Below are 116,582 nucleotides of genomic sequence, written 5' to 3' on the forward strand. Positions count from 1 at the left end.
CTTCTTTAATTTCTTTCAGCAATGCATTTTATTTTTCAGCCTAGAACTCTTGATGCCTTTTATTGGAACTTTTCTGGGTGTTGGAATGTTTCTTGATCCTATCACAAATAATAAGGTTTTAATTTTATTGTACAATTTCTCATTGTTAGTATATAGAAATACAGTTGATTCTGTATTTTGATTTTGTAGCCTATGACCTTGCTTAATTTGTTTATGGTACATTGCTTGCATTTTTTTTTCTTTACACAATTATGTAATCTGAAAAAAACTTTTACTTCTTCCTTTCCAATACATGTGCCTTCTTTTCCTTGGCTTATGCACTGGTTGGACCCCCAGTATCATGTTGCATAACAGTGGTAGGAGTGGACATCCTTGCCTTGTTACTAATTTTAGGGGAAAAGTGCACAATATTTTACCAGTGAATATTATACTATATAAGCCTCAAAAAGAATACTCTGGTTGCTGTGTGAAAAAAGGGCTCAATAAATAAGAAAGACTAGAGATAGAAATTTCTGATTTATAATTATATGGCTGGAATTTAAAGAATGAGCCTTGAGGGATAACAAAATTTAGAAGTTATGTGTTAAAATAAGAATAAATCAATATTTCACTTAGCATAACACACTCCAGGTCCGTCCACTCTATGACAAAAGGTAAGATTCTCTTATTTTTTACAGCTGAGTAGTATTCCATTGTGTAAATATATTGTACCACAGCTCTTTTACCCACTCATCTACTGATGGGCACTTTTGCTTCTAAATCTTGGCCATTGTAAATAACACTGTAATGAACATAGAGGTGCATACATTTGTCTGAATTAGTGTTTTCGGTTTTTTTGGCTATATACTGAGAAGTGGAATCACTGAATCATAAGGCAGTTACATTTTTAGTTTTTTTGAGGAAATTCCATACTGTTTTCCACAGTGGCTGCACCAATCTGCATTCCCACCAACACTGCACTAGGGTTCCCTTTTCTCCACATCTTTGCCAGCACTTGTTGTTCGTTGTTCTGTTTATGATGGCCATTCTGACTGGTGTGATGTGGTATCTCATTGTGGTTTTAATTTGCATTTCCCTGATAACTAGTGACATTGAGCATCATTTAATATGTCTATTGTCCATCTGTATGTTTTCTGTTTTTTTGCTTTTTTTAAATTTATAAATCATGTTTATTCTATTACAGTTGTCTCAGTTTTTACCCCTTTACCCGCGTCCACCCATCCCACCCCCAACCCCCACTCCCACAGTCAATTCCCACTCTGTTGTCCATGTCCATGGGTCATTCATACGGGTTCTTCGTCTAGCCCCTTCCCCTTCTTTCCACCATTGTCTTCTTTCCCATCCCCTCTGGTCACTTTCAGTCTGCTCCATGTTTCCAAGCATGTGGTTTATTTTGTTTGTTAGTTTTCTTTGTTAAATAGAGTCCACTTATATGTGAGATCATATGGTAATTGTCTTTCATCAACTGGCTTATTTCACTTAGCTTCATATTCTCCAGTTCCATCCATGTTGTCGCAAAAAGTAGGGGTTCCATCTCTCTTTCTTTCCTTCTTAAATGAAGATTGATTTTATTTATTTTTTAAATGTCAAAGTTATAAAATATTAGAAAAATTTAAAAGCACTATAAAGTCTCAGGAATTAAACCAAATGACACCAGCCCAGAAATAATTAAGTAGAACAATGAAATATAATGAGCATTCTAGAGACAAACGTGTATATCTGATTAATATATGAATGATTAAGTTGATATTTCAAATCAATGGGTAAAATAAGGCTTATTCAACAAATAAAGTGCATGGACCACTATTACTTGAAATAAAACAAATACAGAGCCCTATTTCACACATTATACAAGAAATATTCAGGTGAGTTAAAAATTAATATGTAAAATCTAAGGAGTTTTAGAAGAAAATAGAACTAATATTTTTCATGACCTGAAGTAAAATATTCAAATGCAGAAGCTATAAAGTAAATATTAACAATATGACAATATTAAACATTTAACTATATAGTAATATACATATAAAAAAAGCTAAAGGACAAGGAATAGAATAGAAAAGTATTTGCAACACATCTAAAACATGGTTAATATGTTGGGGTTTTTTTTTAGGGAAAAACATTCTACAAACCTTTAATCAATAAGTGGATAAAGAATCCCAAAAAGTCATTTAAAGCTTTTTTTTAAAAAAATAGAAATAGGCAAGAAATATACTAAAACAGGTTTAGCTTCAAAAAATAGTAAAGGAACAATTAAAATAGCATCATTGTCACAATCAGATTAATGAGTATTAAAAATATTGGTAATATCAAGTATTGCTGAATGTGAAAGGGACTGGGTATTCACAGAAATGTTTTCTTCATCTTAAAGCAGTCCCTTTAGCATATTTTGCAGTGCTGGTTTGGTAAAGGTGTAGTCTTTCAGTCTTCTCTTGTCTGGGAAACTCCTTATTTCGCCTTCCATTTGAATTGAGAACCTTGCTGGATAAAGCAGTCTTGGTTGCAGGCCTTTGCTTTTCAATACTTGGAATATTTCTTGCTAGACCCTTCTGGCTTGCAGAGTTTCTGTTGAGAGGTCAGATGTTAGCCTTATCAGGGCTCCCTTAGATGTTACTACCTCTTTCTCTCTTGCTTGCTTTAGGATTGTCTGTTTGTCTTTGATATTTGCCATTTTAACTATGATGTGTCTTGGAGTGGGTCTCATTGGGTTCCTCTTGAATGGAACCCTCTGTGCTTCCTGGACTTGTGTGACTTTTTCTCTCCTCCAATGAGGGAAGATTTCCATTATTACTTTTTCGAACATGTTCTCTATCCCTTCCTCATCCTCTTCTCCTTCTGGTATCCCTATTATACGGATATTATTACACTTCAGGTTGTCCTGCATTTCCCTCAATGCCTCGTCATTGTTTTTTAGTCTTTTTTCACTTTCTTGCTCTTTCCGGGAGCTTTTTTCTACCTTGTCCTTCAGCTTTCTGATTCGGTCCTCAGCTTCATCTAGCCTGCTTTTGATTCCTTCTCCTGTGTTCTTCAATTCCAAAATTGTATTTTTCATTTCCTCTTGCCTCTTACGGGTAGTCTCTATGTCCTTTTTCATGCCGATATAGTTTGCAGTAAGTTCCTCATAGTTTCCCTGTAGTTTTTGGTAATTCTCTCTGAGATCACTGAACTCATTGAGCTTCCTTAGAACCGTTGTTTGGAACTCAATATCTGATAGTTTACTTGCCTCTATTTCATTTAGTTCTCTTTCTGGGGATTCCTCCTTTCCCTTCGAGTGGGTCGTATTTCTTTGTCTTCCCATTCTTTGTGAGACTCTTCTCTTTTGCTTCTGATTCTTAAGTTGATATGTCTTGATTTCATGACTTTGTGGTGTGAACTTCTATGTTTGGAGATCACTGTTTTTACTTTCTGGATCTGCCTCTGATGATGACAGATATTGTCCCTGTCTAACCTTAGACAATGTGTCCGAGACTTCCAGTAATCGACTGTTTGTGGCTGTCTCCTTCAGTTGCTAATCTATTCACTCTGCACTCAGCAGGCCACCTTAGACAGCTGGAGGCGGGGTGGAGTCCCTCCTGGGGGCGGGGTTATTGGGTCCTCTCACACTGCTGCTATGGGGGAGGAGTCAGCATGGGGATCCTGCAGGCTAATCTCTCTGTTCTCTCCCCAAAGCCTCTGTCCCAATCTCTCCTCAAGTGTCGCCAGCCCTCTCTGAATCCCCTTTAGCCCGGAATCTACTGTCTGTGGCTGCCACTCTGCACTCAGCAGGCAGTGTAGACAGCGCAGGGTGGGGTGGAATTTCACCTGGGGTGGGGCTTTTGGGTCCTTTGACTCTGGTGCCACTCAGGGGGTGTAGTCTCTGCCTGGGCAAGATGGCTGCTTCCGCATGGTGAAGAGTCAGCACTGAGATCTCACCAGCTACTCTCTCAGTTCTCTCCCCAAAGCCTCCTTCCCCAGTCTCTCTTCAGGCATCTCCAGCCCACTCTGCCCCCACCTTTGCTGGAGACCACGGTAAGTGGCTGCAAATGAAAATTTATGGGTTGGCCCTTTAAACAGTTCTTTGCTTCTTCAGCCACCTGTCTCTGGCAGAGAGCAACCCTGCCACTTTTCTTAGCTGGCTGTTTTCTGTGTACTTTTTGGGCTCTGGTGCTGTGGGCTAGAGATCCCCACTTTTGCTTTAGACCCCGCTCTTCTCAGGGGGATCCAACTCACCGTTTCAATATCCTTCTGGTGCTGCCCCCTGTGGGCGCCCTGCCCACCTTCTCAGGTCTGTACCGCACTCCTTACCAGTTAGATTGTGCTAAAGCCGATTCTTCTGTCTCTGAGGTTACAAGGCTCCTCTTTCTCTATTGTTCAGTTGTTTGTTCCAGGTGATTTCTCCCCAATTTAGTTGTAATTCCAGGTTCGTCCTGGGAGGAGGTCCATGTGACTTCCACTCACTCCTCGACCATCTTGATTCTCCTGTATATCTTCTTTGGAGAAGTGTCTATTCAGGTCCTTCTGCCCTTTTTTTAAAAAAAAAAGTTTTTATTTATTTATTTTTTAGAGGGAGGGAAAAGGAGGGTAAAAGAGAAGGAGAGAAACAATGATGGGAGAGATAAATTTTATTGGTCACCTCTCCTATGCAACCCAACCAGGAACCAAACCTGCAGCCCAAGCTTGTACCTTGACTGAGAATAAAACTCACAACCTTTCATTCTGTGGGATGACACCCAATCAACTGAGCTACACCAGTCAGGGTATTTTGCCCATTTCTTTATTGAGTTGCTTGGTTTTTTTGGTGTTGAGTTTTTATAAGTTCTTTTTAAAATTTGGGTATTAATCCCTTATTGGATGTATTGGCAAATATGTTTTCCCCTTCAGTGGATTGTCTGTTCATTTTGTTGATGGTTTCTTTGCTATGCAAAAACTTCTTTGTTTGATGTAGTCCCATTTGATTATTTTTTCATTTGTTTCCCTTGCCTGAATATCAGAAACAATATTGCTATGAGAAATTTCCAAGATTTTACTGCCTATCTTTTCTTCAAGTATTTTTATGGTTTCAAGTCTAATATTTATGTCTTTAATCCATTTTGAGTTTATTCTTGTGTATGGTATAAGAAGGTGCTCTAGTTTCTTCTTCTTTTCTTTTTTTGCACGCATTTGTCCAATTTTCCTAACACCATTATTTGAATACACTGTCTTTGCCCCCATTGTATATTCTTGCCTCCTTTTTCATATATTAATTGGACATATAGGTGTGGATTTATTTCTGGGCTCTCTATTCTGTTCCATTGATCTATGTGTCTATTTTCATTCCAGTACCATGCTGTTTTGATTCTTATGGCCTTGTAGAATAGGTTGATATCAGATAACAGGATTCCTCCAACTTTGTTCCTCTTTCTCAAGATTGTTTTGGCTATTCATGGTCTTTGGTGGTTCCATATAAATTTTTGGAATATTTGTTCTAATTCTTTGAAGTATGTCATTGGTATCTTGATAGAAATTGTACTGAATCTATAGATTACTTTGGGTAGTATGGACATTTTAATGTCAGGTTTTTTTCTATTCATGAACATGGTATATGCTTCCACTTATTTGTATCTTCCTCAATTTCTTTTCCTAGTGTCTTAGAATTTTTTGAGTACAGGTATTTTACATTCTTTGTTAAATTTATTCAATATTTTATTATTTTTGACGCAATTTTGAATGGGATTGATTTCTTAGTCTCCTTTTCTGATAGTTTATTTTTGGTGTATAAAAATGCAACTGATTTCTGGATATTTATTTTGAATCCTGCAACCTCACTGAATTCATTTATCAGTTCTAGTAGTCATCTGTTTTGTTTGTTTGTTTGTTTTTGTAGAATCTTTAGTGTTCTTTATATACAGTATCATGTTATCTGCAAATAATGACAGTTTTACTTCTTCCTTTCCAATTTGAGTGCTTTTATTTCTTCTTTCCTACTTAAGGGAAACACTTGTAGTTGTTGCCCATTGAATATGATGTTGTCTGTGGCCTTTATTACATTGAGGTATGTTTCTTCTATTCCTGCTTTGCTGAGAGTTTTTATCATAAATGGGTACTGGATTTTGTCAAATGCTTTTTCTGCATCTGTTGATATAATCATGTTTTTTATCCTTCATTTTGTTTGTGTGATTTGTCACATTTATTGATTTTCAGATATTGTACCAACCTCGTATCCCCAGAATAAACCCCACTTGATCATGGTGTATGACCTTTTTAATGTATTTCTGAATCTGGTTTGCTAATATTTGTTGAGGATTTTAGCATCTATGTTCATCAGGAATATTGGTCTATAGTTTTCTTTCTTTGTAGTGTCTTTATCTGGTTTGGGAATTAGGGTAATGCTGGCCTCTTACAATGAGCTTGGGAGTCTTCCCTCCTCTTGAGCTTTTTTTTTTTTTAATAGTTTGAGAAGGATATGTGTTAGTTTTTTGAATGTTTGGTAAAATTCACTTGTGAAACCTTCTGGTCCAGGACTTTTGTTTTTTGGGATTTTTTTAAATTACTGCTTCAATTTCACTAGGTGTAACCTGTCTATTCAGAATCTCTGATTCTTCCTGATTTCATTTTGGAAGACTGTATGTTTCTAGGAATTTATTGATTTCACCCAGATTGTCCAACTTGTTGGCATATAGTTGTTTGTAATATTTTCCTACAATCCTTTGTATTTCTGTGGTGTCAGTTGTTACTTCTCTTTCATTTCTGATTTCATTTATTTGGGTTCTCTCTCTTTTTTTCTTGATGGATCTGGTTACAGATTTGTCAAACTTGTTTATCATTTCAATGAACTAACTCTTGGATTCATTGATCTTTTGTCTTTTTTTTAGATTCTATTTCATTTATTTCTGCTCTGATATTTATCATTCCCTTCCTTCTAATCACTTTGGGCTTTTTTGTTGTTCTTTTTCAGGTTCCTTTAAGTGTACGGTTAGATTGTTTATTTGAAAATTTTCTTATTTCTTGAGGTAGGCCTGTAATGCTATTGATTTCCCTCTTAGGACTGACTTCACTATTTTCCATAGATTTTGGGTTGCTGTGTTCTCATTTTTACTTCTCTCAAGGTATTATTTTTTTACTTTATCCTTGATCTCATCGTTAACCTATTAATTGTTTAGTAACATGTTATTTGGCCTTTATGTCTTCCTGTGGTTTTCAGTTTTTTTCTTGTGATTGATTTCTAGTTTCATACTATTATGGTCAGAGAAGATGCCTGATATGATTTCAGTCTTCTTAAATTCATTGAGACTTGTTTTGCATCCTTTTCAGGTAGTATCTTATTTACTTTTTGCATAAGTAAAGGAAGAGGGGGCTCCAGCAAAAGACACTGAAGAAGCCTGAAAAAACAAAGATGTGGAATGTCGCAGAAACCAAGAAAATAGATAGTCTGAAAGAAGAATTACTGACTCCTGGATATTGTTGACAGGCTAAATAATAAAAGGGCAGAACAATGTTCCTTGATTTGCCAACATGGTAGTTGGCTGCCTCTGCAAGAGTAGTTTCAATATATTAGTGAGTCTAGAAGATGGATTGGGGTGATTTGAAGTGTGGATGGGAGCTGAGAGTGGAGTAATGTAAGTGGATGATTCTTTGGATAAGTTTCACTGTTAAGGGGGCAGAAAAAATGCAGTATTAGATAGAGAGAGCTGTGGGATCAATGGAAGAATGTTCATGCCTTAGTGTTCCAGCCACACTGTCTTTTCTAATAGTTCTCTCAAGCTTTCCTCTGTCCCTACTGTTCTTTCCACATGCAAAATTATTTCCCCACCCTTCACCACCTGATAAGATCTTATCCTTAAGATCCATCTTGATGGATCAAGAATATTCATCCATCAATGTTCATTCCTTAGTTGTGACAAATGTACCATGGTACTGTAACATAATACCAATAGAAGAAACTGGGTGAGGATGTACAAAACAAAAACTTTCAGTATTATATTTGCAGTATCTCTGTAAATCTAAAGTATTCTAAAATAAAAAAGCTTATTTCAAAAAAAATCCATCTTAATGTCCCCTTCTCAGTGAGGACTTTATTAAGTCAAGGTAAAATGAGCCAGTTTCTTCATCATGTCCGTAGGTACCCTGTACACATTTCTACTAGAGCATTCAGCACATGAATTATAATTGTTTTGTTTGTCCTGTCTTCCCTACTGAGCTATGCCTTCCTCCAGCACAGAGAGCAAGGTTTTACTCAGTTTTGCTCATTTCTGCTCATTTCCCAGTTTAAAAACCTCCATTGGAAATAGGTAACTAGTTACAAAAGTTCTGAAAGCTTGTGAAAATCCACCAATCTCTATACTTATACTAAACAAAAGCTTTCTTAATGCACAAAGCAATCAGAAAATAAAAAACTGCTTCCCTACTCCATTGTTTTTCAGGTTAAAATCCAATTACTGAACACCTACTATATTCCTAGCACTATGCTAGGTTCTTAAATGACCCCTCTCTCCCTGTCTTTCTCCAGCTGTTTAGTCTATGCTGGCTAGAGCCTGGAGAGATCATAAACATATCCTGCTTCTAGGACTGTGGTCTCCAGAATGGTCAAATTTTTACTTGGCTCTGTAGGATACTTTACAAAGAGTTCAAAAATGCTGCATAAACAAAGATGAATTTCTAAATGTTTTGGACTGCATGCTATAGTTTTGTTAATATATTCTGGAAAATAGCAAGGTCTATTGAAATAATATTTCACATTCTGCTTGTGAATGATTATCTATACATTCTTGTTGGACCACATGCCATTAACTAACAATAGGAAAGTTCTGAGAAACTGATTTCTGGACCAACATGATGGAATGTTCTACATACTTTTTAAAGATTCAAAATAAATTTTTCATATGTTTTTCCAAAAATAAAGAATCAGGCATCTTATTTCTTTATTTGTAGCATTGGAGTATATTGTTCACACTTAATCTGTGTTTAGCAATCTGAAATGGGGCCTTAACGGTTTTTGAATTTCTGGAGCTCTTTCACATTTCCGGACTTCAATTGAGTGAGATGAACACACTGCAAGAGTAGCCATTTATAAACAGGGAAAATCAACCCATATTGAGCAATTAGAATCAGAATGTGGTTTGTATAACAGTTCAGTTTTAAAGTCTAATCTTGGTGAAATGTATGACTTTAGCTAAATTGTTCAATTTCCCTTTTCTTTAGACTCTCCAGCTTTTAAAATGGAACTAATACTATAATTTTTAAGATTGGTATTTAGAAAGAATATGCTAGCAATTATAGAGTTGTTTACTAAGAGAGAGTATGATTACTCATATGAATCACTTTATCTGAAGGACAGATAATAATTCTATCATCTAATTACAAAACCCCCATAGGTTGTTTTATTGTAGAAGTCTTTAAGAAAACTTAGGTACATAGGGAATTATACACTTAAAAAAGATAAATTGTATGGAGTGTAAATGATACTTCAATAAAGCTTCTTTATAAAAAACGTTAGGTCAATTTGAGAACAATGTCCCAAATGTAAGAGGACCCACATGAGAAATTTTTCAGGCTTCTATACTAGAAAAAAGTTACACTTATACCGAGCAAAACTATGGTTTATTTTGTTGACCCCGAGAAAGAAGATACCTACCAAGAAGGGCTCCTGGTGGCTAACTGGGCTCAAATTTAAAAGCAGAGTCTAGCAACAGTTTATAAATAGGGGCCTCTCTCCAAGCCATGCTTCACGGGGATACGTGCACTAAGCTGACTGCCTCCCACACTGAACTACCAGCTTGTACTCTGTTCCTGCCACCTGAGCCAGCCCTTAAAAAGGAGTTCCCAGAAATGAATTCCAATCAATAAGGCTGAAATTTTCCCTGTCCATGTCAAGGTGCTGACTCCTCCCCCTTATGGCAGCAGCCATCTTGCTCAGGCACACCACTCTTCGGAGCAGCAACAAGGTGAGAGGACCCAATAACTTCATCCCCAGGGGGCTCTGCCCTGGCCTGGTGGTGCTTAAACCTGACTGCTGAATACAGAGTGGCAGCCACAGATAGTAGATCCATGGCTAAAGGTGGGGCACAGAGTGGTCTAGAGACACTTGAAGAAAGACTGGAGATGGGAGCTTTGAGGAGAGAACTGAGAGAGTAGCTGGGGAGATCCCAGTGCTGACACTTCTCCCACATGGCAGCAGGCATGTTGCTCAGGCAGACCACTCCCCTGAGCAGCAGCAGCATGAGAGGACCCAATAACCCCGCCCCCAGGAGGGACTCTGCTCCACCCTTTGCTTTCTAAGCCTGACTGCTGAGTGCAGACTGAATAGATTAACAGCTGAAGGAGATGGCCACAGACAGTAGATTCCTGGAAGTCTCAAAGAGACTGCCTAAGGTCAGACGAGGTCAACAGCTGGCATCAGTAGAGGCAGAACCAGAAAGAAAAAACAGCAGTTTCCTACTATAGAAGTTCACACCACAAAGTCAGGAAATCAAGACAGATCAATTTAAGAATCAGAAGCAAAATGGAAGAGTCTCACACATAATGGGAAACAAAGAAATACACCCCACTCGAAGGGAAAGGAGGAATCCCCAGAAAGAGAACTAAATGAAATAGGGGTAAGTAAAGTATCAGATATTGAGCTCAAAATAACGATTTTAAGGAAACTCAGTGAGGTCAGAGAGGATTTAAAAAACTACAGAGAAACTATGAGGAACTTACTGCAAACTATATCAGCATGAAAAAGAACATAGAAACTATCCATAAGAGACAAGAGGAAATGAAGAATACAATTTCTGAATGGAAGAACACAGGAGAAGGAATCAAAAGCAGGCTAGATGAAGCTGAGGACTGAATCAGAAAGCTGAAGGACAAGGTAGAAAAAAGCTCCCAGAAAGAGCAAGAAAATGAAAAAAGATAAAAAACAATGAAGAGGAATTTCAGGAAATGCAGGACACCCTGAAACATAATAATATCCATAAAATAGAGATACCAGAAGAAGAGGATGAGGAAGAGATAGAGAACATGTTCGAAAAAGTAATGATGGAAAACTGCCCTAACTGGAAGAGAGAAAAAGTCACAGAAGTCCAGGAAGCACAGAGGGTTCCATTCAAGAGGAACCCAATGAGACCCACTCCAAGACACATCATAGTTAAAATGGCAAATATCAAAGACAAACAGACAATCCTAAAGCAAGCAAGAGAGAAAGAGGTAGTAACATCTAAGGGAGCCCTGATACGGCTAACATCTGACCTCTCAACAGAAACTCTGCAAGCCAGAAGGGTATGGCAAGAAATATTCCAAGTATTGAAAAGCAAAGGCCTGCAACCAAGACTGCTTTATCCAGCAAGGTTCTCAATTCAAATGGAAGGCGAAATAAGGAGTTTCCCAGACAAAAGAAAGATAAAGGGCTATACCTCCCCCAAACCAGCATTGCAAAATATGCTAAAGGGACTGCTTTAAGAAGATAAAGAGAAAGAATCTATGAATACCCAGTCCCTTTCACATTCAGCAATACTTGATATTACCAATATTTTTAATACTTATTAATCTGATTGTGACAATAGTTTGTTTTTTAATTGTTCCTTTATTATTTGTTGAAACTAAACCAGTTTTTGTATATATTTCTTGCCAATTTCTATTTTTTTATAAAAGTTTAAATGAGTTTTTGGTATTCTTTATATATTTTTTATTAAATGTTTGTAAAATTTTCCCCCTAAAATAAAGAAAACGATTAACCCTTTTTTAGATGTGTTGCAAATAGTTTCCTATTCTATTACTTGCCCTTTAACTTTTTTATATGTATATTCCTTTATAGTCTTCAATGTTTAAGATAGTCATGTTTTCAATATTTTACTTTATAGCTTCTGGGTTTGAATATTCTACTTCAGGGTAAGAAAAATATTGTTTTGTATTTACTCCTAAAATTCTTTAGATTTTACATATTGATTTTTATCTCACCTGAATATTTTTTGTATAATGTGTGAAATAAGGTTCTATATTTTTTTTATTTCAAGTAATAGTGATCCATGCACCTTATTTGTTAAATAAGCCTTATTTTCCCCATTGATTTGAAATATCAATTGATCATATATTACATTTTTGGACAGATATATATGTTTGTTTCTAGAATGCTGATTTTATTTCATTGATCTAGTTTATTATTTCTTTGCTGGTGTCATGTTTTAATTGCTGAAACTTTAAAATGGATTTATTTTTTTAATATTTTATAATGGATTTTGATATTATAAATAAATAAATAAATAAATAAATAAAATCTGCATTTTAAAAAAAGAAAGAAAGAAAGAAGGAACTCCTATCTTTTGTGACAACATAGATGGAACTAGAGAATATGCTAAGTGAAATAAGCCAGTCAGTGAAAGACAAATATCATATAAACTCACCTATAAGTGGAATCTATTCAACAAAATAAGCTAACAAACAAAATAAACCTCAGGCATGGAAACATGGAGCAGACTGAAAGTGACCAGAGGGGATGGGGAAGGAGGACAATGGTGGAAAGAAGAAGGGACTAAAGAAAGAACATTTATGAATGACCCATGGACGTGGACAACAGAGTGGGAATTGATTGTGGGAGCAGGGCAGGAGGATAGGGTAGGTGGAAGATGGCAAAGGGGAAAAAAGTTGAGACAACTGTAATAGAATAAACATTATTTAAAAATAAAAAAATAAAAAAACATAAAATCATTGTCAAATAAAATAATAAAATAAAGAACTCACACAACTCCACTCCAGGAAGACAAAAAATTCAAAGCTGGTCAAAGGACGTGAACAGACACATCTCCAAGGAGGTCATATGCAGGGCCCAGAGACATATGAAAGGATGCTCAGCATCACTAGCCATCAGAGAAATGCAAATTAAAATCATAATGAGATACCACTTCACATCGGTCAGAATGGCCATCATAAACAAATCAACAAACAACAAGTGCTGGCGAGGTTGTGGAGAAAAGAGAACCCTAGTACACTGTTGGTGGGAATGCAGACTGGTGCAGCCACTGGGAAAAAAATCCGAAAGTTTCCCTGACCAATCAGAGCCATGTAGCTGTATCCTCATCAGCAGCTTCACCACTGATCAGAGTAGCTCCATTCTTACCAATCAGGACAGTGCCTTTTTGACCAATTGAACTGTGAGAATTTGGAAGCCCACTTTTCATGAAGATGGATGAATCAGGGACCAGGTGCAGGGACTTTGCATATGTCAGCTTTCTGTGGAGCAAATTTTTGCTTTCCATTGGAAACTGAAGGCTACGTTTTTGAGGCTGGAGCTGAGACACCAAAGACATCTTGACAGAAAAGAGTAGAGCAGACAGGAAGAGAGTGTAGTAGCGCAGGCAGAGTGGACCACAGTGGAGTAAAGCAGGTGGAGCAAACTGAAGCAGAGTAGAGCAGGTTGAGTGGACCGGAGCAGGCCAAAGCAGGCCACAGCAGACCAGACTGGGTAAAAAGGAAGTAGACATGTCTGGCTAGCCAGAGAGGCACCTGCCTGAGGACTGCCTCACAGTTGTACTGTCCCACAGCCATGTTGTCTTACTATTGAGCAGTAACACTATTGAGCTATTTCACAGACATGCTATTCTGCAGCTGTGCTATCTCACAATTGAGCTGTTTACCCTGAATAAAACTTCCTCTTCCACTTCAACCCACGTTGGGGATTCCTGCTGGCCTTGAATTGGCACCAAGAACCAATGGTTGACTATCTTATAGGCTATATAAGCTTGGTCTTGTTTCCTTCTTTTCTTTGTCTACCAGGCATCCCATATCTAGGTTTGTGATCTGTTTTGTAGCATTTTAGCATACTGTATAACTTTATTTTCAGTTTCATTTTTTCCTAACTATATTTTCCCTTGGTCATGAATTTTATCTATTGATTATTTTTTTATCCTGTTATGTTACATGACTTGTATGTGACTCTCTTTACATCCTCTTTGGAAGTAGAGAGTATGTAACTGACTAAACTACCACATGAATTACCTATTAACAGGGGAGGCAGTATGAGCATAACAAATATTACTCCATGTTGAAAACACCATCCCTGCTAACCATTTTTAGAGAAAGTGAAGGGGGAATGGACTCAAGTTCCACTTGGCTTTACCAGGTTACTGGCCCACAATGATCTACAAGAATAGGTCTGCATATAACCACTGTACTGAAATATTCAGTAGGATATCTGTGAAATATTAAAACCAAGGCTAATCTATTATGCTTTCAGATATTTCACATTTCAGACATTTCACCTGTACCCATCTGCCTAATGAATGTTTACAGAGAAAAAGCCAGTGTGGAACAGAAAACCAAGAAAGAGTAGACTAAGAGAGGGACGCCCAAAAAACCAGAATTATCTTCTGGAGGGCAGGCCCCTTGTGGTACAGGAGTCCCCTGTTAGATCAGTGTTCTAGGAACCCATCTATATCAGTGTACCGACTGGTGCTGTGAGAGGCTGCATTCAGCTTCGGTGAATTTTTTTGATAGCTCTTTCATTATTTGCCATTTCATGATGGGTGATTTACGAGTGCATGTGCCCATACCACACTGAGTGTTCTGCAGTTTTTGACCAAAAACGGCATGACCACCATGCCCCACCCACTCTATTCATCTGATCTCTCCCTGAGCAATTTTTTTTCTGTCCCCAGATGAAAAAAGTCTTCAAAAGGAAACATTTTGCCAATGTGGAACAGGTGAAACAAAGCACGGGCAGAAGCACTAACAGACGTCAAAATCAACAAGTTCAAAAACTGTTTTGAGCAGTGGAAAAAACATCTCGACAGGTATATTGCATCAAATGGGGAGTACTTTGAAGGTGACTGAGGTTTAAACATGTAAGAATAAGTACACAATTATATAAATAAATTCCATTTTTGCAGGTCTCCTTTTGTATAAGCAACTTTTTCATTTTATCAGTTCATAGAATAACCCCACTCCTCCCTGTGGACAACAGATGGCCCTTGTCAGTTTGTTCACCCTCATTTCCTTCCAATCTGTCTTTTGATCACTAGGCCACACTGGCCTCCTTTCTGGAAATGCCCATTATTTTCCCATCTTGGAGAGTTCAGATTTTCTGTTCCCACTGCTTGCAATGTTCTTTCCCCAGCTCTGGGCCTGACTAGTTCCCTGTCACCCAGAAGACCTCAGCTGAAACAGTACCTCCTGGGAAAGGCCTTCTCTGAGCACCATTTGTTCCTTTGTTTATTACTTTTTATCAAAACCCACAATTAGGTTAATTTTTTTTTTGTCTACTTGTTTTTAGTCTATTCCCCTCACTGGACTTAAAACTTCTCAGGGTAAGGCTGTCTTATTCATATGAAAGATGTTGACCCTCCATAGTAGTCTTCTCTTCAGTGACTTTTACCATACCCCCATTTATTTCCATCAAAGCTCTACTCACAACCTGAAATGTTTTCTTGTTTATGGTCTGGCTCTCCCCACTAAACTGTGAGCTCCACAAGGGCAGGAAACAGGTCTGCTTTATTCACTTCTGTATCCCAGTGCCTAGCACAGACCTTGACACTGGATAAACAATAGAACCTTAGTGTTTATGTTTCATATAAAACATCAAGTCACCTTTTCCTGAGTAAACACTGCCCACTTGTAACTGTCCAGTTTAGAATTGCCATATTTTTGGCAGCAAATTCCAAAGGTATTTTAGTTTGTCTGAGCTGGTGTAACAAATTACCACAGACTGGGTGGCTTATGAACAACAGGAACTCATTTCTCACAGTTCTGGAGGCTGGAAGTCCAAAATCAACATGCTGACAGATTTTTGGTATCTGGTGAGAATCCCCTTCCTGGTTCATAGACAGCGTCTTCTAGCTGTGTCCTCGTATGGTAGAAGGGGTGCTGGAGCTCTCTGTGACCTCTTTTAGAAGGCACTAATCACATTCAAGAGGGCTCCCCTCCCATAGTCTAGTCACCTCCCCAAAGTTCTCACCACCTAATACCATCACATTGGGGAATAGGATTTAAACATACAAATTGGGGAGGTGGAGACACAAACATTCAGTGTATAGGAAAAGGAATAAGAAGAAATGAAATATGATCTTTCTTATCCCTGTTGTGCACTGAAATTATGGAGGACTTAGACAACTTAGAATGGTATCGTAGGAATGCTGAAGTAGGTAAGCACATGTTTAGAGGCTGGACAATCATTTGTGTTACTTAGCACTGCAATGTTGAGAAGCATTTTATGCCTTGTGTGCACTTTGACACTACAAAGTCTCCCTCTCTCTCTTTTTATAGCATTCTCCCAATTCTTAATTTAAAAAATCTTTTTCATATTATAAAAGTAGCAATGAAACCAAACTATATAATACAAACTACGCTGACAACCTTAGAAATTTCAGAGGTTAACAGGAATAGGGTTAACTGATACAAGTTGGAGCAAACTACGAGGATCCCAAATTTTGAAGGAGAATTTTTTTTTAGGAGGAACAGCCATTGAAAGTTGTGGTGCAAAGGACTTGGGTGGAGATATTGGGAAATCAGTAATAGCAAGTAGGGAGAGAGAAAGCAAGTGCAATCCCTACCTTGCACCCCCTTGCCACTAACATAATTCCTGTTTTCCTCTTCTGCATCTGTCTCCTTGCCTTGGTAACTTGTTTTTGTGCAGTTAACCAATATGTTTTATTTTATAGATACAATATCATGTCATACTCAAATAATAAGGTTCTAAACTCAAATGTCTAGGGATTTGAAACCACTACACATAAATGAAATAATTTAGGCAATATAACCTGCTTTACAATTGCTGAGATGGTGGGGCTTATGTAGAACCCAGTCTTGCTTGTGTCTTTTACCACTAGAATTTCTGTTTAAAAGTTAAAGAGTCATAGTTCGAAGAAGATTCAAGAAGTAAACTTGCAGATGAAATATACACTGTTGTTTTTATCTAGGGAGTTACCATCATCTCTTATTTTCTAATATATTGATGCACAACTCCATTGGCACTGCTTGTAGACAGCTGTATAACCTGGTCTAATACTTCTCAGGTGCTTAGCCTCTTAAACTATTTCTTTCTCAAATTCCAATTAAGCCTGTGGGGATTCTATACAAAATCCTGTTCAAGCACCTTGTTTGAAAATATCCTATCATGGTTTTTCAACTCTGCATTTGATCAGGGTCTATTTGCTAAAGACAAAGAGAATGGAATCTTGGAAACGCTGAAGCTCTTAGGTCCAAATACAACGAGCCCCACCCACCATCCACCCTATCCCTGTACCTGGGAACACACACATCAGCATTACATCTCTTGACTGTGCTCTTGAAGTGAGCTGCTGCCATGATTCCCATAAGATTAAGTGAGTTTCACTCTATTCTGACTTTTCTTAGGAAAGGAGAGATAAGAGTAGTATGGCTATTGTTTTGTTGCCATCTAAGAAAGATTTCATTTTATAAATGAGCATCACCATCAGAAATTGCAATCAGAAAGAATGCAATTCGGCCTTACAAAAATGTGTCAAGATTTATTTATTCATTTACTCAACAAATATTTATCAAGCTTCTACAGGTGCCAGGAACTATGACAGATGCTGGGGATACACCAGTGAAGAAAATAGACAAGGTCCATACTCTGAAAATAGTTTACTGAGACTCCAGAAAAAGGTTTTTGTGAATATAAATTGAATAAATCTGGTTTGAACATTTATTGCCAGACTAGCCTAGTTCAGACCCTTATTTTCTTAGGAATATTGCACTACCATTCTAATTAAGTTTCAACCCCCTGCAGTTCAATCTTCACAGAACATGCAGAGTTAGCTTTTGTATAATTGAAAATATGTATTAATATATGAATATTATAAAACAAGAATTCTGATTCAAATATCATATAATAACAAACCATAGTTCCCCTACCCACCTTTTTCTACACCATAATTCTGCTCCACAGATGCAACCACTTAAATACTTTTAGCTGTTTCTTCTAGTTATTATGACCAAATTTCTTTAGTATGATTTTACTGGTATTCCTAGATCCATCAGTTTCAGACATCACCTATTGACTTCTTGATAGGCAAGAAAATCACTAAATAGGTGAAGATCTAACAATCTTACACTACAGAATTGTATTAAAATTGCAGTTTAAAATAAAACAAGCCTTTACACTATTATAACTATGTTTTTTTTAATTTTATTTGAATTTATTTTTTTCAAAAACATTTGTCTTTGCTTACCCCTCACCACTTTCCTTGCCGCCTCCCTCCTTCCCTCCCTCAGCTCTTCCCCTTTGGTTTGTCCATGAGTCCTTGCTGTATGTTCTTTGACTTTCCCTTTCCCTTCCTTTTCCCCACTCCCCCTCCCTCCTTCCCTCTTGTCTCTGTTGATTTCTTTTCCTTTCAGTGTTACTGGTCTTACTTTCCTTCCATCTTTGTATTGTTGGTTAGGTTCCGCTTATAGGTGAGATCATATGGTATTTGTCTTTCGCCCCTTGGCTTATTTCGCTTAGCATAATGCTCTCCAGTTCCATCCATGCTGTTGCGAAGTGTAGTAGTTCTTTTTTTCTTTCTGCCGCGTAGTATTCCATTGTGTATATGTACCACGACTTTTTGATCCAATCATCTACTGATGGGCATTTCGGTTGCTTCCAACACTTGGCTATTGTCAATTGTGCTTCTATGAACATTGGGGTGCATAGGTTCTTTTGTATTGGCGTTTTGGTGTTCTTAGGGTATAGTCCCAGCAGGGGAATCACTGGATCAAAAGGCAGTTCCATTTTCAGCTTTTTGAAGAAATTCTACACTGCTTTCCACAGTGGCTGCACCAGTCTGCATTCCCACCAACAGTGGACTAGGGGTCCCTTTTCTCCACAGCCTCGCCAGCACCTGTTGTTTGTTGATCTGTTTATGATGGCCATTCTGACTGGTGTGAGGTGGTACCTCATGGTGGTTTTGATCGGCATTTCTCTGATGGCCAGTGATGCTGAGCATCCTTTCAAATGCCTCTGGGCCCTCTGTATCTCCTCCTTGGAAAAGCGTCTGCCCAGGTCCTTTGCCCATTTTTTGATTGGATCGTTTATCTTCTTGGAGCGGAGTAGAGTGAGTTCTTTATATATCTTGGAGATCAAACCTCTATCTGATGTATCATTAGCGGATATATTTTCCCATAAGGTTGGCTCCCTTTTCATTTTCCTGATGTTTTCTTTTGCCATGCAGAAGCTTCTTATTTTGATGAGGTCCCACGTGTTTATTCTTTCCTTTATGTCCCTTGCTTTAGGATACATATCAGTGAAAAATTGCTGCGTGGGATATCTGAGAGTTTCCTGCCAATGTTCTCCTCTAGGACTTTGATAGTGTTACAACTTATATTTAAGTCTTTTCTCCATCTTGAGTTTATTTTTGTGTATGGTGTCAGCTGATGATCCAATTTCAATTTTTTGCATGTAGCCGTCCAGCTCTCCCAACACCATTTGTTGAAGAGGTTATTATGGCTCCATTTTATGCTTCTGTCCCCTTTGTCAAATATTAGATGTCCATAGAGACCTGGGCTTATTTCTGGGCTTTCTAATCTGTTCCACTGGTCTATGGGTCTGTTCTTGTGCCAGTACCAGATTGTTTTGAATGAAGTGGCTTTGTAGGAGAGTTTGATGTCTGGTCTTGTGATCCCTCCTACTTTGTGTTTCTTTCTCAAAATTGCTGTGGCTATTCGGGGTCGTTTATGGTTCCATATAAATTTTTGAAATGTTAGTTCTATTTCTGTGAAATACGTCATAGGTGTCTTAATAAGGATTGCGTTGAATCTATAAATTGCTTTGGGTAGTATGGACATTTTGAGGATATTAATTCTTCCAATCCATGAGCACGGTATATGCTTCCATTTATTTGTGTCTTCCTTAATTTCTTTCTTCAATGTTGTATAGTGTTCTGCATACAGGTCTTTTACGTCTCCGGTTAAATTTATTCCTAGGTACTTTATTTTTCTTCTTGCTATATCGAATGGCATTTTTTCTCTGATATCTTCTTCTTCTATTCCATTGCTGGTGTACAAAAATGCCTTTGATTTCTGAATGTTGACTTTGTATCCTGCTATTTTGCCAAATTCACTTATTTGGTTGAGGAGTATTTTTTAGAGTCTACAGGGTTCTCTATGTACACTATCATGTCATCTGCAAACAATGATAGTTTTACTTCCTCCTTTCCTATTTGGATGCCTTTTATCTCTTTCTCTTGTCTGACCCCTGTGGCTAGGACTTCCAATACGATGTTGAAAAGAAGCGGTGAGAGCGGACATCCTTGTCGTGTTCCCGATCTTAGTGGGAAAGCTCTCAGTTTTTGCCCATTGAGTATGATATTGGCTGTAGGTTTTTCATATATGGCCTTTATTACGTTGAGGAATGCCCCATTGATTCCCATTTTGCTGAGTGTTTTGATCATAAATGGGTGCTGTACCTTATCGAATGCTTTTTCTGCATCTATCAAGATGCTCATGTGGTTTTTGTCTTTTCTTTGATTTATGTGATGTATCATGTTTATTGATTTGCGTATATTGAACCATGCCTGCATGCCTGGGATGAATCCCACTTGATCGTGGTGGATAATCTTTTGAATGTATTGGTGGATGCGGTTTGCCAATATTGTGTTGAGGATTTTAGCATCTATGTTCATCAGCGAAATTGGCCTGTAGTTTTCTTTCTTTGTAGGGTCTTTATCTGGTTTTGGGATCAGGGTGAGGCTGGCCTCATAGAAAGGGTCTGGGAGTCTTCCCTCCTCTTGGATGTTTTGGAATAGTCTGAGAAGGACAGGGGTTAGCTCTTCCTTAAATGTTTTGTAAAATTCTCCTGTGCAACCGTCCGGCCCCGGGCTTTTGTGTGCTGGGAGTTTCTTGAGGAATGCTTCATTTTCCCCAGCAGTTATCGGTCTGTTCAAGCTTTCTGTTTCTTCCTCCTTCAGTGTTGGAAGATTATACTTTTCTAAAAATTTGTCCATTTCATCAAGATTTTCAACTTTCTTGGCATATAATTGTTCATAATAGTTTCTGATGATACTTTGTATTTCTGTGGTATCAGTTGTTATTTCTCCTCTTTCATTTCTGATATTGTTTATTTGGGTCCTCTCCCTTTTTGTCTTGATGAGTCTGCTTAAAGGCTTGTCTATTTTATTTATCTTTACAAAGAACCAGCTTCTGGATTGGTTGATCCTCTGAATTGTTCTTTTTGTCTCTATGTCATTCAGTTCTGCTCTAATCTTGACTATTTCCTTCCTTCTCCTTGCTCTGGGATTGATTTGTTGTTGTTTCTCCAGTTCTTGAAGTTGTAGTGTTAGGTCTTTTATTTGAAATGTTTCTATCTTTTTAAGGTAAGCCTGTATTGCTATGAACTTCCCTCTCAGGACTGCCGTTGCTGTGTCCCATAGGTTTTGTCTGTTCATTTTCATTTGTTTCCAGAAATTGTTTGATTTCTTCTCTTATCTCATTATTGACCCATTCATTGTTTAATAGTGTACTGTTCAGTCTCCATGAGTTTGCAAGTTTTTGAAGTTTCTCTTTGAGGTTGATTTCCAATTTCAAGGCCTTTTGGTCCGAGAAAAAGTTTGGTATTATTTCAATTTTCCTAAATTTGCTGAGGTTTGCTTTGTGTCCTATCATGTGGTCTATCTTTGAAAAACTGCCATGAGCATTTGAAAAGAATGTGTATTTTTCTTCTTTGGGATGTAAGGTTCTACATATGTCAGTGAAGTCTCTTTGATTCAGTGTGTCATTCAGCGCCACCATATGTTTATTAATGTTTTGTTTGGAAGATCTGTCCATTTTTAACAGTGGGGTGTTGAAATCCCCTACTATCAGTGTGTTGCTGTCTATATCTTTTTTGAAGATATCTAACAATTTCCTTATAAACTTGGGGGCTCCTATATTGGGAGCATATGAGCTTACAGTGTTGATGTCTTCTTGATAGATTCTTCCTTTAAGTATGATAAAGTGCCCCTCTGGGTCTCTCTTTATGGCCTTTGTTTTGAAATCTACTTTGTCTGATACAAGAATGGCAACCCCGGCCTTTTTCTCATGCCCATTTGCTTGGAATAGTTTCTTCCATCCCTTTACTTTCAATCTGTGTAGGTCTCTTGCTCTGAGGTAGGTCTCTTGTAGGCAGCATATGTGTGGGTCATGTTTTCTTATCCATTCAGCTACCCTGTGTCTTTTGATTGGGGCATTTAGTCCATTCACATTGAGAGATATTACTGATAGAAACTTACTCATCTTTTCTCTTTGTACCTGTGTTCCTCTCTGTCTCATTCTTTTCCTTCATCTGCTTAAACCAGTCCCCTTAGCATATCTTGGAGTGATGGTTTGGTAGAGAGAAATTCTTTTAGCCTTCTCTTGTCTGGGAGACTCTGTATTTCTCCTTTTATTTTAATTGAGAGCCTCGCTAAGTTGAGCAGCCTTGGCTGTAGGTCCTTGCTTTTCAGGACGTGGAATATTTGTTGCCATTCCCTTCTGGCCTGTAGTGTTTCTGTTGAGAAGTCAGCTCCTAGGCGTATGGGGGCCCCCTTGTATGTTACTTTCTCCTTCTCCCTTGCTCCTTGAGGATTCTCTCTTTGTCTTTGACATTTGCCATTTTCATGATGATGTGTCTTGGAGTGGACCTCTTTGAGTCCCTCTTGAGTGGGGTCCTCTGTGCCTCCTGGATCCATGACACCCTTTTTCTCCTCAAATTAGGGAAATTTTCCATCATTACTTTTTTGAGGAGGTTTTTCTATCCCTTGCTCCTCTTCTTCTCCTTCTGGTGTCCCTATTATACGGATATTATTGCGTTTCAGGTTGTCCTGCATTTCCCTAAATGCCTCTTCATTCTTTTTGAGCCTTTTTCCCATTTCTTGTTCTTCCTGGGAGCTTCTTTATACCTTGTCCTCCATCTCACTGATTTGATCCTCGGCTTCATCCAGCCTGCTTGGATTCCTTCTACTGTGTTCTTTAATTCAGAAATGGTATTCTTCATATCCTCTTGTGTCTTCTTGATAGTTTCTATGTCCTTTTCCAGGGTGATATAGTTTGCTGTAAGATCCTGATAGTTTCTCTGCCGTTTCTCATCGTTCTCTTTGAGCTGGCTGAGCTCATTGAGCTTCCTTAGAACCATTGTTTTGAATTCAATATCTGGTAGTTCCCTTGCCTCTATTTCATTTAGCTCCCTGTGAGGGGAATCCCCTTTTCCATTCATTTGGGGGGAACTTCTTTTTCTTCCCATTTTTGTGAGAGTCTGTTCAGTATTTTTGTCCTTTACTTTTCTTTTGGGCCTGCCTCTGATGATGTCAGTTGTTGACCCTATAGGACCTTGGGTTGTTTGTTTGAGCCTTCCAGGAGTCTAATGTCTGTGTCTGACTCCTGCTTGGAGCAGCTCTGTGACCTCTTCGGTCAGGGCTGGGCTATTTTTTGTGATCACTCTGCACTCTCACGATGGCTCCTTGAGCCCGCTCCCGGCGCGGCTGGTTCTCTCGCCTGCCTGGGCTCGCATGTGCTTTCCCCAGACCAGGGGGCTTATGCGCGACCTCCCGTTCTCATCTGGCCCCCTGGCCGGCGAGCTCCGTTGCACTGGTCAGTTTAGGGTCTTCTATTGTGTGTTTTCCCCGCTTTTGGCTCTTTGGGTGCGTTGCTTGCCCTCGCCAAATGGGGACTACAGAAATGGGAGGAAGTCAGCTCCAGGACTCTCCTGTTAATCCTGTCTCTGGTCTCTTCTCCAGGGACTCTGGGCAGCTCTGTGTCCCCTTTGGCCGGGGATCTACTAATTTAGTGGGCCTCTCTGCAATGGCCGGCTGGGCGGGTCCATTTATGCCTGCCCTTGCCGCTCAGTGCACTCCCTCGCAGGCCATATCAGTGCCAATATGTGGGTGGCCTTGCCAGCCGGTGCAAGCGTTCGCCAGCCTGCGCAGGTCACGCACACACTCGCCAACCCTCGCCGGTCACTCGGAGCAAGTGCGCGCGCCTGCACTGGGTGCTTTTGGGGTGTCTATGTGTGCTTTTCAGCTTTTGGCTCTTTGGGGGTGTGGCCTCTTCCCGCGTAGTGGAGACTATGGCAAGAAGAAGGAGTTGGGACTCCCCGGTTCCTCCTCCCATTCTTTCCCCAATGCCTCTGTTTCTAGTTTCTCCTCAGGGGTCTCTGGGCAGTTCTGTGATCCCTTCGGCCAAGGATCCACCACCTGTGCGGCCTGCGTTTCAATCGCAGGCAGTCTGGTTCCTGCGTGCCCCTCCTCTGCCTCTTTGGGGGCGCGCCTTTCCAGCCCACAATGGAGACTACGGAATGGGGAGGGAGTTGGGGCTCCCTGGTTCCTCCTCCCGTTCTTTCCCCCAATGCCTCTGTTTCCAAATAACTATGTTAATATTGTTTATTGTGGAGTCAAGTAATATACTTTCTTTCTGTAGTATATTTTTCCTGGAACTTCTAATTACCTTTCTTTTCTTTACTCTCACCTTAATCTATCATCCACGTACCCCAGATCCTTTATATTCTCCATTAGATATTTCAGCAAATCCTAATTTTTTCTCAGAAATCACCTTCTAAGGCTCTCCCATCTTCCTGCACTAGTCTGTTGCACAGTCGTCACACCACTCTCCTAAGCGGGATCAAGTTTCTGAATCCCATTTCATCTTTAGTCTTATTTTATTCTCTTATTTTGCTAGTGTATCCTCCAGTCGTTTTTAAGAAAGAAGCATGAAAGGTGTTTCTGATCCCTTGTATTTATCATTGAATTCACTGTTGAACATTATTTTTTTCTCACACTTTTATGGCATTACTCAGTCATCTTCTAGCATCTAGTGTTGCTCTTGAGAAATGCATTACTGTCCTGATTCTCCTTTGTATCACACGTAACTGGCTTTGTAGCAGGTTTGAGTTTTTCTGTAATCCCTATTGTTCTGACATTTCAGCCTTTTTTGTCTGTTCCTGGTTTCTTCAAGTCATGAGCCTCTCTAGCTCTTTTGCTCAGATCTCTCACTTGAGGATAAGATGTGGAGTTGGCACTGTGTGATTCAGGGTAAGGGTGAAAGTGGAGGTGGAGGTAGAGTGAGGTGGCAAGGGTGTTTGTCTAAACCACAGTTCTGATCATGTAATTCCCTTGCTCAAAAGCCTTCATGTTTCTCTTTTGCCCAGTGAGTCAAATCCAGACTCTAGCATGGCATTAATGTCTTCCAGGATATGACCCAATCTACCTGTCCTGCCTTCAAGAGTAACCATCTTCCAGTTTTGTTTTGTTTTGTTTTTCACCTTTAGGCCAACTGAAGTAATTGACATTTCCTAAAGGCAATTAGTATTTTCACTTCCATTGTTTCTGCCTGCATTGCTACCAGATCCAGCCCTTACCTCACCACACACAGCTAGAATGTTTTTCTCACTGAACTATACCTGTTAAAATCCCAATACCCTTCAGTGCCCCAAATGGAACCTCCCCCATTAAGAATAGATCTTATCCCCAACATAACTTTTGGTACGTCTTGGGGTTCAGTCTTCACTTACTTTCTGCATTATAGTCATTGATGCACAGACACTGTATCCAAAGTTCTTTGAGACGGTTCTGATTTAAATGAAGTGTTTTGGCTCCAAAGGAACTAGCATAGTGCATGGCATATAGTAGGTACTCTATCAATGTTTTTAAAATAAATAAACCTGCCATTTATGTAAATGTGGAAGAATAGCATCACATTTTAACAGCTTTGTTTAGATATAATTAATATACCAGGCAATTCACCCATTTAAAGTGTACAGTTCAATGGATTTTAGTATATTCATAGAATTGTGAAACCATCAGCACAATCAGTTTTAGAATATTCTCATCACCCCAAAAGGAAACCCAGTAGCCATTAACAGACATACCCCATTTCCCCCCAAACCCCCAGAACTAGGAAAACAATGACCTATGTTCTGTCTCTAAAGACAAGGCTCTTTTGGATATTTTATGCAAATAGAGCCATAAATATTTGTTTTTCACAGCTGATTTCTTTTACTTAGCATGTTTCAAGGTTAACCCATATTGTAGTATGTATCAGTACTTCATTCTTTTCACTGAAAAATAATATCCCATTGTATGAATATACAATATTTTATTTATCCATTAATCAGTGGAATGACATTTACTTTGTTTCTACTTTTTGGCTACTATGAGTAATGTTGCTATAAATATTTTTTTTGGTGGACACGTGTCTTCATTTCTCTTGGATATACTATATCTAGGGATAAAATGGATGAGATATGTGATGACTTCATGTTTAACTTTTTAATTTTATTTTTCAATTACAGTATGCATTCAATATTATTTTATATTATTATAATATGTACAGCATAGTGGTTAAATAATCATATACTTTACAAAGTGCCCCCCTCGATATTTCAAGTATCCACCTGGCACTGTACAGTTATTACAATATTATAGACTACATTTCCCATGCTGTACACCCTGTAAATATTTTGTGACTATGAATTTGTACTTCTTAACCCCTTCACCTTTTTCACCCAGACCTCCAAATCGCCTCGCCTCTGGCAACCATCAGTTTTATCTCTGTATTTATGAGTCTGTTTCTATTTGATTGGCAAAAAAGTTTGGTCATTTTTTCCATAAGATGGCTCTACTAGTGCTTAGTTGTCTTTAATTTCATTTGAAACAATTGTACTAGATTGTATTGTGACAGCTACCATATCAGCGTGCATTTAAAAAAACTTATCAAAATAGGTGAATTAGTCTGTAGCCATTTTAATATGGAAGCTAGTCCCTAGATGGTGTGGCTCAGTGGATTGAGTGCTGGCCTGCAAACCAAAGGGTTGCTGGTTTGATTCCCAGTCTAGGGCACATGCCCAGGTTGCAGGCTAGGTCCCCAGTAGGGGGCATGCAAGATGCAACCAGTCATTAATATTTTTTCCCCTCTCTTTCTCCCTCCCTTCCATTCTCTAAAATATATAAAATCTTTTAAAAATATGGAAGATGGAAGAAAATAAGCAACATTTTTCAGAATATTATGCTTTATTATTTCAAGAAAGATTAAAGTGCAACTGAAATGCAGAAAAAGATTTGTGCAGTGTATGGAGAAATCGATGTGACTGATCGAATGTGTCAAAAGTGGTTTGCAAAGTTTCATGCTGGAGATTTCCCACTGGATGATTAAAACATTGATGTTTCTCCCCCTCTCTTTTTCCCTCCCTTCCCCTCTGTATAAATAAATAAATAAATAAATAAATAAATAAATAAATAAATAAATAAATAAAATTGTGACTGGTGATGAAAAGTGGATACTTCACAATAATGTGGAACAGAAGAGATCATGGGGCAAGTGAAATGAACCACCACGGACCACACAAAAGGTTAGTCTTCATCCAAAGGTGATGTTGTGTATATGGTGGGATTGGAAGGGAGTCCTCTATTATGAGCTCCTTCCAGAAAACCAAACGATTAATTGCAACAAGTACTGCTCCCAATTAGCCAACTGAAAGCAGCACTTGATGAAAGCATCTAGAATTAGTCAACAGAAAATGCCAGCCAGGGTTGTTTGTTGATTTATTGATAGCCGTTCTGGCGGATGTGAGATTATATCACATTGTGATTTTAATTTGCATTTCTCTGATAATTAGTGACATTGAGCATTTTTTCATGTGTCTATTGGCCATCTGTATGTCCTCTTTGGAGAAGTGTCTATTCACGTCCTTTGCCCATTTTTGAATTGGGACTGTTCGGATTTTTCTTATTGTTGAGTACTATGAGTTCTTTGTAAATTTTCGATATTAGCCCCTTACGGAATATATAATTGATGAATATCTTCTTCCATTCAGTAAGGTATCTTTTAGTTTTGTTTATGGCTTCTTTTGCTGTGCAAAAACTTTTTTTAAAATTTTTTTTCTGTTTCCTTTGCCTGAGGAGATATATCCAAAAAAATATATTGCTAAGAGAAATGTTTAAGACTATGTTTTCTTCTAGGAGTTTTATGGTTGTGAGCCTTACATTTAAGCATTTAATCCATTTTAATTTTACTTTTGTATATGGTGTACTAAGCTGGTCTAATTTCACTTTTTGCATGTATCTAATTTTCCCAACACCATTTATTGAACAGACTGTCTTTATCCCATTGTATATTCTTGCCTCCTTTGTCATATATTGAACATATAGGTGTGGGTTTACTTCTGGCCTTTCTATTCTGTTCCATTAATCTATGTGCCTGTTTTTATGCCAATACCATGCTATTTTGATTCTTATGGCCTTGTAGTGTAGTATGATATCAGGTAACACGATACCTTCAACTTTGTTCTTCTTTCTCCAGATTGCTGTGGCTTTTTAGGATCATTTGCAGTTCCATATACATTTCAAGATTATTTGTTCTAGTTCTGTGAAAAACACCATTGATATTTTGATAGGAATTGTGTTGAATCTATAGATTGCTTTGGGTAGTACAGACATTTTAATGATGTTTATTTTTCCTATCCATGAGCCTGGTATATACTTCCATTTATTTGTATCTTCTTCAATTTCTTTCTTTGATGTCTTATAATTTTCCAAGTACAGGTCTTTTACATCCTTGGTTAGGTTTATTCCTAGGTATTTTACTCTTTTTAAAGCAATTGTGAATGGTATTGTATTTCCCTTTCTGTTAGTTAGTTATTGGTGTATATAAATGCAATTTATTTCTGGATATTTATTTTGTATCTGGCTACTTCACTGAATTCATTTATCAGTTCTAATAGTTTTTGGTGAAATCTTTAGGGTTCTCTATATACAGTATCATGTTATCTGCAAATAATGACAGTTTCACTTCTTTTCCAAATTGGATAGCTTTTATTTCTTCTTCTTGTCTGATTGCTGTGACTATGTTTAATTTTTTGAGGAACCAACAAACTATTAATATTTCCCAAAATGGCTGTACCATTTTACAATTCCACCAGTAATATTAAAGGGTTCCAATTTCTCCACATCCTTGCAAATACTAATTATTGTCTGTCTTTTCTATTATAGCCATCCTAGTATGTCTGAACTGGTATCTCATTGTGGCTTTGATATTCACTTTCCTGGTGATTAATGATGTTTAGCATATTTTCACATGCTTATGTTCCTTACAAAATATCTGTTTAGAAGCCTTAGCAATTTTAAAAAAATGTTTTCTAGTTGTATAAAATACCCATAAGATAAAATTGACCATCTTAATCATTTTTAAGTACAGTTGAGTGGCATTAACTGCATTCACATTGTTGTGCAACTATTATCATCATCCATCTCCACAATTCATTTATTTTGTGAAATCGAAACTCTGTACCCACTAAAGAATAATTCTTCATTCTCCTCTACCCCTAACATCTGGCAACCACCATTCTACTTTCTGTCTTTATGAATCTGACTATTCTAGGTATTTCATGTAAGTGGAATCATACAGTATTTTTCTTTTTGTGATTGGCTTATTTCACTTAGCATAATGTCTTCAGTGTTCATCCATGTTGCAGCATGTGACAGAATTTACTTCCTTTTAAAGGCTGAATACTATTCTATATTATGTATATACTACATTCACTAATCAATGGACACTTGGTCATTTCCACCTTTTGGCTATTGTGAATAATGTTGCTATGAATATCTGTGTACAAATAATCTCTTTGAGATCCCTGCTGTCAATACTTTTGGATATATACTCAGATGTGAAATTGGTGGATCATATGATAATTCTCTATTTTTTTGAGGAATTGCCATACTGTTTCTTATAGTGGTTACATCATTTTATAAGCCTACCAATGATGTACAAGGTTTACAATTTCTCCACATCTTTCCCCAATATTTGTTATTTTCTTTTTTAAAAGCGATGTCTTCTTTATTCCAGTTTTATTGAGATGTAATTGGCATATAACACTGTATTAGTTTAAAGTGCACTACATAATTGTTTGATACATGCACATATCACAAAAAGATTACCATAATACATTTAGCTAATAATATTCATTACCTCACATAGTTATAATTTTTCCTCATAATAAGAATTTTGAAGATTTACTACTTTCTCCTTGTGGTTTTGATTTGCATTTCACTAATAATTAATGATTTTGAGCATCTTTTCATGTTCTTAATGGTCATTCGTATGCCTTCTTTGGAGAAATATCTATTCAACTCATTTGCCCATTTTTAATTGAGTTGTCCTTTTATTATTTAGTTGTAAGTGTTCTTTATGTATTCAGTATACAAGTACATTCCAAGATACATGATTTGCAAATGTTTTATTACATTTTGTGGGGGGTTTTCACTTTCTTGATGGTGCCCTTTTGAAACACAAAAGTTGTTCATTTTAATAAAGTCCAATTAATTTTTGTCACCTGTGCCTTATTTAAGAAGGTTTTGCCTAACTCAAAGTCACCAAAATTTACCTCTATGTTATCTTCTAAGAGTTTTATAATTTAACTCTTACAATTTGGTCTTTGATCTATTTTGAGTTAACATTTGTATATGATGTGAGGTCGGGGTTCAGCTTCAGCCTTTCGCATGTGGTATCCAGTTGTCCCAGCACCATTTGTCAAAAAGACTATTCTTTCGCCATTGAATGGTTTTAGCACCTTTGTGGAAAATGAACTGATCATAGGTGTATGAGTTAATTTCTTGACCCTCAATTCCATTCCATTGTCTTGTATGTCTATCTTTATGGCAGTACCACACTGTTTTGATTGCTGTAGCTTTGTGGCAAGCTTTGATATTGGTAAGTGTGAGTTTTCCAACTTTATTCTTCTTTTTTCAGTATTATTTTGGCTATCTGAGACCCATTGTGATTCCATATGAATTTGAGAATAGGCTTGCCATTTCAGAAAGAAAAAAAGGCTGTTGGAATTTTGATAGGGCTTACAATTAATTTGTAGATCAGGTGGGAAGTACTACCATCTTAAATTTTATTGCCATATTAAATCTTCTGCTCCATGAAAGTGGAATGTCTTTTTTATAAGTTCATTATAACATTTTTTAAAAATTTATTTATTTTTAGACAGAGGGGAAGGGAGGGAGAAAGAAAGGGAGAGAAACATCAATGTGTGGTTGCCTCTCACACGCCCATACTGAGGACCTGGCTTACAATCCAGGCATGTGCCACAACTGGGAATCTAACCCACAAACCTTTGGTTTGCAGGCCAGCATTCAATCCAGTGAGCCACAACAGCCAGGGCAGAATGTCTTTTAATTTATTTAGATCTTCTTTAATTTATTTGTACAATGTTTTGTACTTTACAGAGTGCAAGTTTTACACCTTTTTTGTTAGATGTATTCCTGAGCACTTTATTGTTTTTGACATTATCATAAATATAACTTTTCTTAATTTTATTTTCATATTGTTATTATAACCTTTTGAATAAGAGGTTCAAAATCACTAAGATAAACTCTAGGTTTAAAATCAAAGGTTGTACAGTATCATGTAAATAAAGATAGTTTTACTTCTTTCTTTCCAATTTAGATACCTTTTATTTCTTCTTGTCCGATTGCTGTGGCTAGGACTTCCAGTACTACATTGAATAACAGAGGTGAAAGCAGACATCCCTGTCTTGTTCCCAATCTTAAGGGGTACTCTTGCAGTTTTTGCCCCTTTGAGTATAATGCTGGCAATGGGTTTGTCATATATGGTCTTTACTATGTTTAGGTGTGTTCTCTCTATTTCTACTTTGCTGAGAGTTTTTAGCATAAGTGGGTGCTGGATTTTATCAAATGCTTTTTCTGCATCTATTAATCAGGTAGTGTTTATCCTTCATTTTGTTTATGTGATGAATTACATGTTGATTCATGATCACATGCTGATTTGTGAATGCTGTACCAACCTTGTATTTCCAGAATAAATCCCACTTGATCATGGTGTATGATATTTTTGATGCATTGCTGTATTCAGTTTGCTAATATTTTGTTGAGAATTATGGCATCCATGTTCATCAGGGATATTGGCCTGTAATTCTATTTATTTGTAGTGTCTTTATCTTGTTTTGGAATTATGATAATGCTGGCCTCTTAAAATGAGTTTGGGAGCCTTCCCTCTCCTCTTGAATTTTATGAGTTTGAGAAGGAGTGGTGTTAGTTGTTCTCGGAATGTCAGGCAAAAATAACCTCTGAAGCCATCCAGTACAGAGCTTTTGTTGGTTGGGAGTTTTCGTTTTGTTTTGTTTTGTTTTTTATTACTGCTTCAATTTCATTAGGTGTCATCTGTCTATTCAGATTCTCTGATTCTTCTTGATTTAGTTTTGGAAGATTGTATGTTTCTAGGAATTTATCCATTTCATCCAGGTTGTCTAGTTTGTTGGCATATTGTTGTTCTTAGTATTTTCTTGCAATCCTTTGTATTTCTTTGGTGTCAGTTGTTATTTCTCCTATTTCATTTCTGATTTTATTTATTTAGGTCCTTTCTCTTTTTTTGTTGAGGAGTATGGTTAAAGGTATGTCATTATTGTTTATCTTTTCAAAGAACCAGCTCTTGGATTCATTGATCTTTTGTATCTTTTTTTAGATTCTATTTCATTTATTTCTGCTCTGATTCTTATTATTTTCTTCCTTCTAATCACTTTGAGCTTTGTTTATTGTTCTTTTTCAAGTTCCTTATATATAAAGTTAGATTGTTCATTTCAGCTTTTTCTTTTCTTTTCTTTTTTTTTTTTTTTTTTTTTTTTTGGTTTGTTTCTTTTTTTGAGATAGGCCTGTAATGTTGTGAATTTCCCTCTTAGGATTGTTTGCCCAGTGTCCCACAGATTATGGATCATTGTGTTCTAATTTTCTTTTGTTTCTAGGTATCTTTTGATTTCTTCCTTGATCTCATTGTTGACGCATTTATTGTTTAATTATGTGTTATTTTGCTTCCATGTCTTTGAGTGTTTTTCAGTGTTCTTCTTGTGATTGATTTCTAGTTTTATAACATTGTGGTCAGAGAGGATGCTAGATATGATTTCAATCTTCTTAAATTTATTGAGACTTGTTTTGTGCCCTAACATGTGGTCTATCCTAGAAAATGTTCCATGCGCACTTGAAAAGTCTGTATATTCTGCTGCTTTGGGGTGAAATGCTCTGAAGATATCAATTAAATCCATTTGACCTACTGTGCCATCTAAGACCGCGGTCTCTTTGTTGGTTCTCTGCCTGGAAGATCTATCCATTGAAATTAATGGGGTGTTAAAATCCCTGACTTTGACTGTATTTCTGTCAATCTCTCCTTTTATGTCCATCAAGATTTGCTTCACATATTTAGGTGCTCCTATGTTGGGTGTGTAAATCTTTTCGAGGGTTATATCCTCATGTTGGATTGCTCCCCTTATCATTATGTAGTATCCTTCTTTGTCTCTTGTAGCCTTAATTTTAAAGTCTATTTTGTTGGATATAAGTACTGCTACCCCAGGTTTTTTTTCTTTTATATTTGCATGAAATATCTCTTTCCATCCCTTTACTGTTAGCCTGTGTGTGTCTTTCAATCTGAGATAGGTTTCTTGGAGGCAGCATATCTATGGATCTTGTTTTCTTATCCATTCAGCTACCCTCTGTCATTTGATTGGAGCATTTAAGCCATTTACATTTAAGGTGAGTATTGACAGATAACGTATGTAGTGCCATTTTATTCTTAGACTGTTTTCCTCTGTTTTTTTTCTTTCTCTTTTTCTTCTTCTTCTTAAAGCAAACTCTGATACTGTACATAGAGAACCCGAACGATTCCACCAAGAAACTACTAGAACTGATCAATGAATTCAGCAAAGAAGGATACAAAATTAATATCCAGAAATCAGGTGCATTTTATATGCCTATAATGAACTAACAGAAAGGGAAAATGAGAAAACAAGCCCATTCACAATTGTTTCAAAAAGAATAAAATACCTAGGAGTAAATCTAACCAAGGATGTAAAAGGTCTGTACTCAGAACATTATAAAACACTGAAGAAAAAAAATTGAGGAAAATACAAATAAGTAGAAGCACGTACCTTGTTCATAGATAGAAATAATTAACATCATTAAAATATCCATACTACTCAAAATAATCTATAGATTCAATGCAATTTCTATCAAGATTCCAATGACGTATTTCATAGAACTAGAACAAATATATCAAAAATTGACACAGAACCACAAAAGCCCCTGCATAGTAACAGCGATCCTGAGAAAAAAGAACAAAGTTGGAGGAGTCATGCTACCTAATATCAAACTATACTATAAGGCCATAGTAATCAAAACAGCATGATACTGGCATAAAAACAGACACTTAGATCAATGGAACATAATAGAGAGCCCAGAAATAAACCTACACATTTATAGTCAATTAATATTTGACAGAGGAAGCAAGCACATATGATGGCTAAAGATAGTTTATTCAATAAATGGTGTTAGGAAAATTGGACAGATACATGTAGAAAAATGAAACTAGACCACCTTCTCACAACACACACAAGAATAAATTCAAAATGGATCAAAGACTTAAATGTTACACCTCAGACTATAAAAATCCTAGAAGAAAACATAGACAGCAAAATCTTGGACATTGCTCATAGCAATATTTTATCAGTTATATCTTCCTGGTCAAGGGAAACAAAATATAAACTAAACACATGGGACTACATCAAACTAAAAAGTTTTTGCACAGCACAGGAAATCTTCAACAAAATAAAAAGACAACCAACCCACAGAATTGGAGAATATATTTGCTGATACATCTGATAAGGGGTTAATATCCAAAATTTGTAAAGAACTTACAAAACTCACTACCATAAAAACAAAGAACCCAATTTAAAAAGTGGGCGAAGGACCAGAATAGACACTTCTCCAAAGAGGACATAGAGATAGCCAACAGACATATGAAAAGATGCTCAACAGGGATAATGGGGGAAAGAAAGGGAAGGAGCAAGCAAAGGAACATGAATATGGGACTCATGGGCATGGGCAATAGGGGAGGGGACTGACTGTGAGAGTGGGGGGGACAGCGTAGAGGTGAGCAATGGGAAAAAAGGTAAGACTGCTGTAACTGAAGAACAATAAAAAAAGATGCTCAATGTCACTAATCACCACAGACATGCAAATTCAAACCACAATGAGAGACCATCTCACACCTGTCAAAATGGCTATGATCAATAAATCAACAAACAAGTGCTGGTGAGGATGTGAAGAAAGAGGAACGCTTTTGCACTGTTGGTGGGAATGCAGTTTGGTGCAGCCACTGTGGAAAGCAGTGTGGATCAAAAAATTAAAAATGGATCTGCCTTTTCACCCAGTAACCACACTGCTTGGAATATATCTGAAGGAACCCAAAACACTAATTCAAAAGAACATAAGCACCCCCATATTCATTGCAGTGTTATTTACAATCTTCAAGATATGGAAGCAGCTCAAGTGCCCATCAGTAGATGAGTGGATAAAAACAACCGTAGGACATTTACACAATGCAATTTTACTTGGCCGTAAAGAAAGAAGTGAATTTTACCCTTTGCAACAGTATGTATGGGCCTGGAGAACATTATGCTAAGTGAAATAGCCAGCCAGAGAAAGACAAATACCATATGATTTCACTCATATGTGGAATCTAAAGAACAAACTGAACTAACAAGGAAAATGGGGACAGACTCATAGGTAGAGAGCAGATGACAGCTAGTGGAGGGGGGAGGGTAGGGAGTGGAGGGATTGAGCAAAAAGGAAAAAGGACTCAGGGACATGGACACCATTGCAGTGACAGCTCGGGGAGGAGGGTACAAGGGGACTAAATGGTAACGGAAAAAATACAGTAAAGATTTTTTTAAAAATCAGAAGTTGTTAATATTTTTAGGTTGCTGTTTTTATGGGTCCCAATGTTTTACAATGGCCTTCACAGTAATAAGCTTAAAAATTATCCCATTAGTATGTTTTGGTAATGCAGAAACAATTGACTTCACTAATGGACTTAATATTATCATAAAAACATCAAGCCAATCCCATCCTCTTTGAGAAAAGTTAATGTGCAACTGCTTACTTTGCTTCTTCCAGAAACTTGCCTGCTAATGGTGAAATTTTTATTTAATATGCTTCTTGGATGAGTGGGTATTTCTATATAGTTCTTTTTCTAGAGGACATGAAAAATTTCTGGGTGTCGGTATTAATCTCCTACTTTCTTTAATGACTGGGAACCTGATCCAATGTGATGAAATTTTTCTCAAAGACCAAGATAGGACTTGTCTGTTAAAGTTCTGGATGAATTTTGTTTTTTGCACTAGACATAAATTCACATCAATTGCTCACCTACAGAGGTTAGGGTGTCCATTTCTTCTCCATCCAGGCCTTAAAATATCACAGGTAGCATACTCTCCTCACTTTAGATTGCTGGCTCCCCTTGTTCTGTGCTTAATTAAATAGTGAACAACTCTATCAAAACATCTAGTATATTGGTCAGAACTCAAGTACACCTTGAATATTAATTTATTTTACTTAAAATAATGTCTTCTTTTGATCTTAAAAAAGGTTTCTATGTTAATAAGGGTTTTTAAATGTTTATCCAGATTTTGTGTCAACTTTCAAAAAGAAATTTCATAGGCTGGAGGTATTTGAGAAGTTGGAAAGAACCTTACAAAGCTAGGACAGGAGTCTGTGAGCCAAGTTCAGCCTGTAGACATGTTTTATTTGGCCCCTGTGGTACTTTAAAACTATTTAGATTAGTTGCCAACATTGAAAAATCAGGCAGTTTCACATAAAAATCTGTATTTCTGGCTTATCCTGGGAAAAAAATGGGTAAACCTGGCCATATCAGGCCCACACTGCTGTATGACACATATGAGGCAAGGCGTGCTCTAGTTTGTCAAGGTCCTTCCTCCATGACCCACCTGGCCCCAGGAGGCCTCTGTGTCTGTGATTCCTGAGCTAATTGAACCCCCTCCTAAGGTTTGGGGAAATCATTACTGCTCAAAATTAGTCTATAGCTAATTAGTTATCAGTTTCCCAATTTGTTTGGACTCAAATGCCAAAAGTATTATTTATAAACAGATAAAGGTAGGAAAGGGCTGATTATTCTAAATGTTGAAAGGATATGTATAAGAAATGTTTTCTTGCTCAGATGGTGTATCTGTTGACGTATTTAGGCTTTTTAAATATAATTAACTAACAGAGGAGTTAAAGGAGCCATAACTAAATAAAGATTAATCACATCTCAAAACAATAAAATGTGGTCTGAATCATCATTTTTTAAAACCTATCTCCCAGTTTGACTCTCACCTCCTCTTTAAAATTTTCTTTCATTTCTCTTCTCTTCTTCTGAACAGTTATGATTTTATTTACCTATCTAGGTAACCAGTTAGCACTTAATCATTCATTTATTCAATAAATATTTATTTGAGCACTTGCTAGATACCAAGTGCTGTTCTAGGCACTTGGGGTAAAACAGAAAATATGGGACAAAATCCCTTGTGCAGCTTCCATTCTAGTGGGAAAAAGAGACAATAAGTAGATAAACAAGACCAGTTCTGCCAATTATAGAAACTAGGAAGATATAAAAACAGGATAATGTGACAGTGACCTGGAATTGGATGCTATTTAGATAGGGTGATTAGAGAAGAATACTTGATGACAAGGAACCAGCCATATGGAGGTATGCAGGAAGATTGTTTTAGGCACAGAGAAAAGCAAGTGCAACAGCCCTAAAGTAGAAATAAGTTCAGTGTGTTTTGCCAGTGGAGCTGGAGCACAGGAAAAGAAGGAGACTGGTAAGAGCTGAGATGGGGAAGGCAGGCAAGGGCCAGGTATGCAGGGCCTTGTGGGTTGTAAATCAGGACAAGAAGTCTAGATTTTATTCTGCTATTGGCAAGGTTTCCAGTATATTGGCTATGCCTTATTTTTCTTCTGAGTCTTGCACAGCAGACTGCACAGCATTAAGGCATTTGGTAGTGAGTGAATAAATACTTATTAATTATTGACCAATTGATTATTGGGTTAGAGACCCATGATAATCTCTTAAGAGCAGGCTGTCACTAGGAGAATCTGGTATGGTAGAGTTAAGAGCAGTCTATTTGCAAGAGATAACTTCCCTAGAATAACTCAGGGGAACAGAAGTAAGGATGAGTTCTTTAGTCTGCATCTTGTATGATGTCAGGATAACTCTGTAATGCCTTTGTGGAAAAAAGAGCAAACCTGTAACTCAGAGCCTCAAACTAGAAAGAAGCTGTAATTGGATGTCATCAGTGTCTGTCCTCTTGTGTGTGAATGATAGAAACAGGTCTCCTGAAAGAGGAGCAGCATTGATCAGGTGGGGCTCAAGTGTTTGGCTGTGGACAAGCTTCTTCTCATCTGTCCCTCAAAGGACTGCAATCAACAGTTTGGGTGTGTATTTGTGTGAGTGTGAGTGTGTGTGTGAGAGAGAGAGAGAGAGAGAGAGAGAGTGTGTGTGTGTGTATGTGTGAGTGTGTGAGTGTGTGTGTGTGTGTGTGTGTGTGTGTGTGTGAAGGGGGTTGGTCTCTGGAATCTGCTCAGATCTTTGAAATAGTTCAGAAGTTTAGACAAACCTCCCAACAGAGGTCAAATAAATCAATGCTGGTCATAGGTGATGATTATTAAATAGTATCTTGAATAAAAACTAGAGGGGGTCCACTGAGAACTCCTGGCTGCATTCTTTGTGTTCTAAACCTTTCATTCACTGATTCATTAAAAGTGACAAGGATGAGGGAATCTAGCCGATCTATGATCAAAACTTTCCCTCATTGAACAACAATAAAAAAAGAAAAAAAGAAAATGATATTCAGGGGGAAAAACTTTCCTTCAAACAATTATGAAAGTCAATGGCAAATAATGATCCAACATCTCTAAATATATATATGCCATAGTGAGGAATGCATATATGAAAGGAATTCTATCTATGTAAGCATAGCGGAGTCAGAGTGCCTGGGCTTGAATGTCAGTAACCCCTCTTAATAACAGTGTGCCCTTTGGCAAATTGCTTAACTTCTCTGAAACTTCAGTTTCCTCATCTATAAAAAGTAGTTTTCCTATTTTAACCAGGGTTATTGCAAAGGAGTCAATGAGACTATGCAGTAAAACTCTTAAAACAATGGCAGGCACACAGTGATCAACAAATATTAACTATCTTTATTTCTTTCTTAATTCCTGAACTGTTTTTAAAAAACACAAAGGATTAAGGCAGTTAACATTTGCATTGAATTGGAAGCAATTAACGATGTGCTATCTGAGCTAAGAAATTCAAAGGATTGGGCAGAAAAGAAACAGTACTCCTTAGACTGATGGTAATTTCAGTTGCTGTCTTCTACTTTGTGGCTGTCTTCATAATTAGCTTTAAAATTTTTAAATTTTTCTTCAATTACAGTTGACATACAATATTATATTAGTTTCAGGTGTACAACATAGTGATTTGACATTTATATAACTTATGAAGTGATCCCCCCATAAGTCTAGTAAGGTCTGACACTGTACATAGCTATTACAATATTATTGAGTACCTTCCCTATACTGTACTTTATAGAGAATCACCATTTACTCAATTCCCAAATATAGACCTAATCTCAACTGAAAATGGCCCTCACTCCTAAAGCATTCCAGTGTAAAAAAGAAGTCAAAGATTCATTTGCCTCCATTTTTATTCAATTTTGCCAAAGCCATTAATCCACAAACAACATAAAGTATCTAGCTCTTCAGAATTCAACTGATGTTAATGTTCAGCTGACTCTAAGCTCAATTTAGACCCAGGCTGAGAGGAGCTGTGCATATTCATACCATAAGCATATATATGGTAGAAGTCTGCATGTGTCAATTGGAATAAGAAAATAATTACACTGACATGATTTAACCCTAAACAGAAGAAACCTCCCAAGCCTAAGTGGGCTCTACCTCAGTGGGCCTCTGTCTTCCCTCAGCTCTCATAATTCTATAAAGGGAATATTAGCCTATAATGTATGTGACCACATTTTTTAAAAGAAGTTTTACAATTATCAGTGGCTTTCAGTTCTGAAATAACAGAAATATGGTTCAATATTACATTTAAATATTCTGAAAATGTATGTATTTTTGTTTTGAATTGCTTTTTTCTTCAATGATATTATTTGCACTTAAACAGTGAACTACTGAAAAATTAATGGATGAAAAGTAAAAGCTCTTATCAAACACTATGTCCACTGCTATATTTAGCAAATGAACTAATAGAGAAAGCTGCTGCAGAATTAGTCAGCATATCAGCCTGTTAAATATCAAAGAGCAGAGGAGGACTTTTGTCTCAGCATTGAACCAGAGACTGAAAATGCATCTAATTTTAGCGTTTCCAGAGGAGGATAAAAAGATGTGAAACACAATAACCAGGAAAAATATCATGCACAGCCTAAGTACACATTCGTCAGAGGAGAAATGCTGGGAGGGTGGCAGCATAAGTAAGAGGTCTGCCTGGAAACCACAATTAATCACAAGTGAATTCCTTAAAACAATTTATCATTAAAAAAAGCCAAGACTCTCATCTACACAAGAGGTCCAAGGGAGTAATACAGAGTATTGAGTAGGTTGGAGAGTTTTTTTTCTAGAAGCAGTTTCAGGTGGTCTGCTTTAGCATTTAAGGGCTCTGGGGTATCATCAGTTCAATTGGAGGGAAGGATTAAAGGAATAAAGGAATATCTTTTTTTTCAAGGTGAATTTTTATTTTCTATAAAGCTCCTATTTTTTATTAATTTTAGAAAGGAAAGGAGAGAGAGACAGACAGACAGACAGAAAGAAAGGGAGAGAGGGAAAGAGAGATATCAATTTGTTATTCTACCTAGTTATGCATTAGTTGGTTGATTCTTGTATATGCCCCAATAGAGAATTGAACCTGCAACGTTGGCATTTGGGACGACACTAACAAACTAAGCTACCCAGCCAGGGCAGCTTCTTTTAAATAGAGAGTGATATCCAGGTTTAGGTGAGAGGAGGAGGAAGTGGGTGAGATGGGTGCTCCTTCAAGAGAGCCTAGCAATCCTAATATATATTAAAGATTTTATTGTATTATGAAGGCAGAGTGTACATTCTTAATAACGAGAAAGAAATGTGAGCTTTTATTACTTGTGACAATTTTAAGAATTTATTTTGATGGCCCAAGACTCTGGATATCACGTGCTTTCTGATGTGATGAACTAAGGAGAAGACATCAGTTATGGTGCATTTCTGCCAAAATATAAAGTCAGAAAATACAGATTAAGAAAATTCTAGAGAAAAGCTGACTTGGACTCTTCAAAATGTCAACATCATGAAAGCAAAAATGTCTCAGAAATGGTTCTAGATCAAAGCAGACTAAAAAAGATATGATGTGAAATGCTTAATTCTTGATTGGATTCTGGATTAAAAACCGCTATAAATGATATCATTGGAACAACAGGGGGAAATTTGACTATGGATGCAAATCCAATGATACTATTATATCAATGTTAAATTTCCCAGGTGTGATAATTGTACAGTAGTTGGGTAGGCATATGCCCTACTTTTTAGGAAATTCATGTTAAAGTATTTAGAGGTAAAGTATCATGTTATTTGCAACTACAACAATCAAATAATTAAGATAGATAGACACAGCTATACACAGATAAAGCAAATGTGCATAAATATTAACAATTGGTGAATCTAGGTGAATGGTATATGGGGTTTCATTATACTGTTCTCACAACTTTTCTAAAGATTTGTAATATTTCAAAATAAAAAATTGATAAAAACAAACAAAAATACAAACAAGAACAACCCTAATATTTCATGAGATAAAAAGGAAAATTGGCATACATAAAATTATAATAATAGATTATAAAATCAGAACATGCACTGAAAATCAATTTAAAAAAACAAGAAACTAACAAATTGGTTGAAGAATAATAGACAGTACAACAAAACAAAAAGATATTTCCTTGAAAATATCAACAGAATTAAAAGGTTTTAGTTAGACTGACCAAGGGAAAAACAGAGAAGACTCCAATTACTAAAATCAAAAATTAAATAAGGTACATAACTACTGATCTTACAGAAATTAAAAGGATTATAAGTGAATACTATGAACAAATATATGACAACAAATTAGATAACCTAGGTGAAATAGAAAAATTTCTACTAAGACACAAACTCCTGAAACTGACTTAAACAAAAAGAAAACCTGAATACAACTAATATAATAGGTAAAGAAATTGAATTAGTAATTTTTAAATTTCATACAAAGAAAACCCCAGGACCAGATGGCTTCACTGGTGTATGTTATCAAACTCATAAAGAAGAATTAATATCAATTCTTCATAAACCCTTCCAAAAATAGAAGAGGAGGAAACCCTTCCTAACCCATTCTATAAGGCCAATATCACCCTGATACAAAAGCCAAATGAAGAAATCTCAAGAAAATAAAACCATATACCAATATTGCTGATGAATAGAGATGCAAAAACCCTCAATAAGATGCTAGTAAACTGAATCGAGCAACATATAAAAAATATTATACACCTGATCAAATGGGATTTATCCCAGGAATGCAAAGTTAATTTAACATAAGAACAATTAATGTAATAGAACAAATCAATAGAATCTATAGAATTGACAGAGAATGTTTATATTAATAGAATAAAAGACACATGATCATCTCAGTACCCTCAGAAAAAGCATTTGATAAGATCCAACATCCTTTCATGATAAAAATCAGTCAACAAGCTAGAAATAGAGAGGATCTTCCTCTATTAAAAAAAATCCACAGCTAACATTATATTTAATGATGAAAACCTGAAAGCTTTCCCTCTAAGATCAGGTACAGGACAAGGATGTTCATTCTTACCACTTTTATTCAACATTGTACTGGAGCTCCTAGCTAGTGTAATTAGGCACGAAAAAGAAACAAAAGGAAACCAGATTACAAAGAAAAAAGTATAACTATTACTATGTGCAGATGACATGACATATATAAAAGAGCCTACAAAACTCACCAAAATACCTTATTAGAACTAATAAATGAGATCGACAAACTTTCAGGGTACAAGATCAATATGTAAAAATCATTTATAATTCTACACTCTAGCAATGAAAACCTAATGGTGAAATTAAGAAAACAGTTCCATTTATAGCAGCATCAAAGGAATAAAATACTTAGGAATAAATTTAGCACAAAGTATAAAACCTATACTCTTGAAAATTATTAAATATGGTTTAAAGAAAGCCTACCCCTGGCTGGTGTGGCTCAGTGGGTTGAGCACTGGCCTGCGAACCAAAAGGTCACTGGTTCAATTCCCAGTCAGGGCACACGTCTGGGTTGTGGGCCAGGTCCCACTGGAGGCGTGCAAGAGGCAACCGATCAACGTTTCTCTTCCTCTCTTTCTCCCTCCCTTTGCCTCTCTCTGCAAAATAAATTACAAATCTTTTTAGAAATTTTAAAGAAGGCCTAAATAAATGAAAATACAGCCATTGTTCATGGATTAAAAGACTTAATTTGTAAAGATGGCAATACTTTCCAAATTGAGCTACAAATTTAATGCAATCCCTGATCAAAATCCCAGCTGGCTTTTTTTCCCCCCCGAAACTGACAAACATCATTAGTCATCAGGGAAATGCAAATCAAAACCACAATGAGATACCAATTCATACACACCAGCATGGCTATACTAAAAAAGACAGACAATAGCAAGTGTTGGTGAGAATGTGGAGAAATTGGAACCTTTACACATTCCTACTGAAAGTGTAAAATGGTACAGCTGCCTTGGAAAAAAATTTGGCAGTGTCCCAAAGCTTAAACTTAGAGTTACCATTTGATTCAGCGATTCCACCCCTCGGTATATATCTAAGAGAACTGAAAACATATGTCCAAACAAAAAACTTGTGCACAAATATTTACAGCAGCATTATTCATAACAGCCCAAAAGAGGAAACAACACAAATGCCCTTCAACTAATGAATGGATAAACAAAATGAAATCGACAAACAAAATATCCATACAATAGCCTATTATTCAGCAATATAAAGAAAGGATAGAGATGCTCATTTCATTGGAATAAATGATATAAATAGAATCTATAGCTTCTAAAATGGGAAATGGGAGAGGTAACTGGGATAAGGTAAATTAGGTCAAACTAGGTTACGAATATCACTAGGGATACATGAAGAATGGCCAGGAGCTGGTGGGCACATTCAGTTGTAAAGAAATCAATTTCTAGACTCTCAATTTCTTAAAATTGATCTCCTGAGAACACTGAGTCTCTGGCAGGTGGGCTCTCCTTCCCCACCTCCTCTTTCTAGGGTGAGGTGAAGGTGGGGCAGAAACCTCTGGGTTCCAAACAAAGGAACGAGCCAAAATAAGGGTGATGGTGTGGAAAAAATGGATGACCCTAATCACTGCTTAACAAGACCTTTTGCTTTTCTTTCAAGAAAATTGCTGAAGGACGTAATGGAATTGCCAGCTAATAAATCATTAAAATTAATTTTTGAGGAAGGAGCACAACTGGATTTTTGATACACAATTCAGAAGAAATACAAAGAATTGTGTGACAATGCTGTGAGAAATATATTTTCATTTCATTCTACCCATTTCTGTGAACAAAGCTTCTTAGCGTTTACATTTTTTACAGTAAAAAAAAATCTAATAGAATCAATACCTAACCCTGTCTCATTCTAGCAATAAGTATTATTTATTCACAAATGCAAAAACACCTCATCCATCTTTAAGAGATATAGTTCCAAAACATTTTTACATCATATGTTATTTTTCAAGTTTTATAAAATATTTAAGTTCTTTTTTGTGTGTACTAAAGATAATTCTATCCAAAAAACTTTTTAAAAAGATTTTATTTATTTAGTTTTAGAGAGCAGGGAAGAGAGGGAGGAAAGGAGGGTGAGAAACATCAATGTGAGAGAAAAATATCAATTGGTTGTCTCTCTTAAGTGCCCCAACCAAGGCAAGGGCCCTGACCACGGACTGAAGCTGCATCCCAAGCATATGCCCTGACTGGGAATTGAATAAGTGATGTCTTGCTTTGTGGGCTCATGCCCAACCAACTGAGCCACACTGGTCAGGGCTCCAAAAACTGTTTTTAAACATGTGGAGACTTATGGTGGTAGGAAATTTTAAAAATTAATTTTAATTGCTATGACTATGGGTGAGAATATAGACTGGTGCAGATACTAAAAAAAGTGGTATGGAGGTTCCTCAAAAAAATAAAAATAGAAATACCATATGACCCAGTACCCCTACTTTTGGGTATTCATCCAGAGAAACCTAAAACACTAATTCAAAAGAATATATGTACTCCTATTCTCATTGCAGCATTATTTACAATAGCCAAGATATGGAAACAACCTAAGTGTCCATCTGCAAATGAATGGATAAAGATGTGAGATATGTGCCCTGACCGGTGTGGCTCAGTTGGTTGGGCATCATCCTGCAAAGCGAAAGGTTTCTGGTTTGATTCCCAGTCAGAACACATGCCTAGTTGCCAGGTTTGGTCCTGGGTTGAGGTACATACAAGAGGCAACAGATTGACGTTTCTCTCCCTCTCTTTCTCCCTCCCTTTCCCTCCTGCTAAAAAAAAAATTAAAAAAGAGGTGAGATGCATATACACAATATAATTAAAAAGAATGAAATCCTGCCATTTGCAATAATGGATGGACCTTGAGGGCATTATGCTAAGTGAAGTAAGTCAGACCAAGAAAGACGAATGCCGTATGATCTCTCATATGTAGACTCTAAAAAATTAAATAAATAAAAACTAAGCTCGGAGATACAGAGAATAGATTGGTTGTTGCCAGAAGCAGGGGCTAGGGGCTTGGGGGTGGGTGGGAGAAATGCATGAAGGGGGTCAAAAACTGAAAAAATACTTTTAACTTATGTTCACATTTTTGTTTCAGATATGTATATAAAGTGATCAAAAACAGACTTATAGGCATAAAATAATTACAATAGGAGAAATTCTGTGGCAGAATTCGAATGGAGATGAGTTTAAGGTGAAAAAAGGAATTATTTCAAATTTTCAAAATTCCAATTGTTAAAGATAAATTAATCATGTGGTTTTTAAGTAGCTGATGGTGGGCATGAAAAGCCTATTGTATTCATATTCAGTTGGACAGACTGAAAAAAGTGATGTAACCACTTTATTTTAGAATGTTGATATTTACTATATACCAAAAATAACTTTCTTTGTACTATTTAAGCATGGAATGAAAACATTTACCTATGAACTTACAAGATGTGAAGGAATAAACAGGTTTTCAAAATTATTTTAGAGACCATGTTAGCAAACACTTTTCTGTTTTTAATCTTTAAAAAGTCTTCTCTCTTCCCCCCATTTTTACTAAAGTCCTGAGCAAAAAGTTTGAAGATACTTGACTTTTTAACTTGCCCTGGGCCACGCAACCATTAAGTGGCCAAGCTCAAAGTTAACCCCATGTCTGCAAGAATCCAAAGCCCATGGTCCTTTGACTACACCCAAGGAAGACAAAGGATTTTATGCTTCACACTTCGAGGGTGCTTTAAATCTGTTGAAATCTAAAACCCTTCTCTTTATGCTTGTTTCCTTACTCAAACAGAAATGAAAAAAATCATATCTGAGATCACCCCATCTGAACTTAGTCATGCTGAAAGAAATTAAATTTCTTTTTTGCTTTCTGATGCTGGAAACATTACCAGAATGCAACACACAAGTGCACAATTTGGGCAGCCTCTTTCCTTCTATCCATTTTGCTTATTCTGCAACACAGTCCTCCACATATTTTAAGTGGAACAATGTGTTCCACTGACCCACAAAAGTTGAGCTGAAATCCAAGGAGATGAAGTGTTAAGAAGCAGGCAGTACTGACCTTCAGTGTAGACCAAGCCCAAGCAATATGGGAGATCCATGACTGGCACCTAGTAGGAGAACATAATGAATGGAGGAAGGGATGGACGAAGTCGGGGAGATGGGAGCCAAAAAGAGGGGAAAGTAAAGGTGGAAAAGGAAGGGGTAGGAAGAAAGGGGTCTTGTAAGAAATGACCCACAACTAACACTGACTGAGTGCCAAAGGATGGCCAGAAGTTTCCCTGGAAGAGGGCCTTTCATCCGGAGCCCTTCAGCTTGGGTGCCTATTGGGTATTTTGGATTGAATGCTGGACAGGTATTCTATTTCAGGAATCCCTGCACCTGGAAGTAATTGTTCTCAGGATCAGGGTGGGGCAGATCAGCTGATTCTTTTCCTAGCAAGTGTGGAGAGCCTCCCTTACCATCCATCCAGAAAGACCAAATTTCAGTGCTTCTGAGGGCTTTGAGTGGGGAAAGGCTGGAAGCATTACCAGAATGCAACACACAAGTGCACAATTTGGGCAGCCTCTTTCCTGGTCCAGATCCCTGGTGCTAGGGAGAGAGAAGGGAGCTTTGCAAGGGCTTATGTTCTCTCCTGAAGGAAGCCAGCACCCAGTCTATGAAGGGGGAGGAGTGTGAATAGAAATCAGACTGGATTTGCTTGATCATTACATATACAGTTGACTGCCCCATATTCCATCCCCTGTTCAGCATATATCTTCATGGTCTTTGCAAAGGAGACCGCTCTTGAGCAGGTGGAGAGCCCATCCTCCTCCTGCAATCTAGCTCTAATTTCATCTCAGCTAGGCAGAGGCTCCTTTAGTAAGCCCTCCCTTCAGATTTTGCCTAAACACACTCTCATCTCTCAAATTAAAAAGGGAGAAAGGAACCTTTTTTTGTCCCTCCTGTTCTACTCTGCTTCTGTCTCCCTTAACACTGAAATGTCTCAAAACAACTGTCTGCACTATGTTGTCTACTGCAGCTCCAATTTCCTCTTCAAACCCTTCCAATTCCCTCCACAGGCACCATCTTAAACTAAAACACCATCAGGTTTTTATAAAGATTTTATTTATTTTTAGAGAGAGGAGAAGGTAGGGAGAAAGAGAGGGAGACAAAATTCGATGTGAGAAACATTGATGGTCTGTCTCTCCTACACACCCCACCAGGGATGAAACCAGCAACCCAGGCATGTGACCCCACCAGGAATTGAACTGGTGACCCTTTGCTTTGCAGGATGATGCCAAACCAACTGAGCCACACAACCAGTTTTGACAAGGACTATTGGGAAAACCTAACTACTTCTTTGATTCTCATTCTCCTCTGAACCTTTCTCTAATGATAGTCAAGGTGGTCTTTGAAAAATGTGTCACATCTGGAATACTACTCAGCAATAATAGTAAAAAAGAGAAGCTGAGTGGGGGCAAAAAGCCAATCCCCAAAGGTTACATACCGTATGATTCATGTACATAACATTCATAAAATGACAAAATTGCTGAAATGGAGGACAGATTACTGGTCGCCATTGGCGAGGGATCTGGGAGGACGGAGGAAGTGGCTGTGGCTATAAAATAGCAACAGGATGGATCCTGGTAAGGATGAAACTATTTTATATCTCGACTGTGGTGGTGGATACATGAGCCTAGATGTGATAAAATTGTATAGAACTAAATACACACACACGTACAAGTAAAGCCAGGGAAATCTGAGTAAGATTGGTAAATTGTACTAATGTCAATATTCTGCTTGTGGCCTTGTATTATAGTTTTGCATTGGGGGGAAATGGGTTAGGGGTATCTCTGTTTTATTTCTTACAAAAGGATGTGAATCTACAATTACTCAAAAAGAACAAAGAAATATAAATCAGATGTATTGCCCCAGGGTAAAGCCATTCATCCAAAGGCCTCTCATTTATTTTGGAACAAAATGGTCTGCCCATTGACTAGGATGCAGTTCATGATCTGGTCCCCATCAATGCCCAACCTTTTATTATGCTACTCTCCCCAGCTGTTCTGGTGCCAATTATAATCACCACCTTAGTTCCAAAGCATCAAGATTTGCCCCCTCCTTCTGGCTTTCCTACATCTGTTACCTATTTCTGAAGACTTTTTCCCTGGCTGTTCTACGATTGCTCCTTTCATAATTTTCAGGGCTCAGCTTAAATTCCACCTGCTCCTTTTCAACCACAAAATTTGCACCCTCTTCTTTTCCTGCACAGGTCTTTCCCAGGTTTGATTATTTTCTCACTTATTTATCATCTGTCTCCCCGACTAGATTGCAAGCTCCCAGGTCAGGGTAGAGAGTGTTCTGCGGGATTCTGCACTGTCTTACCAGCGCCTGACACAGTGCTTGGCACATGGTGAGGGCTCAGTGAACTGAGCGTTCAGTGAATGAATGAGTAACCACGTGCCGCTACCATCAGGGGTTTTCTGAGTGATATAAAGCAACCTGGCTTGTGGCTTTGGACTTAAGGATGGGGCTCCTTTCGCTCCCTCTCCTTCCTGTTACTAAAGAGAAGGGTCTCTGGTGGGTCCCTGGGTGCCACTCCGAACCACGCGGTTCCACAGTCGGGGCCAAACGGGGTACGTTCCAGAAGCGATCGGCTTTGCAAGGAGTACGCAGGTTAGCGGAGGCCCCTGGCGTGGCCACCTTCTCTGGGCTCTCTTTGTTACTCCCACCACCCCTGCCCTGGGCGAAGCTGCCCGCAGTGACTCGTGATTCCTTAACGGGCTGGAAGGCTGCGACGCTAGGGAGGAGAGCCCCGGGAGCCCCTAGACCGCCCTCCTCTCCAGGCCAGGGCCGGCCCTACGGGGAAGCGCTCGCCACCACCGCCCCACAGCCACCTTCTCCGCGCGCCCGCGCCTTGCAGGCAGCGCCGCCGCTCCCGAGACGCGGGGCACGTGGGCGCGTGGAGCGCTTGGCGCTCCAGCCCCAAACCCCCTGCCAGATCGGCCCCAACGCGCTCGCTTCGCACAGCAGCCCCACGGTCAGAGCCCCGGCTGGCGCGCGCCCCGCCCCAGGCCAGCCGCGTCTGCCCCTGCGCGCGCTCCCTCCCCCTCCCCGCCCCCCGAGCGCGCCCCTCCCCTCGCGTCCCTCCCGCGCCCTACATCTCGCGCCCGGCTGAGGGGGCTCAGTCCGCTGCCACCACCACCGCTGCTGTCGCTGCCGCTCTTCGGTCTCGGTGCAGGTAGCGGCCGCCTCCGGGACAGCTGCGCTGCCGAGCATCCCCAGGCAGTAAGCCCGCTTTCTCGCCGCGTGTGCGTGCCGGTCTGCCTCCCGCCCACCGGCCCGCGTCCCCGGGGAGCCGCTGCCCTATAGCCCCGCCGCAGTCGCTTAGGGCTGCCGGGCCTTTAGGAGCCCGCAACCTGCGGCCTCTGGCTGTGGCCGCCGGGCCGGGGGTGGGGACTGGGGACGCAACGGGCTGCAGGTTCCGGGACGCCCACAGGGAGCTCTCCTCTGGTGCACGTTTAGGCCTCCCCAGGGCTTTCGCCAAGGTGGTGGGGGGTGGGGATAGGGAGGGAGCGGGGTGGAGGTGGGGGAGCGGGCTCTCCACGTTCTTCTCTGCGGAATGGTAGGGAGGACGGAGGGGGAGAACGGGGCTTTTGGTTTTCTCACCCAGGATGTCCGGCAGTTGGGGTGGGGCGAGGTGGAGGCACCTCTTGGTTTTCTCAACAAGGATAGCTATCACGGTTTATGGGAAGCGGGTGAAGATGAAGTGGGGGGGTCTCCCACTGGTTTTCTTACTAAGGATGGTGGAGATTAGGGAGGGCGTGAAGGGGGACCTCCCTTAGTTCTCGCCACGAGGATGGTGGGGGTGGGGATGCGAGGGAGTGGAGGTAAGGGACTCTCCAGGTTTTTTTTCCGCAGGGGGGCTGGGGGCGTTGGAGGAGTGGGGGAGTGCACGGAGAATGGGGAGGGAGGGGGAGAGCCCGCTGCCCTTTTAAGTGGTTGTCGTGGGGGTGGGGTCGGTTCGGGTGGGATGGGATGGTTGGCGAATTGAGGGGGTAGTGGTGGATTTTAGCTCCAGAGTGGAACCTAGAGAAGCTATAGGAAGGTTCTATCACGTGGATTGATCCTAGAAGGTAGATTTTTCAAAAACTGTAGGGTGTGACCTTTCCATCTCAAAAAACTTGAAATCCCTATAAGGTACCGTCTGTTCTAGGCTCTGGGAGAGCGCTTTCTGCTTTCGAAGTTTCTCTTTCTCTTCCATTCCTCTCTTCCTCTTATCGTCCAGGACTAGGTGGACTTTTGGAAATCAGCAAGGGAAGACTGTGTATGGTTCGGGTTCAGCGCTATATTATTTTCTGCAGTTGGGACTGCATTTGAGTTTCTCGGGTTTGTTTTGATCTTGCCCTTTACAAAAAAAACCCTGTACCAGGGAGACCCCTTGGGAAAAGAAGAGACTACGGCGGAACTACAGGTTTGGTTTTTGAATTTCCTGAAGGGCAAGAGACCCGTCGTCGTAGCATTTTGTTTGCCTTTCAGAAGGAGTAGAAATAGAATAAACGTTGTATGTCTTTGCTGGAAGTCCCCTATATTCATTTAAATTATTCCATCGGGATTATCCGAGCCCCCTTTGATTTGAATTTGGAATAGATCCAGTTTTCCTAATTGGAGCCATCATTTTGTGATTGCCTGTAATTCTTCCCTGGGTTATCAAATCTATGGCAAGCTTACAGAGGAGCAGGAATAATTTTTTGTGTTATTTTGATTAAGACAGTTTTAATGTGTTTTATATTGTTTCTTGGAAATGTGAACATTTGCAGAATAGCATAAATTTAAATTATGGGCCCCTTGGAATTTTGCAAAGCCTTTCCTTCCCCAGCTCGTCTTCTCCAGAAACAGAACCCTCCTCATTCTTTACACTGAAGAAGCAAGGGCTTCTGGGATGGTAGCTTTGCCTTTGGAAACTCATGCTCTTGTTTGTTTAAGAAGAATACATATTAAAGAGGCTAAAGCCTTTAATGTGGTGAGGCCATATACTGCTTTCCCATTTTGGTTACATAAGGTTCCAATCTAGTTTTTATCTTCAGTCTTTAAAAATGCTTATTTAACATTTTTAAAGAGCAAATATAATCTTTACGCAACAGGAAATTGGTCAGATAGGCTGTGATTTGTACAAACCACCTCCCAATAATTACATAGTCTGATACTACAATATAGGTTCTGTAGCCATATCTTTTTGAAATTCTAAGCTACCATTCCCATATTGAGTTTTTGGAGAAGGAAAGTGTTTTGTTTTGTTTTTAACCAAGTCTAGTTTTTTAGTGAAATGTTAAAAAATATGTGTAAGATTTAAATTGGTAAAAATTCCTCTTGTATGATACCAGTGTATTGGAGCTAATTTAATAAGTATCAAACTAATGAACCACTGAAATAAGATTATTACTTGTTTATTGGAAATGCTAACCTGGAAATGTTTAAATGGAAGTAGAGATTTGGGTCTCAAAGATTAATGAAAATACATTTAAATAAACATTATCATATGCACCATTTGTAATGTTAATATGATATGCATTCTGTGTATAAGCAACAGTCTAAAAAATAGTACAGTTGAACAACACAGGTTTGAACTTAAGGGATCCACTTATATAGCAATTTTTTCCCCAGTAAATACTTGTACTGTTTTCCATCTGCCCTTGGGAGTCCGCAGATGTGGAGGGCTGACTGTGTTATGCATTGATCTGCACCATTTTATACAGGTGACTTGAACATGCATGGATTTGAGTATCTGTGGGGTGTCCTGGAACTAATCTCCTGAGGACACCCAGGAGCAGCCTTCAGGAAGTCAAAAATTATATGTTGATTTTTTTTCCTACAGGATTTAAGTCTGATTTTTTTTCTTATGAATAGAATGCTGAGACAGGTAAATCTTTTACAGAGAGAAGCATGTTGATAGGTGGTGGGCCTCAAGTTTCTATAGACAAAAATTGTACATGGAGTGTCTTTTTACCCAGCTTTTTGAGAACCTGTTGCCCTGTGGGACTGGGGGGAAGATGGCATTTCAGAAATCAAATATATGATAAAATATCTTTCTAAATAGCCTTGAAGATTTTGCTACCATCCATTTGAAAAGTAATTTGTAAATCAAAATTTGTGTTAGAAATTACCCCACACTCATAAAGTCTTGACATCTAAAAAAAAAATAACAGTTAGTTGAAGGAATGAAAGGTAACCTTCTGAGACTGATCCCTGTTTTCCTGCCCTCCACTTCCTGATTCTCTTCTTCCCCGAACCTCTCCCTTTTTCCCCTTCCATGCCAATAATGCCAAGCCTTTTATAACCTTGTGGGAGTTGAACAAATGTTGGCACTTGGTTGAACTTATCTCTTTGGCTGCCTTCCCCAACTTTTGCCTACAAAAATTTTTTGGTTAATTGAACTTTCCAGTTGTTGGGATTTGGGGTAAAAGGGAGTCGACTGTAATTATTTTCTCTTAAAAGAGCTTTTCTTTGAGCTCCTGTTGGATGAGAGCAAAGAAAGCTTTATTTTGTCAGTGGGGTACTTAATTAAGCAGAATATATGACCATTCATTTATTCAAGAAACATTTACTGAGTTTTACCACCTCTGTCAGAGGCTGTGTGCTAGGTGCAGGGGCGCACAGTGGATAAGAAATGGCTTCTGCTTTCTGGTGTAGTTACTAAATGAAAGCTAGAAAATGAATTTGTTGTGGATAATCAAGAGTTGTCCAGAGTCTTTTGGAAATTAACATAGTACTTTATATACCTTAAACATGCTTTAGCCATGCAAATTGTGGAGCCATTTTTTTCCAGGGAATTGTTCATTGCATAAATTTTATCTCAGCTCCCCAGCTAAGACAGAATTCTTCATCTTGGGTAATAATACAGTCTCTAAGTCATCTTAAGGTCTATGGTCTTTTTTTTTAAGTTAAGCTTTATGTAAAATAAATAGGACATAGCAGAATTCTTGATATTTAAGTTCAGCATTTTGTATCCCTGTACAGAATAGTGAGAAGACAGCCAGGCCAGCATTCCTTCCTGTGCCTTCAAGCATCTTCTGACAGCAAACTGGGCCAAAAAATATTTTTCTGTGGTTAACTTTGAATTATAGATAATAATGGATGGTGGAGCCCAGAAGAATAGCTAATGCTAACTAGTAGCTCCAGTAAACCTTTGCCCTCCTGCAGGGCTACCTCCTGAGAATTTTGAGAATTCCCCTTTTTGGGAAGAGTTCTGGACCACTGGTTTCTAACTGGGGCAGTTTCACCCCCGGAAGACATTGAACAATGTCCAGAGACATTTTTGGCTGCTACAGCTTGGGGCTTGGCATGCCTCTGGGAGGCCAAGGATGCTGCTTTAACATTCTAGAGTGTACAGGGCAGGCTCCCCACCCCCCACCAACAAAGAATGATCTGAACAAAAAAGTCATTAGTGCTGAGGTTGATGTAATTTCCTGTACAAAATGCAATAAAATGTAACTTCAGGAGAGTAGAGAACAATGACAGTGCCTTGATAGGACTTGAGTAGTTGGCTGAGCTCACTTTACTAGTCTTAAAAGTGACTGGTTCCCATACATGGACCTGAATAATTAAAAGACCAATAACAGGTACCATAGATGGTAATTACTGTGTGCCAGGGACTTACGTACATGGTATATTCTCTTCATTTTACAAATGAGGAACCAGGCTCAGTGTTAAAGTGACTTGCCTTAGGTCCCACAGCTGGTCAACTTTAGAAGTAGACATCAAAAGGTTGTTTACTCCTCAGAAGTTCATGGTTTTAAGCACAATGTCATACTGTCTCCCTTGGGGTGTGCTCTATTCAAAATCTTACTTAACAAAATTAAAATTACTACATGTCCTACATACCATTGAGCCTGCTTGAGAGTAATTAAAACCATGAATGTTAAATTTGATCATGTTTGGAGTAAGTAGCCAGGAGTAGGGGAGAAGGGGGACCAATATTACTTAAAGGCCTATTTCTAGAAAATACACGAGTTGTATTTATAACCTTTATGTAATTTTATCCTCATAGCAACTCTGCAAAGTAGTTATGCACATTTCACAGATAAGATTAGTTAAGTTGTTTAAGATTGTGCAACTAATAAGCAACAGAGTTCAGTTTTGAACTTAAGTCCCATGACTAAGCTACTATCCCCTGCTGCTTGATCTAAAACTCCGTGTTGATGGAAGGGGGTTGAGTTGAATGGTGTGTTGCAGAGAGGCGAGTAACCAGTCCTATAAAAAAGTAATTTCAGAGATAATGTGTTATAGGTGCCAGGATTAAATTTAGGTAGAGAATGAAGAACTGAGTGCAACATGGAATTTGTTCTGGAGATCTACGTGAAGTAAGCCTGTCATTATCATTTTGGAGAACTTCATTTTCTGTCTTACTTGAATCTTTTGGACACTTATATGATAACCATAAAACTGGAAGTTACTGAATTATGTTTGGATCCTTTCTGCAGCTCACCTATCTTTCCTCAAGCTGTGGTAGGATTTAGTAATGGCAACATTTGGTTTTGTTATCTTTTAAACATTTGTCTCTTTTCTATGGAAGTTGTTTTTATTTTAAAATCATCAAATTCATACTTGTGTTTTTCATATGGGGGGTGTGTTTTGTTTTGACAGCTAATATTTAACTTTTGATATGTTGTGTTTTAGAGCATAAAAAGAGGAAAAATAAGAAACAGCCCATTAGCAATTATATTTTGTCTGGCAAGCTTTTTTTGTGGGAAGAAGAAGGACCTCATGTTTCATTTCATTTACTTTAAATTGGAAAGGAATTTTAACCATGATTCTCAAGGGCCAGGATGCTGGGGCAGGGGGGAAGAAATGTTATTTAGACAAAATGTACATTTTGATTTCCACATAGGACTGTGAACCATAGATTTTGATTGTAATAATAATGTCCTGATTCTGACTACAACAGTCAGCCGCTTGGGCAATCAACTACTGTGTATAAACACTCACTGTGATACCATCTGCTTTTTGTGCCCCCTTCCCAGTGATTTCAGGGTAAACTTGAGAGATCTGATCAAACTTGTAAAATTACACTAATCTTTTTGAATATCTAATTTTTGAAATGATAAGTGTGGTACTTTTTCATTGTAGGGAACTTCAGAAAATAAAGAAAAGCCTAAAGGAGAAAATAAAAATCAGTTATAATCCACCACCCAGAAATTAGTGACAATGTTTTGTAGTTCTTTTTGAAATGCAGTGATTTTTTTTAAATGAAGAACTCAAGTCCTTTGCAAATTCTCCAAACTATAAGTATAGTCTAAGTTATTTTTTTAAACTTTACCAAAATATTTTCTGAATTAGTGTTGCATTTCTAGAGAGAAATCATGGTTATAAGGAATGAAGTGAGAATGCTGCTAGGGAGTTGGAGAACTGTCCTGTGGCTTCTTTGTGTAATCCCCCCAAAATTTCTCCTTCATTGTAAGTGATAGAATTTCCTTGCTAGAAGGGGCTGTCAGTACTCCTCCTCCTTCATTTTACAGATGAGGATAAGGAGGCTCAAAGAGGCACCTGATCCAAGGTCACAGAATGTGCTGTTGTTGAGTTCCAGTTTGAAGTTGTGTAGATTCTTCGTAGTAGGTCAGTTTTAATTCTCTAATTACAAACTTCTCATAGTTAATAACTTTCTGTTAGCCTGGCCCACAAAAGAACAGCTATTATGGTGGAAGTATAACAACTATACTAAAGGATACCAAAAAGACCAAGTATTTCCTTATTTCAGAAAGTGACCAAAAGAGTTGTGAGCAGTACAGGAATTTTTCATAGAATTTGCTTTACTGAAATTGAAGATTAGTAATGGGAAACCTCTTTTGAGCATCTGGCCCTCAGTTTAATTGTCCCTGGCCTATGGGCAAGTACCAACACATATCAAACATGCCTATGGTCACAAAAATGAGAAACAACTTTATATGAGTCTTTACACATGGAAGCCTGGAAGACCACAATTAGTACTATTGCTGCACAAAATTATTATTTTTCCTTTATAAAATTAGATATCTGTTAAAATTGTGGGAAAAGAATTTCAAAGATTGCACATGCTTCCAATAGGTAGGAAGTTAAGAAATTGAGGCAAATGCCGGCAGAGTGGCATCATTAATTGTTGTTTTGATTTGGCACTATTAAAGTTCTTCAGCTTTTCTCCTTCTCTTTCCCTGCCCTTTCTCTCTCTCTCTAGACATGTGGCGCGCGCGCTCGTGCTCTCTCTCTCTCTCTCTCTCTCTCTCTCATTGTGTCTCCTTTGCCTGTGTGTCTGTTCACTGTTAGGGTGACTCTTTTTTCAGTACAGCTGACTCTGTGCACTTTCCTTTATTCAGTTCTCAGTGTATCCACATCAACACGTTCATCTGCCACTGAGTCTCCTGTACCCCTGTCACCAGTATTACGGTTACCCCAACCTGGACTGGGCCAGGTCCTTTTTTCAGCCTAGGATGGGCAGGGAAGGTGCTGTCCAGAGTAGGTGTGGGCTTAGAAGAGCTAGTGTCACTTGATACAGAAATGTCACTGATAAAAAAATAAATAAAACAAAATACGATCAGAGAGGACATAGGCCACATATACAGGGTGAGGCAAAAGTAGGTTTACAATTTTAAGTATGTGAAACAGAGTTTGTTTTGTATTATTATTTATTAATTATTGAATTGTTTTGCATATGAACAACTGTAAACCTGCTTTTGCCCCACCTGTACATGTAAACCTGTGAACACGAAATCATCTGTACAGTGAGGGCCCCAGCAAATGCTAAAGCTATGTGAAGTAGTGAATATGGATACCATTGCTAAGGGCTTACTATTTAAACAAATGAGGAAATTTTACCCTTGCCTAGGGATGTGTTCTTAAGTAGTTGTGCCTGTTTCTCCTTATCGTCTGTTGATGAGTATGTGTATTGTCAGGAGCAACCAGCTCTTGCAAGTTTCCTGTAGCACACTGTATACTTCTTAGAAAATGGGTGTTTTCTTCTGTATTTAAACTAATGAGATTTGCTTGTACTTTATTTTTCAACTACTATAGGTAGAAAATGCACAGATAGAAGATATGTGTGTATTTTTTTTCTTTTTAATGCAGTTAAACCTACAAAAAGAAAAGGACAATCAATATGAGTTTTTTGTAGTCAGCTCTTTACTGCTTGTAGAATTTATATTTTCTTTACCCACTAAAAATTCTCTGGATCTTAGATATATATATTCCAAGACACAAAATGACCCATGGATATTCTACTTACAAGAATTTGTAGTATCCACAAACTTTTGCATATACTCTTCAATACTGAGGAAATTATAGCTGAGGATGCAGAGGTTTTTATCATCAAGGTTGTTTTGACAAGAATGATACAAAACTAAATTTCTATGCTTGATTAATTAATAAGTTTTGTCATTCACTCTCAATTTTAGAGCGTGGATAAGGCTGCTTGAATCCTGTGAAGTTTAAAAATGTGTGATTTATTAGGAAGACATTACACACCATTCTTGCTTGTGAAACAGATTGTTAGTGTGTGCCTATAGACATAAACAGTCATCTGGCCTCTCGTGTAACCAGGTAAACTAAAGTAACAGGTACCCTCCCAGATTTCTTAGAGATTGAAGAAAACATACACATGAATTGTAAAGTCTCAAATTTTATATCACTAAGTCATAGTGGATTTAGACATCTGAATTAACAAAATTCTGTTTCTCAACATTTTCTAAGAAATACCCTGTAAAAAATAGTAGTTTTCAATACTTGAAATGATAAAGTCCTCAGCCAGGTAGCTTCTGGAAGATTAGGAGGCACTAAATTCCTTGTCAAAGATCCTTCATCTCTAGATGGCAGAGTCAATTCAAATTTTCAAGACCTAGAACCATTCTCTTCTAGGCTACAAGAAGCTCTGTCTCTTTTGTGTGTGTGTGTTCAAAATGTTTATAAACTGAAATTAAATTTGGTTGTTACACAGTTGTATTAAAAGTCTCATGAGTTTCAAACCCAAAAACAAAAGTGATGATGGTCACGAATTTAGGATTTGATGTCGGAAGATTCTTTCAAATGCAACTGGTTAGAGATAAACAACAATTCTTTGTTTCATGCATAGCCCCTGGTTTCATATTGCAACTTGGCTCAAGATTTTTATACAACTTTACTCTAAACCTGCTTCACTAATGGGTACCCTAAAAACAGAAGGGTTGATATTTAGAAGTGCTGTACTCAATCAGCTCAAGAAATAAACATGTAAGTGAAAGGATAGAAAAATGTGCTGTAGAAGAAGCAGAGCTTCAGTAACCACTGTGCTGTACACCTGAAGAACTACCTCTTTTTAAGGAAGGAACTGGGGAGGAATTTTCCATGTAGTATAAGCGCACCTAACCACATTAACAAAAGAAACCAAGCAGCTAAACTAAGAGCTGGTGAAAGTTAATACTTGCATCTATAGCAGCAATTTTCAACCTTCTTTCCCCTCCTGGCACACGTAAACTAATTACTAAAATTCTATGGCACACCAAAAAAAAAATTTTTTTTTTTTTTTTTGCTGATCTGACAAAAATAGGTATAATTTTGATTTGTTCACAACTGATGGCTGTTGTTATGTTGGCTGTTGTAATTTTTCTGTTTGACAGTCTAAGGGAAAGGAGGTCAGTGCCCCTGACTAATAGTCAGGTATTGCATGTTTTAAAAATTGTGTCAAAGTGGTTGAAAATCGCTGATAAGCAGTTAGCCTTTGTTAGAGTCAGTTCTTTTTTAATGTTTTTTAAAGACTTTATTTATTTTTAGAGGGGAAGGGAGGGAGAAAGAGAGGGAGAGAAACATCAATGTATGGTTGCCTTTCATATGCCCCAAACTGGGGACCTGGCCTGCAACCGAGACATGTGCCCTGACTGGGAATCGAACCAGCGACCCTTTGGTTTGCAGGCTGGCACTCAATCCACTGAGCCACACCAGCCAGGGCTGTTAGAGCCAGTTTTCAAATACCCACTTTTCCCCTATTTTATTAAGGAATAATTAACAAATATAATTTATATATTTAGAGGGTACAACATGAGAATTTGATGTACACACACATTGTGGAATGTTAATATCAAGTTTATTGAGTATCGTTTACATGCAATATAAACTGCATTTTCTTAAGGCATATAATTTGATGAATTTTGGCAGATGTATATACCCATGAAACCACTGCCACAATCAGAATGTAGAATATTTTTATCACTCCTGCAAAAGTTTCCCCAGGCCCCTTTTACAGTACATTCTTCCCTCTGCCCATGTCCCCACTGAGCTGCCCTTGAGTAAGAGCCAGTTTTATTGTTTTTTTTTTTTAAAAAAAAAAACATTTATTTTTAGAGAGAGGGGAAGGGAGGCAGAAAGAGGAGGAGGAAAATATTTATCAGTTGTCTCTCACACTTGCCTGGACCAGGGGCCAAACCTACAACCCAGGCATGTGCTCTGACCAGGAATCGAACTGGGGACCTTTTGCTTTGCAGAGTGATGCCCAACCAATTGAGCCACATTCGTCTGGGCATGAGAGCCACTTTTTAAACTTAGATTTGAAAATTAATGGATCCTTTTCTATCCAAAGACTATATATATATATATATATATATATTCGTATATATATATATATTCGTGTGTGTATATATATATGAATGAACAGGACAAATAAAGTAATTTGAATTTTATTTCCTGTTTATTTGTAAAATGAAAATGAAAAAATAATATTTTAATCTGTATATATCTGAGATATATATAGACGTGTGTGTGTGTGTGTGTGTGTGTGTGTGTGTGTGTGTATCTCAGGACCTCCAGCTAATGTATGTATATTATTACACAGGAATAATCCTATCCCTTGAGCTTTCAAAAAGATTTGAAACAGACTCAGAAGGAATTTTCTGTGTATTGGTCGTATCTTTACATACTTACATAAAAGGCAACCTTTTAATATGCTCAACATTCATTTCCTGCTGATATATTCAATTGAACAATTATTAGCCAATTTTTTTATTGTTTAAATACATTTGTCTCCATTCTCTTGTTAGCCAATTTAAGGGCTATACTGTTGAGATGTAATTTGTCCCTTCCTCATGCAAAAAATACATGTCACTGCTTTTCTGTCTAGCTAGCTCTCTGTTCCACTGCTATCGCTCTGTCCTGCCTCCAGTCTCCATTACCACTCCTGACTGCCACTGTCTTCCTTCCCCGGTTTTCTTCCTCGTCTTTTCTTTCTCCTCATGCCACTCCTTACACTGCTGTGCTTTCTTATGATACAGCTCTTTATTTGTGGGGGAGAGGTTGTAAAAGCCCTTTTATAAAACCATTTTAAAACAAAAGTTTACAAAAGCTGAAAATACACAGGAAAAGAATATCTTGCTTCATATGTTCCCGAAAAGAGAAAAAAATAATGGGGTTGATGCCAGCATTCTCAACAACAAAGGGTTCTTTTTTTTTATCACAAAATACAAGCAAAGGATGCACATACTTAAAACAGAGCTCAGTTTTGGAAACCCTTCAATAAATGAAAGCAGGAGTTTGTTCTTTGTCTGTGCAGGTTCGTACAGAGACTAGGATATGTAAAAAAACTAAGTATCACAAAAGATTATTACACAAGTCTACCAGTGCATGTTGCATATATAATTCATGAACATGGTCAACAAAATCATGTTCACTTCAACCCCATTTCATTTACATTTAAAAAAATCTTTTAATGACACAGCTGTTTTTTATAAACATCTCCAGACTGAGTCATCAACAGACTTAACTTCCCCATGTCAGATATTGTACTGGAGGTGTTATCTTACTTTTTGTTTTGTAGTCCAAAAATTTATTTAGACTCCTTTCTGGTTTGGAGCCAGGCTGGAGGTTTAAGAGTTGTGAATGGTTGGTTTTTGATGATCAAAGTCAAATATGTTTGAGAGCTGTGTTATAGAGAGTCTTTGAAACCATGAATCATTAAAAAGAAATGAATGATTTACATTATAAAATCCCTATGAAACTTCCTTTTACAAAGCTAAAGCAATAAAAATTTCCTTCAGATAAAGTGGTTTATTGCTCCTCAGGATGTACTGTAAAGGATTAAAAAAAAAAAAACCTTCAACACTTGTCAAAATCTGTGGAATGTACAACACAAAGAGTGAACGCTAATGTAAACTTTGGACTTCAGTTAATAATAGTATATCAATATTGGCTTATCAGCTGTGACAAATACACTTCAGTAATGCCAAGATGTTAATAATAGAGGAAACTGGGAGGGGTGTTGAGTATATGGAAACTATTTTCTACTCAGTTTTGCTGTAATCCTAAAACTGCTCAAAAACATTAATTTAAAAAAAAAACTTTGTACATTGTGATTCAGAAATACAAATAATATATCAGGCACTTTTTATTATTAACTTGTAGATGAGAGTACAATGTTTGTTTTTAAATACTAGTAAAATAAGAGAAGTGCTTCATGAGTGATGTAAGTTTGTATCATGGTTCCCCTGAAAAGTGAAATTGTGAGCTTCTGAAAGAGCTGCCCAGTACTGCTAACCACTGTCTGGTTGCACAGTAGTTACTAGACAGGTCATCTTGACTATCGGGTTGGGACTTTGCCACCACTGGGGCATTGTACCATCTTTGCAATAGAGTGGATCTCCAGATTTGATAAATCCCCTGCCCTAGTGTCCAGTAAGCCCCTTTACCCTTGCATTTGTTGGTGTCACTAGCAACAGTGACCGTTGGTGAGCTCATGCCAATTTTTTGAGCCAATATCCAGGTCAGAGTTTGATTGCTTTGGGCCAAAGGCTATTGCAAGGCTTGTAGAAGCACTGACCTCTAACACCAGAACCTCCATACAGTTACTCATTGTGGCCAACTCTGCACTAAACCTGTGTAAAGAGATTAGCTTTTAAATGATCTTATTGTAAATGTTGTTTTTTATATTGGAGCTGGGTGATTATTATGAGCAACTACAAGTATGTGTTACTTTCTTGAGTGAGTTGGCTGTGAAACAACATTCTATGGTAGGCAGTAGTAAGCAGGGGGGACAAGGGGGAGGAAGATTGGGTCTGAGAAGGACATTGAGACTGAGGGAGATAAACATGGTGATGTTAAAGACAGAGAAAAAACTGACAAGGCATTGAGGATTAGAACATAAAAATGAGGGTGATCACTCAAGGAATGGATATCTAGGGGATATGGTTGTTCATGGAATGTGTCCATCAGGTCTGTAATTAGACCTAGGGTTAGAAACTTCATACAATTACCTGAAAAAATACTAATTAAGGGGTGGTGGTTATAGAGTTCACCTGTTTAACTTATAAAAATTTATTTTGTATATCAGAAGTGATTTTTAAGGTATGGATTGGTTATGTATACTCATTGTTTCACCTGTAGACAAACTTTTACATGGTTTTCCTTGGCTTCATTGCTTGCCTGATTGACTATACTGTGCATGCGGTCCTATGTCTGTTAGAAGCAGTAGATTTTAATGGGGAAGGAGAAAGAGACAAGACAGGAATAACTTCTCCCTAGAGGTACAATCCATGATGGAGGATGGAGATTCCACTTCAGTTGCCAAGATCACGGGTTACTCTGTGACAGTGGTGAACCAAATAGTGGCACAGCCAGTGCATTCCTGTGGTCACCTTCACAATTCATACCAAGTTCTGTAGCTGACTTGCTTATACAGCAATTTCTGTCCATTGCAGTAATGCAACATTATCACTCTGGTCAAATCATAAGGTACAGATAGGCTTAATCATGAGGCCTCGCATAGTCATTCTCCTCCCAGTAAAGCTACTGGAAATAGCTGGAAGGTCTGGGTAGGTGTAATGGCAATGACATGCATGGCCAGGTGTGTGACAGTCCTCTTGGTCCTCACCCAACTGCTTCTCAGACCTTTGGCTTCTTTTCATCTCCCTCCCTCTCTGTCTCCTCTTTACCCTTAATTCAGTTACCTGTGGAATTTCCGTTAAGGAATAGCAATGGCCTCAACACAAAAAAGTTGGGGGATCATTGGCCTAAGTATTCTAACTACCAAAGCAGCATACTTTATTTTTTTTAAGTTTTCTTCTAAAGATTTTTTATATATTTATTTTTTTAGAGAAGGAGAGGGAGGGAGAAAGAGAAACATCAATGTGTGGTTGCATTTCACACGCCCCCTACTGCGGACCTGGCCAGCAATCCAGGCATGTACCCTGCCTGGATCAAACTCACGACCCTTTAGTTCATAGGCAGGTGCTCAACCCACTGAGCCATACCAGCCAGGGCCAAAGCAACATACTTTAAGCTTCCCTAACTAGTCAGATTTTTACTGCTGTACTGGTTTGTTAGGTATAAAATGGAATTTAGGGTATGTATTAAATCTTGAGAGTTCAATTGTGTCACCTTATAAACTTATTCCTTCTGCTTTTAAAACCCCTATAATTCGTTTGTCTTTATGTATGTGCTTATTATTGTCCTTATAGCAGATACTAGTAATGTGTGTGTTGATGTGAAGGATTTACTCTATGGCTAATTGATTGGAGCAGAGCTGCCCAATTGCCAGCATTGTGCCGAACCTAGCTTATAAATAAGTATGAGGCCGAGTATTTCATAAAATGAAATAAGCAAATGTTTATTGAATGCTTACTCTGTGTGCTAGGCACTTTGCTAGGCTTGCTAGCTGCTGTAGGGGATATTAAAAACAAAAGTGATCTCTTTAAGCAAGGAGTGTCCACTCTAATTGGAGAGGCTGTTAGAGATGCATTAAGGATGTTGTGGAAAGAGTATTGAACTGAGGGGGAGGAGGAGTTGGGAATTTTGAATCTTAGCCCAAGTTCTGCCAATAATCATCTGATCCTTTGGGCAAATCACTGCCCCTCTTGGGGTCTGTTTATAAAAAGGGAATTGGACTAGATAATCTCTAAAACATTCTGAGGGCCGGTTCATAAACAAATGTGTTAAAAAGTTAAACTAGCACTACAAGGCAGTAATAGAAGAAAGACCCCAGAACATGCTACATTTTCATTTGCTAAATGAAGTATACATATAATACTTACGTGCACATATAACTATTATACATATAGTAAGTCCTCACTTAATGATGATAGGTTCTGTGACTATAAGTGAAACAACATATAACGAAACCAATTTTACCATAGGCTAATTGATATAAATAAGAGTTAAATTCCTATGGTGTCTCATATAGCAGGACAATTTTGAATGAAATGTTATACCTGCTGTATATGGTACATATATTGACACTATATAATTATATTGATCACAGCTATAGAGCAGCAGTTCCTCTAAGTGGGATCCTTGGTCAGCAGCATCAGTATCATCTGGGAACTGGTTAGAAATCCCAATTCATGGGCCCACCCCAGACCTACTGAATCAGAAACACTAGGGGTGGGGCCCGGCTATCTGTTTTAATAACCCCCTTGCCCCCAGGAGATTCTGATGCCCACTAAACTTTGACAACTGTGGATTATAGGAATTTGGAGCAGTGGTTCTCAAACTTGGCTGCACTTTAGATTCATCTGGGGGAACTTCAAGCACCCAAGTCATCATTAGTTGCTCTGGCTCCCCAGGTACAGGCAATTTAGGAATATTTGGTTTAGGGGAGGGTGGCATGAGCACTTGTTATTCTCCAGTGGTGACCAGCCTCAGTGGCAGGGAGCTGGCCAAAGCTGGAGTTGAGTATGGTGGAACGTGAAAAGTGGGTTCGGGTCTGACTGGAAGGCCTTGAATTTCATGCTAGAAATGTGGCCTTTTGATTATGGTGGAGGGAAGGTCTTGGGGAAAGGAAGTGGATACTGGCAAGGTGCTGTGTTTGAAAGGTTTTTCTGGCAGCTATGTGAAGGAGGGAGTACACCCATAGTTAAATTTGATGAAGTAGTCTGTGAAGTGATAATGGGTTAAATAAGTGTTGTAGAAATGAGATTATAAGGAAGAAAAAGTATGAAAGCTCTTTTGCAGGACAAATGGACAGGATTTGGTGATGGTTGTGGGAGTGAGGGGCAGTGTTAGAATGTCTTTGACTCAGGAGTTCCTCTCAGAATTCTGAGGCAGCTAGTACTATCAGAATTGTCACATTTTTACGAGTCTGTACTTATTTTTGCCCCCCCCCATTGCTTTGATTTAAGAGTTCTAATTTGGGGAATGAGTGTTCCCCAGTGAGTTACATAAAAATAAAGAATTGTAGTCACCCAGAAAGTTACTCAGGGTCATCATGGCAGGGGGGCGGGCAAAATCCCTATTTCTTTTAACGAAAGAATGCTTGGAGTTGTGGGAAAGTTGTAAACTTGGCAACGACTAATTCAAACCTATCAGTCAATTAAGTGAATTTTTATTTTATCATTTGTTTGATTTGGGAGCTGTTGTAATTGTCATTGAAAGGACATCAATCTCTGTATTTTAAAAACAACACAAATACCATTGAACATTAGGGCAAAGGACAAGAATTTCAAGGTTGCACCTTTTGACTTTAGCAAATATTTGCTTCTCCATTTTTCTTGTTGGATTTTGCCCTTTTTTTGGCATTGCTTTCATTTGTTCCTAATGATGATAATTTTAGTTTCTTCTGTTATTGACAGCTTTTTAAAGTATTTTTAATGTTCTATTATTTTTTAACTTTTCTATTTTTTCTTTATTCTAATAAAGCTTATTAGCCAGAAATTATGCAACAATATACACAGAAAAAAGTCCTTTAAAAAACCTTTTCACCCCCTTCACCCATTTCTTCCATCCTCCTGTCTCTAGCAAGCACCAATCTGTTCTCTGTATATATGTGGTTGGTTTTTTGTTTTATTTTAGATTCCACATATAAGGGAGATCATATGGTATTTGTCTTTATCTGACTACTTTTGCTTAGCACAATACCCTTAAAGTCCCTTTATGTTGTCAAAAATGACAAGATTTTCCTTCCTTTTATGGCTGAATAATACTCCATTTTATCTCACAAATTTTTTTATCCATTTATTTATCGATGGGCTCTTGGGCTGTTTCCATGTCATAGTTATTGTAACTAATGCTGCAATGAATATACTGAAACATATATTCTTTTGAATTAGTGTTTTGGGTTTATCCAGCTACATTCCAAGAAATGGAATTGCTGGGTCATAAGGCAGCTCCATTTTCAATTTTTTAAGGAAATTCCATTCTGTTTTCCACAGTGACTGCACCAGGCTGCATTCCCACCAACAGTACATGAAGGTTCCCTTTTCTCCACATCCTTGCCAGCACTTGTTCTTTGTTGATTTATTGATGATAGCCATTCTGACAGGTGTCAGGTGATATCTCATTGTGGTTTTAATTTGCATTTCCCTGATGATTAGAGAAGTTGAGCATATTTTCATGTGTCTGTTGGCCCTCTGTATGTCTTTTTTAGAAAAATGTCTCTTTAGACCTTCTGCCCATTTTAAAATCAGATTAGTTTTGTTTTGTTTTTTAAACCATTGAGTTGTATGGGTTCTTTATATACGGGGTGGGGTAAAAGTAGGTTTATAGTTGTGAGTATACAGAGTTTATTCTTGTATTATTATTTATTAGTTGTTATGTTATTTTCCATGTGAACAACTGTAAACCTACTTCAGCCCAACCCTGCATTATGGATATTGGCCCTTTTGAAGATACAGGTTTTCAAATATTTTCTCCCATTCAGTAGGCTGGCTTCTTTTTGTAGGTGGTCTTCTTTGCTGTGCAGAAGTTTTTAGTATGATGTAGTCCCTTTTGTTGCAAAAGTATTCTCAATGTTTTAATACTCTAGTCAAAAAATAAATATACTTTATTGCTTATCCCCCCTTTCTGACAAAAAAAATTCTTTAAATTTGCATCCAGAAATGACCCATCAAAAGAGCTTCTTAGTGTATACTTGGGACATGGTGGAGGCCCTGTTCATCTTTCTGTGTTCAGTGACTTTTTGGTTGTGCCATATCCAGGAGTAAAGACACCTTATATTTACTAGTATGGAAAGCAATAAAAGCAAAGTCACTATTTTAAATTCACAGGGCTGTCCAACCCACAGCCCTTGGGCCACATGCGGCCCAGGATGGCTATGAATGAGGCCCAACACAAAATCATGAATTTACTTAAAACATGAGAGTTTGCCCTGGTTGGTGTGGCTCAGTGGATTGAGCACTGGCCTGTAAACCAAAGGGTCGCCATTTCGATTCCCAGTCAGGGCACATGCCTGGATTGCAGGCCAGGTCCCCAGTATGGGACGCATGAGAGGCAACCACACACTGATGTTTCTCTCCCTCTCTTTCTTCCTCCCTCCCACTCTCTAAAAATAAATATATAAAACCTTTTAAAAAATAAAATAGGAGGAATCAAGATGGCAGAGGAGTGAGTGGAAGTCACACTGACTTCCTCCTAGGACCAACCCGGACTTACAACTAAATTATGGAGAAATCACCTGCAATGAGCAACTGAACAATAGTGAGAGAGGAGCCTTTTAACCTCACACAGACAGAAGAATCAGCTTTAGCACAACCTAACTCGTAAGGAGTACGGTAGATACTCGAGAAGGTAGGTGGGGCACCCATGGGCAGCAGCACCAGAAGGATACTGAAACAGACAATTGGATCCCCCTGAGAAGAGCAGGGTCTAAACCATAAGCAGGGATCTCCAGCCTACAGCACCAGAGCCCAAAAAGTACACTGATAACAGCCATCTGCGAAAAGCAGATAGGATGTTCTCTGCCAGAGACAGGCAGCTGGAGACACAAAGAGCCGTTTAAAGGGCCAACATATATATTTTTGTATGCAGCCACTTACCCTGGTCTCCGGCAAAGGCGGGGGCAGAGTGAGCTAGAGACACCTGAGGAGAGACTGGGGAAGGAGTCTTTGGGGAGAGAACAGAGAAAGTAGCTGGCAGGATCTGGTGCTGACTCATTCCTCAGACGGCAGCAGCCATCTCGATCAGGCAGACCACTCCCCTGAGTGGCAACAATATGAGAGGACCCAATAGCCCACCCCCGCAGGAGGTACTCTGGCCCTCTCTGTGGTGTCTCTAAGCTGACCTGATGAGTTCAGAGTGACTAGATTAACACCTGTAGGAGACAGCCACAGACAGTAGATTCCTGGAAGTGTTGAACAGACTGAGGTCAGACAGGGTCAACATCTGACATCATCAGAGGCAGATCCAGAAAGAAAAAACAAAACAAAACACAGTGGTCTCCTGCCATAGATGTTCACACTACAAAGTCAGGAAGTCAAGACAGATCAATTTAAGAAGCAGAAGCAAAAAAAAAAGTCACAAATAATGGGAAGACAAACACCCCTCAGTTGAAGGGAAAGGAGGAATCCACATAAAGAGAAATAAATGAAATTGAGGGAAGTAAACTATCAGATATTGATTTCCAAACAACAGTTCTAAGGAAGTTCAATGAACTCATGAGCTCAGACTGAACTACAAAAAACTACAGGGAAACTATGAGGAACTTACTGCAAACTATATCAGCATGAAAAAGAACATAGAAACTATCCATAAGAGACAAGAGGAAATGAAGAATACAATTTCTGAATTGAGTAGAAGGAATCAAAAGCAGGCTAAATGAAGCAGAGGATTGAATCAGCAGGCTGGAGGAGAAGGTAGAAAAAAGATCCCAGAAAGAGCAAGAAAATGAGAAAAGACTCAAAAAGAGTGAAGAGGGATTAAGGGAAATGCAAGACAACCTGAAATGTAATAATAATATCCATATAACAAGGATACCAGAAGAACAAGAGGAGCAAGGGATAGAGAACCTGTTTGAGAAAGTAGTAATGGAAAACTTACCTAACTTGTGGTGAGAAAAAGTCACACAAGTCCAGGAAGCATAGAGGGTCCCATTCAAGAGGAACCCAATGAGATCCCCTCCAAGACACATCATCATTAAAATGGGAAATATCAAAGACAAACAGAGAATCCCAAAGGAAGCAAGGGAGAAAAAGGTAGTAACATATAAGGGAGCCCCGATACACCTAGCTGCTGACTTCTCAACAGAAACAGTACAAGCCAGAACGGAATGGCAAGAAATATTCCAAGTATTGAAAAGCAAAGGCCTGCACCCAAGACGGCTCTACCCAGCAAGGCTCTCAATTAAAATGGAAGGTGAAATAAGGAGTTTCCCAGACAAAAGAAGGCTAAAAGAATACACCTACCCCAAACCAGTGTTGCAAAATATGCTAAAGGGACTGCTTTAAGAAGATGAAGAAAAAGAGTCTGTGAATACCCAGTACTTTTCACAGTCACCCATACTTGATAGTACCAATACGTTTAATATATATTAATCTGATTGTGACAAAGATTTGTTATTTTAATTGTTCCTTTACTATTTGTTGAAACTAAACCTGGTTTTGTATATTTCTTGCCTATTTCTGTTATGTTTTTAAAAAGCTTTACATGACTTTTTGGTATTCTTTATCCATTTTTTGATTAAATATTTGTGGGGTTTTTTCCCTAATAAAACAAAACGAAACTATTAACCCTTTTTTAGATGTGTTGCAAATACTTGCCTTTTCTATTATTTGTCTTTTAACTTTTTGTATATGTATATTACTATATAGTCTTAAATGTTTAATAATATTTTCAATATTTTACTTTATAGCTTATGGGTTTGAATATGTTACTTCATGGAAGGAAAAATATTATTTTGTATTTGCTCCTAAAACTCCTTAGATTTTACATATTGATTTTTAACTCACCTGAATATTTGTTGTAAAATATGTGAAATAGGGCTTTATATTTGTTTTATTTCAAGTAATAGTGATCCATGCACCTTATATGTTGAATAAACCTTCTTTTCCCCATTGATTTGAAATATCAATTTAATCATATATTTCATTGTTAGACAGATATATACATTTGTTTCTAGAATGCTCATTTTATTTCATTGATCTACTTTATTATTTCTGTGCAGGTATCATGATTGCTGACACTTTAAAATGGATTTAAATTTTTAAATATTTTTTATTGGTCTTGACATTTAAAAAATAAATAAATAAAATCAATCTGCATTAAAAATAAGAAAGAAGGAACTCCTACCTTTTGGGACAACATGGATGGAACTGGAGAATATTAAGCTAAGTGAAATAAGCCAGTCGGTGAAAGACAAATACAATATGATCCCACCTATAAGTGGAATCTATTCAACAAAATAAACGAACAAACAAAATAAACCACACGCATGGAAACATGGAGCAGACTGAAAGTGACCAGAGGGGATGGGGAAGGAGGACAATGGTGAAAAGGAGGAGAAGGAACGAGACAAAGAACATGTATGAATGACCCATAGACATGGACAGCAGAGTGGGAATTGAGTGCGGGGTGGGGGTGGGATGGGTGGAGGAGGGCAAAGAGGTAAAAAATTGAGACAACTGTAATAGAATAAACATGATTTAAAAATTTTTAAAAATTAAAAAAATAAGTTAAATCTTTAAAAAAAATAAGTTCTTACCACAATAAAAAGTAAAAAAATAAATTAATAAAAACAAACATGAGTTTTTGTTTTATTTTGTTTTTGTGATTACATGTCACAGTGTAATGTGTGGTCCAAGGCAACTCTTCCCATGTGGCCCAGAGATGCCAAAATGTTGGACACCCCTGTAGGGTTACCTATATTCCAAATCAAGTTTTAAAAATGGCTCGGCACTCTAACTTTGGTAAATCCATTCACTTTTTAGTTTTCTGAAGATACTGTAAAAATCTAGGGAGAAATCTCGGCTAATCACAACTTCAAACATGTAGTATATCTAGTAGGTATCTTTTAAAATGTAGCTTATCTTTTCCCAGACCAAATAAGTATAAACATTTCTCTTTCAAATTGTGAAGAATATTATGACTTTTATCATATAAAATAAATACAGAAACTTATTTGGAATCAATGATCTTCTAGACATACTATACAGCATATCACCAGATATACATCACCAGATATATTCTATACTAAATCTTAATATAAGGACACAAACTTAGATTTTATTATATTGCTATAATGTAACATCCTCTTGGTTTTTGTTTATTAACATATTGTTAAAGATTTGATTTTGCAGATCTTTTTCTTTGCTTTTTTTATATTAGCTGTATTTTTATTTAGTTATATTATGAATATGGAAAAAAGGACAATGTTTAAAAATGTACTAGCAATTAATAAGCAATTTACTAAATTTGTTAGTTTTGTAGCATATAAGATACAATGTAATTTTTAACAAAATTCAACCATATGTAAAGAGCACGTGTAGAATGACAATTTTATATATAGCTTTACTTTTACTTTTTTTATTTTATTTTTTCAAATACATTTGTCTCTGCCAACCCCCCACCACGTTCCCTTGCCCCCTCCCCTCCTTCCCTCCCTCAGCTCTTCCCCTTTGGTTTTGTCCATGAGTCCTCGCTATATGTTCCTTGACTTTCCCATTCCCTTCCTTGTCCCCGCCCCCCCTCCCTCCTTCCCTCTTGTCTCTGTTGATTTCTTTTCCTTTCAGTGTTGCTGGTCTTATTTTCCTTGCATCTTGATTATCTTGAAATTATTTAAAATGAGGCATCTTTAATCTGAACCATTTATACCAATACATTATTTTGCCTAATGAGAGCCAGTTTATCAGTTCTTCTACTAAAAGAAATGAGCCAATGGCCATCTTATTTGTATTTGTTACTGCATTTTATGGTAACACTTAAAATGTGTTTTGAAAAGCACATATGCCAGTGTTTGTGACTACCATAGTGTAAGTATTTGAATAAAATCAGGATAGATGAGAAGTCTGTGCCACCTGTTACCATCACAAGTGTACCTAATTAAGATATTTGGGGTTTACCACTCTGGTTTCTTAAATGGGAGACAATATTCTGAAGGACAAGCTTAAGGAATGGTTACCATGACAGTCACATTAAAAGAATTTTGAAAGAGACAATGAATCTGTGGGGCTCATCCACTTTGATTGATTCGCCTGGTCCTTTAGGCTCAAATAGTTGTTGTCTCTGGATTTTATTTTCTTCACATAATTCACCCAGTTGATTGCTGATTTGGGGACCATTTAAGCTTGGCTGACAATAGTGATAGGGTCGCCAGTGTCTGTGACCACAATACTATTGTTAAGCCTGAAGGAGAATGATCATGCATGTTAAATGTGACAAGAACATAGCTACTGGCTTCTTCTGGAATTATATAAATGATTTGTCTAATTTTACTTATTAATGCTGTCAGGGTAGGATAAGATTAACATGATTTATTTAAAAGCATGACTGACCCTAAAGTGTTTGGGTTTTATTTTGGATTACTTTGCTGTCATCACATTTTATCCAGTGTGTTTGGCTACTGTCCTGTTTTTATTCTTTGACTTGCGCAATGTTGTCAACACAGTTTGTATTATGCCTGGTCAGAGGCATACAGTTACATACTGCAGATTCAGAAGTATATACAATTCTACCTGCCATGAGTGTCTTCATCCTTCCAATGCAACTAAATGTTAAGTGGAATACACTAGCACAGACAATAAAGTGAAACAGAACTACAAATGCTGTTACAGTCTTGCAGTCCAGTTTTACCCTTCTTTGTGGTCTAGCTCTTGATGATGAAACTAAGAACTATGGAACTGAAGACTCCCCTGGCAGGGGCCCAAGTTGGACCCCAGTGTGAGAGCTCTTGCATTTGGGCCTTTCTCTCTTCTGCCCTCTGGAGGGTGTCAGAGAGCATGACATGCAAGAACTTCTCCAAAATAGAGAGCGTGTCTTGTGGTCACTAGAAGACAAGTTCTCTGCCACCTCGCCCCCTAGGGGCCCCTCAAAACCTGAATTTTTAGACATGGTGAACAGACAGAAATAAGTAGGGGAAGGTACTGGCAGGGATAGGGACTTAGAGAGGAAGCTATTCTGGTTCTTTAAGTAGAGAATTGAATTCCTTCAAGTAGAGCCCAGTATATATCAAATCCATCTCCAGGAAAAATTGATTCCAGAAGGGTGAGTAACATGAAATAGTATACTAAATCTAGAGTGTCATGGATGAAGGTTTGAAGTTTAAGTTGGGTTGATTCTCAAGAGGGGTCTCTTTGGTGCCAAGCATTTGTGGAAGCATATGATGAAATCATTATCTAAGTTTGATAACATTTTACTCTGTGCCTGCTATAATTATAATGATAATTACATGTCTGATATTAAGTGAGTACCTTTTATGTGTGAGGCACTGTTAAGTGCTTTACGTGCAGGGCCTTATCACCTTAGAGCCTCTCTGTGAGGGAGGTTACTTAACCATTGTGTGACTGAGAGAGGTTATAGAGCTACTTACAAGGTAGGTGCCAGTATTGGAACCTAGGCATTGTGACTCCTGCGCCCTTGCTGTGAACAGATGTGTCATGTGGCATTCTCACCACAGCTGCAGAAAGGGTGTGGCATCTTGGTTTCCATATAAGTGGGTTGTGGGTGTTGGGAGATGAGACTGAGCAAAGCCTTTTGTATACATACTATTGTGAGTACTGGAAGATAGAAAAGAGATAGGGGATTCTGTCTCTGCCACCAAGAAACTTGAAGTCTTGTAGGACAAAAGAGACATACATGAAAAAAATACATATTTATATGATAAATATGCAAATACTCTGTCTACTTAAGTATGGGCTGGAAGAGAACTAGAAGGTGTTTCTTTGAAGTCATTCACTTTCCAACAATTGCTTCTGAAAGTTAGCTCTTCACCACTGGCACAAATTCACCTTACTTACAAATTCACTTACAAAAGCCTACTTTGGGCTTTTGACCTGGTAGACAAGAACCCTGACTCTGTAGTCAGCAGACTTGTCCATTTTGAGCTTGGAGAGTTATCTTCAGCAATGACAGTTGTCATTAAGATCTCTAAACAAAGGAATCCATTAGCCTATTGAGCTAACCAGACCAGCTATTTATTTTCTAGTACATTAACATTTTTTAAAAATCTCTAACCACTGCTTATATGATGGTTATCCAGGAAACTGTTGGTTGGAGGCTGGTGGAGGGTGGTTACAAGCCTGTTTAAAATCCATGGTTTATGTTTGCCTTATTTCACTCAGTAGATACTCCCCGAGAGCCTCCTGTATGCCAGGCACTGTTCTGGGCATGGGATTAGGTCAGTAAACAGAACAGACATAGCCCTCTTCTCAGGGAGCTGTCTTTTCCTCAGATTTCATTTGCTCTGTGTACATTTCAAGGTTGATATAAAAGTGCTTTTGGTGTAAGTTTCAGAATTGCACACCTTGGGAATAATACAGTGATCACACTTCCTCTTTCCTTAGCCCCAGCCAGTCCTTTCTGAATAATGAGGAGCGGGTAATAAAGGGTATGACTGGGCCTGTGGGGAGGTCAGCAGATCGGGGTGTGCTGTCTTTGTGTTGTGATGGGAAAAGCACAGGGTACACCTGTTTCCTAGCCATGCGATGCGCAGCCATCAGCACTGGGATGAGCCTGCCCACCAGCCTGCCTCCTAATCCTGTTGTTGATTGGAGATAACTTCAGAGGTCACAGGGCACCTCGTCTCCATGGCAACACCTCTAAATATTCCTCTGGTGACTTGTGCTCTACATTCTGTCTGGATCTGAGCCCTCCTGTGGCAAAATATCCTAAAGATGTTAAAAAGAAGGGAAAAAAAGACTCAACTAATAAATCTATTCTAAAAGACTGAGTCATTTGTTTTGATTACCCGGGTGATTGCCAAATGTTAATTTAAAACTGAAATAGACCATGAGCTCACTCCACTAACAATGCTGAGTGTTTGTGCTAATACAGCTTGATAATGAGGTGGCCAGATCCACTGCCGGCGCGAATGTTATATGATAAACAGATATTTGAGAAAATATGCAGAGCATCTTGGCAGTTTTCCTTAAACTTTAAAGGTTGTGAATACAAAGTAAATAGAATGCATTACCATGAATCATTTCAAAGGAAGTTAGTTGACCCTTTCGTAGGAATTTTAAACTTTTCTTCTGAAAAGGTAACTTTGCCTCTTGATTTTCATTTTTTCCTGACTTAGGCACGTTGGAAGTTACTGACATCGACATCCAGCCCTTGCCAAATACATTGCATTGTCCACACATCCAGTGTGAGGTAAGCACTACTAATAGTCCCAAATTCTTACACTGATCTCTTGCCTTCCAATTTGTGGTGGTAGGGTCACCATTGTGTGAACTGCTTTATTTGTACAGTAGACTTAAGAGGGTTCATTTTAATTGACCCAGCCATTATCACTGCTTATTCTAAATATTAGCTCTCTGGGAAATGCCTTTTCAAGGGGGAAAAATATTACATCTTTTCCATCAATTTGGGGGCATGAAAAATGAATGTGCCAAGCACAACAGAACTAGGTCTGCTTGAAAATAAAGATCTGCTAATGTCACAGCACGAACAGTAGGGAACAGGAAATCTGCATGGAGCAAATACTGAGGTAGAGGGAAAAGACTCTTGCTGACAGCTAGCTGTGAGGAGGTTGGGCTGACCCAGTTAGCTAGCAGGGAAAGGAGCTGGGGTTCAGGACACCTCTGTAAAATCTCGTGGTAGGAATGCCAAAAAAAATGCTTCCATTGGGTTAGATTAACATGGGCCAGAAGACATTTTCTGATTAGTACTAAAGTTCAGAGCGTTGCTGCACTAGTGGGAGCAGCCAGATTGACCAGCCTTTTCATTTAATACGTTAGATAGGTGTCCTTTGTCCTCTTCGTTTAGCCACAGTGGCTTATGTCATCTCCATGATGATCCAGAAGTAACCATCTCTCTCTTTGAGACTGGATGTTCACCTTTGAAAATAATGAAAGGAGGACATCTCAAAGATGGTTCATCCAGGCACAATGGAAGGGGCCCCAGTCTTTTCTGCTTTTGTGCCCTACTCTCCATGCACTTACGAGAGAGGATGTAACACTTGCCATCACCAGACCAGCCAGGATTTCCAGTTTTATTCATCAACGGGTTTTTGTCTTCACCTCCTACTGCCCTGTCTCTCTGCACAGCCCCACATTTAGCATGGGTCCTTGTATTTCAGTTAGGGTACACACTCACTAGGGGGCAATAGTTGCATTTGTTAACATCTACTTTCTGAAGAATAATTCATAGATTTAAAAAAGAAGCTCCAGTAGGAGGTGTGACTCTCTGACCCTCCTGAGGAACCATTCTCAGGGCTGGTAGAAGGCACTGTGCTCTGCCTAAAGAGCAGGGGCTCTGAGCCCTTCCACAACTCTTATTTTTATTTTCCCACAGAAACAGAGACTAGATTATTCAAGGAGATATATAGAAGGAGAAAGCGCCCTCCCACCAATTTAGTTGGAAATGGTGGTTACGTGAAACCTGGCCATTCACATACATTGTTTGTCCTTTGTCATTCCACAGCATTCTGCTACTTAGACAAGCTTCAAGAGTAGAAAACTTGAATACACAAATAGTGTATCATAGAATTGTACACTTGAAATTTATATAATCTTACTAACCATTGCCATCCCAATACATTTAATTTTAAAACATTTTAAAGGAAAACAACTTAATAGAAACGATGAGTTACAAGACCGTATTCTTAAAATGGAACCTTTTTAATTAAAGCTTTTTGAACACATATTTAAAGTGGTTTTGTGATATTAAGAATACACTGATGAAATCTTTAATTTGACGAAAACTTAAGTTTTCTTTTAGAGCAGAGAGGTTCTTAGCTGAGTTATTAAATATAATCTGTTAAATTCTGTTTCACCATGACAGAAGTACATAGGATTGATGTAAAACAGTTCAAAGTCACAATACAGTTTTATCTTGTGATCTTTCTTTTTTTATTTCTTTCACTTATTCATTCATTCAGCCCTACTATGTAACAGGTCAGGAGTGTGTAGGAGTGAACAGAACAAAAATAATAATACATTTTGGTCTGATATTCTTCAAGTGTAAGACATCTCTAGATTATTTTACCTATTACAGATGAGGTAACTGAAAATTGATTTACCTTTTTAAATTAAATCACCCAGTATTGAGTGCACAGTTTGGGTTCAGGGGTGCAACTCAGAATCCCCATATCCAGTCTGCTTTTTGATCCTATGATTTATGCCACCTCCATAGACACATGTGCAAATGATAAAATATGCAGTGATTGCTGGAGATGCAGCTGTGCCCAGGATCCAAACGCCCCTAAAATGAAAACAAATGTAAATGGTATAATTCACACTCTATTTTTTAAAAAATTGTTTGGAATAATTGAACGGTTTAGGAAAATGGACTTTGCAGGTTGCACAGGAGGAGATTTGGTTTTTTTAATGATGTGTTCCATTTTATGTTTAACACAGCATGTATCACAGGTAAAGTTTACAATTCAGGAGTTTGAAATTATTTCATTTGGCTGCCTTTTTAGTTATGGAAATATTTGGAACAAAAACTTGAATACAGCATAATTCTTAACACATACTTGAGCTGGGTACTCTATTTGCTTCTGTGGTAGGCACATTATTGTTAATTAAACACATATTTCACATTTAGAAAATAATTTTATTGCTGACATATGATCACTTCCATTATTGATTTGGCAGTTTCAATAATCACAAAACACAAACATTTAAAATATAGTAGTCAGAGTGATTTGATTTGTACCATTGATGTTGATGTGACCTCTCTCCTTGGTGCACTAGCAATAAGCATGAAAATCAGCACAAATGGGTTATGCAAACTTAAAGAGTTTGAAAATTATTACTCTGGAGCCAGAGTCTCAAACTGGTGCACTGGATCTGGCATACAGAGGTGTTCTTTTAACATTTTAAGTTGATTGCCAGCATTTAAAAATTGAGAGATTTTACATTTTCAAAAATCCAGATTTTCAGCTTCTCTTGAAATATCAGAAGGTCTCGATAGCCAGCATTGAGCCAGCATTCCTATTTGGTAACACTAGGCTGGAGCCAAATAGCTGCTATATCTTTAGGTGGAACATGACTCTGAAATTTGCCAGTCTTCACCATTCCGTTATCTCTTTGACACTAAGGACAAAGGCAGTTGCCATTATCTGAATGTTTTACTCATTTTTAAGAAAAACCTGCTTAGCTCTTACAGGTCTACATGAAACTGAGGCTACAAACTTAGACCTATCCTTCCTGTCAAAATTTCAGCTTGTTGCTTTTCAGGGACATAATGTTGGATAATGTTCCTTTTAAGGGGGCACATTCAGTGGGCCAAGGCTAACCACTTGAGGGGAGGGATAACTTCTGGTGGTACTTGATTAAGAGAAGGAGCACCAGCAGACTTTGGAAGATCCCTGTGGTCTACCCCAGTGCTTCTTAGACTTAAACATGTAGATCCTGATGGCAGCAGGTTTGGGGTAGGGCATGAGATTCTGCTGTTCCAACAAACTCCAGGTTACACAACTGCTAGTCTGAGGACCCACCTGTCTTTGAGTAGCAAGGGGACTCTACCCTAAAGTGATCCTAAGAATAGGGAGTCATGCAATGATGGTTATACCTTTTTTTTTTTTTTGGCCTGAGAAAGAAGGATTTCTTAGCCAGGATACTTGGGGTTGAATCTTTATAGATAAACCTATGTTCACTTCTAGTTGCAGCATGGTAAGTTAAACAAATCTATTATTTTTAATACCACATAGCCCATTTAAACAATAAACCTAATTTTTATTTTAAAACTTCTTTCAAATTAAGTGCTTCTAGTAAAAAGAAAAAAAAAAGCCAGACAATAAAGCTCAAAAATCACGAAGTGGGGATTAGAGCTTTTTATTTTATAATTATAGAAGAATGTGTGTGTGTGTGTGTGTGTGTGTGTATGTATATGAGACTCTTAGAAAACTATATATATATATATATATATATATATGAGACTCTTAGAATATATAGGAGAAAATATGTATATATATGAATGAGACTCTTAGAGAACTTATAAATAAGACTACAGAAAATAGATGATTATCAAATCCCTGGATATATGATAACCTTGTACACTATAAAATGATAGAAGAATTCAAGAAGGAAGAGTTGAACACATTCAAACATCTAAACATTTGCTAAGACAGTAGATCTTAAGTATTCTCACCACACACACACAAAGGTAACTCTGAAGGGGTGGGTGTGTTAATTAACTTAATTGTAGGATTTATTTCACAATGTATGCATATGTCAAATCACCATGTTTTACCTTAAATATGTACAATTTTGTTAATTATACTTCAATAAAGGTGGAAAACACACCAGGAGAACTTTGTGGTGAATTTGACAAGATACTTTCCATATTATTGCAGGGCTCATATAGATCATAAGGCCTGGCACAGGCCTGAAATATGGTACATGTTCCATAACTGTTAGCTGAACGAATTGTGCAGTAGGTAAACATGCCCAAAAAAGTCACTTGTGTTAAATCACAAAGTAAATAAATGTATTTTTTTCAGCCTGTCTGGTGTGCAAAAAAACCCTATTCAGATGCTATCAAGAGTACATTTTGTACATATTAAATCAACAGAAAACAAAAAGAAAAACCCTTTACTAATAAGATTACCTTGAAACTGATAAATATTGCTCACTGCTGGTAATATTGGAAGTTGGTTAAAAGCCTTTTGGAACATTATTTGGCAATATATGTAACAAAAGTCACACTGATTGGTACCCCTTGATCCAGTAATCCTATTTTGGGAAATGTATTCTAAGAAACAAATTGTCCTAAAAAAAAAAAAAAGAGGGCAAAAAGCTAAATGTGGGTATTCATCACAGTGTTATTTACAAGGACACAAAATTAGGAAGAATTTAAATATCCAGCATTAATGATTCATTTAACCACTAAATATTTTTTGGGGGGGATTCTATTTTTATTTATTTATTTTTTTAACATTAATTAATTTATTTTTTCAAATACATTTGTCTCTGCCTACCCCCCACCACTTTCCCTTGCCCCCTCCCTCCCTACCACCCTCCCTCAACTCTTCCCCTTTGGTTTTGTCTGTGAGTCCTTGCTATATGTTCCTTGACTTTCCCCTTCCTTTCCTTTTCCCCCGCCCCCACCTCCTTCCCTCTTGTCTCTGTTGGTTTCTTTTCCTTTCAGTGTTGTTGGTCTTATTTTCCTTGCATCTTTGTATTGTTGGTTAGGTTCCACTTATAGGTGAGATCATATGGTATTTGTAACCACTAAATATTTTTGATTAAGTAATTATGAGACTTGTGTGCAATGGAGTTCCATGAATCTATTCAAAATTATAATCCTGATGCTTGCAGAGCAAAAATGAATTTGTATAATATAGTCGTACTAAAAAATCTGGGACACAAAATTGTGTATGTGCTTCCTGATTTATATCTTTATAAAGAGATATGTACACATAGACAAGAACTTTATGGACAAATGTAAGTAATACTTTATATGAGGTTTTATTTGTACTGTTGTCCTATTGTTTGTACCATAAGTCTATACTCACTTAGAGGTTGAGGATCTTCAGCTTTTACCTACTTAAATCAACTCCATATTGCAAGCAGCAATATTCGCACTGGTCACACAGTGCCTGTTTAGTATGTGGAGTGATGCCCAGAGCCTAAACATGGAGCTCTGACGATACAGTTCCTGCTTGCTGCTTCGGTCTATCATCCTTAGCTCCTTCTTTTCTTTCTTCTGTTTCCTGTGGTTGGTACAGAGGCATCGGGGCATCCCACATGACAACGTTTAAATATTTGTCTCAGAGCTCTTCATTAATGTATAGAAGTGCCAGGGAGTGAATCTTATGTCTAAAGACTCAGTGTACATTGAAGTAGAACCATAATGGAGCTGTAATTCAAAGCATTATCTATTTCATTTTCTTGTTTCATTTCAATAAATAACAAAAATTCCCTCTAGTGTCACGAGCCTTCTTTAAGCATCCCCTCCCTTCCAATTGTAGTCCTTGTTTCAGATATACTTGTTTCCCTGCTGTAAGTATACTTTTCTCCTTTAATTAGGTCAGTTACTTCATGTCTGTTTTTCTTTTTTGACATGGTTTCCTCTGGCTTTAGCACCACATATTTTCCCCATATGTCATTGCCTCTGGAGCTTCATGTTGCAATCGTTTTTCAAGGGGAACAGAGAGCACATTACGAAGGGGGTAGTTCTTGACTCCTTGCCTGCCCTTTGCCTGCTTGAGAGTTCCTATTTCTTTTGGGCCTAGTTGTATTTGGTTTTGTCGTCTTCCTCGTCAGTTATGTTTGGACTAAAAGATACTTAAGTAAAAATAATGGTAAGTCAAAGATATGTCTGGCAAAGGTGCAGGACATTTGTTAAGGTTACTGGTTTATTTATCTCTCCTGTCTCTATGGTGACTAAATCCCGGGCTGGGATTTAATGGACTTAATTTTGACCTCTTATACATCTCCTAACTTTCCCAGCATCCGATGTAGAAGGAATTCATTTTCACTTTAGTTTAGAAACTGCCCTGCTTAGAGAAAGGGTTCTAACTGTACTCCTGAAAAGTGGAACCTCTAGAGCCTTCAATTTTTATGCCGTCTTCAATCAGCATTCATATAGCACTTGTAAAGAAAGCTGAGAAATCTTTTAGATAAACATACAGACACATACACTCACTCACAACATTGCGAATGGTCCCAGGAAATAATTTTCTTTTCAATGAAATAAAATATTTAGTTAACACAGCTCTGACCAGAGTGGCTCAGTTGGGTGTTGTCCCGTAAATCAATAGATCGCACTGAATTTCAGGTCAGGGCAAATGCCTGAGTTGCGGGTTCAGTCCCCAGTGGGGGCATATATGAGAGGCAACCAATTGATGTTTCTCTCCATATATTTCCCTTCTCTCTAGAAATAAATAAATAAATAAATTAATAAATAAATAAATTTTTAAAATATGCAGTTAATGTCAATTAACTGTATATAAGAACTTTTTCTAATTTAACTTTTTATACAAATATTAAATCAATGGGCACATTGATTAATATATTTCAATTTTATTTTTAAAAAGGATTTCCTTTATTGACTACAGGGTTATAAATTTGCTTGCATATATATGTTCAAACCATATTTCAGCATTTAAGTGTATTAAACTGTGCTGTGGAAGTCCACAATAAAGGTTGGGCTTGACTCGGATTCCCATGAAGACAGATCTGACACTGAAATTAAAATCTAATGTTTCATCTATATCAAATTGATATGAAATGAAGACTTCTAAAGTAGCTAGACTCAAGTCATCTTGAATTTCAGTTGGTTTGAATGACCCTTTAAAACTTTTTATTCTCTCCTAAATGATCCTTTGAGATTTGCAAGGATATTCCAGTTTTAGAAATTCAGTAACTTATCCAAACTCAAGTCAGAGTGCTTTATTTTTTACGGATAGTGCATAGTGTGTTAGTTTACTCATGGATAATTGATGTATTTGCAGGTCCTTTCATCTTCTTTAGGAACAAACTCACATATATGAATTTTCTTTAAAACCAGAACAAAGGAGTCAGTAAATGATAAGGATTGCACAAAAGCTGAGACAAGAGAAGCAACATAAGTGCCCTTTTTCTTCTTTATTCCCCAATATTATGTTAGAGTTCAGATCTGTCATCAACTTCAGTTCAAGTCTAGTAGGAACTTGTGAATACTTATTTTATTAAGATTTGTTTAACATAATAAAACTCAATGGATATGGAAGTTAAGATTTTGTTCCTTGTCAACTCTTCTGTTAATAGGGCAAAGACATGAGAAGTCAACAACAGATGCTCGCTTGTAGAAGAGATCCATATTTGTGAGATGAATATGTAATGCTCATTAAGTTCTGGGGTTGATACCTTGACTGACATGTCTTGTAACTGTGAACTTAGAAAATGTACTAGGTTAAAGTCATAGCTAAATCATAAAGATTTTATGATTGTCAGTACAGTAAGCATAGATGAGGTCAAAACTCTTACAGAAATCAAAATGTTAAAGTCTGGAGCCCTTAATGCTTGAGAAAGAGTAGTGCTTTTCTCATTATCCTTGTCATCGTCATCATTTTCTTATCAACCTTATGTGTTGAAAGCCAGTGTGGAGAACTGTGCTAATAGTAGTTGTAATTTATTGTATTATTTCTTTTTTTAAAGATTTTTATGTACTTATTTTTAGAGAGAGGAGAAAGAGAGGGAGAGAAACATCCATGTGTGGTCGCCTCTTGTGTACCCCCTTCTGGGGACCTGGCCCACAACCCAGGCATGTGCCTTGACTGGGAATTGAACCAGCGACCCTTTGGTTCGCAGGCTGGCACTCAATCCACTGAGCCACACCAGCCAGGGCTATTGTGTTATTTCTTTAATTGCTGATATTTTAATTTTGTTTAAACAGCTCTAAGGATTAAATCAATTTAAGTAAAAAGGATTAAATACATAAAAATGTATTTAGAATAGTAGCCTCATTCTCTTGTCCTATCAGCCAGATAAGCTTCACACTTTGTGTAGCATCTGTCGATGGGGGATATTCACTTATTGGATAACAATTAGTTTAACAGTTCTTCACCTAAATAGTAAGGCACTGGTTTTAGGCAGTTTGGTGAGAATTTGTGGTCTCTGCGACTCTGTGGATATCTCTTAAACCACGTGATATGACCATTTTTTATCCATTCTTCAGGGTTATAAGTTAAAAATTTAATTATTTCCAGTGTTTCTTTCCCAGAACCAATGGAGAATTTTCTGTGGCTACTAATGAGAGTTTGCATATGTAGTTGTCAGTATACATGGGCTACCGGATTCATAATCCATAATGTTTGTTGCCCACTAAAGTGGTTCAGGTGCTGACTAATTGGAGAGGATGAGCTCCACCCTTGGCATTGGGCTCACACGATGGGTTTGAACCTGAAAGCAATACAATTTGTTCCATTGTTTTTAGCCCATCCTTTATGTTCCCAGCTATGTCCTCTGTATTGTCAGTCCTCATAGACTTTACACAGGATGTTGACCAAACCTCTTTGGTCCTCTCCTGGGTATTTTCCATTTTATTGAGGGGACAATCTAAGGCAAACTAAGAGAGAGCCAAGATTTGGTTGGGATTACTGTCTTAAATTGTACTTTGCTTTCCCCAGGAAGCTGGAAGCTCCTTGGGAACAAGAGTACTGATGTTTTCTCTGGTGTCTTCCCTATCATTTATTATTTAATACCAGGGGCTTAGTAGGAATTTACTAGAGATACAATTAATTAAGTGAAAGATATTTTATAACTTACAAACCACAGCATTACTGTGGTATTACACAGGACAGTCTCAAGATCTTTGTTTGACTCCCTGTTCCTCTCGTGTCAGTATTCTGACATCATCGGAGCATATTCTTGAATGGAGTGGTCTGTGCTACCAACTGGCATCATTTTTTCCAATATTTTATTGTGAAATTTTATAAACAGAAAAGTCAAAGTTATACAGTGAACACTCATTTCCACCATCCAGATTCTACAATTAAACATTTACTATATTTGCTTTATCAGAAATCCATCCATCCGCTGTTCTATCTTAATGTTCTGGATGCATTTCAGAGTAAACTGCAGGCATCTGTACACTTCAGCATGTATATGATTATATGGTTTCAATTTTGACATACCCGAGCCCTGCTGTCACATTTGCTGAGATTCTGACATTGATTTTGGTGGTGGCTAAGAACAGACGGTGTAAGTCGAATGTGAAATAATCTCTGTTTTCAGACTCTGGGGAGTTCTTATTTGGCTTTAACTACCAGCAAGCGTACAAACACATACATAATACTGCTCCTTTCACCTTTACCCCAATGTTACATGGTCACATTGTTTGTATTGTTGAAACTTGGAAGGCCAGCCTAAGCCATAGAAGGTCTTGTTTATATGTGTAAAAAACAGAGATTTGGAATTGAGGATAGAGGGACAGAACATTGGAGTTAGCTACTATAAGGGAGGGGGAAAGAGATTCAGAATCCGGAAGTTATCCACAGGATACCACTTTCTTATAAGTACAGAGAGATTTTAGTGGCCGTTTATAGTACCTAAGGGTCATAGATTTAATAAATAGTAACAGTACAAATAGTCCTTCTGCTTTAGTGGTTTTTACATTATAGTCCATTGGACCCTGGAATTCATAGAAATGTTTTAGAGGTCTCACCACCATTTGAATTTGATTTTTAAAAGTGTATTAAACTATTTTAAACAACTAATAAAACACACATACTTCAGCAGTGTTGTGTAGTAAGTGTTAGCATACTGGAGAACACTGATTGACTTTGAAATAAGTAAAGGTTATGAATGTCAGCTTAAAATCCAATTTTGAATAACACTTATCTGTCATCCATCAAAGCCAGGGTAATATTTCTGTTGTGGGAATAAAGACAAAAGGTCTTCAGCAAGACCATTGCACTAAAGCCCACAGCGTTAAGGAACCAGCCTGCAAAAGCTGAAGTTACATTTTGGTTTCCAGTTACCATGAGCACTTATCCATCTGTTATATTTAGATTTTTTTGTAGTACCTTTAGAAATTTGGAAACAGATGAGTATATGCTTTCAACTTGAAATGACCATAACAGGGGAAAGGTAGTTAAGAGGCTGGAGGCTGGCTCCAGTGTCATCCCTCAGATGGCTGGGTGAATGGATTAGGGAACCTTCAAAAAGGTCTTTCTCTTGGCCCGGAGCTCAAATTGCTCAACATAAGTCTGAAAATGTATGTGTACAGTATTGTTGTTTGTTATGAGATTTTTATGGCTTCTTTGGTTATGCCTGAAATGCCGTACAAGAGCTTTGGCAGATTACTTTCACTTGGAGACTGTGGTACTTCCTTTGGTCCCTTCATTCAGATTGTACCACATTCTGTGCCTGTAGTCTAAAATGCCTTTTGGAAGCCAGTACCTGCTTGCATGTAGTCACAGTCAGTTTTTCAAATGTTTGCTTATCTACATTTAATTTTCTCCTAACATTTTATTGTGCAGATTTTCAAAGTTGAAATGATTTTGCAGTGAACACATATATACCTATCATTAAGAGTCTACCATTAAAACATTTTACTACACTTGTTTTTATCACATCCATCAATCAATCTACATTATTTTTGGATGTACTGCAAAGTAAATGTAGATTTTAGTTAACTTCATGTATTTTATACACCGGGAGTCTGGCATTTCAAACATTACACAGATGTGCATACATTGTCTTAGAGTCCTGTGAAAGTTGTAAAATAAATGCCCATTTTATTGGGGAAAAATTTAGGAGCCTTATTTTAAAAGTAACAGATTTTTCTGGAATTCTGGCATGCAGTTGGATAAAATAATGGCTTATTTTAAAATCTGAAATTTATCATGACTCAGACATTGCTGACCCCTAAGAAAGAGCAGGGATATACTTGTAAATTATGTTTTCATCATTGAGACGGGGCCAAATAACTTCCAGTTCTTATAGAGAGACAGGATCATCTGTATAAGTGTTATGAACGTCAAGTATTGGTCGCTGTGGCAAAATGTATCAGATTTGGAAAGCAGAGGAGCACGTTAACTGAGAACTAAATTGGTCTGTGCTGGGTATGATGCCAAACCCTGGTGTCAAGGTGTTAACTGCAAATTATTCAGAAACACCCTCATTACCATTGGAACAGTAAGAGTGGGATGGAGATGAAAGATACTAGCATATGGCTTTTGCCCCTATTTATGCAGAAAGCACTCCCTGAGTTCTTGCAAAGCTGCGTTGTTGTTCCCTTTATTCTCAGTCCCCAGAGTCCTGTCCAAACACTCTCCTTTGGCCCTGGGCAGAAGTCGGGAATTGGCTGGGTATATTTCCTTCTGGAAGTCTTCACTTGCACTCTTGAGGTAGCTGGCAGGAGATCTCTTAAAAGCATTCCCAGGCTGTTTTTCCCACTCCCTTATAGGGGCTTATCCTGTAATTTCCACTTTGGTTTCAGTTGCTGTTGTTTGGGTAGAAACAGATCTCTGCTGTGTTCCCAATCTCTGGACCTTCCAAGAAAATTTAATGTATAAGAACAAAAAGTTAGAATAGAAAATCTTTGGGGCCAGAGGTTAGGTGCAGAATATGGATGGGGGACTCATTGATTAGGTATATTTTAAATATGTCAGATCATGAATTAAAAAAAAATATGTATAGGGAGTTGTAACTCCTTCAGACAAACACACTACCATTTAAAACCCATAAAAACTCCTTGGCACTGTGGAACAACATGTATTTTGTTCTCAGAAGAGACTATTAGGTTGTAAAGGTTTGATTCCTCTACCACTGACTCGCTCTTTGATCTCAGAAGGTGACTGAGTTCTGTGATGGTTTCATAAGCACTGATAGTAAAACTGATTTACTGCATATAGTATAATAGAGGAGTTTAAGACTATATATGGTTGCTGTTACACCTCAAGCTTTTGGAATTATTTTATAAATTTTTATATACTAACATCAGATTTAATATTATTTGAAAAAAGTTGTTTTGTACATGAATACTTTACATTCTATGGTTCATATACACAGGACCATTCTAAATTAGATATTTTGACAAATCAGTTTGGAAAATTCATTTTACTACAGAATGTGTTTAAAACACATAAATTGATTAGACTGTGTACTTATTGCTAACAGGAAGGTGGAAAGTGTCCTAGATTTATGATTAGGACAGGTGACAGTACTTGAGCTTCTATTCTTAGCTTGACCTTGCCCCATGTCTTAAGGCAAGACACTTAATCTTTTCCTGTCTCACTTTATCCACCTATAACACCTGTAGTCTTATTTAATGAAAACAGTACCTGGTTTTTATTTGATAGCATTTGAAGACTTGATGTAGAAAGTGGCATGGAAGTTCAAATTATTATGTAGAAATTATTTGTATATTGAATGATAATCTTGACAAATTAGTAATTACTACATTTAGAAAGTTACAACTCTGGAGGGAATGATATTTGATATTGTTGTCCTGTGTGTTCTAAGTTACCATCATAACAGTAGGAAAATAAACTCTATCTTGGCTGTGTTACAAAGGGATTAACTCACTTCTTCAAGTTGTTACTAAATCTTCAGCTCTTTAGACGACAGAAATAAAAAGTGCTCCTTGTTTTACTTAAATTTTCTGGAATAAAAGTCTTCTATCCTTAGCTTAATTTTTTCTTTCGTTGAGAGCTTTACAAGTTATTCTCTTTGTAAAGAACCATGTCAGTTATTTAAAACAACTAAAGTTACCAACTACAAACATGTAGAGGAGTATGCTTTTGATTTTTAGATCAAAGCAAAGAACTAAGATTATGTGGCGCTTACTTATTGTACATTTGTTCCCAGCTACTTACTTGTGCCTTTGCAAAGAATTTAATATTAACTTAATATCAAGAGGATTAAATAGCTATACCCTAAGCAAAACTAAAATACCCATATGACTGTTTTCTTAGTTCCATAGTCTTCTAAGATTGGTCTAAATTGAGAGAAAGAAAGTCCCTATCATGGAGATTGTCATTATTCTCACATTGATCTGCTACTAGATTTTTATGGTACATGATAAATATGTGTGCTTATTGTGAAAATTGTATGAGCCATATCAAATTAAATCCACTTGAAAAATTAGAAGACATTTACCTACTTAGATACAAAGCCTGATTTATATATAGTTGGCCCTCAGACAACATGGGTTTGCACTACACAGATCCATTCATAGGCAGATTTTTTCCAATAAATACTGTAAATGTATTTTCCTTATGATTTTATGAATTATTTTTTATTGATTATGCTATTACAGCTGTCCTGCTTTTTCCCCTTTGCCCCCCTCCATCCAGTGCACCCCACTCCCTCAGGCAATCCCCCACCATTGTCCATGTCCATGGGTCATGCATATAAGTTCTTTGGTGACTCCCTTTCCTATTCAGTACTTTACATCCCCATGGCTATTCTGTAACAGCCTATTTGTACTTCTTAATCCCCTCACCTTATGATTTTTAAATAACATTTTCTTTTCCCTAGCTTACTTTATTGTAAGAATATAGTATATAATACATATAGCTTACAAAATGTGTTAATTGATGGTTTTGTTATCATTAAGGCTTCCAGTCAAGAATAGGTTATTAGTATTGGGAGAGTCAAAAGTCATATGTGGATTTTCAACTGTGTGTGAGGAGGGTCAGCACCTCTATCTCCCATGTTGTTCAAGGGTCAACTGTATATGTATACCTGTGTATGTATGTATATATTCTTTTACAAATATATTACTTTTCAGTTCATACAGTACTTGGACACATGATTTAATTTGCATCCTAAAACAATTAATAGGAAAAACAGGACAGTATTAATGGCCGCATTTTATCAGTGAGGAAGAAAAAATTAACTTGGCTAGTGAGCAGCTCACCAAAGTGAAAGATTCCATCTGGGATTTTTTATTCTGTCTGTTGCTTGTTTCTTGAGTTACAAAAGAGTAAAGTCAATGAAACATTCACTGTTATTTCCATTAAATGAAAGCTTAAAATTCATTTAACTTTTATAGTGTTGTCTGAATTTATTTTTACAAAGTTAACTTGTAATTGCTTTCACACTTGCTAAAAATGTTTTAAAATTAAATGTCCTATTTCAGAGCTCCTGAATTAGTCTCTTCCCTGTACATTTCCTTGTCCAATATGATCGTTTATATAGGCTTTAGCATTGATTTGTGACATTAAATGAATAGATCGTTTGAAATGAATGAAAATGAAATTGGTTTTGTGAGTTTTGTAATAATCCTGGTTCAGCACACTGAACTTCCACAACACCATGATTGAGGATCCCAGTTTTAAGATCTAGCAAAAATAGCTGGCAGACATACTTTTCAAATGATTTGCACATACTAAACTGATTTACAAACATCAACCCCTTTTCCTGAAATCCAAAGAGTTAATTTTTTACATGTTATCTGTGAGATTGGAGTGAGGGTGCTAGTGACATTTTTTTTCTTGTTTGTTCAGAGAAACAGGGAGGCACGATCTCAGTTGGTAAATCAGTGACAAGTAGAACACGAGTCACCTGGCTTCAGTTAGTTATGTGACCTTTAAAAAGCAAGTGCCCATTTAATCAGAAAAGATTCATTTTGAGACTACAGACATTAAGATACCCTTCTGCTTTAAAGAAGGAACACTTATTTACAGGATTAATTAAAAACTCTGATAGAGATAGAGCTGAAAACTCCTTGACACATTTCTCATACTGAACCGGTATGGTGTTTTGTACTCCCAGCAGGCAGTTAAGGTCAGGCTTGTGAGTCAGAGCTGTGCACTTGGTTGGTGATACGCATCACTGACATGTTGCCAGTCTAATAGTCCAAAAGGACTTGTGTCCAGCTCAGGTTGCTCCCTTATAATCCCTAGCTGAGAAGCTGCCTTTCACTTTTTTTAATAGATAAAAAAGAGACCACAAACATTTGAAAGTCAAATACCATATGTACTTTATACCTTTTCACCCTGAAGATTTGAGAAACACTAAGTTTGAGAGACAAATCCGTCATTGCCACTAACTTGTCATGGCCCTGCACTGTATGAGCGTGTATGCACTTCATCAGGGTGTTTTACTGAGTTTATTGTTTTGTAATTCATTGGCGAGGCATTGTGGTTTGGTGCAAAGAGCACTAGACTTGGAATCAAAAGCCACTTCCTGTCTGGGTGGCTTATTAACTGAGCGTAACCTTAGCATAGTTGGCATAGGATTTCCAGATGGCATCTTCTCGGCATGAACAAAAATAATATGCCATTTCTGTAAGCTTTGGTGGGTGCCACCTGATCCACTGGAGGACCTTCCATCCTTTTCCCTTTTCTCTCTCCCTTTCCTTGTAAATTTCACAACTCTTTTCGTCTAGCACAGCTGACCCCTGTTGGGTGTAAGAGGAAGGCAGTCTGATTAAGTGCTTTTTTTAGTTCATCCATTCCATTGTTTCAAACTTCATATATTTCTTACAACATTGTTCATAATAAAAGACTGTAAGCAACTTTTACATGTCTGTAAATAAGGGACTTGTTGAATAAATTTTGGTGTATCTACACAGTTGAGTACTGTGTACATGTTACGAAGTAGAAAGTCTCTATGTACTATCCTGGAAAATTCTCTAATATACATTAAATAGAAAAGTCATGGTGTAAAAGAGTATGTATAGTATATTACCATTATGTTTTTAAAAAGGAGAAATGTATGTAGCTACCTATTTTTCATATGCCCAGTATCTCTGAAAACATAAGAAGACACTGGGATCATTGGTTACTGATGGAGGGGGAGAATCGGTGTCTGGACACAGGCAGGAGAGGAAGACTTTTCACTATATGCTCTTTTGTACCTTTTCCAAACAAACATATTTAAGAAGTAAATCCACACACAAAAAAGAGTGTTCACAACAGCATTATTCGTAATGGCTAAGAAGTAGAAACAACCCATGTCCATTAACTGATGAATGAATAAATAGAATGTGGTATATCCATACAATGGAATATTACTTGCTATAAAAACAAATGGAGTGTTGACATACCTACCACATGCACAAACCTTGAAAACATTTTTCTAAGTTAAAGAAGCCAACCACAGAAGGTCACAGCTTATATGATCCCATTTATATGAAATTCCCAGAAGAGACAAATCCATCAACATGGAAAATAGATTAGTGGTTGCGAGAGGGTGGGGAGGTGGGAGTAGGGAGTGACTACTGAGAGGTCCAGGGTTTCTTTGTCAGTGATGAAAATGTTCTGGACTTAGATAGGGGTGATAGTTGCACAACTTTATGAATCTACTAAAAACTACTGACATGTACACGTTAAATGGTGAATATTATGGTGTGCAAATTATATCTCAAAGAATAAAATTAAAACAACTCAGTGAAGTTATGAACATGGAAACTTTAAGAATCACTGTGAACATACAAAATGATAAACCGGTTTTTAAAATTTCTACCTGAGAAATATTTCCATTGTAAAATATTTTACATAGTATCACTGATAACTCCAGAAGACTTAACATCCTTTAACTCCTTTCACTAACACTCAACAGTGATCTTCTTATTTTATTGTTAACCCAAATGAAGCCCCGATGGATAGAATTTTAGGCAAAATAACCAAATAAAGGAGTTTGAAGTATATGGACTGAGATGTTGTGGCTGCAGACCTTGCCCAAACCTTGACACTGGGAGAGAAGCCTATGGGAATTTCAAAGGAACCTCAGATAATCTTTTAGACCAGTCTGTTCTTTCTCTCCCCACAACTGATCCCAGAGTTGCCCCCGCCCCTATCCTGCCTCCCTGGGCTGGTGAACTGCCCCTGTTCTTTTCTGTGTGTCCTGCTGTGTTGGGCTGTGTGACAGGATTTAAAGAGTCCTTTCTGATAGGGCATTAGGCGAGGGCTCTTGGGTAGGATCAGTGGACATGAAAATACAGCTTCTCTTCCCCAAGTCACTAACTGTTCATAGGTTCAGGGTCATCATGTTTTGTTGTCGAGCAGGACAGTTGCTATTATGGCATATGGCCTATCTATGGGTTGGTCAGATACCAGTCTTTTGTCAGTCTTTCCAACTCCAGGTGCTTTAGCTTAAATTCATCTTGGAGTGCGCATGACCACAATGTATCTTTGGTCAGTAGTGGGGTACATGATGCATATTTTAGTTTGATGCCCTAGAGACCTTAGTCATTACTGTGCCCACTGAAGCTAAGTCTCCCCATAAGCAACCTTACCTCAACTGGGCTGCTGAGTCCTTCCTGTAAATGGCCTAATAAGACAGGGTCTTTCAGATCTACATCCTTGGCATTTATTCTGAATTAACTTACATAATGCAAAACTAAGCTACATTCTGGCTGGAGCTACTGTTCTGATGGTATAGGTGGCCTCTTTTTGTTGTTGATCCTCACAGGTCAGATTGAGATCAGAGACATAAACCACAGATGGCATGCCTCATTAATTAGTCACATCACAGCAAGCTCTCATTCATTGTGTTGGAAAGTCTAATCATCCATTGGGCTCACTGGGTCTTACTTGATAGGAGGGATGTAGGGAATGAGCCTTCCTCACCCCAAGACTTGAGTAGGTGGCCTAGATCTAGCAGGTTTTTTGTTTGCAATAGAAGATCAAGAGAGAAAGTTTTGTTCTCCATAGGTTTTCATCATCTGTCCCTGAAGCCTCCTTATCTATGTGGGATACACAGTTCTCTGTTTTGGGCTGTCCCACTGTGAGAGGCTGATTCCTCTGAGGTACTAGGACTTTTAGAATTGCCATCTGGTGCCCTAAGCATTCTCAGGCCAAAAAGTCTTACAGCTGGACTATTGGCCAAGATCCTGAGCTCTTTTCTCCACATGTCCCCTTGTGCTTACTGTGTGCCAGCTACTGTCCTAAATGTTACAGATATTTATTACCTTATTTTTTCCAACAGCCCAAATAATATGGATATTATTGTTATCCCCATTCTACAGGTGAGCAAATTGAGTCACAGGGAAGTTAAGAAAAACTTGCATACAACTAGTAAGTGGTTGGAGGCAGGATTTGATTCTAGACATTCTGGCTCCAGAGTCCTTGACCTTAGCCACTACACTGTATTTCCTCGAAGCTTTATTTAAAAAATAGATATAGCCATATTAAAATCAGGGCAAATTCCATATTATTTGTCTTAGAACAATGTTTGCTGTTCAAATAATGTTATATAAAATTGACTTTATTTCATGGAAATCTTCAAAAATAGCTTTGATCTAAACCATTTTATCCAAATTCCATTGGATGCCGTAATCACCATCACTCTTTGTTTAGTTTTCCATACCTTAGACAATCTGGTCTCATTTACACTAGGTACCTATTTGCATATTTGTTGTCTTTGAGTATCATACTGCTTGAAAATGAAGAGTTGGAATTTGAGGTAAATGTGATATACTCTTTTCAAGTGTGACCTTTTGTGGCTTCTGTCTCTCTAGCTGCAGATCGTTTTACGTGTTCTACTTGTTGAACTTTATGTTTCTGTCATTTTGCTCGTGTACTCGCTGCCTGGCATGGTGAATGTATTACTTGACTTTAAGAACTTTGCAAACAGTCAGTCATGCTGCTTGAGTGTCAGCTGTTTTAGGGAAAACCTCTGCTCCTCCATCAACCTGGTCCTTATCTCTCTTGGGTCTCTATCAACTGCCACTTTCCAGTTATCTCAGATGAAGTTTATGGTCCCTTTGACTTGACTTTTCCCATAGCGTGAGAAAATGTGCGAAGTGTTCATCTACAAATCATACAGCTATCCCTTAGTCTTGAGGTCTGTGACACCTGAAGACACCTAGCCTCTGCTAATGATTATCAAAAGTCAAGGGACATGAACCCCACTGACTATAAAGCACATTCCTAGATTTTGCACTGTCGGAAGTAAAGAGCCCTTGCTGGAAGCAGCTTTGATAGGGTGCAAGGAATAGAACCTTGGAAGTGTGGACATTCGGCTTCTAGACCGGGAGCTGCTGTTAACACAGAGAAGCAAGTTGTCTCTCATCTCTGGATCTTAGTTTTCCTATCTGTAAAATGAGATGGTTGGACAAGATGGTATCTAAGATCATTTCCCATCTCTGTCATTATGTAATCATTATAAAGATGGAAACACCCGCAGACCCCACCCGTTATACTCTGTCCTGACTGTGCAGAGGCTGACAGAGGAAACAAGCTACCCTTCTGGACAGTGACCTCACAGCAGACCACCTACAAGATCACACTGGCCTTTACTCTGGTCTACCACCTAGTTCTCACGTGATAATGCCTGTTTTTGCAAAGAGAATAGCTCTTTCCACAGAAAGTTACTCGTGTTTGCTCTCTCAGCCATGAATCACTGTGGACCAACACCCTCCTGGGTCCTCCTGTGAGAATCTACTTCAAATCCAGATTGAGACACTGCTCAGGCAGATAAATAATGGCCCTCGGGAAAAAGTTGGCATATGGAGACCAAGTGAGGCTTTCACCTTGGGTAGTTTCAGACCTCTAGAAATCTAATTGCCCCTGCTATTAGTCAACCGTATTGTCTAAGAAAATCTAGACTTCTGAGTGACACCCACATCACTGCTTGATCTCTTTCTTTTCTCACTCCTATGCTCCCACTCCTGCTTCTGTGCGCCTTTACCAACCTTTCTTTACTCAGAATTCCAGTGCTGTCCCCTGTTTGGGAATGGAAAATACCAATGCATAATAAGGTAACATATTAATTATAGCCCTTTGGTAATTGAAGATAGATTTTATGTTACTAGTTGAGATCTCACACCAGGAAGTGCAGGGCTCATGAGGCATCGTGATAACATCTCTGGTCAAAGCACTAAATCTTTGTTAGGAGCTTTAAGAATAAAAAGATTGAAGTTATTTGATTTTCTCTTTTTTCCTGTTAATGGATATTAATGAACTGGATAAATCATAGACGAGTGTCATGCATGCTTAGCCCTCAAGTATCTATCAGAGGCTTTAAATGTCCGCAACAGGTGGGCTTGGTGAATGCCAGGAGTTAGCATGACTGAAAGGGTGTTTTGAGTCATGGCACATGGCAACATAGAAATAAAACAGATATATCACAAGTGGGTGGTAGAAAATAGACTGGAAGAGAATTTTAACACCTACAATATGACAGATTTATCCCTACCAACTTCTCGGTTTTGTGATACCTTCATTTTCCCTTGATCTGAGATTCTGAATGTGTATTATATATTTCCTCCTAAAACTCTTTGTGCTGTTTCTTTTATTTTATCATTTTTTCTGTAGCTTCCTTTTTAAGTGCAACTTTAATTTTTTTTTTATCTGAAATCATAGTAGCTTGCTTTGAAAGCCATTTGTTCAGTGTTGTTCTGATGGTGATTTTTGGTTAGAGGCCCACAATCATATCTGTAGGATGTGGCTGGAATAGTTCATACATCTTGGTGAGAGTCTCATAGCAATATAGGAAGAGACTGACTTTGAGGATAGGAGACATTTGAAACTGTAACAGATCATGGAATGTCATTTCCAAAAACCAAGTGGCAAAGGCCATGGTACATGTTTAAGTTCTTAATCTCTGTGTGAATAGTACAAGGAAACCATCTAAACCCTGGTTAGTTGTGAAATGAACAGGAATAAATTAGCATTTTCAAGGTCCTTTGCAGTTTGCAGGGTCCTCTGTTTCATGTATCTAACCTCATTTGTAACAGGTCTTCCCCTTTCATAGCAGCCCTTTCCTTTGCTCTGAAATCAGAGACCCTTTAGGGGGCAAGAGCTCCAGCTTTGCTTTCCTTTGGATCTTGCATGATGAAATTGCCCCTCAGGTGGTTCTGGTGGGGCTCCCTTGTTTTATTCTTTGATGGCTATGCCCTGAATTGTGACATTTAAGCAGTGACTTTGCACAATTTGACTTGTCAGTCAGAAAAAGTACTCTTCCACCCTAAAGATTGACAGGAACATGAGATGGCAAGAGCACATAGGACAAGAAATACTTGGGAGAGTGCAGCATCAAATCGCATCATATCATAGTGCATGACTAGATGCCTAATCTCGTTGTTGGAGTCACTCAGTAAAATTGTTGGCAAAGGGACTAGTAGTCTGACAAAGTTGTATTGAGAAAAAACTTGCAGTGCATTAACTTATTAATAGTAGGCGTGAGCAGAAGGATAATGTAAAACAAAATGAAGATCAAACCACTGATAAACCCAAAGACTCCGTTCCATATTGTCATCAGCCTCTTGCCTGTGGCCATGGCTAATGGCCAGTAATTGCCTGAATAAGTTTTAAATCATGTGGAAATTTCTTCGGTAAATGGAAAATATAGTAAAGGGAGAAGAGAGTGACCACAAGCCAAGCTGTGAACGAGGAACTCTTGAGGTGTGGGCCAACTAGGTCACTGAATTTGCTGCGTTTGACTCTTAGGTTGCACCACTTTGAACTCTGGAAGTTTGATCCTCCCAGCTGTGTTTCTGAGGTAGAGACTCTGGGATTAGATTGCAGTGTGAGAATCCCCACAAACGTGATTCCACTGTAACCTCACCAGTAGCCCTGTTTCTCTTGACTTGACAACTTGGATTCCATGAAAGGGGTTTAGTTATTCACATCTCAGGGAAAAAAAAAAACTCATTACAAATCCCTAAATAAAGTATCACTCCTCCCCCTACCAGGGCTGCCTCCTAAATTCCCCATTATTTCCCTGATCACCCAGAGTCACCACATCAGAGGGATTACCAGCTCCTTCCCCTCCGATATATCAAATCTGTCCGTTCAGTCCTGCCCCACAAATGGCCCTTATATCCCTTCTTTCTCTTCCATGTCCTTTGCCATTGTTGTTCTCATTCATTCAGCACCCCCTTATGTCTCATCTGGACAACCACGATACCATTCCAGACTCTCCTTGCTCGCAGACTTTCTTCCCCAGGATCCACCTTTCTTATCACCGTTTGCATTACCCTGATATCACACTTCCCTTGCACCAATTGCAAAAATGCCCTTCGTGCTCTGGCTTTCCCTTCCTTTATACCTGGGTGTGCCACCACTTCCATGTCCTATGCTCCTGCCTTCACCGGGCTGCATGCTGCTTCTGGAGCAGGTCCTGTGTTCTTCTCATACCTTTGTTCACGCTGTACCTTTTCTTGGAATTCCCTCTCCTCTTCAACTTGTTCTAAAGGCTTACCCATTCTTCAGGAACCAGGTCAAATATTACCATATTCATCAAGTCTTGCCTGAATCCCCCCAAACCTGATACGATTGTTGCCTGTGATAAATCTCAATACATTTTATAATTCTTGTAATACTCACTATGCTCTGCCTTGCCTGGCAGTCATTTGTATACTGATCTTGGTACACTTGGAAGGAAGAACTAATCTTAATCTCTGTGAGCAGCAAAATACCATGCACCGCTCCACCGTATAGTAGGGCATCTGTTCCAAAAGTGTTCATTTTATAAAATACGTAAATGGATGGGGTGGTATTATCTCTCGGTGGAGCCCAAGGGTAGGTTAAAATGTAACTACTGATTTGTTGGAAGACAAGAATGTGTACATAACCTCTGAAGTAAATGGATCACATGCAAGAGGGAGCTTAGGACTTTTGATGCCTAACACTCACTGAAAAATTATCCTCATGTACACTGGACTGTGAAAGACTAAAAGGTCTGAAATGTGGCCTTCAAACACTGAAGAGATTTGTTAATCAAACACCAGCCAGCTCCACCAACAGTATATAAAGACGCTTTGTAAACTAGTCCAGTAATTATTAAGGATATTATTAACATCATACTGTTAATGTGTAATGAAGTTGGCTCAGACGCTAATGAAACCAGTAATTGTTTGGGCGTGTGCTAAATAACTGTCAAAGTTTCTGAACCACTAATCCAAGACAGGGCAAAATTACCAGGTCTTACTGAGAAATTGTGTTTCGCCCCACAAAGGCCCTTTTGTGTTACGGTTTTGTAAAAGTTGTGGTTTTGTTATTTGAGGACATGGGTGTGGGAACAAATGTAAGAGCAGGCAGTGGTCACGCTTCATGAAGTTTTTAGGAAGGCAGAGTTAACCTGGGTGAAGTACATTGTAGATGGAATAAATGCTGTTGTTGTAGGGCCAGGCTCCCAGCTCACACTGAACTTGTTGCAGTTGACTAATTAATTAATGGTCAGGAAGTAACGCTTTTGTTTTTGTGTTTTCTCTTATGTTTTCAGGCAAAATGGATTTGTGCTTATTTGCTAACTTCATAAGGCTGTCACTCTGTCCAAATTCTGTTGTTTCTTTTCAAAATGATCAGATGGCTATTGGAAGAACCACACTTGCTAAAAGAATAAACCTTGATGCATGGCTTGAAACTAGAATTGACTTAGAGGTAAACTATTGGCCCTATAAGTTTATTGTTCACAGTTCTACAAGGAGGGACATAAAAATACCTTGGCTCTACCTAAAAATACCTCACTGAAACCTGAAATTGGGGCTTCGTAAAGGTTAATCATCTAATAAAATAGAACATTTCCTCGGGGTGAAAAGTTGAGGTTTATTTTAGGGGTGTGGTATTGTTCAGACAGGCCAAGCTCCCTGCCATAATGTAATCAGACCGGATAAGAAAGAGGCTAGAAAGTTGTAGGGAGAGCACGGTGTCACTTCCCTTCTTCTTCGGGCTTTTTTTTTTTTTAAACAGTATCATAAAATTTGCCTTTAACATATCCTGGCTTTTATTGGTATGCCATTTTCCAGCTAACTAGGATTTACTGGTAGTTTCAGCTGTCTTCTAGATGAACTTTTCACTAAATATTTGAAGAGCATAAGGATTGTGAAACTCATTCATTCATTTGTCTGTGAAGAGTGTGTTCCTTCCCTGCTATACGTGGGGAGTAGGAAGACAAGTAAAGTGTATTCCCAGGCCTCACCCTAGTAGGGGAGATGGATGAATAGGGTCGAAATCAGCAACATACACTAGATAAGACAGCATCTGTATGGTATTACGCCAGGACCTGTTACAGAGTGAAGGTCAGCTGCCTTCCTTGAACTTCAGTGGCCAAAGCCACTTTTAGGGTTTCAGGTGGGACTATATTTTTGTTTTATATGAGGCTTCATTAACACTTTTTGCTTTTAATTCATTTTTTCAACAAATAATTATTATGGGGAACAAATTGGGGGAGGGGATAGGAAATGCAAGGTCAGGGAACATGGTTGCAATTTTAAATAGCAGGGGACAAAGAAAACATTACCGAAAAAGGGACTTGGAGTAAATCCTTGAGGAAATACAGGAGCAACCGTGAGAGGCTTGGTGCTGAGGGAATGGATGTTGGGACCCTGTGGTGGGGCCTGTCTGGAGGGTACAGGGGGACAGCTTGCAGGCCAATGAGGTTGGAGTTGAAGGCAGTGATGGCAAGGTGGGCAGGGATGAGGCCAGAGAAGGAACAGAGTAGGGAGTCATGGGGGGACTTACAGGCTATCCTGAGGACCTTGGCTTTTCCTAGAGATTGTGCCGGATGACCAGCCTCCAGCCATCAGTCAGCTGTTGAGCTGTTACAGCATGATAGGGTGCTGTCTTTATTTCTATTCATATTTCTACTTTTATTGTCCCTACAGTGGAAAACAAGAGATTTCATTCGTGGGACAAAGTCTCATCCTTGTACATAATGGACATAGATATGTACATCTCTGTCCTGCCCTGTTTTGTCTGACACTATGGAGATATGTGGCTAGAACTGTTCTTATTAGTAATTCTGCTAATCTGGTACATACCAAGGAGGACATATATGATACCCTTGATCTCTGTAGTCATAGTGTATAATTTCTTTTAATTACACTGGTAACAGTTAGGTTTATCATTAATGGCACAAAAGTGAATTCTTCGTAGGGCCAAATACAAGCTCTTCAGGCATATAAAGTGGGTTAACAAGGGTGGCTCAGCGTTAAGCTATGCCAGAGCTGAGTCCAAATTTTATTCCGGTACAGGGATGACTTTCTATGTGGCCTCTCTGGCTCTGGAGCTAATTTGGATGCTGAGTAGCCCCACAGGTATTTATATGTAGTGTTTGGTATTTTTACTGGGTCCTATTCTTCTCCCTTGGATCACCTAAAATGGTTAAGAATTTCCTAGTGGGATTAAGGTTGTGATCTCTGGGGAGGGGTGGGCCATCTGCTCTCGGTTATTTTTGTGTTAGCTGCTTCCCCTTAAATGTATGTTCACAAATGAGCCACAGCCTTATCAGCTGGGGTCCAGGGAGGACTTGTCTAGGTGCTGCTCCTGAACTTGGTGTCTGAGCCATGGCTTCCCAAAGACACTCAGGTAAATGCTTCATATTCTTTATCTTCTATTGAGAAGAAGTTTGTTAGGAAAGTGGATCCATCATTTGTCTAAAAGATACTTTTTTATTAAGTGGATTTAGTATTATCTAAATAGTAAATATAATGTAGTAGTTCATCTCTCTTCTCTCCTTGCCTTCTAATGCTGTTTCAAAGACGAAAGATTATTCTTACTAGAGTAAAATAAGCAGTTTGAGTATCTTATTTTTTAAGTTATAAACATTTTACTATATTGTATATTTTTCAGGACATCTTATGAAACTGTAAGAAATTATGTGAGGAAAGAAGGGGGTTTTTTTTGAGCTGGAAGGAGGAATATTTATAACTGAGGAAGTCCATAATGACTTACCATAACATATCTTCCCTTTTTCTAAACAACATTTTTAATCCTCCTAAAGGAACAGCTATGATCCTTTTGATATCACACTTAGGTTCTATTTAATTGAAAAGGGGGCTGAATTTCAGAACCTCTACTGTCATTAGCACAGGAGTCTTCCTCTTGTTTTGTAACCTGATGTTAAGAAAGCACTTTGTCAATGGGCAAGACATGGAGGAATAGAGGTCAAGGAACTAAAGGACAGGCAGTCTCCCCAGACTGCCTGGTTCACTCTAGTCAGCCTGCTGCCTGTCTCTCCTCTGAAGCCAGGAATGTCGTTGTTGCTTTGTTGCCCTCTGCCTAAGTAATGGTTCCCTTCCTTAGAAACCAGGCACTTTGTCGTCTTTTCCAGTTTTCAGATTAAGGGACAAAGTAATCATCAGTGGCAGTCTTTTAGAAAAATTACTTCTGAAAACTTGTGATTGTCTGTCGATATTGAAACAATGGTGATACTTTTTAGAAATGTCTCCTTTGGTGTTTAAAAAAAAAAGTGCTCCGATGGAATTCCCTGCTTTAATGAATTAATACGCAATGTCTTCCTTGTTCAAGAGCTGAAGAGCTGTTTGTTTTTCCCCTACTCCCCATGATCCATTTTACAAACATGGCACCACATGCCTGAGATTGTGCTAATCGGCCAACATACACATTCTCTGGGTGAAGGCAAACTATTCAGCTGTACCAGTTGTTCCAATGGACCTTGAATTCATGTTAACTGGTAGAGTAACTCCCCATTTTATTTACTAGTTAAGTGACAAAATAGGTACATACTGTATTTTAAAAGTGACATAATTATAACACACCCAAACTTGGATTTTAAATTGCACCCAATCCTGACTTTATTCTTGCTTATATAAATCTGGAGGCTATAACTGTGACTAAATTAGACAAATTAATAGACACCTTTTAGAAGAGTTTTTAAATCAGGAATTACCATTTTGTATTGCATTGGGTTCATCGGTCCATGAAAGCAGACGAAAGACACATCCTCATGGAAGAAAAATCCACATTGCCCTGAAATGGGCTTTGTGAGGACAGAATTGGATCTGAATCCATTTTTAGGGATCATCCACATACTGAGGGGACATTCCAAGGACAAGAATGTATACTTTCGTTATTGAACACTTACAGTCTATGAAATTATATAGATTGAAATCCTTTACCCTTTGGCCTTTCCAGTTGAGGACCAGAGTTGGGACATGGGTGGGAGGGAACTAAGGTCATTCGCCGTGTTCTACAGCCATTAATTCCCATCACCAGCAACTGCCCAGTGGGTCCACCCCCGACCCAGCACTTTATTCTCAGGGCAGGGATGCAAAATGAAAAGGTTGGGTGAGAGGGAGTAATCAAACTGGGTTGCCTTCTTAAAATAACTGAAAAATAGTAGTCAGAAGATTTGGTTGAGGGTGAAGTAAAATGTTTTCTACTTTTAATGACCACCAAATGACTGCCTGCCTGCTACTTCACCACAACTAGAGAAACCGAAAACCCATGCACTGTTGTTGGTGGGTTGGAAGCACTTTTTTCCTATAGGGAAGACAATGTGCTGCACATTTAATGACCACCAAATGACTGCCTGCCTGCTACTTCACCACAACTAGAGAAACCGAAAACCCATGCACTGTTGTTGGTGGGTTGGAAGCACTTTTTTCCTATAGGGAAGACAATGTGCTGTACAACATTAAGAAAAGCTTCAACTATGGACAAAATAGCACTAGAATAGAATCTGGTCCTGGTGGTAGTTCAATGGCATGCAATTGTTTTGTTTAATTATCTCTATCCAACCCTCCTGATACCAGATATAATCTAAGTTGTGTTACCTGTCTATTGGTGATTCAAAAGAAATTTATATGTTTTTTTCCCCCTAAGTGCAGTATACAAGTGAGGTTGCTAATAGCATTGAATCATTCTGCAAATGTTCTGTTTTTAAGGGAAGAAAACACTTTCTGATTTTCTATGAAATTCTATGAAAGACTACTTTTCAGCCATGACTCATGAACTTTGTCTCATTCCAGCTACTTAGATATTTATTCCCAAATATCTGACAACACCTCCAGGTGCATGAGCATGTCTATTACACAAGTGTCCTATTCATTGGCTAAGGCTTCGTTCCATTTATTGAATGTTCTTAGGAAAGCAATATACCCTTTCTCTTTTGAAGCCAATATTTATATACAGAGTGACTAACATACTGGTGTGTTGGACTTAGCAATTAACAGACCAGAAATAACCTGAACTTTTTTTTCCATTTGGGTTGCTGTTCATTGTTTACACTCTATATTGTACCAGTCAGGGAAAACACATAGTTAGGAAAATGCAACCTAGTTATAACATTCACTTTTTCCTTAAATATTCTTATGTTGAGCCACTTAGGCATGGGGGAAAATGAACATTAGCATGAAATATGTGAGAAAATACATATAAGAACACAAGGAAGATTGTTAAATACAAATGGAATCTTCTCTACTGAGAGGTTTATAGTAAAAAAAAAGTTGCAATGTTATATTACTCCAATATGTGTATGATTCATGAATAAATCAAAAGCCAAGACTTCTTATTGAGATACTGAGCTTTATGTAGGCACCTTGTAGCATACTGGATGTAGTTCAGGAATTTTCTGAAAGAGGAAGCTTCTTTTTTAGGTGAAGAATGATGTGTCTTTTGAAGCAGGCATAGCATGAAAATCAGGCTACCACTTTGGAATAAATATCAAAAACTTGATCACCCAGTCACATTTCCAACAGCATTCTAACCTGCTAAGTGTATAAAGGACTGTAGGTTAGATGCCAGCACCTTAAGATCCCAGGAGCTCTCCCCTGATCTTCTAAAACAGAAATCTTTGTTCAAAAATGCTTTTAATGAAAGAGGTTTCAGAAACTTAATGGTAGTGATTTATCTCCATCTGTCAGTCAATAGGCATCTACTGTGTGACCCGTGTATACAAGGCCCAGAATTAGGTCCCTGGGGCTCCTCATGTATTGGCAAACTTTTCTGTGATAGAGAAACCTTATGGCCACATCCAGATGAGGGCGGCACTGTGAGGTTAAAATTAGAGAGCTGCCCTAGGTCAGAGACAGGCAGGAAGGGAAGCAGTGATGTAGTTATATGTATCCAAGTTTCGTTTAATGATTGATGTCATGCCCTTTCCCAGATAACAGCAACAGGTCAAGGCAAACAGATCTGGAACTTTTGAAAGGTTAAAAGGCTTCAGAGTTCATGTACTTAGAAATTACTAAAGGGATAAAAAATAATACCTAAGAGATAAACACCTAAAGTGTATGTCTGTCATTCATTAAGATTAAAGAGAGCCCCAAAGAAAAGATAAATGCTACAATCATCTTTCTCTATTTTTGTTTCCAACAAAGGGAAAGACAGGAAAGTGCAAAGCTTTTTTCTTATCATGAAGTCAGTGCTTAACTATGGCTCATTTTGGTGGACCTACAAATCAGGGCATTTGCTGTCTTTTCAGAAGCTCTCAGCATTGTCATTTAAAAGCTGTTTTCTTAGAATTATTAAGCTCTTTGAAGCTAAGTAGCTAACCAAATATTTTGCTCTCATGCCCATTGTTCATATTTTATGCAAAGTTTTGACATGGTAACTATACCATCAGTGGGAATGTATTACTCCAGCTTCCTCCTAAGCACACTGCTCGGTTTGAAATAGTTTGGGACCAAATAATTATAAGGTTAGAAAAACACGAGATAAGCTAATTCAGGTTGCCCAAAGTCCCACTTAATTGGATTTATTGCAAAAGAGTGCTAAAGTTCATGAATTTGCCATCGACATTGTTTACATGCTTTAAGTATTTCCAGTCTGCTTACTTATTAGGCAGTAAAGCCAGCATTCCTGGAAGTGCCTATTTATCTTGACAAATAAGTGTTTCCACACACATAAAGGCTTGAGTGCACTGTGGAAATCAGTTCTAAAAGTATGACCCTGGATTTTTCACACAGCAGGAAGTAAAAAAAACAATAATGCCTAAAGGTAGCACCCCCAAACATCATTAACTTGGGGTGGACTCGTTTAATTTTCCTTTTGCTTGGTTTAAGACCCTGTATTACAAGAATAATAAAGTGCTGAGCAGCTTCATTGATTGTGATTCCACATTCAACACAGTCTGGTACTTCCATGTTCATTGGTGAGCCATGGATTACTTCATTATCTGGATGCCTAGAAGATTTTAAAATGAGTAGCATTCAAGATTTTATTCTATAAATAGACACCTTGGTAAAGGAGGAGGGATTTTCAAATGTCCAAGACAATAGTCTCTGAAGGGCTAAACCAGCTGACGTTACTAGCCAATGTTGTCTAATCTTATAGATTCTGATTTCCGGCCAAATGGCATTTAGGAGCCACTGATAATTTCATTTCCTAGGATTTACTGTTACTGAAGATTTATTTGGTTTTTGTACTCAGCTCTTAACAAGAAAGTAAATCTTTGTTGAGTTCACAATTTCAATATGGAAAAGCCAGTAAGACAAAGATTTTATGTGACATGTGAAAGAACAGCAAAAATGAGTTAAAAAGAGTTATTTTCAACTTGCTATCTCTGTGACAGGCACATTTTTCCACATGCAGAGACTAAAGGTAGTTTAAAAGCTGCCCTATCTAAACTGCAGAGTTCAAGGAGATAGACTCTGGTTTCACCATGTCTCTTTTCATTTCGAATCCAATTATATAAGGGAACATCTTGCTTTTCTTTTTGGGGAAAAGTGCTAGTAAGAACCATTATCTGGTCTGGTTAAACTCAGAACTGATACAACTGTCCGGGTCAATTACATTTGCCCAAGAATGTCACTTGCTTCAGTCATCAGTTCTGTGGAAATGAGAGGGTCTGTCTGTGTGCCGGCACAAACTGGAGCTGGGCTGGCCCAGAACATGATGTTTGTAGGTGGTCTGATTCCCTGTTTTGGGGGGCTGGCTTGAGAAACTGACCCAGTTCTGAATGACACTTCACCAGCCTTAGTAGGGTCTGAGACACAGGGTGCGGTTTCCTTAGCTCACACACTGCTATTTGGTTGCCTGTGGCAACAAGATCCAAACAAGTTGGACATGTGTTTGTATAAAAAAAAAACACTGGGAATGGGACCCAAAGTGGGAGTTTGGGGCCGTTCAGTTAGTGGAAGAGCTGTGGTGAGTACCGGGCAACTGCTCATTGCTTTTCCCTCATTCTTTCTAAATTACGCTGAGGATGTCTGCTAGCATAATAACCATGTTTGTGGAAGTTGGAGAAAATAGTCTCCATTCTCGTGTTTTCTGAGCAAATTAGATATTTGCTATTTATTTGCCCATGTAAGTTTCTTTTCCAGGGAGAGAGGAACAAGTTAGCAAATGTTTAAGAAGTTGAGAGTTTACAGGTACTGGCATTTAGTATCTTTTTTGGTGACAGGATTAACAGAGTGCCTTAGCAATGCTTGTAATTGTAGGCAGGTGGTCAGGGGTCGGGGGTGTGTGGGGTTCAGGATGGGGACAAGGGGCCTTGTTCATATGAAGGCAGTGGGAAAGGTTCTTGGAATAATCAGCTTAACACTTTTTATAAGTTACTCCCCCTGAGATTTTACTTTAAAATTACAATTTTTCCAACAGCAAATGTCCTAAATAGTAACAATTCATTGATTCTATCTAGCCTCATTTGCTTGAACAAAGGGGGGATTTAATTTTGGTCCATCACAAAGCAACACGTCACTACAACAAGTCATTCACAGTTGCAAAACTCGCCAGCTCCAATTGAGAATGCCACTTTAATCAATCCTCTCTTGCTTGATTGCCCAGGTCTCAGAAGTCAGTAAACTACCTTGGACAAAACTCCTTAGGATCCATTCAGGGATATAAAAGGGTTCTGCCAGATTTAAAGTAAATGCAGACATTTTAAGCAAATTAATATGGATTGCTTGTATGCCTCATGTTGTCTGGAGTCAGCAGTAAGTCCTTGTAAGTCTTTGTTCAGATGAACTGAATTTTACAGACAGGAGGAAAGTGAGGCTTCCGGAGGATGCTATTCCTGCCCCCACCCTGCGCCCCCCAAGAAGTTACAGAGGAGGAACTGGAAGCTGGCAGGGACGTTTCTGGCTCACTGTCTAGAACGCAGTCCTGAAAACAGAGGGTCTGGGCACTTTCCTCCTCCACAAGCTGTCTGAGGCAGCCAGCCTGTGACTAGGCCCAGCATCTCTACCCAAGCAGCTGCCGCATGCAGACTGTGCCCATAGCTGTGTGTCCCTTTGTGTAAAACAACTCCTTCTCTCTTGCCTGCTCCATCACACCCCTGCATTCCTTCACATCACAGCTCAGAGCCACCGAACCGCCCAGAGACCCTGTCAGAGCAACACAAGCTCTGATCCACTTGTCCGCCTCAGTGGCCTGTGGAGCAGCACAGTGAGATAACCCAGCAGGGGTTTCTCCCAAGTCCCCAGGGACTTCACTGGCCATTGGCCTTCTGGTCCCTGGGGAACTACCCTTAGGGGCTCTTTCTTCCCAGGAGCCTTAGTGAAGTATCTGTTGCCTTGGCACAGCTATCCCCTGGAAGCCTCTGTGGTGGAGCACGCTGGTCTTTCCATTGGTCATTTGTTCTGCCTGCTTGCCTCCATAGGTCCCTCCAGGTACAAGGTGGGCACCATGGCTGAGAAGTTCGACTGCCACTACTGCAGGGACCCCCTGCAGGGAAAGAAGTACGTGGAGAAGGATGGCCACCACTGCTGCCTGAAGTGCTTTGATAAGTTCTGCGCCAACACCTGCGTGGAATGCCGCAAGCCCATTGGTGCGGACTCCAAGGTAACAGTGGTCCCTGCATGGTTTTTCTGTGGCCAACACAACAAAAGCTCATTCTCTCCTGAGTCTTCCTCATTGCTGCAGCCACCCAAGTGTCAGGCAGGATGGGCAGTGGCCTGGAGACAAGGAAACGTGGAGGCCCTGGCCCAGGACCCATAGACACCCTTACTTCTAGCGCTTGTTGTCTTGACTGTCCTGAGCTGTCTCTGTGCAACTTGAACTGGCTGGTGCCAAGGCCCATGCCAGCTCGGTTGGTTGTACTTTTACTCTTGTTTCAGGAATTGTGAGTCTTCCTTCATGTTACTCGCTAGAACATTCACCTCAGGGCATCCCCAGGTGTAAGAAGTGGTGTCATCTCAGGAGTCAGCCCTGTACTCTCAGTGCCCCCACGTCACTCACAGCAACCCATCCCCTTCTGCTTGGTTTCCAGGAGGTGCACTATAAGAACCGCTATTGGCATGACACCTGCTTCCACTGTGCCAAGTGCCTGCACCCCTTGGCAAACGAGACTTTTGTATCCAAGGACAACAAGATCCTGTGCAACAAGTGCACCACACGCGAGGACTCCCCCAAGTGCAAGGGCTGCTTCAAGCCAATTGTGGCAGGTACTGCTCACACTCACCCCCGGGGTGGCCAGGGAGGAGGCCTCTGGGCAGAGATGATGTGGGGCTGCTCGGGACGATGGGGCTAATGCTGCTGTGAGCCGCTCTTAGCTTTTAGCATATATATGCACGCATATATATACATGTATACATGCGTACACATATATGCTCGCACACACGCACACATTTGGAAACTAAAGACCACTGAAGAGAACTGTCTGTGGCAAGAGAAGGAAGTGAAAAAGTATGTAGCACTTTCTCATTTGGGTAGAGTAAGTGATCGAAGCATGCCTCTTCCTTAGGGTATAACTCTGGGTCAGCCAGTCCCCTATGGAATCTCTGAGTTCACAAAGGGTGTGGGAGTGGGGACTCAGGCATCTCCTCCTCAAACATTATAGATGGGGTCCCCTCCCAACAGATTTGGGTTGGCACACTGACAGGTAGGCCACTGTCAAGAACCTCCCCCGCCCCAGTGGGTAGGCTCATCAGAAGCGTGAGGCCAGTAACTGCAGGGCCTGCATTCCCTCACCTCTGGAGGGCCTAGGGTGGGAGCTGAGTGGATGCAGCCCCCTGCAGAGCACTGTCAGTGGGGCTATCCAATCGCTTCCCCCCCGCAGGAGATCAGAACGTGGAGTACAAGAAGACTGTCTGGCACAAAGACTGTTTCACCTGCAGCAACTGCAAGCAAGTCATCGGGACTGGAAGCTTCTTCCCCAAAGGGGAGGACTTCTACTGCGTGACTTGCCATGAGGACAAATTTGCCAAGCATTGCGTGAAGTGCAACAAGGTATGTTGTCCAGGGAGTTCTGCGTGGACTGTTGTTTCTAGAAGCGTTTGACAGTTGGCAGAGCACTTGCACACACATTATCCCATTCCATCCCCACGATGGCCCTGTGACGTGGGAATTATTATGCTCATTTTACAGATGAGGAGACTGGTTGTAGAAAGCAGTGCCTGGGCTGACTCACGCTGCCCCGAAAGGCGCTCCCCTCGGAGGCACAGCTGGCCCTGGCTCTAGAGGCCCTGCCTCCACCACCTTGGTGCTGTGTAATGTTGCAAAGGGGCTCGTCTTCTCTGAGCCTCGGTATCTTCATTTGTAACTCGAGGATAATAATAGCACCTGCCTCCCATGGCCATTGTGGCGATTAAATGAGATACTGTAGACCAAAGCGCCCAGCACAGTGCCTGGCACATAGTAGGCATTCAACAAAATGGTTGTTGAATCTGAATCCGGTGCTACACTCCCTGGTCTAGGCCATCACATCTGGAGGAATCACTTACCAGGATCAGCCCTGGCATGCCGAGTGCTTTGTGTGTGTTACCTGCTCTAAGAAGCTGGCTGGGCAGCGTTTCACCGCTGTGGAGGACCAGTATTACTGCGTGGATTGCTACAAGAACTTTGTGGCCAAGAAGTGTGCTGGATGCAAGAACCCCATCACTGGTAGGCTAAAGAGTCCTTGCTAAGTCGGCCAGGCTAGGTTTTGCGCATGGTAACCATCTCTCATTTTCCTGCTTCGTCGGTTTCATCCACAAAGGCCCCAAAGAATGCCCCCTCCCCTTGCCATTGTGGTCCCGAAGAGTTTTAAGAGTTTGAATTCTCCCCCAGGCCAGGTTAGCCTTTGCAATACAGAACATTTCCAGACTGCTGCTGACTAAAGATGCTGTGCTGCGGAGTTCACGAGCCTGAGACCCACGCCCACGCCACGGGCAGGCACTGCACGTGGGACTCTGTGGGGGAGGGGGAGAATGGGGTGAAGCTGGGTAGAGGCCAGGGGGCGGGGAGGGAGGCTGAAGAGCTATAGGCTGGGATTATAACATCCCATAGTTGAAGGCTAGCTCAGAGGTGCCTGTGGGCAGCTGTGTTGCGATCAGAAGCCGAGCTAATCACTTCATTCCTCATCTCGCGCCGCGATCCACGTGCCCTGGGCCCTTTTCCCCGCCTCCACCGTTCCCATCTCCCCGGGGAGCCTTGAAATGTACATTTGAGAAGACTTTTGCCATCCTCAGGGAAAAGGACTGTGTCAAGAGTGAGCCACCCAGTCTCTAAAGCTAGGAAGCCCCCAGTGTGCCACGGGAAACGCTTGCCTCTCACCCTGTTTCCCAGCGCCAACCTCCGGGGCAGGCATCCGGGTGGAGAGAGGACTTGTCCCTCGTGGGTGGTGGTTCTTTATAGAAAAAATCGAAGCTTAGCAGCTCCTCGAGGCCCGGTAAGTGCACACCCCACGAACAGCCCAAGTTTGCCTCCTGGTGGCCACTTTGATGCCATGGCCCTGACCTAAATCAAAGAAACTGGTTATGCTGGGAGGTTGGTGCAAGCGTCACAGGGCGATTGCAGTGGCATGGGAATGTGGGTTCTTTAAATCAGAGAAGCCCTTGGCTGAGCTCTGGCATCTTCTCAGGTCCTTGAGAGCTGTAGCACGGTCACAGTGGCATGGTGTGGGGGACAGATCGTGGTGGAGAGGGGTGGCCTGGGGGCCGGGCAGATGCTGCCCCTGCGTGCTTGTTGGCTGTGTAAATGGGCAAGGCAGCAGTGTATCTCTCACCTGTATTCACTGAGCTATCTCTTCTGTTCTCTCTTATGTTTTCCACAGGGTTTGGTAAAGGCTCCAGTGTGGTGGCCTATGAAGGACAATCCTGGCACGACTACTGCTTCCACTGCAAAAAGTGCTCCGTGAATTTGGCCAACAAGCGCTTTGTTTTCCATCAGGAACAAGTGTATTGCCCTGACTGTGCCAAAAAGCTGTAAAGTGACAGGGGCTCCTGTCCTGTAAAATGGAATTGAATCTTGTTCTTTGTGTCCTCACCCTCTGCCCTACACCATCCATAGGGAAAGAGTGGCCTTTCACTTCTTCAAAGTTTTTCCTTCTGTCTTTTCTCCCATTTTACAGTATTACTCTAATAAGGGCACACAGTGATCATACTAGGATTTAGCAAAAAGTAACTCCTCAGCAAAGGTAATTTTGTGATGGCTGCAGTTAAAAAACGAACACTTAGATAGATTGACTCTTCTGCATGTTTATCATAGAGCAGAAAAGTGCTAACCATTTAGCTGCTTAGTGATGTAAGCAAGAAGCCTAAGAGATAAAGCTCCCACTGAGGTGCCCTTCGTGACTCAGCTGGGACCCACTGTCATCACACGACACAAGAGTTGCAGCGGCTGCTCCAACTCGCTGCTCACTCTGTTCTGTGAGCAGAAAGAGAACTTACTGACATGCATGGTTTAACTTCCTCATCAAAACCTTCCTTCTGTTCTTTTGTGCTTTTGATCGACTAATACAAATTTCTAGAAAATTAACATTTGAACTTCGCTGTGATTCTAAACTGACCTTTTACCCATACTAATATTTGAGTTCCCCGTGTGCCGTGTTTTCTGAACGTTCCTATTGTCAAGCGTGGAACATGCCGGTGATTTGGAAAGTGTAGGCAGATTTGAGAAAACAAGCCTGTTTCAGAGGAACATCGTCACCGTGAATACTGCTGAAAGCTTAACAAAAATAACCCACCTGTCGTTTTTCTGTTTTTAATAATATTTCGTTTTAATATTAATAGCAATATAGTTTATGGGTTTGGAGACTTGCATGAAAATATTTTAGCCCGCTCAAACGTTCCTGCAGTTTTGAAATCATCCCACAGAAGTAATCACAAAACTCTAGAGGGGTAGCTGAGCAGGCACAGGGACTGTCATTGACACACGGATATGACATTTCCAACAGTGCCGAGTTGAAACCCTTGTAACATAGTTGTTGTCTGCTCTTTGTCTCTGTGTTAAGGAGGCCCACCAACGTCCCTTCTCTTGTGACTTTTAGGACTGTTCCTGACGAGCTTAGCTGGGTCTCTGGGGAAGTGAGGAGGTCACCATCCTCCCAGGCAGATTTCCATGTAGTGCTTACTTGAGAGGCAGGATCACCTACTTACTGTATTCTAGCTACATTGTTATATTACATAGTAGAATGAGACGGTATCAAAAGTGAACATGTAATGACAATACATATTAACATTCTCATAGCAGTGGTTAGAGAAGCCAATGCCTCATTTCTAAATTTTGTCATTAGCTATTATTATCTAACGTTTCAGTGTATCCTTACAGAAATAAAGCAGTATATAAATAACTTGCCTCCTGTCTTTTCATTCTGCCCAGTGGAATTGCTCTAAGATGATACTACTGATGCACAAACCTGAATGACTTTTTTCCTTCCTTTGAGGACGTAGTCCAGTACAGTTGCATAGGACACAGAAATTACAAACAAACCTATAACAGCACTTAGATCCAATTAAAAACAACAAAAACCCATTCTGACCAAAAATAGCATTTCCCTGATGTTCTCACCCCTTAAAGGGGGCAGATTTATTGTCTTTGGCCAGAGGGATGGGGGCGGAAAGGGAATTATGGCTGAAGCATGCCACTGAGAAATCACTATCCCTATTTTGCTGGCTACCCTTTCCCTGTGCCCTCTAGAGCCCCAGACCCCTGTTGGACACCGGTGCCAACTGCCGCCCTCCACTGTAGGGCCTTCAGGACTCTCACTCCCCCTTGTGGACAATGTGCATTTGGGAGGCTGCTCATTTGGGTCCAAGGACTTCAGTTACGGGTGGAAGCAGAGGTTGCAGCTTCTAGATCATTGCTACCCACCTCTCTGGTGCTCATGTCTCAAACCATTCAACCTACCCGCCCCCTATATGGTCATTACAGGGTAGTGAGTTCACATTGCAGTGAAACAAGTGTCTGCTGCACTCTCCCACATGATGGAAGGGTCACCAGGCCATTAGGTCCCCTAGTCAAACTACATTTCAGCTAAAGACAGAGTGGGGAGGAGAGGGCAGTAGGCTTTGATCAGCCTCAGGCCCAGGGAAATAAAAGCAAAGGGCAGAGGCCCTTGGGTTCTAATACTTAATGTGTTCGAAGGGAATCAGGACCTGTCAGAAGCCATGAGCATTTTTATGAATGGGGAACATCCCCTGTGTTTTCCTGAAAGAAAAAAAAAGAGCAACCCTTAAAACAAGAGTCTTATCTGCTCTCCAAGGCAAGGGATGGAGCCCAGAGGGGACAAGCCTTGGATAGAGAGGGACAACCCTCCCTCCCCCATTCACTGAAGATGGACACTGGTTTGCATGCTCTCCGTTGGCTGAGACCATGACATCTCCAGTGCCCTCCTCCTCTGCTTGCTGCACTTCAGCAAACTCTCAACTTTTGCAGCATCCAATCGCACATGTTTTCTAACCATGCATTCTTCCCTTCCTGATCCTTACTCTGAGCTTTTTTCTTTGCCTTCCAGTTCACTGGCTGCTCCAGGTTCTTCTCTCAGCCCCTCCCAGCCCTTACTTTCCTCCTACTTCCCTAGATCCTATGGTCTATCACTTATTCTTATTCCCCCCTCAATCATGTTAAACACTTTTGCCTACCTTTTTCAGTTGGCCTGCAAAACCCCAGCCCAGCCCGGGGCCAGAGCGCGCTCTGACGAGAAAAAGCCACACAGTTACAGACTGCAGCGACCAGCATTTCATGAACTGCTGGCCTTCAACCCTGTTATCACCACTCCACCTCTTTCTCCATATTCCTAAAACACTTCCACCACTTTCCTCACAAGGGAAACAGACCCATGGGAGTCAGCCTCTGGCTGTTGCCTGCCACAGGATGCCACCTTAACACTTGAGCATCTTTAGAATTAAGTTCCTCATACACATTATAGTGAACTTGCACAGCCAACACTGGGACTCTTGCCCTCCCCTCATCTTCTAGATGAGAAAAGTTCAGAGAGGTTATGAGATTTGCCTAAGGTTACGCAGCTAGTATGTCACAAATCACCCCCTTGGACAAACCTGTGGCCTATCCCTTATTGACACTGCATTGCCATAGAAACGGTGAGCTCCCTTAAGGCAGGGACATGTCTGGCACATCACAATGAAGAAACTATCATGCTCACTGCTCAGTACTTAATTTTGAGTGACAACCGTTAGGAGGAAAGAGGGGAAATTTTAGTTACCAAGTTTTCTGCAGAAAAACCTTTTCTCCCTCAAAATTAAGGGGAACAGGATATCTAGAACGTATCTACTTGTGGTTAACATAGTGGGTTCTGGAGCCCAATTGCCAGGTTCAAATCCTGGCTGCCTTGTTTTCTGGTTACAAGCCCTTGGGCCAATTATTTAACCTCCCTGAGCTTTTCTCCTTGCCTATAAAATGAGACTTAGAATTCCTACATTGGTCCTGGCTGGCTGTCATGTCTGAATGGCTTGAGTGTTGGCCTGCAAACCACAAGATCACTGGTTCAATTCCCAGTCTGGACATATAGGGGGCGCCTGAGACGCAACCACATACTGATGTTTCTCTCCCTCTCTCTTCCCTCCCCCTTCCCCTCTAAAAATAAAGTCTTTTAAAAAAATTCCTACATTACAGAATCACATGCAGTTTTCAGAATAACACAAGTGCTTAGCAGGGTGAATGACACCCAATAAAAGCACTCAGTAAACTCTAGCAATTACAGTGGTACCTCTGTACTTGTTAATTCATTCCAGAATTCATGACAAATGCTGAAACCGACGAGTACCAAATGAAGTGGTTTTTTTCCTGTGGGGCAGCATCGTGAATCATACAAGTTCTATCAAGTGCAATCTTGAAACATTTTTTCCTCGTCAAAATGCGATGAGTATAGGGTCTGACAAGTTCTGAGGCTGATGAGTACTGAGGTATGACTGTATTTCATCTCCATCAGCAAATAAAGTATATGAACTACCATGCAAGTCACAGGACACTGCTCCAAGTCCCTAAGCAGTATGGGGTGCTGGCTTTACAATTAGACTTGGGTTTGAAGCAGCTGTCTTTTTCTAGTTGAGGGACCTTGAACAAATACCAACCTCCACAAATTTCAGTGTCCTTCTAGGCAAAAATGAATACACACCTCATAGGATTGTTGTGAGGGGTTAACGTGATGCCTATCAAGTACCTGGCATATACTACATGCAAACTTAACTAGAGTCATTATAACATTGTTGAGAAAGTTATTAGACACCTTTCTGGAAACACTGAATTAGATTGGTGGAGACCACAGACTGAGGCCTGTTTCAACAATCCAGGCCTGGGGGACACAGGGAATTGACCCCTGATAAAATGTGACAGTCTGCCTCCAAGTTTTTGCTTCTTGACACTAGCTACCGTTTTATTAGTCCCAATCCTCTGGCTCTTGCCACAATGAGTTGACTCCTTAAAATGAGAATGAAAGTGTCCTTAGAGATCGTAGTGTAGCTGCCCTCACTTGCTAGACAAGAGGGCTCAGCAGGTCCATAATGTAAGCAGCCACAGGCACAGCCACCGTGACTCAGGTTCAGCTTGTCAGATCCTTGTCTAGTGTCCCTTGCATTATTCCATACTGCACACTTCTGTGGTTTCCAGGGACTGGAGCCTTTAAAAGGCTTTGTTCCACAACATTCATGACACAGAAGAAATGTGCTCATCCTCAGAATCCACTGGTAAGGCCAGGGACCTGCTTCTCAAGGGAGAGGACACCAAGAGGCCCTCCAGATAGGAAGAGAAACTGGAGATGACCATTGTGCCTCCTAACAGGTTCCACAGCACCAGCCCAAAGCAAGAGGGGGAAGCTAGGTCAGTGTCCCTCACTTTGCAGCTGTAAAGAGGGTGCTCTGACAGTGTTTCAAGTAATGTGCACACCAGGGGACTTCCTGGTTCAACAGCTCCAACAGAACATAATGCTAAGTGGAGAATGGCTGCCACCATTCTCATAAGCACCAGACCTCAAAGCCTGACAGTGAACAGCATCTCACTTTATCAAAAATAACTACTGGAGTAGAACATGTTTCAAGATTGGAAATTGAAACTTTA

The 116,582-nt window shown here is 39.0% G+C and overlaps 1 protein-coding gene across 3 annotated transcripts; it reads left to right on the forward strand.

The window, feature by feature from the left end:
- Positions 1-49,662: 49,662 nt before the first annotated feature.
- FHL1 (four and a half LIM domains 1) lies at positions 49,663-112,860 on the forward strand. Of its 3 annotated transcripts, none has more exons than XM_054578100.1 (7): positions 49,663-49,801; positions 75,432-75,505; positions 107,971-108,152; positions 108,580-108,754; positions 109,369-109,538; positions 110,006-110,192; positions 110,759-111,071. In XM_054578100.1, exons 3-7 carry the CDS (start codon positions 107,997-107,999, stop codon positions 111,028-111,030), a joined length of 960 nt encoding a protein of 319 aa, XP_054434075.1. In that variant the 5' UTR covers positions 49,663-49,801; positions 75,432-75,505; positions 107,971-107,996; the 3' UTR covers positions 111,031-111,071. The 3 variants fall into 3 exon arrangements, with proteins under 3 accessions (XP_054434075.1, XP_054434077.1, XP_054434076.1); XM_054578102.1 differs by lacking the exons at positions 49,663-49,801; positions 75,432-75,505 and adding exons at positions 100,871-100,994; positions 111,343-111,426 and having other exon boundaries at positions 110,759-110,958; XM_054578101.1 differs by lacking the exons at positions 49,663-49,801; positions 75,432-75,505; positions 110,759-111,071 and adding exons at positions 100,873-100,994; positions 111,343-112,860.
- Positions 112,861-116,582: the final 3,722 nt, after the last annotated feature.

The sequence above is a fragment of the Pteronotus mesoamericanus genome, unplaced genomic scaffold (assembly GCF_021234165.1).
Source record: "Pteronotus mesoamericanus isolate MK-2021 breed Mesoamerican mustached bat unplaced genomic scaffold, CSHL_Meso_final contig_49, whole genome shotgun sequence".
NCBI lineage: Eukaryota > Metazoa > Chordata > Mammalia > Chiroptera > Mormoopidae > Pteronotus > Pteronotus mesoamericanus.

Excerpts from the sequence above, each read along its gene's own strand:
- FHL1 (XM_054578102.1), top strand. The coding sequence starts at position 100,973 with ATGGCTTCCCAAAGACACTCAG. Across the intron at positions 108,755-109,368 it reads CTTCAAGCCAATTGTGGCAG|GAGATCAGAACGTGGAGTAC; the intron begins GTACTGCTCACA and ends TCCCCCCCGCAG. Across the intron at positions 109,539-110,005 it reads ATTGCGTGAAGTGCAACAAG|GCCATCACATCTGGAGGAAT; the intron begins GTATGTTGTCCA and ends TCCCTGGTCTAG.